The 115,676-nt window shown below is 41.9% G+C and overlaps 7 protein-coding genes and 2 long non-coding RNA genes across 14 annotated transcripts; 3 read left to right on the top strand and 6 right to left on the bottom strand.

Annotated features, from left to right (window-relative positions):
- Positions 1 to 11,630: 11,630 nt before the first annotated feature.
- Positions 11,631 to 25,411, top strand: LOC115207239 (metalloproteinase inhibitor 2). Its single transcript, XM_029774210.1, has 5 exons — positions 11,631 to 11,895; positions 21,603 to 21,673; positions 22,280 to 22,382; positions 24,837 to 24,958; positions 25,118 to 25,411. Exons 1-5 carry the CDS (start codon positions 11,766 to 11,768, stop codon positions 25,244 to 25,246), a joined length of 555 nt encoding a protein of 184 aa, XP_029630070.1. The 5' UTR covers positions 11,631 to 11,765; the 3' UTR covers positions 25,247 to 25,411.
- A 5,090-nt stretch (positions 25,412 to 30,501) lies between these two features.
- Positions 30,502 to 34,325, bottom strand: LOC115205516 (metalloproteinase inhibitor 2-like). Its single transcript, XM_029771628.1, has 5 exons — positions 34,001 to 34,325; positions 32,384 to 32,454; positions 31,511 to 31,604; positions 31,040 to 31,164; positions 30,502 to 30,911 (listed from the first exon to the last, which is right to left on the bottom strand). The coding sequence occupies exons 1-5, from the start codon at positions 34,128 to 34,130 to the stop codon at positions 30,750 to 30,752; spliced, it is 582 nt and encodes a 193-aa protein (XP_029627488.1). The 5' UTR covers positions 34,131 to 34,325; the 3' UTR covers positions 30,502 to 30,749.
- Positions 34,326 to 49,748: 15,423 nt separating this feature from the next.
- LOC115205479 (uncharacterized) lies at positions 49,749 to 51,075 on the bottom strand. The gene is made up of 3 exons (XR_003880625.1): positions 50,885 to 51,075; positions 50,462 to 50,545; positions 49,749 to 50,270 (listed from the first exon to the last, which is right to left on the bottom strand). It is a non-coding gene; the product is annotated as an uncharacterized LOC115205479 (long non-coding RNA).
- Positions 51,076 to 52,131: 1,056 nt separating this feature from the next.
- On the bottom strand, positions 52,132 to 54,238 carry LOC115205414 (polymeric immunoglobulin receptor-like). The gene is made up of 3 exons (XM_029771415.1): positions 53,996 to 54,238; positions 52,876 to 53,184; positions 52,132 to 52,592 (listed from the first exon to the last, which is right to left on the bottom strand). Exons 1-3 carry the CDS (start codon positions 54,042 to 54,044, stop codon positions 52,258 to 52,260), a joined length of 693 nt encoding a protein of 230 aa, XP_029627275.1. The 5' UTR covers positions 54,045 to 54,238; the 3' UTR covers positions 52,132 to 52,257.
- A 9,055-nt stretch (positions 54,239 to 63,293) lies between these two features.
- On the bottom strand, positions 63,294 to 72,316 carry cant1a (calcium activated nucleotidase 1a). Of its 4 annotated transcripts, none has more exons than XM_029774183.1 (4): positions 72,189 to 72,316; positions 65,882 to 66,544; positions 64,704 to 64,907; positions 63,294 to 64,558 (listed from the first exon to the last, which is right to left on the bottom strand). In XM_029774183.1, exons 2-4 carry the CDS (start codon positions 66,531 to 66,533, stop codon positions 64,188 to 64,190), a joined length of 1,227 nt encoding a protein of 408 aa, XP_029630043.1. In that variant the 5' UTR covers positions 66,534 to 66,544; positions 72,189 to 72,316; the 3' UTR covers positions 63,294 to 64,187. The 4 variants fall into 4 exon arrangements, with proteins under 4 accessions (XP_029630043.1, XP_029630032.1, XP_029630038.1 ...); XM_029774172.1 differs by lacking the exon at positions 72,189 to 72,316 and adding an exon at positions 68,962 to 69,146; XM_029774178.1 differs by lacking the exon at positions 72,189 to 72,316 and adding an exon at positions 67,128 to 67,474.
- A 671-nt stretch (positions 72,317 to 72,987) lies between these two features.
- On the bottom strand, positions 72,988 to 79,310 carry syngr2a (synaptogyrin 2a). The gene is made up of 4 exons (XM_029774199.1): positions 79,063 to 79,310; positions 76,227 to 76,464; positions 75,731 to 75,867; positions 72,988 to 75,068 (listed from the first exon to the last, which is right to left on the bottom strand). Exons 1-4 carry the CDS (start codon positions 79,159 to 79,161, stop codon positions 74,856 to 74,858), a joined length of 687 nt encoding a protein of 228 aa, XP_029630059.1. The 5' UTR covers positions 79,162 to 79,310; the 3' UTR covers positions 72,988 to 74,855.
- Positions 77,184 to 77,390, bottom strand: LOC115207232 (uncharacterized). The gene is made up of 2 exons (XR_003880945.1): positions 77,315 to 77,390; positions 77,184 to 77,280 (listed from the first exon to the last, which is right to left on the bottom strand). It is a non-coding gene; the product is annotated as an uncharacterized LOC115207232 (long non-coding RNA).
- A 2,170-nt stretch (positions 79,311 to 81,480) lies between the features above and the next one.
- Positions 81,481 to 108,325, top strand: LOC115207178 (transmembrane channel-like protein 6). Of its 3 annotated transcripts, XM_029774167.1 has the most exons (20): positions 81,483 to 81,892; positions 84,799 to 84,923; positions 85,452 to 85,607; positions 87,033 to 87,188; positions 88,851 to 88,959; positions 89,146 to 89,221; positions 89,379 to 89,636; positions 90,027 to 90,229; positions 90,621 to 90,765; positions 92,445 to 92,588; positions 93,832 to 94,004; positions 97,861 to 97,951; positions 102,916 to 103,013; positions 105,196 to 105,291; positions 105,476 to 105,551; positions 105,998 to 106,131; positions 106,546 to 106,722; positions 106,887 to 106,965; positions 107,124 to 107,228; positions 107,680 to 108,325. In XM_029774167.1, exons 1-20 carry the CDS (start codon positions 81,840 to 81,842, stop codon positions 107,683 to 107,685), a joined length of 2,460 nt encoding a protein of 819 aa, XP_029630027.1. In that variant the 5' UTR covers positions 81,483 to 81,839; the 3' UTR covers positions 107,686 to 108,325. The 3 variants fall into 3 exon arrangements, 1 of the variants encoding a protein (XP_029630027.1); XR_003880936.1 differs by having other exon boundaries at positions 81,481 to 81,892; positions 106,887 to 107,228; XR_003880937.1 differs by lacking the exons at positions 81,483 to 81,892; positions 84,799 to 84,923 and having other exon boundaries at positions 85,552 to 85,635; positions 106,887 to 107,228.
- Positions 108,326 to 112,135: 3,810 nt separating this feature from the next.
- On the top strand, positions 112,136 to 114,579 carry LOC115207167 (heterogeneous nuclear ribonucleoprotein A0). The gene is made up of 5 exons (XM_029774154.1): positions 112,136 to 112,265; positions 112,551 to 112,636; positions 112,958 to 113,053; positions 113,398 to 113,553; positions 114,150 to 114,579. Exons 2-5 carry the CDS (start codon positions 112,553 to 112,555, stop codon positions 114,168 to 114,170), a joined length of 357 nt encoding a protein of 118 aa, XP_029630014.1. The 5' UTR covers positions 112,136 to 112,265; positions 112,551 to 112,552; the 3' UTR covers positions 114,171 to 114,579.
- The last annotated feature ends 1,097 nt before the right edge of the window (positions 114,580 to 115,676 follow it).

The following is a 115,676-nucleotide window of genomic DNA, read 5'->3' as shown; positions in this document are numbered from 1 at the left end:
TGGACTGAAAGAGTGGCTTACATGATTTTTGAGTGACTACCCTTCCTCTGTTCCTTATACATCTGCAAGGTTCCTCAAAGACCAGGGAGCTTTTTGAAAGGCTTATAAAGAAGGGCAGTGATTGGTGGATGGGTAACAAAGTTAACAATTATACTATGGATTATGTATAACACCACCCAGACATAAATGATAGTCGTTTTTATGAACTGAGCTGCAGGACAGGAAGGAAACAGCTCAGGGGTGTCACCATGAGGCCATTGGGGATTTTAAAATGGTTATGGACTTCAATGGCTGTGATGGTAGAAAACTGAGGATGGATCAACATCGAAGTGACTCTACAATAATGACCTAAATGACAGTGAAAATAAAAATATTCCAAAACAAGCATCTTGTATGCAACAAGGCACTAAAGTAATACTGCAAAAAACATCTTGAATGAATACACTTTTTGATCTAAATACAAAGCATTATGTTTCGGGCAAATCCAGCTAACTACTACTACTACTACTTCACAATAAATAGTTCTAGACTAGCAAGCACACCACATTTACTTCAGTAAATGTCCTTTTCTAGTTTTTTTTTATACATTTCATAAGTGACCTGATTAGACAAACTCTGTTCTCATTATAGCCCATATAAAATCGTTTTGCAACTGATTAATCACTGTCATACCCTACACAGAGATTGATAAGGTCTGAAAGGGACTTTCACATCGGCCAAACCAGCAGTCTTTCTTGGTTAACCAATGATTTTGGTAACTTGCCTGAAAAAGGGAAAATTGTTGTTTACACACAGAAATGCCATAACTTGTCGGTCTCTTAATTATACAACAGGAAGGAAGCCTATTCATTTCAATGAAACCCGGGTGTGATCACGCTGGCTCCACAGGAGGCTTGCGCTGCTCAAGCTTCAACTTACGCTCTGGTTCTAAACTCAGCAAAAAAATAAATGTCCTCTTACTGTCAACTGTGTTTATTTTCAGCAAACTTAACGTGTAAATATTTGTATGAACATAAGATTCAACAACTGAGACATAAACTGAACAAGTTCCACAGACATTTGACTAACAGAAATGGAATAACGTGTCCCTGAACAAAAAGGGGGGTCAAAATCAAAAGTAACAGTCAATATTTGGTGTGGCCACCAGCTGCATTAAGTACTGCAGTGCATCTCCTCCTCATGGACTGCACCAGATCTGCCAGTTCTTGCTGTGAGATGTTACCCCACTCTTCCACCAAGGCACCTGTAAGTTCCCAGACATTTCTGGGGGGAATGGCCTTAGCCCTCACTCTCCGATCCAACAGGTCTCAGACGTGCTCAATGGGATTGAGATCCGGGCTCTTCGCTGGCCATGGCAGAACACTGACATTCCTGTCTTGCAGGAAATCACACACAGAATGAGCAGTATGGCTGGTGGCATTGTCATGCTGGAGGGTCATGTCTGGAAGAGCCTGCAGGAAGGGTACCACATGAGGGAGGAGGATGTCTTCCCTGTAATGCACAGCGTTGAGATTGCCTTCAATGACAACACGCTCAGTCCGATGATGCCACAGACCATGATGGATCCTCCACCTCCAAATTGATCCCGCTCCAGAGTACAGGCCTCGGTGTAACGCTCATTCCTTCGTCGATAAACGCGAATCCGACCATCACCCCTGATGAGACAAAACCGCAACATGTCAGTGAAGAGCACTTTTTGCCAGTCCTGTCTCGTCCAGCGAGGGTGGGTTTGTTCCCATAGGCGACGTTGTTGCTGGTGATGTCTGATGATGACCTGCTTTACAACAGGCCTACAAGCCCTCAGTCATGGTCATGGTGCAAGTAACCAATCAAAAACCACCATAGCTTCCAACCCCTACTGGATTGACTGACAATATGTAGCATGTACATAGCATGCTTGCTAGTTTGTTAGCACCCACATGAGGGTGAAGCTGGCGTGGTTAGGTGAGATACCGCTAAATAGTTTATCTCAGCTGGAGTAATAGGATAAATGTGTCTCAGCTCTGCTCGCCCTGACTAAAAGTTACACTTCCAGTGTAGCAGGTAAAAAAACAAACGTATTTTGCGACGCCCCTACTGGAATTCTTTGCAGTTTGGTTGTTTTCTGTTAAAACCTCCCTGCCTAATGGGACAACAACAGGGCAGGCTCAACTTGCCTAGCTGCCATAAATGCCATAAATTGTCCATGTTTCACTTAAAAATGGGTATGAACCAGAAAGTTCAGTTTTAGGCTCTGTCTACTGGAATTCCTTACAATTTTGTGGTTTTCTGTAGAAAAAAACACTTGGGTCATTCTAACCCTGTAACCCTTAAAGTCCCTTCATCAGCTCTTGGACCAACAGGCTCTGAGACAGCTTCTACACCCAAGTCATAAAACTGCTTAATAGACATAAGACTACTAAACAGTAAATTAATTGGTGACCCGGACTACATACATTGATCCTATCATGCAATGACTATATGCACACCCACACGGCTCTACAGTATATACACACTGAATGTGCACTCTCACACAAAACCCACACATACTGACATACACTACACGCACAAAACTTTCACACTAATCATATGCTGCTGCTACTCTTTATTATACTCTTATTATTATCTATCCTGATGCCAAGTCACATTACCCTGTCTTCATGTATGTACATAAATACCTCGTACCTCTGCACATTGATCTGGTACTGGTAGTCCCTGTATATAGCTCCACATTGATCTGGTACTGGTAGTCCCTGTATATAGCTCCACATTGATCTGGTACTGCTAGTCCCTGTATATAGCTCCACATTGATCTGGTACTGGTAGTCCCTGTATATAGCTCCACATTGATCTGGTACTGGTATTCCCTGTATATAGCTCCACATTGATCTGGTACTGGTACTCCCTGTATATAGCTCCACATTGATCTGGTACTGGTAGTCCCTGTATATAGCTCCACATTGATCTGATACTGGTACTCCCTGTATATAGCTCCACATTGATCTGGTACTGGTACTCCCATATCCAATATCTTCAATATGCACCTCGGAATTGGATAAGGACGTGCACAGTTGCGTCCCAGATGTGTCTGTCTTCACTTATAGCCTGTGAGAAAGACCTGATCACGTGATGGAGAGCCGTGTCAATGAGAGGTGCTTCAGAGCGGCCAGCATTTAGGGAGAAGGGCTGCAAAAGGCATGGATTCTTTTAGGGTGCCTTATGGCCACACAAAGGGGATGCCACCGGGAAATTTGAGGCATTATCAATAGCTTCTCAAATTGTGAATGAGAATGATGAAGTGCATACAGCCTGCGCAAAAAAACAAAGCAAAGCTCATGCCTTTCAAGCAACTTTTTTCAAATCATCATTAGAGTTGCATCATGCAAGCTTACAATGTATTAAAAATCAAAACATATAGCCCAATGTTTGTAGAACAACTAAAGTTACATGAATACCTCTAAATTAAGTATATAGGAGTACCTATTTCTTTGTTATTAACCACTCAACACAGAATAGCCGCACGTGCGCACTCTCAAATCCATTCTATTTTATTCAGCTTTGTTCAATTTTATTCTTCATACTATAAAATAATATAAAATAATACCACGGGAATTCCAAGCAAATCTTGTCTGCTAAATTAACTAGTGCAGCCCACAACCATATGGCATAGCCAGTCTGCTATTCTGTTCTTCTGAAATAGACTACATTTTCTTAATTTCATGTTTCTTTAGACTTGTCTAAAATAAATTATGGATTTAATGTGAAACTGTAGCCTATATTACATGGATTTATTATACTTTTTCTAATGTAACTGTTCCAAAGATCTGCATCAGTGGCTTGTAGGTTATATGTGGAAGCCAGGAGATGCTGATTGTGTTCATGTTAATAACGGTCAATTACGTTAGACCCACAGTTATTTGCTTGACAATCACCAGCTGACGAAATTTAGTGACCATCACAGCCTTACTTGTAAGTTAACCCGTCAACAAGGACCTCCAAACATGGCAACTTTCTTATTGTTTGGTTTTTAAACCTTACAATAAGGGGTCAAAGCTGAACATTGTTTGAGAGTGATCTGTGTGTATTAGCAGTAGTGGTTGAGGGTTTTCCTACAAGAAAGAGTAGAAAGGTCCTAGTTGAAAGTAACAAAGACAGTGGTCTATCAGTTGATGTCCAATTTCATGAGTGTTGACAGTATGTGTTTTTAGTGGCTTTCAGAGAGCACACTAATAATGCAATATCTTAGTAATTTGAAGAATATAAGGTTTCAATACAAGGCCACATGATGAACAGAGGGATTGAGCCTTGGGACTGATATTAAATGAAAGCTGCCATCTGGTGTTTGGGTTAAAGATACACCTCCTGTGGACCAATAGATAAGCTGCCAATAAAAGTGAGTGGTACTCACTGAACTCAGGGTGTAAAGGGACACAGTGTGAGAATTTGGGACAGAGGTATGAATAAGATATGTATTTGGCAATTTCCAATTATTTTTACTCAATTCGATAGTTTGAATAACACCAGTCCAGAATTGAAGTAGATCCAAGTAAATGTTTAAGTACCGAATATCGAGATGATAAGTCAGCACCAACTTTTTGAAGTTGAAGGCCCTAGTGGATTAGTAGAACAACAGGTTTTATATTTTGACTATTTGATGTCCCAGGGACAGTTAATACAGAACAAATGTCAATGCAAACCGATTGTGTTAAGAGCTATAGAAACAATGATTAAACATTGAGAGATTTATTTACCTCTGAGTCTACGGATCCCTTGTGTGTATGTTTGTTAATAGATTCACTCCTGTTGATTGAAGTATAACCTTGCCTGTAGATTTTAGCTTTATTATGATGATAGTATTTCCATAAATTAAATTGTGTAATGAAGCATGTGTGTAACTGTATGACTTACTAGATTGAAGGGTTTGAAATGATTAACTATCTGGTTTTATGTGTTGATTTAGCTTACTTTAATTGAAGTATTTTGATAGAACCTAATTGGATAGTTTCAGCCATAATTTAATGATTACCTTAATTAAAATGTTACAATCGTTACCATAGAAGTGATAAAAGGAGGGAGTGTGAGGGAACATTTTACTGTCTGCAGAGATAGCCTTGAATTGTATACAGCATCTTCTCTCACTCTATCTTGGTTTGTGCAGTTGACTGTGACCTCCTCCTCAGACCAATTAGCAGTACGCTCAGAACGTTGCTCTGGGAACAAAAAAGGAGTATCTTAGTTTCAAGGTCTCAGCTTTGAGAGAAGAAGCCTTGTGAGGTATCACTCAGTCACATGCAGGAACCAATGTTAATAATGAATAATGTAAATCATGCTTATATGACTTGTTTGTGTAGCATTATATAAGGACAGAAAGGGAATACCCTTGGCAGACTTTTCATCATGCTTGGATTGAGTTTGTGAACCTCTCCAGACATCATAATAAAGAGTGATTCATTTAATATTAACATCAGGTGTCCCTGGTGTTGAATTTCCACCACACCATGCTAATAAACTAACATCTCTATCTTGAACAGACAGATTTTGATGGAGATTTGTGTATTATGCCAATTAGATTTCCGTGGGGCGTGGTCATGGACTCTAACATTTTTTAAGGTGTAGGCTGCTACAAGATGTGTTCCACACCCGACCCACATGACCTGTGATTTCTGTGAATCTGAGGTCAAAGAGGTGGCATCACAGGTCCCTGAGTGGTGGGGATTTTTTTTTTCTCCTGCTCTAAAGTTACCCCAGAGTTTTTTTTGTACTGAAAGCAACAACACTGTAAGGAATTCCAGTAGGCGGAGCCTAAAACTGACATTTCTGGTTCATCCCCATTGTTTAAGTGAAAGATGGACAGTTTATGACATTTTATGGCAGCTGGGCAAGTTGAGCCTGCTCTGTGGTTGTCCCATTAGGCAGAGGATACTGAAAACAACCAAACTGTAAATAATTCCAGTAGGAGCTTCACAAAATATGTGTAACGTTTAGTCAGGGAGAACAGAGCGCGAGCCACATTATCCTGTTAATCAGCCGAGATACACTATATAGCGGTAACTCACCTAGCCATGCTAGCTTCGCCCTCATGTGGGTGCTAACAAGCATGCTAAGTAGTGTAAGGTATCAACAGCCATTGTCAACCAATCAAATAGGGGTTGGAAGCTCTGGTGAGGTTCGATTGGTTGATGATCAGTTTTGCCCAACTTTAGTCCCACCCTGTCCAGCTCCCTCTCCCATGCTTGCATCTCCCAATGGTCCCTGGCCAGTCTGTTTTTTACCGCTTTGCTTTCATTGAAAATTAATGGGAAGCTGTTGTTTCACCATGTGATACTGTCTCTAGTGTATACGCTCTGTCAGACGTGAGCTGCATGTTGAAATCTTGAATTCACGCTCTGCAAAAGTTTGGATTATATGTCCGATGTAGCAGGCCAGAAAAACTGATTTTTCTGCTTCCTCCCTGTTGTTTAATTAAGAGACCGACAAAATCAAATCAAACTTTATTTGCCACATGTGCCGAATAAAACAAGTGTAGACTTGATCGTGAAATGCTTACTTACAAGCCTACAGCCCCCGTGATATGCAACTTTTCAGGGAAGTTAGAAACCAATATACACAGGCAGTTAGAAAAGCCAAGGCTAGCTTTTTCAAGCAGAAATTTGCTTCCTGCCACACAAATTCAAAAAAATTCTGGGACATTGTAAAATCCATGGAGAATAAGAACACCTCCTCCCAACTGCCCACTGCACTGAGGATAGGAAACTCTGTCACCACCGATAAACCCACTATAATTGAGAATTTCAATAAGCATTTTTCTATGGCTGGCCATGCTTTCCACCTGGCTACCCCTACTGCAGTCAACAGCACTGCACCCCCCACAGCTACTCGCCCAAGCCTTCCCCATTTCTCCTTCTCCCAAATCCATTCAGCAATGTTCTGAAACAGCTGCAAAATCTGTACCCCTACAAATCAATCAATAGACAATCTGGACCCTTTCTGTCTAAAATTATCTGCCGAAAATATTGCAACCCCTATTACTAGCCTGTTCAACCTCTCTTTCGTGTCGTCTGAGATTCCCATAGATTGGAAAGCAGCTGCTGTCATCCCCCTCTTCAAAGGAGGGGACACTCTTGACCCAAACAGATTACCGTCCATTTCGAATCCCACCGCACCTTCTCCGCTATGCAATCTGATTTCAGAGCTGGACATGGGTGCACCTCAGCCACGCTCAAGGTCCTAAACGATATCGTAACCACCATCGATAAGAAACAATACTGTGCTGCCGTATTCATTGACCTGGCCAAAGATATCAACTCTGTCAATCACCACATCCTCATCGGCAGACTCAATAGCCTTGGTTTCTCGAATGATTGCATCGCCTGGTTCACCAACTACTTTTCTGATAGAGTTCAGGGTGTCAAATCGGAGGGCCTGTTGTCCGGACCTCTGGCAGTCTCTATGGGGGTGCCACAGGGTTCAATTCTTGGGCCAACTCTTTTCTCTGTATACATCAATGATGTCGCTCTTGCTGCTGGTGAGTCTCTGATCCACCTCTATACAGACGACACCATTCTGTATACTTCTGGCCCTTCTTTGGACACTGTGTTAACAACCCTCCAGATGAGCTTCAATGCCATACAACTCTCCTTCCGCGGCCTCCAACTGCTCCTAAATACAAGTAAAACTAAATGCATGCTCTTCAACCGATCACTGCCTGCACTTGCCCGCCTGTCCAGCATCACTACTCTGGATGGTTCTACAAATACCTTGGTGTCTGGTTAGACTGTAAACTCTCCTTCCAGACTCACATCAAACATCTCCAATCCAAAGTTAAATCTAGAATTGGCTTCCTATTTCGCAACAAAGCATCCTTCACTCATGCTACCAAACATACCCTCGTAAAACTGACCATCCTACTGATCCTCGACTTTGGCGATGTCATTTACAAAATAGCCTCCAATACCCTACTCAACAAACTGGATGCAGTCTATCACAGTGCCATCCGTTTTGTCAGCAAAGCCCCATATACTACCCACCACTGCGACCTGTACGCTCTCGTTGGCTGGCCTTCGCTTCATAATCGTCGCCAAACCCACTGGCTCCAGGTCATCTACAAGACCCTGCTAGGTAAAGTCCCCCCTTATCTCCGCTCACTGGTCACCATAGCAGCACCCACCTGTAGCACACGCTCCAGCAGGTATGTCTCTCTGGTCACCCCCAAAGCCAATTCCTCCTTTGGCCGTCTCTCCTTCCAGTTCTCTGCTGCCAATGACTGGAACGAACTACAAAAATCTCTGAAACTGGAAACACTTATCTCCCTCACTAGCTTAAAGCACCAGCTGTCAGAGCAGCTCACAGATCACTGCACCTGTACATAGCCCTTCTATAATTTAGCCCAAACAACTACCTCTTCCCCTACTGTATTTATTTATTTTATTTATTTTGCTCCTTTGCACCCCATTATTTATTTCTACTTTGCACTTTCTTCTACTACAAATCTACCATTCCAGTGTTTTACTTGCTATATTGTATTTACTTTGCCACCATGGCCTTTTTTACCTTTACCTCCCTTATTTCACCTCATTTGCTCACATTGTATATAGACTTATTTTTCTACTGTATTATTGACTGTATGATTGTTTTACTCCATGTGTAACTCTGTGTTGTTGTATGTTGTCGAACTGCTTTGCTTTATCTTGGCCAGGTCGCAATTGTAAATGAGAACTTGTTCTCAACTTGCCTACCTGGTTAAATAAAGGTGAAATAAATAAAATAAATAAATAGGGAGGATGAAAACCCTGTCAAACTGCAGCAACCTTTCTCATACTGTATGAATTATATTTTAAAACTGGAATATCAGGGGAGTTTCCCTTACACAGACAGAGACAACTGTGATTAGACAATACAACGAACAGGACCGAGCTTGCTTTATGCAGTGTTGCATCATGTAGGCCCATGGATAGAAATGGTCTGTGTCCAAAATCCTTCAATTCCATCCCTGTGTATTCATACCACTTGACTTATTCCACCTTTTGTTGTGTTAAGACTAAATTCAAAATTGATTACATTTATGTTTTTTCTTCACCCATCTACACAGAGTACCCCATAGTGAAAACATGTTTTTAGAAATCATTTATTGAAAATGAAATACAGAAATATCTCATTTACATAAGTTTTCACACCCCTGGGTCAATACTTTGTAGAAGCAACTTTGGCAGCGATTAAAGCTGTGAGTATCTTTGGTTAAGTCTCTAAGAGCTTTCCACACCTGGATTGTACATCATTTACCTATTATTCTCTTCAAAATTCTTAAAGCTCTGCCACTTTTTCCCTGCTCTTAGCTAAATTTGGTTTCTTTTTTATCCCAAAAACTCCTCAGTCCTTAATGATTACAAGCATGCCCATAACATGATGCAGTCACCACTATGCTTGAAAATATGTAGAGTGGTACTCAGTAATGTGTTGTATTGGATTTGCCCCAAACATAACACTTTGTATTCTGAACAAAAAGTGAATTGCTTTGCAACATTTTTAGCAGTGTTATTTTAGTTCCTTATTGCAAACAGGATGCATGTTTTGTAAAAATGTTATTCTGTACAGGCTTCCTTCTTTCACTCTGTCAATTAGGTTAGTATTGTGGAGTAACTACAATGTTGTTGATCCATCTGCAGTTTTCTCCTATCACAGCCATTAAACTTTGTCACCGTTTAAAAGTCACCACTGGCCTCATATCCCTGAGCTGTTTTCTTCCTCTCCGAGTTAGGAAGGACGCCTGTATCTTTGTAGTGACTGGGTGTATTGATACACCACCCAATGTATACTTAATAACTTCACCATGCTAAAAGGGATATTCAATGTCTGCTTTTTCCCCCATCTACCAATAGGTGCCCTTCATTGAGATTCATTGGAATACCTCCCTGGTCTTTGTGTTACAGATAATTGTATGTGAGGGGTACAGAGATGAGGTACTCATTCAAAAATAATGTTATTAAACACTATTTTTGCACACAAAGTGAGTCCACGCAACTGATTATCTGACTTAAGCACATTTTTACTACTGAACTCAGGATTGTTAGCTGCGCCCAGTAATTGTCCACACCGGATGTTAATGAGTACTTGTTTCCTTTGAAATGGGTGTGTTTTAATAATACTGCTAGCTAAGTTTGGGTTGACTGTTTTCAACTCTAAGCACAGACAGGACACATGGAAATTCATTTTTGTTGTGGAATCTTCTGTTCTCTATCCATGGAATGAGTCCACTGCTCCACCAGGATGGAGCTAGCATGCTAAGTCATACGAAGCTGTTAATGTGAGTCTATTCAAAGTCTTGTTTGAAACATGTTCTCAGAATGTTATTGAATTATCTTCAAATAAACTATAATTTCTGTTAACAGAACATTAATAAAACTTCCCAGGAAAACCTTCAGGGAACCATAGTAAAACGTTCTAAGAACCTCCCTGCAACCTAAAAATAAACTTTCCCGGGACAGGTGAAGTTCACACTTCAGCTCTCAGAACGTTTAAAAAAAAATATATCTTTTACCAGTCAGGAAACTGATGGCTTTGTTCCCAGAACCAATGGGAAAACAAAAACCTGCATTCCCACAACTTCCAAGGAACCAAATGTGCTAGCTGGGAGGCTTTCAAAAGGCACTTCACACAAACAGATTGTATTTTTGTTGCGCATAGAATGGTGTCATGAGTGCATTCAAATGTATGTTCCGCAGCAATTTGTCTTCACAATATGATACAGATAGGCTCATTCTGTTCAGGACCATCCTGGCTACACCGGATGTCATCCTTGTAACTGTGGATAAAAAAAGTGATCATTAACATTGGTAAATTACATGAGTTTTCAAATACAGAAATGTGTGTGGTTTGCTTGTATGACATCAAAGTGGTATTTATTATAATCCTTAATGTCACATTCATAACATATCGATTCTTCTCAATTTAACGCATTTCCCTCACTCAAACAACAACATATATGCAAAAGTGGCCCAATTAGCGGGAGGGATATTGTTATCTTGTCTCTTGTGGTGCTCAAGTTTATACCGGCTGTCAGTCATAACCAGCTGCCATTTTCATCTCCTATATGGGATGACTGCGGCAAGTGAACTGAGCAGTTGGGCAAGTTGAGCCTGCTTTAAAATTTCCCCAGGTGTTTTTTTTCTTTCTTTTTTTTACTGAAAACAACAAAACTTTAAGGAATTCCAGTAGGCTTTGCCTATTTTGTTATTGAACCTTTATTTAACTAGACAAATCAGTTAAGAACAAATGATTATTTACAATTACGGCATACCCCGTCCAATTGTGTGCTGCCCTATGGGACTCCCAATCACGGCCAGATTGGGATACAGCCTGGAATCGATCCAGGGTCTGTAGTGACTCCTCTAGCACTGAGATGCAGGACCTTGGATCGCTGCACCACTCGGGAAGCCCCCCCAAAACTAAAACTGATCTTTCAGTTTCATCCCCATTTTATGGCATTTATGGCAGGCGGGCATGTTGAGCCTGTGGTTGAGCCATTAGTCAGAGGATTCTTTTTAATTGAATGGTTGCGGTTCTGGATTAATAGTATGCTCAGCCTATCATAGGCTGGGTTCTGACTGGGGGAGGAGCTCACAGCCTGCAATAAAAAGCGGATGTTTACGTTGAAAGGAAAATAGTTCTAAGAGTTATCCGTCGGTCTGGGAACAGTCTCGAAGGGAAATACGTTCTATTGTAATTTACGCCTCACACTTTCATTACTCGGATCGTTTTGTGATATTTGGGTAACTGTAATTCGTTTCCAAATGACGCGGTATGTAGGCAGTTGTTTCTTTACTCTGTTCGTTCTGTTCCTGTGGCGGGTCGGAGACATTGCAGATGCTTGCAAATGCTCCCCTCCGCATCCCCAACAGGCTTTTTGCGATGCAGAAATCGGTAATGCAATTTTGGCAACATTTTACTTTTCAGCTTTTCTTCACATGTTGAGAACTATCAATACGCAGCATGCAAACATTTTGTTTTGTCTGTGGTCGTAGTAGAAATAATTAGAACATGATCATTAAGCCTATTTACTTCTCACACAATTTTATATCCAGAATTAAGTAGGCGACAGTAATATGGGCTCTCAACCCTGTTCCTGGAGAACTATGCCCCTGTACATGTTGAATCTAAACCCATTTATAACGAACCTGAGTCAGTTTATCAACCAGCTAATTATTAGAGGTGCGCTAGATTAGCGTTGGAGCAAAACCCTACAGGGCGGCAGCTCTCCAGGAACAGGGTTGAGCCCTGCGTTGCTTTGGGCATAAACGGTGTGCCTACACATTTTATTTGAGATGTGTTTACCAAACATTAAAGACACCTGCTCTTTCCTTGACATGGACTGGCCAGGTGTAAACTATGATCCCTCATTGATGTCACCTGTTAAATCCACTTCAATCAGTGTAGATGAAGGGGAGGAGACAGGTTAAAGAAGGCTGTTTAAGCCTGGAGACAAGTGAGACATGGCATGTGTATGTGTGCCATTCAGAGAGGGTGAATGGGTGTAGCGTGGTTCGTTCTGCGTTGTGTACTTTTAATCAGGACACTGCCACAACTGGAATTATGATGGTTGAATCATGTTTATTGGTCCTGCACACGAAGAGACAACACACAATAGGTTAGCCCTCGGTGCAGTCACAGCTCTCGGGCACCTTGCTAGCTGAAGGTCCGGCAAAAGAGCGGGAACTGCATACATACATTCAGTGCCCATCAGCACACTATACAATACAGTTAAAATTATATACCACATATTCGGAACAAAATAAAAGACATACCTGCACACAAGAGACAACACACAATAGGTTAGCCCTCGGTGCAGTCACAGCTCTCGGGCACCTGCGTGACCACATAGCAACTCACTCAAACACGGTCCCAAATACTCCCGAGTTACAATAGGTACCCTAATTAGCGAGCTGGTGAAAGTTAACATAAATCTTTATAATTGTTCACATTGTAACAAACCCTATAATTGCGTAACAGCACTTTATGTAACTTTACCACAGTTTTATATTGCCAAATTACGGCGCCAAGGACAAAATACCTTGCTAGCTGAAGGTCCGGCAAAAGAGAACGATAACAGGGTCCGCAAGTACGGATAACCCGCGATGGACCAAACCAAAATATACAAACTTTTACAATTAGGTGTATTTACAATATAGATATCAAAAAATGTTTGTACACTGAAAAATAACATTAACTATGCTGCTGTAATTAAATAAAGAAAACACATTGAATTATTATTATTGTTATTAACTTATTAACATCCCCTCTTGCCCTGGCCTACTTGAACTGTCCTTGCGTGCAACTTGGTGCATAATCTAGGGGAACAACATCACTCTACTACATTCACCCCCACTGTTTTACACTAGATTATAGGCACAAAACACATTACCTTGAAGGTAACAAAGCAAAGAAAGAAAAAAAAAAAAATTCACACCCACAGAGCGACGGAGTAACCCAGTGTAGTCCCTTAAGTCTAGACCCACAAATGGTCGATCAGCTGGAAAGCTATCCCGCGAAGGATTAGGAAAAATAAGAGGTAGCTAATCCCTTATTCAACCGTATACAAAAAAATGCCAAATACATTTTATGCTGATGAACTACACACAAAGTTACATGAATTGTCAAAAATATTAGACCAACCCACCAATCACTCTAAGACCCAGTTAGGTTACCATATACACACAAAAAAATGAAAAGGTAGACAATATCCTACCGTCACTGAGAAACCAAGAACGGTTTCATTTCCTGTGTAAACATAGTTTGGATTAACCTATTCACTGGCTTAATAAATCTAACTAGTCTAGTCCGAACACCCTCACCCAAAAACCTAGCAGGAATGTCACGGACAGCACTAACCGTGCTCAGAGGTCTAACCTCAGGTTGGGGAATACTACAACTCGGCCTATCCGGAGCCAGCACACTTTCAGTTACAGACTCAACACTAGTAGCGTCAGACGACTGATCAGAATCCTGGTAGATTGCCACAGACCACACTGACAAAGCATCTTCAACCAAGTTAACATCTGTCACAGCACCATCCCCACTGAATGGAGTTTCGCCATCAGAACTCTTGTAGGCTTTGGGAATCTCTCTCTGGTCCACTTCTACTGAGCACACCTCACTCAAGGGGACGTCATATGGCCGTTCCACTTCACTTCCATCAACTGGGACTACACCATCTTCTTGGAATATCCTCCCAGAAGACTCAGGAAGGCTTGCTACCCAGTGGACAGTCCTTGCGTCACTCCCATCCATTTGCTGGACGCTGCAGACATCTCAGAGAACACGTCACCACTCGATAGATATCAGTGACTCTCAGGTTCCTCCCATGAAGTTAAAGGCAGAAAGTTGACTGGCATAATCAGGTTCCTATGCACCGTCTTGATGTGCCCAGTGGTAGGCTGCTGTATACGATATGTGTTCAGTGAGCTGTTCTTCGCAACAACTATGTACACCGCACTGTCCCAGCGATCAGCCAGTTTCTTCTTGCCCCTCTCTCCCTTGTTAGCAAGTAGAACTCTGTCTCCCTGTCTCTACCGAATGACCCTTCGACCGTCTGTTGTAGACCTCGGCTTGTCTCTTTTGTTGCTTACTTGCATGCTGCTAAGCCAATGTCATGGCTTCTCTCAGATCCTCACCCAAAGACTGGACATACTTATCCACATCGACCGTGTCCCCATCCAACAGCACACTTTCAAACATAACATCTACTGGCAACCTAGGGGTGCGTCCAAACATCAAGAAGAAGGGTGGAAACCCAGTAGTCTCGTGAACAGTGCAGTTATAGGAGAATGTCAATGTGTTCAACATCTGAGGCCATTTAGCCTTGGACCTAGCTGGCAGAGCTCTAATCATCCCACCCAGCGTGCGATTTAGACGTTCTGCTTGACCGTTCCCCATGGGATGATAAGGTGTGGTGTGGGACTTTCCAACACCAGATAACTGAAGTAATTCTGCAATAAGTGAACTTTCAAAGTTAGCACCCCTGTCAGAATGGATACAATCAGCGAACCCATAAACGCAGAAGAAATTATTCCAGAGAACACGAGCCACAGTCTTAGCAGACTGGTTTGGACATGGATACGCACATGCCAGCTTAGTAAAGTGATCAGTCACTACTAACACATCAATAGACTTGTTGTTTGAATCTTCTGCAGTCCAGAAATCAATACACACAAGTTCCAAAGGTGCCGTTGTCACAATGGAGACAAGTGGAGCTCTTGCTTCAGGCTCAGGTGCTTTACTCAACACGCATCTCTTACAGTGGGCCACGTATTCCTTGACATCCTTTTCCATAGAGTTCCAGTAAAACCGCTGTCTCGTAAGCCACAATGTGCGCTGCTGACCCTGATGACCAGCATCATCATGAACTCCCTTCAACACAAGGCCCCTCAAAGACACAGGTACAACATACTGGAATATTTTCTTCTTACTCACTGGGTGTTTTGAGACACGATACAGAATCCCTAACCGCGTGGTGAGTTTTCCCCACTGTCTTAGAGTATAAACTGTTTCATTAGCTTCAAGGACTCGCTCTCTCCTAGATGGGCGCCGGCCTCTATCTACAAAGAACATGACTCTGCTGATGACAGGATCCAGTGACTGGTTATCATACAGCTCCTTGTGTGTAAAGACAGGTAAAGGGCTCTGACCCATGGACATCAACTTCTCAAGGTGCTGCGCATGTGAAATGGCCCTCACCGTGGCACCATCATCCCATCGGCGGTGAGCATGGAGGACAGCAGACACCTCTTCACAGGAAACCAACCCACTGACATCGTCTCCAGCTCTACTTAACTCACTCCCAGGAGCCATAGACGTTCCACAGCCAGCCTCGAGCTGTTCACAGGAGAGGCGGAACATGTCTTGAACATCATCCACTCGAAGACCTCTGGCTTCCTCCAGCAGGACATCATATGGAATTCTTGTCAGTCGGTGCAGAACTGTGGAGCGGACAAATGGCTCTCTGCTCAAAGCATCAGCAACGACATTCTTGGGACCTGGTATGTACTGGATATCAAAGTCAACGGGTGCCAGCTTTGCAACCCATCTCTGCTCGCATGCATCAAGTCTCGGCTTTGTAAGAATATATTTGAGTGGATTGTTGTCGGTCCACACAGTAAACTTATGCCCTCGCAGCCAATGGCTGAATTTATCATGAATGGCCCATTTCATGGCTAGAAATTCCAGCCGGTGAGCAGGATACTTGGATTGTGCATGATTAAGAGATTTACTAGCAAAAGCTATTGGCCTGGCTATTGCCGTTCCATCTTGCACTTGGGATAGTACAGCTCCCAAACCACTAGTAGATGCATCCACAGAAAGTAAAAATGGCTGAGAAAAATCTGGATGAGCCAGCAGTGCCTGGTCAACTAGTGCTGATTTCAAAGCTTCAAAAGCGAGTTGACATTCGGCAGTCCAGTCTGCAGCAGTGAGCCTGCGAGCGGGACCAGGCCTTCTCCTACCCTTGCCTCCCCTAGGCTTCTTCTGACCTGTAGTTAGCTGAAACAATGGCCTAGCAACCATGGAACAATTCTCAATGTAGTGCTGATAGTATACTACCATACCAAGAAAAGAACGGATTTTGCTAGGAGACGGAGTGACACCATCAGCCTCCATCATCTCGCTCTCAGTCACGTTCAAAATAGTTTGAACTTTAGCAGGGTCAGTGGCTACACCCTCCTGAGAAATGATGTGACCCAAAAACTTAACAGACCTCCTCAAAAACTTGCACTTAGACGGAGACAGTTTAAGATTGTGCTCCTGCAACCGCTGAAAAACCATCTCAAGTCTCTGCAGACTCTCTTCCTCAGTCTTAGCAAAAACCATCAGATCATCCAAATAACAAAGGAGACTTAGAAAGTTTTGGTCACCAAAAATGGTCAGCATCATTCTCATAAATGTAGCCGGGCTGTTGCAGAGGCCCTGAGGCAACCGATTGTACTCGTGCAGGCCTAAAGGAGAGGAAAAGGCCGTGTATTTCCTGTCCTCTTCATGCAGTGGCAAGTTATAATACCCTGACGTCAAGTCCATTGTGCTGAAGAAGGCATTACCTCCCAGCGCGGCCAGTACATCAGCCTGATGAGGCAGGGGATGAGCGTCCTTTACAGTGCGGGCATTTAACCACCTAAAGTCAGTACATAGGCGCAAGTCCCCATTCTTTTTCCAAACCAGCACCAATGGTGAGGCATACTCACTGCTTGATTTTCTGACAATTTCCTTTTCCTCCATATCATCCAGTGTTTCCCTGAGTTTTTGGTAATGAGCTGGAGAAAGCCTACGATAAGGTAATCGAAATGGGCGGTCATCAGTCAGCCGTATGCGATGGCAGAACCCCTTTGCCTCACCACAATCTAGGCTATGTCTAGAGAACACTGTGTCATACTTCCCAATTAAATTGACAAGTTTATCCTTCCAGAACTGTGAAACTGGACACTCCTCAACAGACAGGCCTTGAAATCCAAGATTGCTCAGTGTACTGTTGCCATGAACTACACTGCCACCAACTGAACTCTTAGCTGTCAGACTGCCGTGCGAGCTGTCACATTGAACTTTAGCCACGTTCTGGTAAGCTGCTTGCTGCTTGACATCATCAAAATCCTCTAATGCAATGCAAGGATACACATCCGCCACTTTAGCATTTCGTCTCAGGGTAACTGGTGATGTTGTTGGATTCACTATCTTCACAGGTAGCCATCCATCCCCCCATAGAGGCGTAACTACTCTCCCCACTAGTATGTGTCGATTCACACAACGAGACGTGCTGGGCTCGACAACAACAGTACTGCCCACAGAGAGTTTTGTCTTTGGGGGTAGGCGGCCCCACACTAGATGCTCACTCATGGATTGGAGTGTTACTGCTCTCTTCAACTTAATGGTGCCTACTTTATCTGGGATAGAGTCTCCTCTCCATCTCTCCAGATTTGACAGGAGACGCAGGAAGTGGCTGTCATCGCACTGGCTAGAGGAACCTGGTGTACCCACCACCCGCCAGTAGCTGTCATTTGATTTGAACTGTCTAATCAAAGACTTCAACACATTAGTGCCCACAATGAGTTCATCAACCTGCCCATCTACAATAAGCACTGGGACTACATAGCTGAAACCATAAAGCTGAATTTTTAAATCACACATGCCCACTGGGCTAGTTTGCTTCCCACCACAACCCACCAGGATAATATCTGAAGGAGCTAGAAAGTTCCCCTCTACCACTCCTGCCTCCCTCAACCGAGGTACAATATCTGCGGTCAGAGTAGTAGCCATGGACCCACTATCTAACATCCCCTTCAGCTCAACTTTATCCTGTACTAACACGGAGGTGTAGAACAAACTGTCATTCTGAGTAATTCTCATTGTGTTCTGAAAAATTACTGTGTTGTTCTTGGGTACTGACTCACAAAAGCAAGAATAAACAGATTGGATATCATCATCAGTGGAGGAAAAATAAGACTGCCCCACATTGCCCTCCTCAGAATGGAGGCATTCTAGTTTTCCTGAGACCTGCCAGTCTGTCCACATCCAGGGTTCTGTCGCTGCCCAGCCTCACTACAGTCAAAGCTCATGTGGCCCGGAGAGAAGCACTTGAAGCACAGCTGGTGCATCTGACAGTGAGCTTTGGTCCAGTGATTAGTGCTTCCACAGACGGCGCACTCACGCTGACGTTTGTGGAACTGTTTACGGGGCCCTCTGTTCACAGACTGAGTATTGCTGACCAGAGCCTTCTCTAACAAAGTCAAAACCTTCTCTAATGTCTCACCCTCAGATATAGATGGTGCCTGGTCTGGTTCACGGCCACCTTGAGAAAAGGATGACACCTTAGGTCTGTTCACAGGACCCACTCCCCCCTGTGGGGAGTCAAAGACGGCAGCCACCTGCTGTGAAAGTTGTGTTCTACATGCTTTACGTTCCCTTAACAGTTCATCCAACTGATCCTGTACCTCACTGGCTGTCCAGTCACGAATGGGTTTGCTCTTGAACACTTGGGCCAACTCTCTATCAGGACAGTTGCGTACAAACATGACTGCCAACTCTGAGCACTCATTGGGTAGGGTCCTGCCCTCACTCACAAGGTACTGTTTGGCTGCCTCTGCAGCTTTGTTAAGCCTAATCCAGAAATCTATTGGACCCTCATTAGCATATGGTTTGATTGAATAGAAATCAGCTAATGGCATACCTGAGCAGACAGTATCCCCAAAGTGTTGCTTGAGAACACTGAACACCGCCTTAACATCTGTGACAACAGGGTTGTTACGCATCCAGACTTTGGTCACATCCCGTGCCCTCCCCATGAGCCTAGACATCACCTCCCCAACATTCTCAGACCCAGTGTAACCCCTCTTCTCTAAGTAGACTCCCATTAACTCCTCCCACTCCAGGACAGAGTACTTATCTGAGCCATCACCCCTAAAGAAAGGTGGAGGACTAACATCGGACTTCACAACCAGATTCAGCTTGGACGCATCAATAAAGGTTGACCCACACTGCTCAGGCAGGGGAACCTGCTGGGGTTGGTGAGGGGGACAGGCAGGAGAAAGACTTGAAACCCCAGACTGCAGTAAACTCGCTCTGATGGATTCACCTATCTCTGAACCAATCTGCTTAATAATGTCACTAAGCTGACTCGGAGGCGTCCCATTATCACTGAGGACTGTGGATGATGGTACATCAAAAGACAGAGGTGGGATACCCTGGTCAGGTGGAACAAACAGCCTACCCCTCCCAGCGCTTGCAAACTCAGGACTAGCAAACGCTCTACTCCCAGGAGCTGACTGTACACTTGGTGTAAATGCAAGGACACCCCTCCCTCTACCCACACTAAAATCCCCAGCATAACTCAATCTATGGACTTGAGAATCTACCATGGCTCAACAGGGCACTAAAATACCAGGTAATTTACTGCAATCAAATACACAAAAAAAATGCAATATACAAATTCATCAAAAACATACAAATAAGCACGAATACCTGTATCTAATGAATATGCTACACTCACATTCACTGTTTACAGTATATCTTAGCTTACAGCAAACTATCAACAAATGCGCATGCGCAGGTCGTGCGCCTCAGCCACATGCACAGCTCCCGGGGGTCGGCTCGAGCTGACCAGTCGGCAGGTCACGGCACCAGTTTGTAGCGTGGTTCGTTCTGCGTTGTGTACTTTTAATCAGGACACTGCCACAACTGGAATTATGATGGTTGAATCATGTTTATTGGTCCTGCACACGAAGAGACAACACACAATAGGTTAGCCCTCGGTGCAGTCACAGCTCTCGGGCACCTTGCTAGCTGAAGGTCCGGCAAAAGAGCGGGAACTGCATACATACATTCAGTGCCCATCAGCACACTATACAATACAGTTAAAATTATATACCACATATTCGGAACAAAATAAAAGACATACCTGCACACGAAGAGACAACACACAATAGGTTAGCCCTCGGTGCAGTCACAGCTCTCGGGCACCTGCATGACCACATAGCAACTCACTCAAACACGGTCCCAAATACTCCCGAGTTACAATAGGTACCCTAATTAGCGAGCTGGTGAAAGTTAACATAAATCTTTATAATTGTTCACATTGTAACAAACCCTATAATTGCGTAACAGCACTTTATGTAACTTTACCACAGTTTTATATTGCCAAATTACGGCGCCAAGGACAAAATACCTTGCTAGCTGAAGGTCCGGCAAAAGAGAACGATAACAGGGTCCGCAAGTACGGATAACCCGCGATGGACCAAACCAAAATATACAAACTTTTACAATTAGGTGTATTTACAATATAGATATCAAAAAAAATTTGTACACTGAAAAATAACATTAACTATGCTGCTGTAATTAAATAAAGAAAACACATTGAATTATTATTATTGTTATTAACTTATTAACATCCCCTCTTGCCCTGGCCTACTTGAACTGTCCTTGCGTGCAACTTGGTGCATAATCTAGGGGAACAACATCACTCTACTACATGGGCAAGACCAAAGATTGAAGTGCTGTTAAATGGGGCAATGGTAGTATGTGCCAGGTGCACCGGTTTGTCAAGAACTGCAAAGCTGCTGGGTTTTTCACGCTCAACAGTTTCCTGTGTTTATCAAGGATGGTCCACCACCCAAAGGACATTCAGATGATTTGACACAACTGTGGGAAGCATTGGAGTCAACATGGGCCAGCATCACTATGGAATGCTTTTGACACCTTGTAGCGTCCATGTGCCAACGACTTGAGATTCTGTTCTATGGAATAGTCTTATAGCAGCAGCTACTGTACCAGACACTCTGCCGCATCTTCCTACCTGAACCAATCATCTATAGAGGGCATGCTTAAACCAGGTGTCAAATTAAAAGAAGACCAGAACTAGGAATGTAGGACCAGGAGGAAAATGGACTCTGTCATCTGTTATGGTGTAAATCTAGCAGATGTTACACCCAGTCTTAACTTATGCACAAACATTCTGAACAGACTGTAAAATATTGGGTCTGTAAAGCATTCTACACTGTTCTCTCTGATCCATTTCAGCCTTAAACCATCAGTGTGACTGACCAGTATACCGGAATAGACTTCAATAACGTTAGTTAAACCATGTCTCCCTCTTCTAGTGATCAGGGCGAAGGTGGTTGGAAAGAAAGTGGTGTCTAACGCCATCAAGTATGACATCCAACAGATCAAGGTATGATTCTCCTTTTTATTAAGTGGTTGTTCCATCCTGCACTGAACATTGAAGCCCCCTGAACCCCAGTCTGACAGCTGGTCCCAGTTCTCCCTCTTCCCCTTGGCTCCAACCCTTCAATGTTGACACAGCTTATACCTTCCAGATCTGTAGTTGTGAAGCTTCCACCATATGGAGAAAAATATCTGCTTCTATAAAATGCCTCTCCCTGAAGTATTACTGTAGTTATCAGTTGATGTTCTTGTTGGTCCAAGTCTATGGTGACGTCATCTATATGAACTCAGCAGACAATTCATTAAAGCTGTCACTACATTCTCTAACATATAGTTAGTTGTCCCTCTGTCACAGGTTGCTACATTTCTATGTTTTAATTTATAAAGCTCTTTTACTAAAACTCCCACTGTGCCTTACATCATTATTAATCTTTAGACATGATTTAGCTGTCCTTGAGGCTGGGTGTGGTAACTGGAGTAAATGATTGCTTGCACCTTACAGATCTGTGAATATCAAAGGGTGAAGGCTGACAGTGCCTGAGAGCTGTAGTTGGTGAGGTTCCAAACTGTAGATGTTTGACAGATCTTCCTTTCTCTCCTTGTGATTGGCTAGATGTTCAAATGCCCTAACCAGGTTATCCACGCCATCTTCACTGCATCATCCCCAGCCGCATGCGGGGTGACTCTGGAAATCAACAAGGAGTATCTCTTCACAGGTGCGTTTCTCACTATGTTACCGACGTTATATTGCCAGCACTGGTTAACCTTAACAGTCCCGTGACTCCAGCAAAAATCAGCTTTCCATTTATCTGCATGTCCAGCCCTGACATTTAGCCTCCGTGTTTTACTGTTTATTTTCAGAACAACCAGGGCTACAAGTAAACCACAACAATTTGATGTAAACAGTGGCATTAATGAGTTTTATTGACAGATGTTAACATGTCTTCCAAAGCAAGAACTTGATAATACTTACAGCGTCCATATAAATTCATTTTTATCTCTTTAGAACCCCTTTTAATGACTCTTGATTAGCTTGTGAGCATCATGTAGCACAACATGTTACATGTTCATTAGTCTCAGCTTTTCATGAGTCTCCTGAACAAAAATATCAATGCAACAATTTCTAAAAATGTACCTTGTTACAGTTCATATAAGGAAATCAGTAAATTGAAATGCATTCATTAGGCCCTAAACTATGGATTTCACATGACTGGGAATACAGATTTGAATCTGTTGGTCACAGATAAAAAAAATAATAATAATCCAGGTCTGTGGATCAGAACCTGTCAGTATCTGGTGTGACTACCATTTGCCTCATGCAGCGCAACAAATCACCTACACATAGTTGTTTAGGCTGTTGCTTGTGGAATGTTGTCCCCACTCGTTGTTGCTGGATATTGACTGGGACACTTCAAACCAGTGCATCCCAAATATGCTCAATGGGTGACATGTCTGAGTATGCAGGCCATGGAGGAAGTGGGAAATTATCAGCTTCCAGGAATTAATGGAAGATCCTTGCAACATGGGGCCATGCACTATAATGCTGAAACATGAGGTGATGGTGGCAGATGAAGGGCAAATTCTCTAAAACAGAGGTGGCTTATGGTAGAGAAATTAACATTAAATTCTGGCAACAGCTCTGTTGACATTCCTGCAGTCAGCATGCTCCCTCAACTTGAGACATTGTGACAACTACACATTTTAGTGGCCTTTTGTCCCCAGCACAAGGTGCACCTGTAATGACAATTCTTTTTTTTTTTTTAATCAGCTTCTTGATATGCCACGCTTGTCAAGTGGATGGATTATCTTGGCAAGGGGGAAATGCTCACTAACATGGATGCACACTATTTGAGGGAAATGGGCTTTTTGTATGTTTGGAATATTTCGGCTTATGAAACATGGGACCAACACTTCATAAACTCAGCAAAATAGACGTCCCTTTTTCAGTACCCTGTCTTTCAAAGATAATTTGTAAAAATCCAAAGACCTTCACAGATCTTCATTGTAAAGGGTTTAAACAGTTTCCCATGCTTGTTCAATGAACATGCACCTGTGGAATGGTCATTAAGACACTAACAGCTTACAGATGGTAGGCAATTAAGGTCATTGTTATGAAAACGTAGGACACTAAAAAGGCCTTTCTACTGACTCTGAAAAACACCAAAAGAAAGATGCCCAGGGTCTCTGCTCATCTGTGTGAACGTGCCTTAGGCATGCTGCAAGGAGGCCTGAGGACTGCAGATGTGGCCAGGGCAATAAATTGCAATGTCCGTACTGTGAGACTCCTAAGACGGCGCTACAGGCAAACATTGCAGGAAATTTCAACGCTGTGCGTTACAGGGAAGATGTCCTCCTCCCTCATGTGGTACCCTTCCTGCAGGTTCATCCTGACATGACAATGCCACCAGCCATAATGCTCGTTCTGTGCTAGACTTCATGCAAGACAGCAATGTTCTGGCATGGCCAGCGACGAGCCCGGATCTCATTGAGCACATCTGGGACCTGTTGGATCGGAGGGTAAGGGCTAGGGCCATTCCCCCCCCCCCCCCCCCTCCGATATGTCTGTGGCCTTGGTGGAAGAGTGGGGTAACATCTCACAGCAAATCTGGTGCAGTCCATGAGGAGATGCACTGCAGTACTTAATACAGCTGGTGGCCACACCAGGTACTGACTTTCTTTTGATTTTTGTCCCCCCCTTGTTCAGGGGGACAGTATTCCATTTCTGTTAATCACATGTCTGTGGAACTTGTTCAGTTTGTCGCAGTTGAATCTTATGCTCATAGAAGTATTTACACATGTTAAGTTTGCTGAAAATAAATGCAGTTGACAGTTAGGATGCTTTTTTTTTGCTGAGTTTGCATTTGTTTTTGTACAGTGGTATTGCATAACTTGGACACAATGTGATAAATTCAAGGGGCTTAGACTTTCTATAGGCACTGGAAATGTATACAACTAATGCCTTATTACTAGTATGTATACTTATGATGATAAATCTCTGTTCTGGGCTGCATCAGTATGTCTTCACGCTCCAAGATGAAGTTACCCCCAGTGATGTTTCCTAACCAGTAGTGGAACAAATGCTAAACCGAGCCAAGATCAGCATCTAGGGGCAACAGTACCCTACACCATGTTGTCCCCACAGTACATTGACTCACTATCTCTGTCTGTAGGTAAGCTGGAGACTGGAAGGATGTACGTAACACTGTGTGGCTATAATCCACCCTGGGAGGACTTGAGTGCTGCACAAAAGAACAGCTTGACTCACCGCTACCAAAGCGGCTGCGATTGCAAGGTGTGTGTGATGGGAATTAGTCATATTACTGTACACCAATATTTACACAGCACATTTTCTAAGAGGGATTGTATTACTCTGGTCACATTAGCAAAACGCATGCGCTGGAGTATTGGATTAATCATCAGTGATGTTGGTCTTTCTCTCTCTGCTCCACAGATCATCCACTGCACTTCCCTCCCCTGTCCGATCAGCACCACAGATGCGTGCCTGTGGATGGACTGGGGGACTAACAATGGCCAAAACCTTGCCTGTATCAAGAGCGATGGGTCTTGTGCTTGGAAGTAGTTCCTAGATATTGAGGACTCCTATACTCTACAGGCCATCCGCTCAGTGACTAGATTACTAAATTCTAAAATAAAAAAAACAAAGCTGCAAATGTATTATGCTTTAAATTAACCAAAATGTCTTACTGGCCACTTCTTAGACAATAAAAATAAACAAATCAAATATAGCACTGTTCATTTCTTATACCATAATTATTTATTTTTTTAACTGGAACCAAAGCTGTTATCAAAACCACAAATTGTGCTCAGTGTTGGCTGTTATATTTTGAGGTCAACCGATTATGCTTTTTCAATGCCGATACCGATTTATTGGAGGAACAATTAAAGCCAATGCCGGTTTTTATATATATTTGTAATAATGACCATTACAACAATACTGAATGAACACTTATTTTAGTGTCTCAAATAATGTCTTCGATTTGGTTTAAATAATGCACAAACAGTGTTGGAGAAAGTAGAAGTGCATTATGTGCCATGTCAAAAAGCTAACATTTAAGTTCCTTGCTAAGAGCATGAGAACATATGAAAGCTGGTGGTTCCTTAAATGAGTCTTCAATATTCACAGGTAAGAAGTTTTAGGTAGTTATTATAGGACTATTTCTCTCTATACCATTTGTATTTCATATACCTTTGACTATTGGATGTTCTAATAGGTACTTCAGTATTGCCAGCATAATTGCGGGAGTTGATAGGCTTGAAGTAATAAACAGCGCAATGCTTAAAGCACAGCGAACTGCTGGCAAATGCAGTAAAGTGCTGTTTGAATGAATGCTTACGAGCCTGCTGCTGCCTACCACCGCTGTCAGACTGCTCTATCAAATCAGACTTCTAATATAACACAAATACGAGCCTCAGCTCTATATGGAAAAATCCGGAAACTATAATTTCAAAAAGATATTCTTTCAGTGAAATACGGAAACGTTCTGTATTATATTTAACGGGTGGCCTCCCTACGTCTAAATATTGCTGTTACATTGCACAACCTTCAATGTTATCTCATTATGTACAATTCTGGTAAAGTAATTACTGTCTTTGTTTGGTAGCAATGGTCTTCACACAGAGCCAGGTGGCCCAAACTGGTGCGTATACCCCGACTCTGCTTGCACAAAGAGAAGTGGCAATTTCCCTAGTTAAAAGAAATTCATGTTAGCAGGCAATATTAACTAAATATGCAGGTTTAAAAACATGTGTATTGATTTTGAAGAAAGGCATTGTTTATGGTAAGGTACACATTGGTGCAACAAGTGCTTTTTTTCCCGCCAATGTGCTTTTTATATCACCACCTTTTTGGCGAAGTAGGCAGTGATACGATGATAAATTAACAGGCACCGCATCGATTATATGCTACACAGAACAAGCTAGATAACTACACATGCTGATGATATTACTAGTTTAACTAGCTAGCAACTTACCTTGGCTCCTTGCTGCACTCGCGTAACAGGTAGTCAGCCTGCCATGCAGTCTCCTCGTGGAGTGCAATGTAATCGGTGTCCAAATGCCAATTACCGATTGTATGAAAAATTGAAACCGGCCATAATTCATCGGCCATTCCGATTAATCGGTTGACCTCTTATTTTTAAATCTAACAGTATTCCTGAAAAATATCATCCTGAAGCATCAAGTCTGGGGTGCATTCAGCAGAGCGTAATGTAGAAAGTTCAGATGTTATGTTCTATACATGAAGAACAAATTGTTTTCTCTGAGATGAAGAATGGAATCATGTAGGCTCTAATGGCATTTCTATTTGGAACACTAAACATTTGTCTACTGAATGTGGCCCTTTAGTAGTTTGGGTCTAAACCAGGGCTTTAGCTATGTAATGACGGTGACCATTAAACAACTCGGACTCATTCTTAAGTAATAGTCTTTAGTGGGATGAGTAGTCTATACATTTCAGTCATTTAGCAGACCCTCAAAGACCAGGAAGCTTTTTGAAAACCATCTAAAAGGGCAGTAATTGGTAGATGGGGAACAAATCAGACAGTGATTATCTCTTTAAACATGGTAAAGTTAATAATTAGGTATGAAACCACCCAGACATTGTGCATCCACTATGCATACTCACCAACGTATTGGGCAGCTGCTGACGTTTGAGAACTCATCTCATTTAGAAATCAAACTCTGGTGATCTAATTGCAGAGAACATTGTATACATTTTGGCCAGCTTCTTGTGTTAAGATTGTATTGCACGGTGTGCTATATGTGTAGGATATGCCGTGTTGGCATATGCAGCTGTAGGTTTTAAACCCCCATTCTAGGCTGTTACATTTCTGTAAAGAGTTTATGCTTGTCTATCTGGAGTAAGTTATTTTCCGTTAAAATAATAGCAACGCGCTGCTTTCTATAGACGTTCCCTGCGCCATGCACGACCTGTGATTTCCATGAATCTGATTGGTCACAGAGGTGTCACAAGTCCAAGAGTGGTGGGGCAATTTGTTTTCTGATTGTAACAAAGTTCAGCTTTTCCTCCACAAAAATGTTTGATTGTAATTTTCACCAGATGGGTGCAGTGAAATGTGTTGTTTTAAAAGGTCAGTTATATTAGTATGGCGCCCCTGGAGCAAATTAGAGTTAAGTGCCATGTGCAAGGGCACACAGACTGCTCAGTTATTCCAACCAGTGACCTTTCGGTTACTGGCCACACTAACCACTAGGCCAGTGTTCCCAACCCTGGTCCTCCAGTTCCCCCAACAGAACACATTGTTGTAGCTCTGGACAAACAGCTCATTGAGGGCTTGATGATAGGTTGACAAGTTGAATCAGGTTTGCTTGTTCAGGATTACAATAAAAATGTGTACTGTTTGGGGTACTTGGGAACCAGGGTTGGAAAACACTGCACTAGGCTACCCGCGGCCCCGCTGTCTTCAGCGCCATCGCCCCATGCTCGCATTGTAGGCTGCCTCTTCGCTGTTTGTAATCAGGTGTGTAGTCAGCAAATTTGATTGAGTTGGAGTCGTGCTTGGCCATACAGTCATGTGTGAACATTGTCTGGAAAGCAGGCTATGAACTACATTGAGTTATACGTTGGGCAGAAATTTGAGTTTGAATCAGGAAAGTTTCCTCTCACGACCTCTACAAGCCAGAATGTTAAATAAAAAGATATTTTAATGCATTTTAACGGTTGTCCATGTGGTTGGTCCTTTCCCTGGTAGGAATGGGAGACAATATATCCACAGGAAAGTACAGGTATAATTACATCAACTTTTCAAAGCGCTGTGAGTTCGTTCAGATTTCTATCACGTGAAGAATGCGCAAAACCATGAAAACGCATGCATGGGCTCGGCAAGTATGTTTGCCGATTTATACTGTCATTTGCGCATGGCTACAGAAGCCTATAGCTTCGGTCTCCAAATGTAATTTGTTAAAATCTCTTAAAGATCCGCCCCTTCTTTTTCAATTTTCACCTACAATGACATTCCGAAATCTAACTGCCTGTAGCTCAGGACCTTAAGCAAGGAAATGCATATTCTTGATACCATTTGAAAGCAAACACTCAACTTTGTGGAAAAGTAAATGCATGTAGGAGAATATAACACATTAGATCTGGAAAAAGATAATACACAGAAAAAAAACATCTTTGAAATGCAAGACAAAGGCCATAATGTATTATTCCAGCCCAGGCGCAATTTAGATTTTGGCCACTAGATGGCAGCAGTGCATGTGCAATGTTTTAGACTGATCCAATGAACCATTGCATTTCGGTTCAAAATTTTGTGTCAAGACTGCCCAAATGTACCTAATTGGTTTATTAATAATTTTAAGTTCATAACTGTTAACTCTCTTCAAACAATACCAAGGTATTATTTTTTGGACAGTGCAGTTAGACTAACAAGAATTTAAGCTTTCTGCCAATATCAGATATGTCTACGTCCTGGGAAATTTTTGTTACTTATAACCTCATGCTAATCGCATTAGCCTACATTAGCTCAACCGTCCCGCGGGAGGGACAACGATCCCGTTTTCAGGTTTTAAAAGGCCAACATTTCATAAACTTCACTTTGGAGAAGGTGATATGCTTCGGTTTGCTGCCTTATTACTGGTTTCACATTGGTCTCCAGCAATCATAAGGCAAAATAGATCTTAATTGTCATTTATATTTACAATCCCCTTTTCCAAATGACTCATTTACCTTTTGTACACGTCACCTTCCAATATTTAATGGATTAAATATCTCAACTTGCAGGATTTTCCATTCACCAATATTTTGTGCGTAAAGGACCTCAACACTTTATTCCAGCTGCCAGTTTCCTAACCCTAAATAATATACAGTTGAAATCAGAAGTTTACGTACACTTAGGTTGAAGTCAACCACTCCACAAATGTCTTGTTAACTATAGTTTTGGCAAGTCGATTAGGACATCTTTCTGCATGACAAGTAATTTTTCCAACAATTGTTTAGATTATTTCACTGTATCACAATTCCAATGAGTCAGTGTATGTAAACTTCTAAGTTAACTGTGCCTTTAAACAGCTTGGAAAATTCCAGAAAATGCTGTCAGTGACCATCGAGTTCTTGGTCACCTCCCTGACCAAGGCCCTTCTCCCCCAATTGTGCAGTTTGGCTCGGCGGCCAGTTCTATGAAGAATCTTGGTTCCAGACTTCTTCCAGGTAGGGAGGTTGTGTTCTTGGAGACAATCGATGCTGTAGACATTTGTTAACCGTCCCCACATCTGTGCCCCAATAATCCTTTGAGCCCTACGGACAATTCTGACCTTATGGCTTGTTTTTTAGCGCCGTCAACTGTGGGACCTAAGACATGTGTGCCTGCCCATTCAATTGAATTTACCACAGGTTGAATCCAATCAAGTTGTAGAAACAATGAGCCGCGCAATTTTAACTCTCATAGCGAAAGGTCTGAAACCCTAAATAAGGGATTTTTGTTAAATTGGCAAATAAAATCGAAACCTTTTTGCTTTGCCATTATGGGGTATCATGTGTAGACTGAGCAAAAGCTTGTATTTAATCCATTTTAAGGCTGTAACTTAAAATGTGGTAAGTGGTCGGAATACTTTCCCGAATGCACTGTACTGCCAGTACAGGTGACGTGCAAGTCGGAAATTTCAGTTTTTGCTAGTTCTGACAAGCACTTGAAAACAGCTCATCTCAAGGAAGAAATAATGAGTTTAATTTGGTCAATGACATAAAGCTGAAGTCCTGGTTTAGACAAACTATTCCAGGACCACGTTCAATAATGCCTTTGGTTCCAGTTTAAAAACAAACAAATTAATGGCACAAGAAATTAGTACTTGAAGCGCTGTATTTGTAGTTAATTTTTATTGTACTTTTACAACAAGTGACATTTTCATAAAATTGTTGCTCTCTATCACATTGACCATTTCCTGCAACCTGCCCTCAGTGACATCACAACTTCACAAGTCAATATGGTCCTCTAATTAATTGTTGTAAACTACCTCCTAGATTCATTTAATCATAATTTAGGGTTGTAGCTTTTTTTCTGTGAGTAGATGACCTGTAGAGTTTAGGGGTCATCAATATCCAGAAACTACTTCTTGGGCGGTGCCATCCTCTTGTACCAGGCACAGGACCCATCACCCCCCTTGATACAGGCAATGTTGTTGTCCCAGGGTCCACTTTGGCCAATCGCCATCCACAGGCACTCATCTGGGGCGCTGATCGGACAGGGAAGGGAATTGCAGCGGATGATCTGTAGATCGGAGTAGGTAGAGAGAAAGACCAAGATCAAATACTGTAGCGCTTGCATTTGCTAATGGTGACCTGAGTGCTAAGCGTGCCGTGTAAATACACAACACAGATGTATAGTAATATTAACACCTTGCAATCGCAGCCGCTCTGGTAGCGCAGAGTCAAGCTCCTCATTTGTGTGTCTCTCAAAGCCTCCCAGGACTGAATGAAGTCACACATTATTACATGCACTGTTCCATCAGTATTCAGCCTGCCTGCAGACAAAGGAGATGCTGGCCTTAGACAATGTTCTTGGATTGTTTTTCCCCCCCACATATGGTTAGGATATGAGCCTAGATCTGTCCCTGGAGGAAACTGCAACAAGAAATATACAGATGCAGCCCGGAAATCATCATAAAAAAATGAACTAAACATTCAACTTAATTTCATTAGCATGTATAACGATTTAGAGTTTGTAAGCTAATATAAAGTGCATAGAGAATGTAGTTTCTAAAGCACTTGTTTTCTTATACAAGATGAAGTCAATAGTAGGCTATGAGGCTGTAAGCATTTCTAACCAGTGCTGGCAATGGAACTTAGGTAACCTAGTGAGGACCGCACCTGTGAAGAGATACTCCTTGTTGGTTTCCAGAAACGCGCGACACGGGCCTCCAGTGAAGATGACATGGATATCCTGGTTAGGACCTTTGAACATCTAGCCAATCACAAGGAGAGAAAGGATACATCAAACATCTACAGTTTGATGTGTATATGGCATGTACAGACAGCTTAACCTCACTGGTCTCTTTTACAGAGGAGCCCTGAAATACATATCCAAATACAAGCAGAACAGAAACAGTCATTAACACATTCATCAGTAATAAGGTCCTCAACACATTTTGAATTGCCATAGAGGCAGACAGTTTTAGAACTTTGTTCCACAAAAACAATAAAAAAAAAAAAGGCATTTACCTAACAGAGTAAAGACTGAAGGACTTTTCCAAAGTTATTCATCCCTTACACCAGGTGTGGTAACTGATGTCTGAAGGTTAGTAATGCTGTTCGTTACAATAAAGTTTTGTAAAAGGGTTTAATAAATTAAAATATTGCAATGTGTCAACCTACGTGACATCAAACAGGGCCAACCAACTTCCTCGTTGAGAATGTAGTGTGGAGTACTAGACCTGTCGCCCATATTAAACTGCATCTAACTGCTTTAATGAAGTGGCATCTGAATTAATAGAGATGTCAACATTGTCTAGGACTGGTAGGAACGTTCACTGAAACATGCCTTTGCCACTGAGCAAGAGGCATGACCCATTTTTATAAATAGGCCCTTTTTCTTTTTAAATGGTGGAAGCTCCAATTACACTGCTTGTACCCATCCAGATCTTCAGGGTTGGGTCCAAATTGGGACCAGCTGTCAGACTTGGGTTCGGTGGGCTTCAATGTTTCAGTGCAGGAAGAACCACTTAATATAAAGGCTGATCATACCTTGATCTGTTGGACATCATAGTGGGTGTTACCAGACACAGCTTTCACACCAACCACCTTGGCCCTGATCACTACAAAATAAACAGAGGGAGACATGGTTTAACTACTGAAATAATCAGTTTCTGCTGCACCAGTCAAACATCAGTTTCAGGGTGTTAAGGGATCTGAGAGTACATAGAAGCCATTACAGACCCAAGATGTCACAGGCTTTAGCACTATCCTCTACCAACAGAGCTTGCTCCCTCAAAGCCATCATGCCAAACAATTTACTCTCATGTCAAGTGTTACACATTGTGTCCCTCAATCATTTTGGAGAATATACCACAAAATAAAGTCTCTTCACTTCAGTTTTCCATAAACTAAACAGGAACTGTCCTCAGGGAAGCATGTTGCATGTCATCACTCCTCTTCACTAACAAACAGTAATTGAGTCAAGGTAAGATTCTCTGGAAGGTCAAGTAGCTGCTCATGAGGTAGTGCTGTCCAACACCCTCAACCATCCTGTCTTACCATACTGTATCCATGGTTGAAGTAGAATGAAAAGGTGCCAAGACACTATATTCACAATGACTAACCTATTCTATACGAGGTGTCTATACTCACAGTTGATAGTGTGGTGTTAACAGCAATTTATCAAAATAGAACTACCTTCTCATTTAACAGAATGAACCACCATTAACCAACCTATCTGCGAGAGCCAAACCCTGAATGAGTGAGTACAGTTTACAGAACAGTGACCTAATAGCTGAGACATGTAGCCTAGTCCATTCTGCCATGTACGCCTAATTTATTCTGATGAGTTCTAAGTAAAATGTCAAGTATGTGAAGCTTTGAATAATGTCATGTTGAACATTTCATTTGACAAGTCAGTCATCTTTAGGCCTAGAGCAAGGATGGGAAACTCCAGTCCTCAGGGATCAGAGAGTTTCTATTGACCTGTTCACCGGATGAGCTACCTGTCCCAGACCTGCTGTTCTCAACTCTCTAGAGACAGCAGGAGCGGTAGAGATACTCTGAATGATCTGCTATGAAAAAGCCAACTGACACTTACTCTTGAGTTTCTGACTTGTTGCACCCTCTACAACTGTGATTATTATTTGACCATGCTGGTCATTTATGAACATCTTGGCCATGTGCTGTTATAATCTCCACCTGGCACAGCCAGAAGAGGACTGGCCACCCCTCATAGCCTGGTTCCTCTCTAGGTTTTGGCCTTTCTAGGGAGTTTTTCCTAGCCACCGTGCATCGACACCTGCATTGCTTGCTGTTTGGGGTTTTAGGATGGGTTTCTGTACAGCACTTTGAGATATCAGCTGATGTAAGAAGGGCTATATAAATACATTTGATATTGTAAAAATTAAAGTAGGTCCCTCACCGTTTCACTTGGTTCTTAAGTGGCAAACGTTTCCGTAATGAATACACCCCAGGTATAGCCCATATTGTTACCGACTTAATGTAAATACTTGCGAGAACATGTAAATAGACCTAATGAGCATGTCCTGAAAATAATTACAACGACACAGAATTCATAACATTTTTGCATGATACGGTGTAGTAGGCAGCCTACCAACATGTGAAGAGAAACTACAGAAGTCAGAAATGTCTAAAATGACTTACCGATGTCTGCTTTGCAAAAAGCATGTTGAGGATGTACAATCATGCAAGTGCAAGCTTCTGTGAATTCATCGACCCGCCAGAGGAACAGAACGACCAGAGTAATGAAACAACTACTTACGGACCAAGTCATTTTACAAACAAATTATCTTACTGTTGACTCTATTGGACAAAATAATATTGCGTTAAAGGACACCGTTTACCCTACGACAGTTTATTACTGCGCGAAAACCAAAGCCTTCTACGTATTACATGGAATCAGACGGCTTTTATTGCAGGCTGTGAGCTCCTCCCCGCAGTTAGAACCAAGCCAGTGGTAGGCTGATCACTCTATTAAACCTGAACCACAATCGCCTGTTTATTGGACAACCACAGAACAGGCTCAATTTGCGGCCATAAATGTCATATATAGTCCGCATTTCACTTAAACGATCGGGATCAACCAGCAATATCAGTTTTAGGCTCCACCTACTGGAATTCCTTATAGCTTTGTTGTTTTCATTTATTTATTTGTATCCCCCTTGGCAAGTTTAAAGCAGGCTCAACTTGTCCAACTGGTCAGTTCACTTGACCCAGGCAATGGGGTAACCCTTATATCTCTTCCTCAACTGGCCAGTTCACTTGACCCAGGCAATGGGGTAACCCTTATATCTCTGTCCAACTGGCCAGTCCACTTGACCCAGGCAATGGGGTAACCCTTATATCTCTACCCAACTGGTCAGTCCACTTGACCCAGGCAATGGGGTAACCCTTATATCTCTTCCCAACTGGACAGTCCACTTGACCCAGGCAATGGGGTAACCCTTATATCTCTGCCCAACTGGACAGTCCACTTGACCCAGGCAATGGGGTAACCCTTATATCTCTGTCCAACTGGCCAGTCCACTTGACCCAGGCAATGGGGTAACCCTTATATCTCTACCCAACTGGTCAGTCCACTTGACCCAGGCAATGGGTTAACCCTTATATCTCTGTCCAACTGGCCAGTCCACTTGACCCAGGCAATGGGGTAACCCTTATATCTCTGCTACAGCTTGTTTACGGAATTTCACCTGGTTAGCATCAGGAGAGAAAAAAATGCCACACCACTAATCAGATTCACAGAAATCACAGATCATGCAGGTCGGGCATGGGACAGGAAAATAACTTACTCCCATCAGACACAGGCAAGAACTCTTTACAGCAATGTTGTAGCAGCCTACACCTAAAAGTTAGTGATCTGACATGCTGTATCAGACTGATCAACTGTAGGCCTCTATATGCCTTGTCCGGTCTGGCCAGGGGAAACAAAGTGGTGGTAACAGTCTAGCCTATGACATATGCCTTCTTTAATCCAACAATCAAATCAACAAATAGTGATGACATAGGCTAGACTGTGTTAATGCACCTGTACTTGTAATTACAGATGAACAGTATATGGGTCATTCTACAGAAGTGGTGCAAATTAGGGGATGAAAAAAAATAATAATTTGTATCCTATTTTTACCCCAAACTTCAATTCCTTACCACCCCAAACAATGTGTCACTACCAAAACATAGTGAAAAAGTTTTGAAGAATGGTGAAAATGTAATTTGTCTGAAGATTACAAAATGGGTGTAGGGGTCTAACTATGATATACCAACTGACTCCATTATCATGTGAAAACTGTGGGCCCATAATCATAACCAGTGGGAATTGCCAAGGTTGCAAGCCTTCATTCAAGTTGTCACTATGACACAGGACACACCCTGAAAACACTGAATGGTCAGAAACAGTTAGAGACCTCATGAATGATCTGAACCAGTATCTGTGTGTTAGAGACCTCATGAATGATCTGAACCAGTATCTGTGGGTTAGAGACCTCATGATTGATCTGAACCAGTATCTGTGGATTATAGACCTCATGAATGATCTGAACCAGTATCTGGGGGTTAGAGACCTCATGAATGGTCTGAACCAGTATCGGTGGGTTAGAGACCTCATGAATGATCTGAACCAGTATCTGTGTGTTAGAGACCTCATGAATGATCTGAACCTGTATCTGTAGGTTAGAGACCTCATGAATGATCTGAACCAGTATCTGTGCATTATAGATCTCATGAATGATCTGAACCAGTATCTGTGGGTTAGAGACCTCATGAATGATCTGAACCAGTATCTGTAGTTTAGAGACCTCATGAATGATCTGAACCAGTATCTGTGTGTTAGAGACCTCATGAATGATCTGAACCAGTATCTGTGTGTTAGAGACCTCATGAATGATCTGAACCAGTATCTGTGTGTTAGAGACCTCATGAATGATCTGAACCAGTATCTGTGGGTTAGAGACCTTAACGGTCTTGTGTTACCACCTTATTAATAGGCAGCGTGCAGTAGGATACGTTGATCAGTTGATTGACAGGTGCAGGACTGTAGAACGATACTTTCCTCTAGTGTGGATGCTCACCAACATTTTATAGTTCTGTAGTTTATAGTTTATTATTATAGTTATCGTTATAGTTACTGGCTTTGTGGACGGCCCAAATGTGTTGTGGATGTGACACACAGTGTGCCTGTTTTGCATATGTTTTGCATATGTGTCACATATCAGTTTGCAAACACTGTAAAAAAAAGATATATCATTGAGTTAATAAAACCGCCTACAAACATGGTCTCTTTTCCGTTTTCTTGATAAGGCAGCTCCAAAATGCAGGTGTTTCAGCCTGGCTCAGTGCTTTCAGTGGTGGTGGGGCAAGCCAGCAGAAAATACAGAGCGTTGCGCCGTGATTGGCTCAGTGTTCTGTCACTAATGGGGATACTACGTTACCGCCAAGTATAAGGGGAGAGATAGACATTTCTAGCCCCTTGGATGATGCCGTAGAGCTACCTTAGAAGTGCCCATCCAAGAAGGCTCAAAGTCATTGGTCACAGATAAAATGATGTCAAATCACGGTATATGTACGGTAGCTTCGATTGGACTGATCATTTCAACCTCATACTTTCAAAATCTTAGCTAGCAGTCATCATCATGAATCAAGTCAAACATCTACTGGCAAATCCTTTTGAATCCTTGTCATTTGAAGAGAAATAATGAAGACAAATTATAGATAAAATGTATTGGTGCTCATCGGCCATTGGACATAAGCATTACACAACAAAATGGAAATTTCAAATTCAACAATTTGGAAGGAATCAGTGACTGGCTAATGTTAACTGCAAGCATTGCAAAGCAATCACTATCCTGCTATTCATTGGAGTGTCTGTGTAATCTCAAATCTGAGATGTTTTATTTTATTTATTTAACCTTTATTTAACTTGGCAAGTCAGTTAAGAACAAATTCTTATTTACAATGATGGCCTACCAAAAGGAAAGGCCTCCTGCTGGGACAGGGGCTGGAATTAAAAATATATATATATAAATATAGGACAAAACACACATCACGACAAGAGAGACAACACAACACTACATAAAGAGAGACCTAAGACAACAACATAGCAAGGCAGCAACACATGACAACTGATTAATCGCTATGTCATACTCTACACAGAGATTGACTTTAAAGGCACAGTGCAGTCAAAAATGTGATTGTTCTATGTTTTATATATATTTCTACACTATGAGGTTGGAAGAATACTGTGAAATTGTGAGAATTATGATAATTCACATTTAGTGTAAGAGCTGTTTGAAAATAAATGTCAGCCTGTTTAGGTGGGATTGAGTTTTGGGCGCCTGGTAACATCCCCAGGTGATAAATGAGTGAACAGACCAATACGACCAAACCGTTTTAATTGAAAACAATCATAGTAAGGTACTTAACTGTAGCCCAAAAATCATTTTATATTGAGATAAAAACAGCTGCATTGGACCTTTAAGGTCTGAAAGTCTCTTTCCTATTGGCCAAGACAGCAGAATGTTTTGGTTGTCGGAAGATTATGGTCACTTACCCGAAAATGTGAAGACAGTTGTTAACACAAAGAAATGCCATAACTTGTCAGTCTCTTAATTAAACAATAGGGAGGAAGCAGGAAAATCAGTTTAAATGGCCTGCTACATCGGACACGTAGGCCTAACTGTTACAGAGTGTGAGATTGTGCTCCATGAGAGGAAAACGGTGAGAAGTGAAGTGGGCGGGGACTGGTGGGTAATGCGAGCATGGGGCTATGGAGCTGAATGCAGTGAGACGGCAGGTAGCCTAGAGGTTAGAGAGTTTGGCCAGTAACTGAAAGGTTGCTGGTTCGAAGACAAGGTGAAAACATTTTCTGTGTGCCTTTGCGCAAGGCACTTAACTCTAATTTGCTCCAGGGGCGCTGTACTACTATGGCTGACCCTTTAATACTGCACCGGTGTATATGAAAATAATGCTTTTTTTGGTGGGGGGCAAAGCTGAACTTTGTGCAAGTCGTAGGTAATATCACAGTGCGAGGAACCAATTGAAGCGCACCATAGCATCCAACCCCTACTGGATTGGTGAGGTCAGTACAGGTGCATCAAAGCTGGCACCGAGAGACTGAAAAATATCTTCTATCTCAAGGCCATCAGACTGTTAAACAGCTGTCACTAACACAAAGAGGCTGCTGCCTACATACAGACTTGAAATCACTGGCCACTTTAATAAATAGATCACTAGTCACTTTAATAATGTTTACATATCTTGCATTACTCATCCCAAATGTGTATACTGTATTTTTATACCATATATTGCTTCTTGCCTATGCCGCTCGGTCATCTCTCATCCATATATTTATATGTATATATTGTTATTCCATCCCTTTACTTAGATGTGTGTGTATTAGGTAGTTGTTCTGGAATTGTTAGATTGCATTTTAGATATTACTACAGTGTTGGAACTAGAAGCACAAGCATTTCACTACACTCGCAATAACATCTGCTAACCATGTGTATGTGACCAATAACATTTGATATGATTGGCTGACAATGGCTGTTGATGTGTAACACAACATAGCATGCTTGCTAGCTTGTTAGCACCAACATCAGGGCGAGGCTAGCGTGGTTAGGTGAGTTACCACTATAATAGTATCTCAGCCAGTCAGAGCAGTAGGATAAAGTTGCTCAAGCTCTGCTCGCCCTGACCAAAAGTTATGCCTCCAGTGTAGCAGGTAAAAAAAATTACGTATTTTGCAGCACCCCTACTAGAATTTTTTATTACATTTAAGTCATTTAGCAGACGCTCTTATCCAGAGCGACTTACAGTAGTGAATGCATACATTTCATATTTTTTTCCCCCCGTACTGGTCCCCCGTGGGAATCAAACCCATAACCCTGGCGTTGCAAACACATTGCAAACACCATGCTCTACCAACTGAGCCACACCTAGTTTTAAAAATTCCCCTTCCTATTGGGACAACCACAGAGCAGGCTCCACTTGCCCGGCTGCCATAAATGCCATAAATTGTCCATCGTTCACTTAAACAATAGGGATGAACCAGAAAGATCAGCTTTAGGCTACGCCTACTGGAATTCCTCACTGTTTGTTTCTCCCATCACCTGCGGCAAGGGGGTAACCCTTAAAGTCCCTAGTACAACTACACTATATATACAAAAGTATGGGGACACCCCTTCAAATTTGTGGATTGGGCTATTTCAGCCACAATCATTGCTAACAGGTGTATAAAATCGAGCACACAGCCATGCAATCTCCATAGACAAACATTGATAGTGGAATGACCTTACTGAAGAGCCTTCTTTCATCCAAAACATATTAAATCAATAAATAGTGATGACATAGGCTAGACTGTGTTATACACCAGAGGTCTGTCTGTAATAAAGCGCTGCTCTGCGTTCTTGACATCACCATCAACAAAACAAGTCCTACAGGCCCTAGTTTTGTCACACCTGGATTACTGCCCAGTCATATAGTCAAGTGCACAAAGAGGGACATTGGCAACTTACAATTGGCCCAGAACAGAGCTGCACAGCTGGCCCTTAAAAGTACATGGAGAGCTAGCATTAATAACATGCATGTCAATCTCTCCTGGCTAAAGTGGAGGAGAGATTGACTTCATCACTGCCTGTATTTGTGAGAGGTGTTGATGTGTTAAATATACTAAGCTGTCTGTTTAAATTACTAGCACACAGCTCAGACATCCATGCATACCCCACAAAACATGCCACTAGAGGTCTCTTCACAGTCCCCATAGCTAGAACAGACTATGGGAAATGCACAGTACTACATAGAGCCATGGCTACAAGGAACACTAGTCCACATCAAGTAACTCAAGCGAGCAGTAAAATCAGATTGAAAAAGCAGATAAAACAACACCTCACGGCACAACCAGGACTGTGAGGACACACGCACATATTGTAAAATGTAGTAATGTAGTATTTTACATTTTATATTGTAAATGTGTAATATTAGAGTAATAATGTAGTAATGTCTTGTATGATATATGGTTTTATTTATGATGTAGGCTGTTGTTTTGTTTGATGTAATTGTTTTATTTATGATGTAGGCTGTTGTTTTGTTGTGATGTAATTGTTTTATTTATGATGTAGGCTGTTGTTTTGTTGTGATGTAATTGTTTTATGTATGATGTAGATTGTTGTTTTGTTGTGGTGTAATTGTTTTATTTATGATGTAGGCTGTTGTTTTGTTGTGATGTAATTGTTTTATGTATGATGTAGATTGTTGTTTTGTTGTGGTGTAATTGTTTTATTTATGATGTAGGCTGTTGTTTTGTTGTGATGTAATTGTTTTATTTATGATGTAGGCTGTTGTTTTGTTGTGATGTAATTGTTTTATGTATGATGTAGATTGTTGTTTTGTTGTGGTGTAATTGTTTTATTTATGATGTAGGCTGTTGTTTTGTTGTGATGTAATTGTTTTATTTATGATGTAGGCTGTTGTTTGTTGTGATGTGAATGTTTTATTCCTGTTTTGAACCCAGTAAGAGGAGCTGCTAAATACTACAAATACAAAATACTTTTGCCAAAGTCATACACTCCTGGGGCCTGTTGCACAAAAGTAGAATTAAGACATCCGGGATAAATGACTCAGCTGAGCTCAATGAAGCCAAAACATGTGCGTCCAGGCTTAATTGGTTGCACAAAGACCAAGCCAGGATGAGCAGACACGGATTCATTAAGCCAGGTGAAACCAATCCTGGATAGGTGCGCGCTCACGGCTCACTCAAATAGACCCCGCCACAGATCACAGATTAACTGATTTACCATGGCAACTAGAGCCGCGTACTTTTCCCCGTCGGAAGCACAAATCCTCATGGAGGCATACGAGGAGGTAAAAGATATAATTAAGAAGAAAGGCAACACCGCCACAGTGATAAAGCAAAGAGAAAAAGCGTGGCAAAGTATTGCAGACCGCCTGAATGCGTAAGTAGTGCACAATTACACAGTTACCGCTCCGCTGAAACATCACAATTACAATTCAAATATTTAATTCACATCTCCAAAAATGCAGTTGTACTGTAATTATGAAACGGTTAAATTTTTAATTGAAATGCACTGCAGATATGAGTGAAATTGTGTAAAGTAACTCCATCACACTGTATAAAGCTATGATAGATTTTTTGATATTTTTACTGAAAACAAGACAAAAATACCAAGTAATTTTTTGCAGTGTGACTCCATTAAATGTGTGTGTGTGTGTGTGTGTGTGTGTGTGTGTGTGTGTGTGTGTGTGTGTGTGTAGATTAAACATGAACGGGCCAAAACGGACATGGCAGCAGGTCAAAATCAAATACAAGAACATTCTGCAGAATGGTATGGTCCCTGACTAATATTTAACAAAGCACAAGCATATATTGTACCCAGAAGGTGCCTGCTCACACATTGTCTGTACTGTTTTAGCAGTGAAAAAGAATACCCACAGACAAGGCACGGGTGGTGGGTCACCAAAGGCTGACCTTACCCCAGCAGAGGACATGGCCTTGGAGCTAAATAAAGGCAGGCCCGTCTTAGAGGGGATCCCTGGGGGGAAAGAGACGAGCATAGGTTCCTCCCAAGATGCCACCCGCTTCATTCAAGGTATGTCCTTCCATCTCTACATGGGATACAACCACATTCATATTGAATCAATTTGGACTGTCTGACTTTGGTTTACCTATTGCCTTGCAGTGTCTGGCAGCACTGTGTTCCTGTTAGAGCCACCAGCACAAGCACCAGACGATGCTGATCCAGTGAGTACTCCATCAAAGGCATACTGTAGGCCTGGCATGTCTTGTCTACTAGCTTCAATATGAATCCGATTAAATGTGATAGGGTGAAGGCCCCAGTGCAGCAGCAACAGCACATGATGGAGACGATGATGAGGAGGAGACCATCTCTCTGGATTCCAGAAGGCATGAGGTATCATGTTAAGACTGTGAAAGTACTATTTACTCTACAATGGTGAGGAGTCCTCATCAAAATCAAAAAATCTAATTTCTTTTACAGGACCCAGATGCTATACAGTGGGAAAACCAGCCTGGCAACATAGTGCGTATTAATAAAAGGACACCACATCCTGCCAAATTCCAGCTGCGCTAATTGTATTGTGTTCACAGAGCTCACAAGCTATCAGAAAGTTGTATGGCAACCACCTCCGGCGCCAAATAGAACTGGCAGACATAGACATTCAGTACAAGAAGAAAAAGATGGAAAATCTTGCACTGGAGTCCGAAATAAAAAAGAGGACAATTAGGAAACTGGACCTTGAAATAAAAAAACTTGAGAGGGAGGTGAGATATGCCTTCAATGTACACTGTATGCTAACTGTAACACAAATGTATTAATCATTATTTTTCTTTCCTCCCCCAGCTCCAAGAAGATGACACAGCTCAAAATAAAAATTAGGTATATTCTCGTAAAGTCAAGTGAGCCATGACATATGAGCTCTTATTGTGAGCACACAGGACGGTGGCATCTTTCTAAGTTTTTTTTTATTTTCCCAGCAATCAGTACAACCAAGTCATCGTTATAAGGCATTGCCCTCTTTTGCCCACCCCCCCAGCACCAGGTGTGGCCACTAGCCTATATGAAGGCCCAAAATTGTGTGTTCCTTTCTGCTCTGACAATGGCATGCCCATTCGTGCGAGATGTGGTGGATGAAGAAGCACTTGTGCTGAGGAGAGCCTTCAGGCGAGAAAGGGTCTTCAGGGACCGGTTGGACCCACTGGCCTTCCCTGATGACCATCTATATGAAAGATACAGGTTTTCTGCAGATGGCATCAGGTATCTATGCAGACTACTGGGTCCCAGGATTAAGCACCGCACTGCACGGAGCCATGCACTGAGTGTGGAGCAAATGGTTTGTGTGGCCTTGCGCTTTTTTGCTAGTGGAGCCTTCCTGTACTCAGTGGGGGATGCAGAACAGCTGAACAAGGCCACAATTTGCCGCACAATAAGGAGTGTGTGTCTGGCTATCAAAGCATTAGCAGATGTCTTCATCTCCTTCCCTGGCCACAGAAGACTCTGTGACATCAAAGAGGAGTTCTATAGGATTGCAGGTAAGAGGATCTACAAATTACAGGACAACTGTTAACACATAGTAGGATACTCATTACTTTGTGTGACAGGTTTCCCCAATGTCATTGGTGCAGTGGACTGCACACACATAAGGATAAAAGCCCCCTCAGGTGCCCATGAGGCCGATTTTGTGAATAGGAAATCCTTTCACAGCATTAATGTTCAGGTGAACATAACTTTTTGATATTGTCCATTGACGAACACTCTGCATTGCCAGTGATGTGCATTGATTGGTGTAATATTCCTCATCTTATGATTTCAGATGGTCTGCAATGCTGACTGTGTGATCAGCAATGTTGTGGCAAAATGGCCTGGCTCAGTCCATGACTCCAGAATCTTTCGGGCCTCTGAAATCTATCAGTGCCTATCACAAGGTAAGCCACACAACCCCTATTTATAACCATCATGGCTGTGTCAAGAATATCACTGTGTTTATGAGGTAGTAATGATGAGATTTTGTGTTGACAGGTGAATTCTCTGGTGTGTTGCTGGGAGACAGGGGGTATGGCTGCCAGCCTTTTCTCCTGACACCTTTCACAGACCCCCAGGAAGCACAGCAGGCCTACAACCATGCCCATGCCAGGACCAGGGCCAGAGTTGAAATGACCTTTGGCCTCCTGAAGGCACGCTTTCACTGCCTTCACAAATTAAGGGTCAGCCCTGTTAGGGCATGTGATATTACTGTGGCTTGTGCTGTCCTCCACAATGTGGCCTGCCTGAGGAAGGAGAGGGCCCCCAGAGTGCCACCAGCCATGGACTGGGACAATCCGGCAATCTTCCCTGATGACGACAGTGGTCGGCTGCTGAGGGACCAATATGTGTTGAATTATTTTAGTTAGTATGTGTGCTTTCAATTTTGGTTAAATATGTCCTGCGGTGGCAGAGGAATTTGGGTTTTTTTGGGTTCGTTTTTTTACGAATTTGGCCTCTTATGATGTTTGTGCGGTATACTGTGTGTAATACAAGGCTGCAGGGAGGCTACTGCATCCATTCATTTGTCTGTTCAGTTGATGTGTATGGATTTGTCCTGCATTTATTTTAGTGTGCAGACATGCAGGGTGTGTTATATACAGACCTTTGAATGTGTATGTATCATTTTGTATAATATGCTTGGATTCTGTGCTTTCCATCTTGTAGTCACTGTGACTTCAGTTTCGAAAGGAGCTGATGGTTTACCTGCTTTGTTTTGTCCTTATTCAATAAAGGAACATAATGTTACACATTGTGTTTTTATATTCATATGGAATGTGTATTTGTTTATATGACAGAGTACTAGGGCCACACTGAAGAAAAAGGATAAAGTCATAAATTTATGAGGCTGGTTCTTTCTGCAGAAAAGCTACATATTGTTTTTACAGTTTTGATACTTATGACAATGTGATACTTAATATTCTGGCACATCAGCATGTCTTTGTTTATGAAACCATACTGAAGTACAATTTCACGAAATGCCCCACATCTGTCATTTTAACAACTGTCCTCCTTTAAAACAACCGGTTACAATATTATTACTTGTGTTTTTTCCCCCTCTGTGGCCCTAATATTCTATCATTTTATATATAGCCTTATAGTCTATGGGAAACTGTAAATTATCTAATGATAGCAACATAATCAAAAAATTATTTTTTATCCAAAATCATTGAAATTAATGATCACAAACGTTTAAATAATGACAGTGGGTCTAGTTATATGTGATAACAATGTATAGTGAGCAGTGAAATAACTATTGGTTTCCATTTGTGGTGACTGCTGACTGACATTAGGGATGAGATTAAATAGATCCTGGAATTTAGCCTGGTCTGGAGCAGGCTAGCTCCACAGAATAAACCTCCATGGTAATTTATACCATAACATATCCTCCTGCCCCCTATCCATCTTTAGTGCAACCGGATTACGGATCAATTGAGCCAGGATCACCAACATATCCTGGCTTAATCCCTTATCCTAGTTTTGTGCAACAGGCCCCTGTTCATTTAAAATCAAATCGAATGTTATTCGTCACATGTGCTGAATACAACTGTGTTGACTTTACCATGAAATGCTTGCTCATGAACCCTTTCCAACAATGCAGAGTAAAAAATAGTTTTTATTAAAATAGTAACACAAAAGGAATAAAATACACAAAAATGATGCAATATATAGGGGTACTAGTATCAGATCAATGTGCAGAGGTACGAGGTATTTGAGTTAGATATGTACATAAAGGCAGGGTAAAGTGACTAGGCATCAGGATAGATAATAATAAGGTATTTGAGGTAGATATGTACATAAAGGCAGGGTAAAGTGACTAGGCATCAGGATAGATAATAATAAGGTTTTTGAGTTAGATATGTACATAAAGGCAGGGTAAAGTGACTAGGCATCAGGATAGATAATAATAAGGTATTTGAGGTAGATGTGTACATGAAGACAGGGTAAAGTGACTAGGCATCAGGATAGATAATAATAAGGTATTTGAGGTAGATATGTACATACAGGCAGTATAAAGTGACTAGGCATCAGGATAGATAATAATAAGGTATTTGAGGTAGATATGTACATAAAGGCAGGGCAAAGTGACTAGGCATCAGGATAGATAATAATAAGGTATTTGAGGTTGATATGTACATGAAGACAGGGTAAAGTGACTAGGCATCAGGATAGATAATAATAAGGTATTTGAGGTAGATGTGTACATGAAGACAGGATAAAGTGACTAGGCATCAGGATAGATAATAATAAGGTATTTGAGGTAGATGTGTACATGAAGGCAGGGTAAAGTGACTAGGCATCAGGATAGATAATAATAAGGTATTTGAGGTAGATATGTACATGAAGACAGGATAAAGTGACTAGACATCAGGATAGATAATAATAAGGTATTTGAGGTAGATGTGTACATGAAGACAGGGTAAAGTGACTAGGCATCAGGATAGATAATAATAAGGTATTTGATGTAGATATGTACATGAAGACAGGGTAAAGTGACTAGGCATCAGGATAGATAATAATAAGGTATTTGATGTAGATATGTACATGAAGACAGGGTAAAGTGACTAGGCATCAGGATAGATAATAATAAGGTATTTGAGGTAGACATGTAATAATACGAGTAAAAAAAGAAGGGAGTAGGAGCAGCATATTGTGTGTGTGTGTGTGTGTGTGTGTGTGTGTGTGTGTGTGTGTGTGTACGTGTGCGTGCGTGTATGTGTGTGTGTGTGTGTGTGTGTGCGTATGTAGTGCATGTGAATGTGTGTGGGTTTTGTGTCAGTTCACCGTGTATAAAGTGTGTATATAAAGTCTTGTCAGTTTCATGTGATACTGAAGATATACAAAACGTTGCAGAGAGAATATCCAACTGACAATCTCTTAGAAACAAATATTGTAACCATGACTTCAAAAGAACTGATGTTGGCACAAGATGGATGGAAAGTTGGAGCATAACTAACACAGTTACAGTTAACTAAAATGTACACTTAATCTAGTACAAACTAATGTGTATAATTTATTATACAAGAGACTAATTCTACAGCACAACAGCAGGGGGTCATGTCCTAAGTGTAAAACTAATAATGACTCAATAAACCATGCTTTCAGAACCAATAGAACTAACAGGGCTGAGCTTGCTTTATGCAGGGTTGTATCATGTAGGTCTATAGTGCCTTCAGAAAGTATTCAGACCCCTTGACTTTTTCCACTTTTTGTTAGGTTATAGCCTTATTCTAAAATTGACTTAAAAAAACATGTTTTTTTATCAATCTACACACAATACCCCATAATGACAAAGCAAAAACAGGTTTTTATACATGTTAGCTAATTTATAAAAAATATAAAACAGAAACATCACAAGTATTCAGACCCTTTACTCAGTACTTTGTTGAAGCACCTTTGGCAGCAATTACAGCCTCAAGTCTTCTTGGGTATGACACTACAAGCTTGGCACACTGGTATTTGGGGAGTTTCTTCCATTCTTCTCTGCAGATCCTCTCAAACTCTGTCAGGGTGGGGAGCATCGCTGCACAGCTATTTTCAGGTCCCTCCAGAGATGTTCAATCGAGACTTGTCCCGAAGCCACTCCTGCATTGTCTTTGCTGTGTGCTTAGGTTCGTTGTACTGTTGGAAGGTGTACCTTCATCCCAGTCTGAGGTCCTGAGTGCTCTGGAGCAGGTTTTCATCAAGCATCTCTCTGTACTTTGCTTCGTTCATCTTTCCCTCGATCCTGACTAGTCTCCCAGTCCCTTCCTGCTGAAAAACCTCCCCACAACATGATGCTGCCATGCTTCACCGTAGGGATAGTGCCAGGTTTCCTCCAGCCGTGACGCTTGGCGTTCAGGCCAAAGGTTTCAATCTTGGTTTCATCAGACCAGAGAATATTATTTATCATGGTTTGACAGTCTTTTGATGCCTTTTGGGAAACTCCATGCAGGCTATCATGTGCCTTTTACTGGGGAGTGGCTTCCGTCTGGCCACTCTACCATAAAGGCCTGATTGGTGGAGTGCTGCAGAGATGGTTGTCTTTCTGGAAGGTTCTCCCATCTAGAGGAACTCTGGAGCTCTGTCAGAGTGACCATCCGGTTCTTGGCCACCTCCCTGACCAAGGCCCAACCCCCCCGATTGCCCAGTTTGTCCTGGCGGCCAGCTCTAGAAAGAGTCTTGATGGTTCCAAACTTCTTCCATTCAAGAACGATGGAGGTCACTGTGTACTTGGGACACTTCAATGCTGCAGAAATGTTTTGGTACCCTTCCCCAGATCTGTGCCTCGACACAATCCTGTTTCGGAGTTCTACGGAGAATTCCTTTGACCTCATGGCTTGGTTTTTGCTCTGACATGCACTGTCAACTGTGGGACCTTATATAGACAGGTGTGTGCCTTTCTAAATCATGTCCAATCAATGGAATTTACCTCAGGTGAACTCCAATCAAGTTCTAGAAATATCTCAAGGATGATCAATGGAAACAGGATGCACCTGAGCTTAAAGTCTTTTAGCGAAGGGTCTGAATACTTATGTAAGTAAGGTATTTCTGTTTTTAATTTTTTATAAATGTGAAAAAATGTGCAAAAAAACTGTTTTTGCTTTGTCATTATGGGTTATTGTGTGTAGATTGATGAGAATTGTTATTTATTTAATCCATTTTAGTGTGTAACGTAACAAAATGTGGAAAAAGTCAAGGGGTCTGAATACTTTCCGAATGCACTGTATCTCTTTTCTCAAGTGACAGAACATTCACATTTGTATTCCTAGGCATTAATTAAGCTCTGCACAAACAGACATCAATGGAGCACACAGATGATCATATTTTCACATTCACATTAGTTATTAAAATATTACCTATGATTCTGTATTAATACCAGTGGTAAGAAAAAAGGTGGATCATGGATCATTTAAAAAAAAATGTATCGTTTGCCTTTTGATTGCTTTTTAATGTAGGCCTATAGGGTAGATAGGCCACGTCCAATGTTCATATTGAAACATACAGAATAAAAATAAATCCTAACTTGTTTGATAAGATTAGTACAGATTGTCTCTCAGGACCACACATGAAGCCCCAACACCAAGTTTGGGACCACTGTACTAACCTCTCTCTCTCTCTCTCTCTCTCAACATGCAACAATTTCAAACATTTGACTGAGTTACAGTTCATTTAAGGAAATCAGTCAATTGAAATAAATAAATTAGGCCCTAATTTATGGATTTCAAATGACTGGGCAGAGGTACAGACATGGGTGAGCCTGGGATAGAAATAAACTTTTTGTGTGTATGTAACATTTCTGTGATCTTTTATTTCAGCTCATGAAACATACTGTAGGACCAACACTTTACATGTTGCATATATATTTTTGTTCAGAGTATTTACAGTCATGATTGGAGACTCTGACTTTGTCAAAAGACAAAGAAAAGGACACACTTAAACATGTAATTCCCTGTTAGTTGTGCACTTCAGAAGTGTATGCTTCAGTTGATGACCTTGTTAGACTGCTTTCCCTCTTCAGGAAGTCCACAATGTGTGATTTGTCCATTACACGAAAGAGGAAGTACTGTAGCTAACTAACAGGTTTTGACAAAAGGTTGAGGTTGTTTTCACAAAGATTGTTGTCTCTGACAAATTCTGACATTAAAAACATTTGTATCCTTTACATTTTTTTTGGTCAACTTCGAGAATGATGAAATGCTCAGTGTGTAGCAGTTACTTGGAAGAAAAATAAGAAGTACAGTGTATAAATTAAGATGGATGATATCCGTGTTAATAGCCACCCAAGCAACCTCTTGCAATACTGATTGTGAAATCTGTGTTTTTTTGCTTTGACACATCAAACCACATTTTCCTTTTTCTCAAACATGTCTGAAATCATCCGTCTCTATTTTAAAAAGGTCACATATTTAAAAATAAATGCACAACAACGATATAAAAAGAGAACTGGCTGAACTTTAAGCCATATAAGGTGCTTTGGTTGTCTCAGCTACACAAAAACAAAATGGTATCTTATTGCTTCACCAATCATCTTGCCTATATCTCTGGGACTTTATTATTTTGGTTGTAGGTTAACATCTGATTTCCTGTGATAACCACTCAACATATCTTAGTAGAGAGTGAAATATATTTATCGTCATGTGTGCCAGATCAAACCTCTTGATACTGGGCCCAATATGAGATCTCTCTGCAGGAAAAGGCTGTGAGATGGCTGTAGGCCTATTGTACAGTGGCTCTGGAGAACGTGCCTGTCTTGATAGTGGCGTACTCTGTTTCTCCACCTCTCTCCAGACTCACTACTGCGTTCCTTTTTCCTTTCATGTGGACGATGGTAGAGTATGTCACTGAGGGATCCTCCAGTAGAGAGGGACAGTAAGAGACATCTATAGGGATGCACAGATTCACACTCATTTACACTGTAGATAATGTTTATACTAACAAACACACTCTCTCTCTCTCTCTCTCTCTCTCTCTCTCTCTCTCTCTCTCACTCACTCACTCACTCAGTCACTCACTCACTCACTCACTCACTCACTCACTCACTCACAACACACACGCACTGTACTTCTCTTACTGGAGCACTGAGGGGTGTTGTTGTCTCCTCTTGGTTGTTGTTTCTGGGTTCTTGAACCGTATCATACATTACAGAGGGATCATCCTAGAGAGGAGAGATACAATGAGACACCACAGGTGGCTGGTGGCACCTTAATTGGGGAGGATGGGATCATAGTAATGGCTGGAACGGAATCAATGGAATGGTATTGAACCCGTTTTCTATGTGTTTGGTGCCATTCCATTCTCTCCATTCAAGCCGTTATTATGAGCCGTCTTCCTTTCAGCAGCCTCCTGTTTGAGACAAAACAGTGACGTCCACAGCACAGAAATAGCACAATGATCGAGACGTTATCTTTCTTGAGACCCTAATTTGGCCACTGAATTTGACATGACTTGATCCAGTAACAGTCTTTAAGACACACACAAACACATGGTCTCTTACTGGTGCACTGAGAGGTATTGTTGTCTTGTCGCCTAAACCAGTGTTTCTGTCTGCAATCGTGGAACACATTGCAGAGGACTCATCCTAGGAGACAGAAAATAAGACACACCTACAGTAACCTTGTCCCATTAACCGTATAATACCACAATGATAAGTAGGATGTGAAAAGTGGCGTAATAAATCCTCTGTTGAAAAAGCCAAACCTTGACACAGAAAATATAAAAACTATCGGCCTATATCGAATCTCCTATTCCTCTCAAAAATGTTAGAAAAAGCTGTTACGCAGCAACTCACTGCCTTCCTGAAGACAAACAATGTATACGAAACGCTTCAGTCTGGTTTTAGACCTCATCATAGCACCGAGACTGCATTTGTGAAGGTAGTAAATTACCTTTTAATGGCATCAGACCGAGGCTCTGCATCTGTCCTCGTGCTCCTAGACCTTAGTGCTGCTTTTGATACCATCGATCACCACATTCTTTTGGAGGGATTGGAAACCCAAATTGGTCTACACGAACAAGTTCTGGCCTGGTTTAGATCTTATCTGTGGTTGTGGAGGTGGTGTCTGATGGTGCTTTTTGAAACCTGGTGACCCCAAGACGCCACAACGCCTGCAATTCTTTCACAGTGATTCTTGGGGAGGCAATATCTACAGTATGCTGTTACAATATTTACAGTATGTTGTTACAATATCTACAGTATGCTGTTACAATATCTACAGTATGTTACAATATTTACAGTATGTTGTTACAATATCTACAGTATGTTGTTACAATATCTACAGTATGCTGTTACAATATTTACAGTATGCTGTTACAATATTTACAGTATGTTGTTACAATATCTACAGTATGTTGTATACAATATCTACAGTATGTTGTGTACAATATCTATAGTATGCTGTTACAATATCTACAGTATGCTGTTACAATATCTACAGTATGCTGTTACATTATTTACAGTATGCTGTTACAATATTTACAGTATGTTGTTACAATATCTACAGTATGTTGTATACAATATCTACAGTATGCTGTTACAATATCTACAGTATGTTGTATACAATATCTACAGTATGCTGTTACAATATCTACAGTATGCTGTTACAATATTTACAGTATGTTGTTACAATATTTACAGTATGCTGTTACAATATCTACAGTATGTTGTTACAATATCTACAGTATGTTGTATACAATATCTACAGTATGTTATATACAATATCTACAGTATGCTGTTACAATATCTACAGTATGCTGTTACAATATCTACAGTATGTTACAATATCTACAGTATGCTGTTACATTATCTACAGATGATTTCCAAAAGTGAGTAGATTATATCAATAATGGTGTTCAAAAAGATTGAAGTGATTAAACAGAATTGTCTGTCTTACTTTGAATATCAATTTGGACGTCTCTTAATTGAGTCTCACTGATTTGGCACCTGTACCACCCCTGATCGTCCTCAGTGACGTGTGAGAGGCTGAGAGAGAGGTTCCCTGGAGAGGTGTTATTAAATATCTCCACTCTGCCTCTGTAGAGATCACTCTGGATTAGTATTATCTCAGGTGTCTGTTGATCCCCGAGTTTAGTCCATGTGAAACTGGGACGTTTAGTCTGGGTTTTACTACAGGAGCAGGGCAAGAGAACAGACTGGCCTGGGGATCCATTGACCACCCTTGATCGAGGGTCTGACAGAGTGCAGCCTGTTGAAACCCAAAGCAATGTGTTATTGGATACTTATTTTCTAATTACAGAAAATCATAGATCTCTACACCTACTACCATAAACACTTAACAAACAATTACAACAAACATTACAAACAATACTACTGCTACCTGTCTTATACCTAATAATAATTTCAAATGGCTGATAGATTTTAAGATGGGCCATATCATTAATTGTGTATAGATTTTTTAATTTAAGTGTGTTTCCTGTTTTACTTTCTATACAGAGTGATGTAAGCCTGATATTAGCAGCGTCTCTTACCTTTAACAGTGAGTTTGATGTCTCTGTATTCATGACTGATTTGGCACCTGTACCACCCAACATCGTCCTCAGTGACGTGTGAGAGGCGGACAGAGAGGTTCCCAGGAGAGTTGTTATTAAACATCTCCACTCTGCCTCTGTAGAGAGAATCCTGTGAGGGCTTGGTTAATTTCCCAGGCTGCTGATTGAGTTTAGTCCATGTGACGCTGGGAGGTTTAGCCTGGGGTTCAGTACATGAACAGGTCAGGAGAACAGACTGGCCTGAGTAGACAGTGATCTCACCATAGTTAGCGACTGACAGAGTGCAGCCTGTTGAAACACAAAACAACATACGGCAGAATGTTTTTAATGTCATTGTACTGTTGAAACACAAAACAACATACGGCAGAATGTTTTTAATGTCATTGTACTGTTGAAACACAAAACAACATACGGCAGAATGTTTTTAATGTCATTGTACTGTTGAAACACAAAACAACATACGGCAGAATGTTTTTAATGTCATTGTACTGTTGAAACACAAAACAACATACGGCAGAATGTTTTTAATGTCATTGTACTGTTGAAACACAAAACAACATACGGCAGAATGTTTTTAATGTCATTGTACTGTTGAAACACAAAACAACATTAGCCATAATGTTTTTAATGTCATAACAGGATTACAGAGCTCCATTAACAATACACATCAAACATGACATCTGTATGGATAGTAACTATCAACAGATTACTTTGCGTCATTTTACATTTTGCTCGTACTTTAAACAGCAATCCACTTATGTTGACTTTGGAACATCGACAGGTCTGAGATTTCATCAACATTTTATTTGTTTAAAATCGATGCTATAAAACATTGTTATTAAACCATACAACCAAGAAACCCATTTAAATCTGTATTGAATAAAATCAACCAGCAACATTTTCTGTGTTTCCTGTTTACTGAAGCAGACAGTATGTATTTTTAATGTACAAGATATTCTGATAACTTTGTATTTCTCAACACATGCCAGATGTTGTTTGAATACATTTATCTGACACTTTTGCTTATGCAGGGTAGGTAGGAGGTTTTATTTGCTATAAATATTACATAGTCTACATGTTAGGATATTGTAGGACTCACCTGCAGTGATATGAAGGAAAGAGCTGATCAGACACACAGAGATCCACATGGTGACTGCCTACGATGTTGAGCGATATGATGGGAACCAAGATAGAAGCTGTTTGTTCAGTGTTTATTATGCATTAAAGGCTCAATGCAGCTGTTTTTATCTTAATATCAAATCATTTCTGGGTAACAAGTACAAATCTGGCGTCTGAAGTGGCCACACAGCATTTACAGCGATGCAGCCTCCACAGAAGTCAGGGCATTCATACTTCTTGCTTCACGGAGCAGAGCTGTTGTGAAGGAAGTTGTCAAGGACCTGAGTTTATGTTTATACTGGACGTACCGCCCCCACCTACTGTCAACCAATCATGTCAATGTGCAGCTATGCAGAGCCCTCTGCATTGTTACACAATTTGGGAGGCTCATGGCATTACCGTACGGAGCTTGATTTGGCCTCTGCAAGCCTCCGGAGGCTCCGCAATTGCGTCACACCCTCCATACGGAGCCTCCGCATCGCATTGCTGGATCAAGCAAAATTCATGTTTTTACTGTAATTGTTTTCAATTAAAATGGTCAAAAAGACACAAATAGCTTCTTAGCAAAGAGCAATTACTCAAGCAAAATTCTTGCTTGAATTTGCAAGGACTGTCTGGGAGTAGTCTGAGTTGTGAGGGAAAAACTGAAAACTAGGTGTTATAGGCAGAGAGGTTTGGAACTCTATTTCTTATTGGTCTATTAACTAATTTACTGCCGGGTGACCAGGCTGGCCAAAACGCCAACCCACCAAAACAGACTGACCTTTCAGGCAGCCTTTTTAAATAGCAATTACACTAAAAGGGCATTATCATAATTTTCACCATTTTACAATATTATTCCAACCTCATAGTGTGGAAATATAAAACACAGGAATATTATGTTTTTGACTGCACTGGGCCTTTAAGGGACTGAATTTGACATACTTCTTCCCCTGAGTGTTGACTGCTAATGGTATTTCTGAACGTGTGACTGTAGTCCGGGAAATAGGTGTATGAAGGCCGTTATTCCTCACTTCCTGACTTTCAACCCACAACAGGTTCCAGGCCTCTCTAACAGGCCTCTCTGCTTCTCATTTTCTCTAAATAGTGCTATTACTGTCATTAGAGGCAGCTATTCTCAGACTGAAATGTGTCTATGTAGGAGATGATTATCTAACAAGACAACTATCTTCCAGTGTAGTATGCGTAGTATGATGTAATGTAATGAGAGTTACTCGGACCCTTAATCAGTCCCTTTCCTGTGTGTGTGTGTGTGTGTGTGTGTGTGTGTGTGTGTGTGTGTGTGTGTGTGTGTGTGTGTGTGTGTGTGTGTGTGGAATTGTTCTTCTATCCTCGTAGGGACCTGAAATCCCCAAAAGTCCCTACAAAGATAGTTAAAAAAGTAAAATTCTCCCCAGTGGGGACATTTCCCAGACCAAGGCTATTTTAAGCTTAGGGGTTACACCACGGCTGTCCCCATAGCAGAACCCTTTTTGGTTTCAGGTATAATCTTTTTGGGTTCCATGTATGAACCAAAAAGTGTTTTACCTGGAAGCAAAAAGGTTTCTTCCAAGGGTTCTCCTATTTAGGTTGTAGATAGCACCTTTAGGGTTGGAATCAGAGTTAGGTTTAGGGTTAGGTGTAAGGATTCGGTTTAGAGTAAGGGTTAGGGTTAGGGAAAATAGGATTTTTAATGGAAATACATTTTAGGTCCCCACGAGGATAGAAAAATAAGCATTTGTGTGTGTGCATTGATTTTGTTTGTCATTCTCACTTAGACATGTGTAGCTTTAGAAGTGCAACAAAAATTATCTCTACACAATAGCAAAGTGGGTAGAATTGCGGAAATGTGCTGTAGAACTCCAAAAAGAAACTCTGCCCCATGGCAAAATTTGTATAATTGCAATTACATTTGTAACATAATTACAAAGTTTTCTCATGACAAAACATGTAGAACTGCAAAAAAATTACTTTAAAAGTAAAATGTTTCTGTCCACCATCAAGAGGGGGGCCACTAAATAGTTTTGCTGCGAGATGGGGGGCCCTCAACCAAATCTCGCTTGGGGCCCTCAAAAGGCTAGAGCCGCGAGGGGACCATTGGGCAATGCAAGCATGGCTGCGGGAGCTGAACATAGCGGGAGCTGAACTTTATGCAAATATTCAGTTATGTGACACGCGAGTAACCAATCGAAGCTCACCAGAGCTTCCAACCATTACTGGATTGGCTGACAAAGGCTGCTTTATACGTATCACTACTTAGCATGCTTGTTAGCACCCACATAAGGGCGAAGCTAGCATGGCTAGGCAAGTTACCCCTATATAGTGCATCTCGGCCTGAGCAATAGGATAAAGTGGCTCAGCTATGCTCGCCCTGACTAAAAGTTACGCTTCAAGTGTAGCAGGTTAAAAAACATACTTTTTTTTGCAGCACCCCTACTGGAATTCTTAGCAATTTGGTTGTTTTCATTTTTTTTTTTATCCCCTGCCTATTGCGACAACCACAGACCAGGCTCAACTTTTTAAAAATGTTTTATTTTCATTGAACCTTTATTTAACTAGGCAAGTCAGTTAAGACAAATTCTTATTTACAATGACGGCCTACCCCGGCCAAACCCTAACGACGCTGGGCCAATTGGGCGCTGCCCTATGGAACTCCCAATCACGGCCAGTTGTGATACAGCCTGGAATCAAGCCAGGGTCTGTAGTGACGCCTCTGGCACTGAAATGCAGTGCCTTAGACCGCTGCGCCACTCGGGAGCCCCAATAGGGATGAACCAGAAGATCAGTTTTAGGCTACGCCTACTGGAAATCCTTACCGTTTTGTTGTTTTAAGTTTTTTTAAAAATCACATGTGGCAAAAATGCTGATCAATCACTATGTCATACCCTACTCAGAGATTATTTAAGGTCTGAAAAGCACTTTCACTTTGGCCAGGTCAGCAGTATTTTTTGGTTGCCCTAAGAATATGGTCACTTACCTGAAAATGTGAAGATAGTTGTTTACATGCACACATGCCATAACTTGTCTCTCTTGAGTCTGTTTTTGACCTCATGACTACCAAGTATACAAAGAGCCAAAAGTGTTTTTATGAATGTCTATAAAAACAAAAACAAAGTCCCCATTATAAAAATATTGTTACAGAAGAGCTACTGTCTCGCTCTCTCCACAGACCACACATAATGCCAATGCTGTCCAGTGGTCAAGTGGTCAAGCCTCCACCCTTATTCATTGGTTCTGTAATAATTAGATGTACTTTTGAACTTTGTTCCCACAACAGTTAAAAATACATCAGAGTTGCTCTGTGATGCTGAGCTAACCAACCCTGCTGGAGCACTGAACAGCTTCTATGACTGACGTCATATTGACAGAGGTTTGCTTGACCAGCAGCGATCACAGTCAGTCTGGACTGATCACAATTGCTGGAGTGGACAAGTTTACAATAAAATTAATGTAATTACTAAATAGGATAAAGCCCCTCAAACCACGGCAATTTGACTGGTACACTTAATATGGCCGCCGGGCCACCCTTCATGGGTCGTTGACTTAAATGTGAATGTCTGTTCCAGTAATTGTATGGTTCTAATCCTTTAGAGTATCCAGGAGTCCAGTACTGTGCTAATTATGTGCTTCTAGAAACTGAAGGTCTCATATGGGGTCAGAGAGGAGTTTGGTCAGAGAGGTACTCAGCCTCCATAAGGAGTATTTACAACTGAATATGATTGAAGAAAGGACCCCATCTAGTGGAGGAATAATCAACATGGAAAAAACGTCATCCTCATCCCTGTATGTTCAAACGCCTTTTTATTCAAGTGCATGCATACATTTTATGTTAATATCGATTTTTGCATAATTGTAATCTAAGAACAGTGATACATTTGAATATGCTTTCAGCATATGTAACCAAATCAATCAAATATTGTATTTCCAAAACTACAGTACTGTCATTTCAAACTCTTATTAAAAACTGATTGGCAACAGGGCAGAATTATTAGATTTGTGGATGTGTGTTAGGAGAATTGTTGCATCTGTGCCAGGCAGTGCTATCAGATGTATTCTGGTCTCACCACGAAGCGAAAGTCATACTGGCCTTCAGGACAGGGGTAGGACAGGGCCAGACTGCTGTTAGTAGGGATCTGGGCCATGTCGTTCTTGAAGTCCTGGACGTGAAAGACATACCTGCCCTCGCATGTTAGGAGCAGTCGGTTGCTGAAGCGAACACTGTTGGTCTGGTTTTGTCTGAGGCTGCTTTGGAGAGAGAGACTGGCAGTGGGGAAGGAAATACACCTGGAACATTCTCGTTGGTTCTTAAAGACTCTTGCTGACCAACTGATGGGGTTGGTTTCCTTGGTCTGGTAAATCCCACTATTGTGGTTTGGTGTTGTGAATGACTTGCCATATTCTGGCATGGAGTGGAACTTGAGGAGTACACCACATGATTTGCTGATGCCTGATCATAAGAAAGTCTACTCCAAAAATATAAATCATTGTCCTACTAACAATGTAATTCATAAATTAACATTACTTAAGTGTGATGAATAGAGAAATGGAAATATCAGATTTCATTGTGTAGTTGGCCAACTGAACTTATCCTGGTCCCAGATCTGTTTGTGTTGTATGGCCATGGCATGTGGCATGACAATGACCACAAGAGTTGACTAGACAGTACAAACCAGGCTACAGGGAACTCACTGAACAGATTCCATGTTGCAGAGTCCAGGGACATGGAGAAGCAACAGCAGCCACAGAGGAGTGATTCAAGGCATCAGCATTTTCACCAGCCAGCTTGGGAATCTGACAAACAGATAAGCAATACAGTGAGGGTTCTCACAGTCTAGCCGACGTGTTTTTACCTTATGGTATTAACCATATTAAGTTTTGCCTCTGGGGGTGCTCTTGAGCCAAAAGGGGTCTACAATAATGGGCTCATCTCCCCACATCCATGAGCAAAACCATTGGCCTAAAGCTTTAATGTCTATATGTTATATCATCTTCCCCAACAATAACAACCACCATGAATAGGATTAGCTGATGCAATAAATGAATTACAAATAAATTAGTTTTATTCGTAAAAAAAGTAGCAAAATTGTATTCTACACAAAAATGACCATGCTGGATCACTGTATCTAGTGAACATGCTTTTCCCACTCCAGACATTGTACTGATAAGAAACCATAGCACATTTTGAACAAAATCCATTTTCTGTACATAAAGTAAATTTGTGTACAACAGACAATCAAGTATATCCAATATAATCCAATACAAAAGCAAACATTATATTCAGCACTAAGGACAAAAGTTAATCTCGTATTTTCAGACATTTGACATTCAGATTCTTGAATATCTTACCTCTTGGTGTCTTGCTGCGCGCGTCGTGGTTCTTTTAAAATCCTTGTAAAATGACACTACTTCTATATATATATATATATATATATATATATATATATATATATATATATATATATATATATATATATATATATATATATAGAAGTAGTGTCATTTTACAAGGATTTTAAAAGAACCACAGTGTATATATATATATATACACTGCTCAAAAAAATAAAGGGAACACTTAAACAACACAATGTAACTCCAATTCAATCACACTTCTGTGAAATCAAACTGTCCACTTAGGAAGCAACACTGATTGACAATACATTTGACATGCTGTTGTGCAAATGGAATAGACAACAGGTGGAAATTATAGGCAACTAGCAAGACACCCCCAATAAAGGAGTGGTTCTGCAGGTGGGGACCACAGACCACTTCTCAGTTCCTATGCTTCCTGGCTGATGTTTTGGTCACTTTTGAATGCTGCCGGTGCTTTCACTCTAGTGGTAGCATGAGACGGAGTCTACAACCCACACAAGTGGCTCAGGTAGCGCAGCTCATCCAGGATGGCACATCAATACGAGCTGTGGCAAGAAGGTTTGCTGTGTCTGTCAGCGTAGTGTCCAGAGCATGGAGGCGCTACCAGGAGACAGGCCAGTACATCACGAGACGTGGAGGAGGCCGTAGGAGGGCAACAACCCAGCAGCAGGACCGCTACCTCCGCCTTTGTGCAAGGAGGAGCAGGAGAAGCACTGCCAGAGCCCTGCAAAATGACATCCAGCAGGCCACAAATGTGCATGTGTCTGCTCAAACGGTCAGAAACAGACTCCATGAGGGTGGTATGAGGGCCCGACGTCCACAGGTGGGGGTTGTGCTTACAGCCCAACACCGTGCAGGACGTTTGGCATTTGCCAGAGAACACCGAGATTGGCAAATTCGCCACTGGCGCCCTGTGCTCTTCACAGATGAAAGCAGGTTCACACTGAGCATGTGACAGTCGTGACAGACGTGACAGAGTCTGGAGACGCCGTGGAGAACGTTCTGCTGCCTGCAACATCCTCCAGCATGACCGGTTTGGCGGTGGGTCAGTCATGGTGTGGGGTGGCATTTCTTTGGGGGGCCGCACAGCCCTCCATGTGCTCGCCAGAGGTAGCCTGACTGCCATTAGGTACCGAGATGAGATCCTCAGACCCCTTGTGAGACCATATGCTGGTGCGGTTGGCCCTGGGTTCCTCCTAATGCAAGACAATGCTAGACCTCATGTGGCTGGAGTGTGTCAGCAGTTCCTGCAAGAGGAAGGCATTGATGCTATGGACTGGCCCGCCCGTTCCCCAGACCTGAATCCAATTGAGCACATCTGGGACATCATGTCTTGCTCCATCCACCAACGCAACGTTGCACCACAGACTGTCCAGGAGTTGGCGGATGCTTTAGTCCAGGTCTGGGAGGAGATCCCTCAGGAGACCATCCGCCACCTCATCAAGAGCATGCCCAGGCATTGTAGGGAGGTCATACAGGCACGTGGAGGCCACACACACTACTGAGCCTCATTTTGACTTGTTTTAAGGACATTACATCAAAGTTGGATCAGCCTGTAGTGTGGTTTTCCACTTTAATTTTGAGTGTGACTCCAAATCCAGACCTCCATGGGTTGATAAATTGGATTTATCAACCCAATTGGATATATATATACTGCTCCAAAAAATAAAGGGAACACTTAAACAACACATCCTAGATCTGAATGAAATAAATAATCTTATTAAATACTTTTTTATTTACATAGTTGAATGTGCTGACAACAAAATCACACAAAAATAATCAATGGAAATACAATTTATCAACCCATGGAGGTCTGGATTTGGAGTCACACTCAAAATTAAAGTGGAAAACCACACTACAGGCTGATCCAACTTTGATGTAATGTCCTTAAAACAAGTCAAAATGAGGCTCAGTAGTGTGTGTGGCCTCCACGTGCCTGTATGACCTCCCAACAACGCCTGGGCATGCTCCTGATGAGGTGGTGGATGGTCTCCTGAGGGATCTCCTCCCAGACCTGGACTAAAGCATCCGCCAACTCCTGGACAGTCTGTGGTGCAACGTGGCGTTGGTGGATTGAGCGAGACATGATGTCCCAGATGTGCTCAATTGGATTCAGGTCTGGGGAACGGGCGGGCCAGTCCATAGCATCAATGCCTTCCTCTTGCAGGAACTGCTGACACACTCCAGCCACATGAGGTCTAGCATTGTCTTGCATTAGGAGGAACCCAGGGCCAACCGCACCAGCATATGGTCTCACAAGGGGTCTGAGGATCTCATCTCGGTACCTAATGGCAGTCAGGCTACCTCTGGCGAGCACATGGAGGGCTGTGCGGCCCCCCAAAGAAATGCCACCCCACACCATGACTGACCCACCGCCAAACCGGTCATGCTGGAGGATGTTGCAGGCAGCAGAACGTTCTCCACGGCGTCTCCAGACTCTGTCACGTCTGTCACGTGCTCAGTGTGAACCTGCTTTCATCTGTGAAGAGCACAGGGCACCAGTGGCGAATTTGCCAATCTTGGTGTTCTCTGGCAAATGCCAAACGTCCTGCACGGTGTTGGGCTGTAAGCACAACCCCCACCTGTGGACGTCGGGCCCTCATACCACCCTCATAGAGTCTGTTTCTGACCGTTTGAGCAGACACATGCACATTTGTGGCCTGCTGGAGGTCATTTTGCAGGGCTCTGGCAGTGCTTCTCCTGCTCCTCCTTGCATAAAGGCGGAGGTAGCGGTCCTGCTGCTGGGTTGCTGCCCTCCTACGGCCTCCTCCACATCTCCTGATGTACTGGCCTGTCTCCTGGTAGCACCTCCATGCTCTGGACACTACGCTGACAGACACAGCAAACCTTCTTGCCACAGCTCGCATTGATGTGCCATCCTGGATGAGCTGCACTACCTGAGCCACTTGTGTGGGTTGTAGACTCTGTCTCATGCTACCACTAGAGTGAAAGCACCGCCAGCATTCAAAAGTGACCAAAACATCAGCCAGGAAGCATAGGAACTGAGAAGTGGTCTGTGGTCCCCACCTGCAGAACCACTCCTTTATTGGGGGTGTCTTGCTAGTTGCCTATAATTTCCACCTGTTGTCTATTCCATTTGCACAACAGCATGTGACATTTATTGTCAATCAGTGTTGCTTCCTAAGTGGACAGTTTGATTTCACAGAAGTGTGATTGACTTGGAGTTACATTGTGTTGTTTAAGTGTTCCCTTTATTTTTTTGAGCAGTGTATATATATTTTTTTATTGAACCTTTATTTAACTAGGCTGTAGCCACATGGGTGAAAGTATTTACTAATGTAATCAAAACTGCACATCTGCAACTGGATTCTCTAAATGTAGTGTGACATCACAGGGGGCTGGTTGGGCAGCTTGTTATTGTTTTAGTTTGATCCTCAATAGATTAGACTGACTAAACCAAGAGAGGTCAAGGATTAGCTCAAACCTAATCTCATCAACCTTTGACAAGAAAAAACAATGGCTAACCCTAAATCCTAACCTTAACCTAAACGTAAAATTATTTAATACATTTGCATTATGTTCAATCAATATTCAGAATAAACAGCATTGAACAAATGACAAATGCTTTGTAAGCGCACATCCATATGACATGGTAACACACGTGCTAATCAATAACAAGGTATATTCATAGTACCCAACCTAAAAGTTGATGTGATAGTTACGTAATGCAGACAAATAGTCATCTTCTTTGAGGTTAATGTCTCCTGATTTTGTATGATTCCCAACCTCACTCAAGATAGATTTTACTCAACAAACACCAGTAAAACAAAACAGGATGTGAGTTTCTGCTTTTGTTCTATATTCCTTTAAAAAACATATTTTCATAAAAGGTCAATGGAGTCACGTAGGCAGGTTTTTATTTTTTGCATTTTCATTGTTGGACATAAAAGACTAAAAACACCAGCAAATCAGCTCCAAGTGATTTTAATTTAAGAAATCTGTTCCCAAGTCTTCCCACGCATAACAGAGAGACATGTGATCATATACAAATGTAAGCAAGGTTTGAAATGATTATGTTTTAGTCAAATATATCTGCTTGGGCTTCTTGTGGTCAATTTCCAGTCTACAAATGATTTGTAATTATATTCAGGCCCACCGACCATCCACTCAAGAACAAAATCATCCCACCGCTGAAACTAGTCCATGATCCCTGACGTAGGGTATAGTGTCCTGAAGTACATGATTTTATGTAGTAAAAAGTAAGACGAAACTGTGTTATACATTGGGGGGAAAATACAACAAATCCATTATTTCCTGGATGTACAGTATCTGCATTTTATGAGTTAAATCACATTTTAAGATGAATTGATTATTTGTACATTCATTCTTACAAAGTCTACATTACTTTAGAAGATAGCCGTTGGCGTAGGTAGAGGATGGCCATCAAGAGGACATTCTCAACTAGAGGACTTTGTTCAGGTAGCCTAGGCTACTCTCGGCTCCCATTTACTGAGCAGTTAGAATGTCTTGGCCGTGAAACTTTGAGTTGAGTTCATTAGGGCATGCAACAAAATTATTATTTTAAACGTTTTGCAACATAAAACGAAAAGAATTACAGGTAGCCCCTCCCTGTTTCAGTCCGTTTTCTTCCGTTTGATGGCTAATGAACACGTCCCTGCTCAAACTCAGGTCACACCCAAATGGCTTCTGATCCATGATTGATAGATTGGGCTACGTGTCGTCTTCACAGTCAATTAACAAGCAGCAAGTTAACTTTTGAGTGCATGGAATGTCAACAACTATGTTCCACATAGCTACTATATGTCCTCAAAAGGCATCGGCTCAGTCTCTTCCTTGTTTTCCTAAATGAACTCCAGACCCTCATACTTCACGTCTCCTATCTTGGTTTCAGGTAACAGGATCTGGCCGTCCAGTGTGAATGCCATTATGTACGAGGCGATTTTCCCAGCGTCCTCCTCCGACTTGAGAGCCACGATGATCTGATCGTCCGTGTCGGGGACAAACTTGAAGGAGGAGAAGCCGTGCGTGGGGTTATGCGGGCCCACCCGGTTCACGGTGACGTCCTTGAAGTCCGGGGAGCAGCTGAGGACGAGGTTGGCAGCGCGGCGCTCGTCGGCCGTCTCATCGTAACGCTCTTTGCTAGCGCGGCGTGGGAGGAAGAACCAGCGCTGCAGGCTGTCGCTCCACGCGGCCGACTCGTGGATCAGGTAACCTGGGGAGAGAATGTCATGAGAATCTGAATATCATAAAGAATGCTAATAGTTTGCAGAGATAACTCAAACTGTATATGCTAGGCTAACACAGTCAGCATAGCCTTTGCAGTTAGCGTTAGCATGGTTAGCATTTGCAGCTCTCACCTGGAGGTTCGATCCCAGCTGCGGACCTCAGGAGGTTGTACTTGGGGACCCAGTTCTGGTGCTGCACGTCCCCCCGATGGCCCACCACCTTTACCCACTCAGGGTTGTTGTTGACCACCTCCCCCGTGGTGGTTGTCCACTCTTTCCCCAGGCCACCCACGTACAAGTGCTCATCCTTCACCGCTAGCCACTCAGCCTTGAACCCTGACAGAGGGTCATTGGGACACACATCAAGATTTTATGATTCACTGAACTATTGTACAGACCTTTCAAATGCACTAAAGAGTAAAAAAGTATTTAAGAGAAATATACTCTCCCACTTGGCTTACAAAGGATACATACACTGAGTGAACAAAACATTAGGAACACCTGCTTGTTCCATGAGATGGCTTTCACCTGGTTAGTCTATGAGCCCTCAGTGTAGCTGAAGGGGAGGAGACGGGTTAAAGAAGGATTTTTAAGCCTGGAGACATGGACTGTGTATGTGTGCCATTCAGGGGGTGAATGGGCAAGACAAAATATTTAAGTGCCTTTGAACAGGGTATGGTAGAAGTTGCCACAGGTTTGTGTCAAGAACTGCAACACTGCTGGGTTTTTCATGCTCAACAGTTTCCAGTGTGTATCAAGAATGGTCCACCACCCAAAGGACATCCAGCCAACTTGACACAACTGTGGGAAGCATTGGCGTCAACATGGGCCAACATCCCTGTGGAACGCTTTCAACAACTTGTAGTCTATGCCCCGATGAATTAAGGCTGTTCTGGGGGCAAAAGAGGGTGCAAGAAGGTGTTCTTAATGTTTTGTACACTCAAGTGTTTACAAATGAGAATGAGATCCAACAAATTCCATTGCCATGGTTGTGGTCTACCCCAGATAAGGTTCTTCAACAGACCCCTTAGAGTAAATAAACAGATTAAGTTCCAAATCTGCCTGCCTGGTCTACACAGTGAGATACTCACACAATCCCAAATCGACCCCTAACCCCTACTACATATTCACTTATGGAGATCTGAGAGGATTAAATAGGCATAAGCAATATGGTGAAAATTCTATCTACCCTATTAGAAGGCAAGATGAATCAATTACCATATAACTTATACCTACTCAATCCTTTCAGATCTACAGGAGTGCCTAGGAATCGATTCTGCACTTGAATTTGGCTCATCTGCCTCACTGACCTTTGGAGACGGAGCCGTCCCCGTCAGGCAGGATGACCCAGGGCACAGCCTTGCTGCCGTCGATGTGGTAGACCACGCCCGTTCGGTCATCCACGCTGTACAGCTTCCCGTTGAACACCACCAGCTCTGACAGCTCCATGCCCCGGCCCTTCTCCGCCAGGTGGCTCTCCAGCAGGACCCTCTCCGCGTCCCATTCCACGGCCACCTTGGTGCCACTCTCCGACACCAGCAGGTGGCCCCGGCGCATGTAGCTGAACCACGTCAGCTTCTTGTCGCTGCGCGAGTCCGTGTCCAGGTCGGCGATGACCCCGATGCGGTAGCGCGTGCCCTGCGGCGTCCGCTCGGGGGTGCTGAGCGGGTAAGTGTCATTGTAGCGGTCGGCCGCCTCGTCCACCGCCATCCCCGTGTGGCCAGATTTCCAGTTACGGGAGCTGGGGGCCTCGGAGTGGGAGCCCGGGTTCAGGTGCATGTAGAGGAGAACCAGGGCAATGGCCAGGGTCAGGGCTACGATGGCCCTCAAATTGAGGCGGAATCGGGGGTCTGGGGTGTTGGTCATGGAGGCCAACATGGGAAGTCCTCCGACTGAGATGCGCAGGGGGTTCATAGACGGATCATTCTGCTCCAGTTGGGTGTAGCCTGGAGAAACAGGCATGGGGGAGGGACCTGAAAGGTTAGGGAGAGGAGAATGGAAGGGTCACAGGTCTGATTTCTAAGGGAGAGGCTGCCCTCCTCAGCTACAGTACACAGGTAGAATCTCAATTGTATTTCCTTGATTCCTCTCCTCGCCTCCTTCTCACCCACTCACTCACTCACTCACTCACTCACCTCACTCACACCAGTAGTTAGATAACCATGTATTGTTGTTATTACTTTGGCCTCGATCCTATAGACAATCAGTGAGTTGACTCTCTATCATCATGCTTATCTCATTGCAATTTTGAGAGAAATATAGCAGCTTTAGAATCTGGCGGCACTATAACAACCCCACAACCGCTGAATAACTCCTTGAAGATGGATTAGGTGTTTGATTTAACATTTGTTAAGTCTTTCACAAGAGACTAATATCAATGCCATCAGTGCAGCACCAAATCAGTACATAAACATTCATAAAAAGAAATAATGTGTGATATTTCACACCAGACAACATACAATACACACCAGCTTCATTCAGATCCAACTTGCCTGTAAAAATCTGAAAATAATGATATAATCTCTGCTCACAAGGATGTTCTTCTTTAAGGCTCACCTCTGTCCATAAAGCAGACCACTGAAATAACACTAGCTTGCAGATCCTGAAGAGAATGTCTATGTACAAACAATGAGAATCCCACAGCTCAGTTCTGCTGTGAAGGAGGAAGAAGTGGTAGCTACAGGTGAGACCAATAGAAGCTGGCCACAGGTGTGCAGGCAGTGTGTCGACGTGGATCCTGGGAGTGGCCCATTCAGTGACATAAAATGGGACAATATTTCGTGTCGAACAGGTAAAGCAGGAAAGATAGCAAGTAGGCACCCGGAAACCACCCCCACAACCATGTCACTCAAACCTCTCAGTCAGATGAGGGTGTTCAAAAACTAGCCTACTTTTAGGATTTGGCTAAGCTAACAAGTGGTGAACAGGTAGAGTAGTCTTTATTAACACAAGCGTTACGCTACACCCGCAATAACATCTGCTAAACACGTGTATGTGACCAATAAAATTTGATTTGGATTTATTATCCCAGAGGGACCTAATCTCAGTATCAAATCTCATGTGTTCTGTTTACCAGATACTCAATCGACGTCACTCGTGAGAGAGATAGCCAACAGGCGACAGAATAAGGCAATGCAATCCTGCCTGCTTTTTGATACATCTAAATAAGAAACTGTTTGCCACAGCATTATCGGTGGCTTTTTTGATAGAATCTGTCTCCATACATCTGAAAACATTTATTCTACACTCAATGTAGCCTAAATGTTGGCTGATGATTCAAACTGAATTCTTCCTCTTCTCTATGTTTGATACATACTTCAGTCTGAGTCCGCCATCGTTGAAGTCATTTGTGGTGACGTCAAAATGATGGGTATTGTACAAAACACAGTAATTGTAACAGTAACAGTGATTAGTAACAGTGATTGGATCATTCCTAACCAATCAGAGTAGCAAAGCCAATGACGAATTTAAGTATTCTGGCTCTGGCTCAACTCATTGGTTTCTGGGACCAATCAGAACTGTTAGAATTTATTTCCATTCTAGAAATCGTCATGAGGTACTCAGATCTAGATTCATTGCAGAGAAGAAACAAATGCATGTGGGCGTGGCGTAGCCTAAATGTTAACTGAAAAAATGTCAAATGTGAATCGGGGTGAAAGGCAGTATCGAAATCGAATGAAGCATCCATTTGAAACGCGCTCTCAGAAATACACCAACGTGTACACCCTCAACAATATCTTTGTGACCTCGCTTTGAGTCGGTTCCAGGAGCGACACATCCTGTGACCAGGGTAAAATGTCTCTAAAGCCAGCAGCAGCAAAGCACCAAAAGAGCCTTCTGCTCAAAGGCTCTTTTATACCAGGACTGTGGCCAGGGCCCCCAGCCAAACTGAACTCCATTATGACACCCTGAGACTCTCTGCTCTGTGGCAGACTTCCCTCTCTGGCATGCTAGTCTAACACACAGGCACGCACCCAGCAGCTGGTTGAAACTAAATCACCTCAGGCACTTCTTAGTGTGCACCCACACTAAGAAGTGCCTGAGGTGTGAGCATGTAGGTCCTCAAACAAACACACGGCATCAATTACAGGGTAAAGTATCTGTGATGGATGGAATCCCAACTACAGACATCACACACTATAGTACATATCTCCAACATGTCTCTCCTCTAGCCAGGTCCCAGATCTGTTTGGGCTCTATAGCAAATCCTATGGTCGTTGTCATGCCATACATAGGAGTAGGTGAGGTATAGGCAAGCACGCACAAACTGATCTGGGACCAAGTTACCTCTTCTCCATATAGTACCTCACAACAAACTCCTCAAATCACAGAGTCCATGCAGGATCTGCTGTCACTGAAACAAACAAGAGCTCTGGTAGTATGGAGTTACCCTTTCTTCTCCTCCTCCTCCTTCCTGAATGCTGGCCGACTGTCATCTCAATTCCACAACCGCACCAATGGACCAGCTACACTCTTCTGTTGCCCTAGAGTTAATTGAATGCTGAGCAGTGAACTCCTTAGTTATCAGCTGAAAGGATTGGCTGTGCAACCGTGACTAAGGGTAACAACAAAGGTAGTGAACTTTAACTAGACTTGGGGGATTAGTATTGATTAACCACCGCAAGTCCAAAGGGGAAAACCTAGCATGTATTGTCTTGCTTGACATTTGTACATGTGTGAACTGCAAGTCTAGGTAAAGTCAACATATTGTTCCTCTAGTCTGGCCTCGTTCCATACTGTATGATCTGTAGCCTGGCCTCGTTCCATACTGTATGTTCTGTGGCATGTAGTCTGGCCTCGTTCCATACTGTTTGTCCTGCTGAAAAAGTTTATATCGTTCAACTTTTCAACATGACAAGGAATGATAGGCTAAAGAGTTGGCTATAGAACATACAGTATGGAACGAGGCTACAGACTACAGAACATCAGTATTGGACAAGCCCAGACTAGAGGCTACAGAACAGACAGTATGGGAAGAGGCCAGACTAGAAGCACAATCTGTTGACTTTACCTATGCTTGCAGTGCACACATGCACAAAGGTCAAGGTTCAAAATTCACTGATCTAGTATCAGCTATTACTATAAAGACAATCTCCTATTACTATGACAACTTTAGACCCGAGAACACACCAAGGTGTGTCTGCGATGCAATTACAGCATGTCATGATGGCGGTGTATTCAAAGTAGCCTGGCCCTAGATCTGTTCATGCTACCAAGACAATGACAATAGCAGTTAGTAAGACAGCAAAAACAGACCTGGGAGCAGGCTATATTATTCAAATAGGTTACCTGCGGAGTGTTGACTGGTAAAACCACGGTGGAAGTCTGAAATGCATGGACTATAACATGTTTTGTTTTCATCGTTATAATAGGTCTACTTTGTTATCCACCCACTCTGATCATCCATTTGAATGGTTTGGTGTTATTTTAAAGACTTTGTGATATGTTTCCCTGCACTACAATGCACTTTAAAGTAATTGCCCATTGTGTCTAGATGTCTATTCAATTTGACCTATAATTAATTACAATATGAGTAAAATTGTTTTTTTCCATTTAAAAGAAAAAAAGTAGTATGTTAAAAAGCAGCTTTTCTGTTTTTGAATGATGTGGGCGCACCTTAACCACAGAATAGTGTGGGCGTATGCTGGTCATTAAAAATATTCACAAGCAGACTGCTGATTGGCCAGCTCATCCTCCACAGGAGAATGACATTATCCTCTATGAGGATATAGCCAGCATATCTGAAACAATATATATCTTCTCCAATTTATACTTTGGCCACAAATACGAGTATAGGATGAGTCAACAACATTATTTGGGTATGAGGTAACAGAATATGAACTTTTAAAAGTGATTTTCAGTGGACAGTTACTTTAAATAAATATGAATTTGAGAATTTCACCCATGTCAGGATAAAGCAAAGGAGAAAGTTAGTTACACTCAGATATCGGTTCTAATTATAAACCACTGTCTCTTAGCAACTTTTCAAAGAAGGGCAACATCTGCAGAAATGGTCTTCAACAGCCATATCAATGGACTTTGGAGCTACAAAGGTTATATGTCATTAAAGGACACAGGTGTATCAAGACAATAAATGGTTCACTGTGACTGCTGTTGGGCAGGGGTTGCAGAATGAGAATAGACTAACTGTTTTCTGCCTTTCAACTGAGCATACCATGTGATGGTACCTGATGGTAGCAAATTCAGGGGTAGCCCTGACCGGGACTCGAACTCGGGCCCAGCTACTCAATAATTTATCTGTTAGGCCAAGAGATCCGAACCTCTTGACAATGTTGCTAGGTGATTAACCTCGGGTAGCAACATCGTGGGAGGCATCCCGTCTGTCTAGAGACTACTAGGTGACAGGTTAAGGTCACTGCAATAGGTCTCTAGGCCTAGTTGTTTCGAGTTATTTTGGATTGCCATAGTTTATGCATTTACATTGTTTTGAATATGTTCTGCTGTAGATAAATGGTGTTGAATGACAATATTCACATACAAGCATTAACTATTCAAAGTAGGCCCATCTTTCTACTGATTATGACCTTGTCTTTTACATTCCTGCAGTTATAAATGACAAGACTAGATACTGGTTCTACCTACAGTGCTGTGTGATCATGTGGTTGGTTTATAATGGGTTTTACAGCAGTGTTAGACTGGCAGACTTCCACTAGTATTGCGCCTGTATGTCACCCCTTTGCAGTTATAACATCGTCCACTCTTCTGGGAAGGCTTTCCACTAGATGTTGGAACATTGCTGCGGGGACTTGCTTCCATTCACCCACAAGAGCATTAGTGAGGTCGGGCAATGAGGCCTGGCTCGCAGTCAGAGTTCCACTTCATCCAAAAGTTCTTCAATGGGGTTGAGGTAGTGTTCTCCTGACCCAGATTTGTCCTTCGGACTGCCAGATGGTGAAGCGGCAAGCTTTACACCACTCCAGCCGACACTTGGCAGTGCACCTGGTGATCTTAGGCTTGTGTGCGGCTGCTCGGCCATGGAATCCCATTCCATGAAGCTCCCGACTAACAGTTATTGTGCTGACATTGCTTCCTGAGGCAGTTTGGAACTTGGTGTGGAGTGTTGCAACCAGGACAGACTATTTTTACACGCTATGTGCTTATAAATACCACTTTCGGCTGAGCCATGCTCCTAGATGTTTCCACTTCACAGTAACAGCACTTACAGTTGACAGGGGCAGCTCTAACAGGGCAGACATTTCACAACTGACTTGCTGGAAAGGTGGCATCCTATGACGGTGCACGTTGAAAGACACTGAGCTCTTCAGTAAGGCCAATCAACTGCCAATGTTATACACCTGTCAGCAGCGGGTGTGGCCGAAATAGCAGAATCCACTAATTTGAAGGTGTCCACATACCTTTATGTGTATATATAGTGTATTTTAAAACACATGCCAACTCGAGCCCTGATTATCACACTACTGACAGATTAGTGAGTAGGCCTAATTCGAACATGAAAAGAGGAAGCACATGTGACAACATATGAGTGCTCCCGTTTAACTAGGATATGCTCTAGAATTGTCGGATAATATTAAATAAAGGCGACACGAAGCTTCATGGATGTGCAGCGGTTATAAATAATGTTAGAACGATACTCACTACAAGTGATATGCCGCCAAATAACAGTCCGATATTGGTTTGATTGGCGACAACACAGCTTCGTTTAAATCTAGGCTACAGTGTTTAGTCTCCATCGTTGGCATCATTTGGGAAACCATGGGCTACTTCCTTGTTCAGTGACAGTATAAAATAAGTCCCGCCCAGGCAACGACATCTACCTAGCCTACGAATTGAAACGCATTCTGGATTACTATGCGCTGCTTGCGTAAACTGTGGATGAAAGCGTTTCAGTTGTTTGCAACTTTGAAACGTAACTAATATGCGACTTTCATTGCAATGCAGCTGCAACAGAACATCTAAAATCATTGGCCGTGTTCGAGAGGAACAAAAACCGTAATGTATCAGGGTAAAGTGTGACTGACTGATCAGTAGTTATCTATGATGCAAGGTTTCTTGTAGATCAGTCAGTAGGTAACTTAGTCGCATGCAATGTCGAACAAGCTCATGTCCATGATAGCAGTGACGGTGCTAGACTTCAAATACCACACACTATGTTAGTAGTGAAAGGTTCTTGGCATTGGCATAGATTAAAAATTGACAAGTCATGGGATGTTTATGTTGCACAATGTCTGTGTTTTCAGTAAGCTCCGCGTCCAATGTGAAACATAACTAGAGGTGGCACAGGGCTCACCCAGAGAGAGAGCACAAATAGACTTACTAGTTCTAGTTGTAAACCTTATTTATCTACTTTTAACCAGCTCCTTTACTCTCCCTCCTTAGCGGCTGCTCAAATATTTGCCTTTGGAATACACCCTTATTAAAAAAAATTGAGTCTCCAAACAGGAAAAGCCTTTATTTGGCAAAGATTCGGCCAGTGGTGTAGTAGGCTTTTATAAGGCACTTTGTGCAACAGACTGCAAAGCTTCTCAGTGCAATCTTGAAACCCAAGACAGAGGGCAAATTAGTGGTGAGATCACTTCATCAGAGAGAACGTAAATAAATGAGCTTGTACCAAAGATATACCAAGAACAAAGGCAGGATCATATGTCATTTTTGATGAAGGTTCTTAGTCTGGTACTGTATGGAAGGCATTGTCATGCCCAGGAGGATTAAAAGGCATAGGTCATTTACAAAACAATTTTAAATGTAATATCGTCACAACGCTGCCTGAGGAAGACTAGACGAAACACGTTGCAGTTGTGTCCTAATGTAGTATGCTGACTGCTCCCATATGTATTATTTTGTAAATATATTCTGTTAATAGTTCACTAAAGTTTATTGCGACGTACTGGCCGCCTACTCGTTTTCTTTCTATGGAATACCATTACAATTCAATATACTGTATATATTACCTACTAGATGGTATTTTCTGATATGAGTTTGTCTGAAAAGGGGTGTGTCGGGGACAAGAACACTCCAGAACTGAATAAAACCTTTCCAAGGCACGTTCGGAATAGATGAAGGTAGGAGACAAACAAGTTGAGGAGAGGGCCTTCCTGATACTAAACAGCACACACCCTCATTTACCATATATATATATATTACAGACACGTTTGAAACTACAATAAAAAATTGAATGAAAGGGTTAACGTGACCCGGGAGCATGTTCTAGAAATTACATTCAAATGACAAAAAGATAACGTGTTATCCAATTAACCCCACCAAAAATGTACAGCTGGTTTCCAAGACCAAGAATAATAAACCTATTCTTGGACCAAAATCTACTTGAAATGGAGATGTTTCATTAAGCGTGAGTTTCAGTCCAGGAGTAGGTTTAAACTGGGCACGGGAAATAGGCTCTTAGTGAGTTCAGCGGTGGGTTTTAAAAGCACTGATACAGTAGTCGTCAAGGGTAGTATTTTTCAGACAGTGCACCCATTATTGGGACAGATAAAAGTATGGGTTTGCAGAGAAAAACAAAAACAGTCTTCGTTTGTCAATAATTTAGCAATACATTTGATTTCTAGATATATGGCAATAAGTTCTGATATCCTGGGCTGGCTATAACATTGAAATACATTGAAATTATCAAAAGGTATTTGTATATGCACTATACCATATAACTGGATTAGGCAGCATAGAAAATACAGTTTGTGTCCATAGCATAGCCTCATTATATGCAATAGAAAGCAATGTTCCCAGCGACAGCGACATATGTTTTAGTAGTTTGATCTGAACTTCAGTGTCCACACGACTGCATTACATATGTTACAAGACAAACAGTACAAAGAACAACAGAAATAACATATGGCAGTTACCTCAAGTGGTGATGGCACTCTGAATCTCATTTTTCCATGGCATTCTAGGTTTTACCCTAGTAACAGTTTTCCTTAGATTCTACCTGAAGCTCAGCTCAGGCCCTCTAGTTGTATGTATAAAAATGCAGCAAAATATCCATTCACAATCTAAACTACAATATGAATACCAACTTAAATCATGTCAACACACCCTTCATTATGTAAGCGCAACACCAGCTATGACTTAAACAGTTAGGTAAAGGAGAGGACCAGTGGAGTGCTGAGATCAGTCCACATAGCTGAGGCACCATAGCCTGGTCCCAGATCTTTTTGTGTTTGGCATGACAATGACCGTAGGAGTTGGCAAGACAGCACAAACAGATCTGGGACCAGGCTACAGGCACCAAAGGCAACTTAAAACCCCCAAAATATCCTCCCCCCCAAATCTGGTCAATGGTTCAGTCCCTCATTAAGACGGGGGCTGGTATGGTGCTGGATGCTCTTGGTTTTGGGGGGTGAAAGGGGACTGCTGGTAGCCCTCTGGCCCACTGGTGGGGTACGGGGGATAGGCGGAGGTGGATGGGTAAGGGGTGCTGTAGTCATTGGCTGGGTCTGTGTAGCCCTGGTCAATGTCATTCACTCCATGGCGGTATCTTGTATAAGCAAATGTAGTCAATAGAGCCTGTGAGAGGAAATATTGGTAAATACGTTTTTAAAAATCCCATAACATGTCACAAAGTGCTTATACAGAAACCCTGCCTAAAACCCCAAACAGCAAGCAGATGTAGAGCATTATGTGAATGTTACAATTACTGCCAGAGAGTGTTGTGTGTAAGATAAGTAGAAGATTCTAGAATGCCTGGTGCGCTGGCACATTTGATTTATAAGATCTAGCTGGACAAGAGACAGCCATGAATCCTGACTGGCAGCCTCATCAGTGATTAGCCTCTCCCCATCTGTAGTTCTATGTGAATATGTGTCTGAAATGCTATGCTACAGTATTTAAGCTATGTACAGTTCCAATTATATAGCTGCATTATCACTGTTAATATGTACATGTATTCTCCTTTCCTTATAGAACCACAAAGATAACTTCTATGTTGTGTGTAGCTGTGTGGTGGTGACCAAGAGATAATAAAGCTCTGGATAAGGACTCATCTGCCTTGTTCTTGCCTGACAGCCTGTAGCAAGTCAGAACGCTAACAATCAGCATGAATTACTAGCGGGTGAGAGCATTCACTGTCGACCGCTCAGACCAGCTGCAGCTAGCAGTTTCAAATAGTAACATGCCAGTTGAGAGAAAGAAAGAGACAAAAAAAAACAAACAGAGAAAGACTGACTCACCCAAGTGACAATGGAGAAGAAGGAGAAGGTCACTACGGCTCGGGCGGCGTCAACAGGGATGCCTGCTACTTCGGTGGTGTGAGACCACTGATTGGCCAGGACACAGAAGCAGATGAACCAGAACAACGTCCACACTCCTGACAGACAGAGGAGGGAAAGTAAAGTTTATGGTAACATTTCCTCCGAATTTCCTCTTCATAATACATTATAAGTGCATTCATAACGCCATATGAGCAACTACACTATGAGTGTAGTTATAGGTGTTTATAAGCAGTGCACCTTTAGTAGCTATGTCGTTAAGTATAGTGAGTTATGCATGGCATAAGGAATTATAAACCTGCTTATAATGCATTATAAGGAAGCTCGGCTATTCATAGGAAGTGTTGCCAAGATTATCGTTGAAAAATCTAACCATAAGTCTCAGTTCTGGGTGCCAAACTACATCCTTACAGATTTAGCATTGGAAGTATCACTCAAAAAAAAAAAATCCCCTAACCAGAGAAGACCAAGTCGCCAGTGACAATGTTCTTCCTCTCTTTGGCGCTGCTGATCTGAGGGAAGTAGGCGTCCAGTATGATGAAGACGACGCAGGCGAGAAAGGCCAAAATTCCGATACCCACTCCGAAGCCGCATGCGCTGTCATTCCCGTTGAACATGCATTTGGTGTCAGGCAGGTGTGAAGGGTTGACATAGCCTTCTCCAGTGATGGTGGCAAACACCACTATGGAAAAGAGCTGAACAGACAACAACTTGTCTGTTAGAACACCTTGGGGTCCGTCACATAGGCCTGTTATCATATAAGACTGTTATCATATCACATAGGCCTGTTATCATATAAGACTGTTATCGTATTATCACATAGGCCTGTTATCATAAGAGAGTTATCATATTATCACATAGGCCTGTTATCATATAAGACTTATCATATAGGCCTGTTATCATATTATCACATAGGCCTGTTATCATATAAGACTGTTATCATATTATCACATAGGCCTGTTATCATATAAGACTTATCATATTATCACATAGGCCTGTTATCATATAAGACTTATCATATAGGCCTGTTATCATATTATCACATAGGCCTGTTATCATATAAGACTGTTATCATATTATCACATAGGCCTGTTACCATATAAGACGTATCATATTATCACATAGGCCTGTTAGCATATTATCACATAGGCCTGTTATCATATAAGACGTATCATATCACATAGGCCTGTTAGCATATTATCACATAGGCCTGTTAGAATATAAGACACGTTGTACTAGGTGTAGCAGTGTTCGACAACCTGTAACCAATCACATGAGGACATACAGTATGTCCTGGGGAAAAAAACATGAAAGGTAATATGTCTGGAGGGATGCGTAACGGTAGAGGATAACTTCAAGGGGAGGGTGTTCAAGTTGTCACATGAACAAGTACAGTGAAATGCTTAACTTTCAAGCCCTTGTGTGTGTGTGGTATGATTTTATGACATGGTCACAAGAGTGTTACAGTTCAGTATGTGACTGATATCTGGGGCTCTGGCTCAGGGGTTGACCTGTAGTGGATGTGGACAGCCTTATGAAGCCGACCTGTAGTGGATGTGGACAGCCTTATGAAGCCGACCTGTAGTGGATGTGGACAGCCTTATGAAGCCGACAAGGTGGATGTGGACAGCCTTATGAAGCCGACCTGTAGTGGATGTGGACAGCCTTATGAAGCCGACCTGTAGTGCATGTGGACAGCCTTATGAAGCCGACCTGTAGTGGATGTGGACAGCCTTATGAAGCCGACCTGTAGTGTACGTGGACAGCCTTATGAAGCCGACCTGTAGTGTACGTGGACAGCCTTATGAAGCCGACCTGTAGTGGATGTGGACAGCCTTATGAAGCCGACCTGTAGTGGATGTGGACAGCCTTATGAAGCCGACCTGTAGTGGATGTGGACAGCCTTATGAAGCCGGCCTGTAGTGGATGTGCACAGCCTTATGAAGCCGACCTGTAGTGGATGTGGACAGCCTTATGAAGCCGACCTGTAGTGGATGTGGACAGCCTTATGAAGCCGACCTGTAGTGGATGTGGACAGCCTTATGAAGCCGACCTGTAGTGGATGTGGACAGCCTACACCCACCCACCGCATTCTATCGGAATTCCCATTGGAACCCTTTGGACAGCTATAGCGGTGCGTGGGTAAAATGCGTGGGCTCACTCAGTTTAGCTCAACGCTGATTGGCTATTATTTTTATTTTTATCAAGGGAAGCCAACTGCTTGCTGGCTTCCCTTGCATTCAATGCTACAGGCGGCAACAATGTCATGCTCCTTTAGACCAGACCGCATCAGATATATAGTGCTCCTCTGTCTCTGTATGTGTAGCCTGTTTCACTCGATCGGATGCTTTCTCCAGTGAGACACATCAGCCACTTGTGAATTGAAGGAAAATTGTGAAACACAGAGAGACGAAAAATACATTTCTTTTTTTCTGGGTAAATTTTTTGGGTTGCCTGGGGCAAGTGAACTGAGCAGTTGCAAGTTGCGTTGAGCTTGCTTCGCGGTCACCCCATTGGGTTTTTAAGTGAAAACAACCAAACTGGGGCCCCATGATCTGTATCCCATGATGATTTCCGATTGGTATCTTTTCCGTAAGGGCTTCAGCTTTTGGTTAGCTAGCTCAGTGCATCCAAGATCCATTTCTTCTTGACATTGAAGTGTAATGCAACATCAATGAACATGTTTTTCCCATTAAACTAAACATATTGTCTATCTTATAATAATAGACAGTGGCATGCAAACAAATTGTCATCACAGCTATCCTTGCAGGACTTTTACAGGGGTAAGGAAGTTGATGGGATGACCGTGGTGTGGTGGATCTGTCATACTGACAGTTGATCAGATAGTAGCTAAACAAACCTCTTCCAAGTCATGCGAGCGAGCTAACGTTACAGCAGCAAGCTACTAACATCTGTAGCTCAACTAACATCATCAACAGGTGGCAAAACGCTTAGTTTGGTTGACACAACTAACGTTGAATCTGGTCACGAGGAAAACTTCCCATATAGAACACAGCTGGATAGCCTGTTAGCTAGCATTAGCCAAGTGTCATTCGCAACTTTTCCACAACTGCAACAACATCACAAACTAGAAAACTCTTGCATGTTCTGTCTTCTTACCTCGACGCGCAATGCTTTTCCATAAAAAGACAATACAACTGTGATGTGTACTGTAGTTAAAAAGACAGCTAGATAACTACTGTAGCTACTTAAAAAGTTTCCCAAGATAACGCGGCTAACTAGCTAGTTAGGCAGTTAGCACGCTGGCTGTCAACCTGGAGTAAATCACTCACCCAGCTCAAGATGCGGACTATGGTTTGAGGTTTTTTAATAAAGCTCATAAAATCGAAGGCACCTCCGGCCAGCGAGGCCCCATAGGCACCAGATTCCATTTTATATGTCTTTTTTTATGCCGATTAATATGTCCCGACTTCAGCTAGAAAATGACTATGCGCAGGGCTCATTTGTGAAGTTGCAGGTCTTTGGTTTTGTTTTCACTCTCATTTCCCGAAAAGTTAAAGAACCGCCCCCGACCATGACCACGTCATCTCTAGTAAATCTTTTTCGAAGGACAAATAATTGCTTCAAATAAATAGGCATACTGTTACTCTCACTGTGGCCTTTTGACCGAAGTGTTCAATATTGTAACCTTATCACACATTTTCAAAGGGTTTGTACAAAATAAATAAGCCTATATCCTCTCTCTCTCTCTATGTGTCTGTGTCCCCTTACACACACCCCATTGTGTACACAATGGCTTGTATCTTTATGAACTTGTTATCAACTATTCGTTTTCACAAGCTTTGAGAATAATAGGTAGGCTTATGTAGCCTACTGGCTGACATCATTGTGGTGTGGAAGAGAGCAAGATAAACAATAATTCTGGATATAGTGTATAATATATCATTCATCTTTATTGTCAAGGCTGTAGCTCATCATGAAGGCAGTATTTGCAATGATACCCCTAGGAACAACCACCTTCCATAGGCTATGATGGTGGCATCTACAGGAGGTTGGTGGCACCTTAATTGGGGAGGACAGGCTCATGGTAAAGGATGGAGCAGAATTGGTGGAATGGTATGAAATACAGCAAACACATGGTTTCAATGTGTTTGATGCCATTCCATTTGCTCCGTTCCAGCCATTATTATGGTCCGTTCTTCCCTCAGCAGCCTCCACTGGCCTCCCAATCAGCAAGGATGCTGCCTTTTGATTGGGACACAGACTGTGTAATGTGCTTTGGGCATGAAAACATTGCATATTGACCACCAAATAGAAAACATTTATTGGTGTTGTTATGAGGTCTGCATATCACTGTTATTCACTTCAATATTTTAGATATCGTCTCAAACAACTGCTATCATATCCCACTTTCCATTCATAATGTAGGTTTACCACTAGATGACAGCATAAACACACATAAGGGATTCCTGCTGTGAAAGACAGACAGTTTATTGTGGATTATATATTCACTTCATTGTATTCTTTAGTGATGTGCCAATGGACTGTAATGCAGGATTGCAAATAGAATGTTACATTGACTTACAAAATGTATTCAAACTGTTTAGAATTAACTTCACATTAATTAGAAAATATTTTATTAACGTTTTCGAAACTTTTCGCATAATGAATACACCTCTAATGAGGAGAATGTATTTCATTGGTTGAGTCTGCGCCAGAGAAAGCCGCTCGAGCTGAAAGTTGCTAAATTGAGAGTGCCATGCACCGTAGGTGTGAACAAACGGGCAGAATCTCTTGCGTTTGATTGGTGTTTTTGGGGCTGTGCATGGCAATCTTAAAAAATTAAGTCTTCAAAAATGGTGAGGGGTAGAACATACATCGATAATGCAAGTCTTATGCATCAAACTATTCAATTTGAAGTTACTTTTTGCAGTTACAATACACATGCCGTTTTGCTAAGTCATAGGCTACTGCCTATGAACAATGATTCAGAAGTTTAGTGTACTGACTGGTGTTGGTTCTATTGTGTTTCCATCTGGAAACCTGTGGAAATGGAACTAACACAATGAATACCTTCTCAGCTGTTAATCAGTGGAGGCTGTTGGGAACAGCTACAGGAGGACGGGCTCTGTGTAATGGCTGGAATGGAATTATTGGAATGGAGTCAAACATGAGGTTTCTGTGTGTTTCATACATTTCAATGATTCCATTCCAGTCATTACAATGAGCCCATCATCCTATAGCTCCTCCCACCAGCCTCCACTGCTGTCAATCACTTAGAAGCCTCTGGATGAATTTATTTAATACATTTTGTTGGATAGCTTTATATAAAATCCAAAGGTATTCCAGAAACTAGTTATTAAAAATATAAATTCTGTATTGTTGTTTTTCTTTAGGTAAATGAACTCAACTAGATCCAAGAGGGAGCTTAAAGGGGCTATAAGCAACTGCTACATACATTTTTGAAGAATATAACTTAAATGCCTCATGGGCTTAGCTCAACTGTAGTACCCCGCCAGAACCCGAAAGCTTGTTTTACTCGGTTTGTAAATGAAGTAAATGTAAACAAACACTGTATAGCCTTAATGCATGCTTACAACAATCATTTTGATATCATGGATGGTCAGTCCTTGATTGTTTTTGTTTTTTTTAACCTCCACAAGTTCCTGTTCAGGAAGTTCCTGATAACATGTAAACATGGCACATTGCCTGTGATAAGGGTCTTTGGGAGGAGGAAGGAAGGAGTACAACAGTGGTCTGTGGGAGGGACCGCTTCCTCTGTCTTCTTTCGATTGTGAAACAACCCTTCCGTCAGTTTTTTTTTCTTCATATTTTCGGTTTGGTAGATAATGAGTTGAGAGTGTAAGTTGGTCAGACGAAGTCCTAACCCTAAACCCACCCACTAAGAGCTCCTAATAGTTCTCTCTCCTGGGAACTGGAAGACATGACTGGGACGATGCACTAACTACAGTATATAACACAACAGTACCTCTGTTCCACCAATCCTCTCTTCTTGGTGGGCTCCCCTATGCTTCTGTCTGTAACTGGAAAAAGGTAAGTCCATGATACAGACAGACAGGTGTGGCCACGCAGACTGAAGACCAGGAGGATGGCATACAGTGTGGACTTCAATCTGAGCCCTATAATGGAGCTTGAGTTAGAGTAAGTTGCTCTTTACTCTCATCTCTCTGTTAATGATGGGATGTTAAAGTAGAGCTGTGTTTTGAGCCATGTCTGTCCACAGTTGCATATTTTTAAGGAGATACTGCATTATTGTGTGTGCTTTGTTGTTCTTTGTCGTTAGTTGTAGTTTCACAAACTCTCTCTCTGTCTGATTGTACATAGTTGGTGCATAGAACATCATTAGTTTGGAATAGGTCAAGGTCTAATCTCAGTTAACCCAGAACAAAAATGCTGTGTAATTTGGTCAGATGCTGGATTATGGTACCATTTATATTTATGCAGTCTGTTCGCAAGAGATTAGTCAAGGTCTAAACATCCCATTCAAAAGTTCCTTTATCGCTGTCCAACTACTGTATGGTTATAAGGGAAGGGAACACTGCCGCTCTCTAACCAAGGTGCTTGCTATACTTTATTTACTTTGCCACCATGGCCTTTTTTGCCTTTACCTCCCTTATCTCACATCATTTGCTCACATTGTATATAGTCTTATTTTTGTCTACTGTATCATTGATTGTATGTTGTTTTACTCCATGTGTAACTCTGTGTTTTTGTATGTTGTCGAACTGCTTTGCTTTATCTTGGCCAGGTCGCAATTGTAAATGAGAACTTGTTCTCAACTTGCTACCTGGTTAAATAAAGGTGAAATAAAATAAATAAATAAAAAGGTTGATTTGAGGAGCAAACTGAAGCAAAGAGAGCTTTTGGAGGACAGTGGAAGTTGAAAAAAGTGCTTATTTATTGCAGTGACATTTAGGAATTTTAGATTCTCCCAGACTGTCTAATGTTTATTTTAGTGAATGTTAGATTCTCCCAGACTGTCTAGTGTTTATTTTAGTGAATGTTACATTCTCCCAGACTGTCTAGTGTTTATTTTAGTGAATGTTACATTCTCCCAGACTGTCTAGTGTTTATTTTAGTGAATGTTAGTTCTCTTATTTAAAAAGTATAGCTCCATTATCTGTTCTACATACTTTAAATGTGGTTTTAGTAGTTAGTGTACACAGAATTTGTTTAACAGAAAAATTATTTTCAATGTATTTATATATTTATTTTATTTGTATTTCACCTTTATTTAACCAGGTAGGCTAGTTGAGAACAAGTTCTCTTTTACAACTGCGACCTGGCCAAGATAAAGCAAAGCAGTGCGGCAAAAACAACAACACAGAGTTACACATAAACAGACGTACAGTCAATAACACAATGTTAATAGAAAACTCTATGTAGAGTGTGTGCAAATGTAGAAGAGTAGGGAGGTAGGCAATAAATAGGCTATAGAGGCGAAATAATTGCAATTTAGCATTAATACTGGAGTGATAGATGTGCAGATGATGATGTGCAAGTAGAGATACTTGGATGCAAAAGAGCAAGAGGGTAAGTAATAATATGGGAATGTGGTCGTTGGGTGTGCTATTTACCGATTGGCTGTGTACAGGTCGGTAAACTGCTCTAACAGCTGATGCTTAAAGTAAGAGAGGGAGATATAAGACTCCAGCTTCAGAGATTTTTGTAATTCGTTCCAGTCATGGCAGCAGAGAACTGGAAGGAAAGACGGCCAAAGTAAGTGTTGGCTTTGTGAGATATACCTGCTGTGACCAGTGAAATATACCTGCTGGAGCACATGCTACGGGTGGATGTTGCTATGGTGACCAGTGAGCTGAGATAAGGCGGGGTTTTACCTAGCACAGACTTATAGATGACCTGGAGCCAGTGGGTTTGGCGACGAATATGAAGCGAGGGCCAGCCAACGAGAGCATATAGGTCGCAGTGGTGGGTAGTATATGGGGCTTTGGTGACAAAACCGATGGCACTGTGATAGACTACATCCAGTTTGCTGAGTAGAGTGTTGGGGGCTATTTTGTAAATGACATCGCCGAAGTCAAGGATCGGTAGGATAGTCAGTTTTACGAGGGTATGTTTGGCAACATGAGCGAAGGAGGCTTTGTTGCGAAGTAGGAAGCCAATTCTAGATTTAATTTTGGATTGGAGATGCTTAATGTGAGTCTGGAAGGAGAGTTTACAGTCTAACCAGACACCTAGGTATCTGTAGTTGTCCACATATTCTAGGTCAGAACCGTCCAGAGTAGTGACGCTAGTCGGGCGGGAGGGTGCAGTCAGTGATCGGTTGAAGGGCATGCACTTAGTTTTACTAGCATTTGGAGGCCACGGAAGGAGTGTTGTATGGTGTTGACGCTCGTTTGGAGGTTTGTTAGCACAGTGTCCAAAGAAGGGCCAGATGTATACAGAATGGTGTCAGTGGCGGCCCAGAATATATTCTGTATTCTGCAGTGAGCCTGCATGTTACGGATACTCTAGTTTTAATGGTCTTTACAGATGTGTTAGTTATTGAAGCCTGCAGTTCTATTTGTCCTCTGGTCTGTTTCTCTCTTTTGGATATGTTCCAGTGACCCCAGTTGCCTTGGGAAAGTTGGAGCCTTTAGTTTGATTAATCATTGTCCTGAGAATTGGAAAACATAACACAGACAAACACGAGCTATTTCTTCCTCAATCGTTGCATAATTCATATTGAATGTGTTTTATATGTAGATAAAACCAGGAATAAAGGACAGGGGATACCTAGTCAGTTGTCCAACTGAAATGTGTCTTCCGCATTTAACACAACTCCTCTGAATCAGAGAGGCCTTGCTCAGGGGCAGAACGACAGATTTTTACCTGGTCAGCTCTGGGATTCGATCCAGCAACCTTACGGTTACTGGCCCAATGCTCTAACCACTAGAATAACACTGCTGTGTGTGTGTGTGCATTTGTTTACGCATTTACAAGTATCTGTCCATTCATCCGTCCAGACGTCTGTTGATGCATGCACGTGTACCATAGCCCTCTGTCTGGTATAACCCTCTTCTATTCTATTGCTCAATGTTCACCAGGAGTCTTAGGGGTGATGATACGGCCCAGGACTCTATGTGCCAGCTCATTAGGGTGACGGGAACAGGTCTGGAGAGTGGCAGTCCTGAAACCCTGGAAATGGACGTCCTTACAACGGAAGGCAGAGGTACTTCTATGTGTGGTTGTATCCCAAATGGCACCCTATTCCCTATGGGTCCTGGTCAAAAGTAGTGCACTATGTAGGCAATCGGTTGCCTTTTAGGACACAGCCAGTTTGTTACAAGTGCAATGTTTTCCAGTGAACTGATATGCTCACTGAGGTGAGGACTGATACCTTCTAACCACTACATCCATAACAGTATTAGCCTGGTCCTATACTGTGCTGTAGCCAACTTGTCTTTATCGTTGCCATGCCTACTTGTATGACAAAGAACATAATACACAGAGGAGTTGGCTAAAGCACAAACAGACGACCACCAGAGTCGTGTTCATTAGGCACCAAATGTAACAAAACTGACTGAAACAAGGAGAGGCTACTTGGACTTGTTCAATAACAAATGTTTGCAGTTGAAACATTTTTTTAAAGCATTTTCCGTTGCATGCCCTAATGAACACGACCAAGGCCAGTGCAGTGTCTTTTACTGAATATATTTTATCATCTGATTAATCATATTCAATCATATGTTCCCCACAGATAGGATGGCCAGCCAGATGAGTGATGTCAGAGAGCGGGCAGATGAGAGGAGGCTGCAGAGGAGTGAGGAATCCATGCAGACCAACCTTCTGGTCAGGAACCGCTGGTCTGCCACCACCCTGAGGGTCCTGTCCTCCATGCCCAGTCGCAGCGTCGGTGAGACCATCCTTTCGGTCACAAGCCGGTTTGTTAAGGGGAAACCTCGGGGTTGTGTTTATTAGATACAGAAGAGAAGAAAACGGCTTGAAACCGTGACGTACTACCTGAATTTGTCCAAATAAGAAATGCTTGTTTTCGTTTTACGTTGCAAACGGTTTTGCCAAGTTGTGCTCTAATGAACAAGATCCAGGCCAAAGGTTTTTGTGTGACTCATAAAGAGACTATGGGTGATATTTTGAGAGCGTACAAAAATGCTGCAGTTCCTCTTGTATCTGCCCTGTTACCCATGTGGCTCAGTTGGTAGAGCATAGCACTTGCAACGCCAGGGTTGTGTGTTCGATTCCTACCGGGGATCAGTATGAAAACCAATTCACTCCCTACTATAAGTCGCCCTGGATAAGTGTAAACGCACCACACACATTTGAAATATGTACAATGGTTCTGAAATCTACATCTATTGGGGGTATAATCCAATTACCGTAATTTCCGGACTATTAAGCGCACCTGAATATAAGCCGCACCCACTGAATTAAAAAATATATATTATTTTGAACATAAATAAGCCGCACATGTCTATAAGCCTCAGGTGCCTACCGGTACATTGAAACAAATGAACTTTACACAGGCTTTAACGAAACACGGCTTGTAACAAAAATAAATAGGCTTTAACGAAACATGGCTTGTAACAAAAATAAATAGGCTTTAACGAAGCACGGCTTGTAACAAAAATATATAGGCTTTAACGAAACACGGCATGTAACAAAAATAAATAGGCTTTAACGAAACACGGCTTGTAACAAAAAATAAAAAATTTGCAGTAAACAGTAGCCTACCAAGAAAGTCATTGGTCACTATCTTCCTCCTCCTGTCCACTGAAACCATCTCCTTCGGTGTCAGAGTTGAATAGCCTCAGAATTGCTTCATCCGATATTGGATCGTTTTCATTGTTGCTCTCGTCACTTTCATCCGGAGGCAAATCCCCCGCTGAGCCCTCTTCAACACGCAGCAGTCCAGCCTTTCGAAACCTGTTGATGATAGTGGATTTTTTGACAATGCTCCACGCTGTCAGGACCCACAAATTTGAAAGCGGGAAAAATCCATATATTAGCCGCGTCATTGTTTAAGCCGCGAAGTTCAAAGCGTGGGAAAAAAGTTGCGGCTTATAGTCCCGAATTTACGGTATCTTGTTTTAATACTAGCAATGTTTTTGGATGGTCAAAATGGGGGGCCTAAGTACATTAATGTCATTAGATGAGTTTCCCGGTGCACACCGTAGTGAACCATGTATGCTGTGCAACAAGTTCAGGTTAATCCCTCCCTGTTTCGTCCGTTTGTTTCTGTTTGGTTCCTAGTGAATACACCCCGGTAGTAAATGTAATCTTCCTCCTTTTAAACCTCAGGAAATGGTCTCTCCTCACACAGGGCAGCAGAGTCGTCTTGAAATCATCTCCCAGTGCAACATCCGTTCTACTCAGCTGCGCAGGTACCACCGCCAGACCCAAGACGTTTCCCTCTCCTCCAGACCTAGTATCCGTGGCTATGGGATTGAGGCAGACTCTGAGGATGTCTGTGAGGAAGGTGAATGCCATCCCCAAACCCACTTCACCATCCACCCCTGAAGGCAATAGTCTTTCACCAGCTTTGAGGGGCCTTCTACCATCCTCACTACAGACACAGTACAATGTGTATGGCATTTGAAACCAGACAGTTTTAGATCTTTTTACCAATGCTGTATGAGGTGAGCGCCTCTTGTTCTACCTTTGAATAGAGTGAACATTCCCTGACTGTCCCTCCGCTGGGAGTCAGTGTCTGTTTTGTGTGCTCTGCTGAGATGGGCTGTACCAACAAGAATGACTGCTGTTAAAAGTTAAAGATATCAAGGTTTGGTTAGAAAATGCTACACTGAACAAAAATATAAATGTAACGGTTCATATAAAGAAATTAGTCAATTGAAATACATTTCATTCGGCCCTAATCTATGGATTTCATATGACTGGGAATCACAGTAGGTTGTTGGCACCTTAATTGGGGAGGATGGGCTTGTGGTATTGGCGGAGCGGAATAAGTGGAATGGTATCAAACACGTTTTTTTTTTTGGTCAGATACCTTAAAGAAAAAAAGTAGGTGTGTGGCTCAGAAAACCAGTCAGTATCTGGTGTGACCATTTGCCTCATGCCGCGAGACATCTTCTTCACATAGAGTTGATCAGGCTGTTGATTGTGGCCTGTGGAATGTTGTCCCACTCTTCAATGGCTGTGCGAAGTTGCTGGATATTGGCGGGAGCTGGAACACACTGTCGTACATGTCAATCCAGAGCATCCCAAACATGCTCAATGGGTGACATGTCTAATGAGTATGCAGGCCATGGAAGAACTGGGACATGTACAGCTTCCAGGAATTGTGTACAGATCCTTGTGACATGGGGCCGTGCATCATCATGCTGAAACATGATGTGATGGCGGTGGATGAATGGCACGACAATGGGCCTAAGAATCCCGTCACGGTATCTCTGTGCATTCAAATTGCCATCGATAAAATGCAATTGTTTTTGTTGTCCATAGCTTATGTCTGCCCATAACCATAGCCCCACTGCCACCATGGGGCACTCTGTTCACAATGTTGAAATCAACAAAACGCTTTCCCTCACATCTGCCATCTGCCTGGTACTGTTGAAACCGGGATTAATCCGTGAAGAGCACACTTATCCAGCATGCCAGTGGCCATCGAAGGTGAGCATTAGCCCACTGAAGTCGGTTATGATGCCAAACTGCAGTCCGGTCAAGACCCTGGTGAGGACAACGAGCACACAGATGAGCTTCCCTGAGACGGTTTCTGACAGTTTGTGCAGAAGTTGTTTGGTTGTGCAAACCCACAGTTTCATCAGCTGTCTGAGTGGCTGGTTTCAGATGATCCCGCAGATGAAGAAGCTGGATCTGGAGGTCCTGGCCTGGCGTGATTACACGTGATCTGTGGTTGAGGCCGGTTGGACGTACTGACAAATTCTCTAAAACAATGTTGGAGGCGGCTTATGGTAGAGAATTTAATGTTAATTTATCTGGCAACAGCTCTGTTAGACATTCCTGCAGTCAGCATGCCAGTTGCGTGCTCCCTTAATAGCCAGACAAATGCAAGCCTGTCTCTAATATTTGCCGGTTGTGTTCAGTGATTGAAGCAAATAAATGCCTGGGCTATTTAATTGAAGTTTTACTGTATCCTTTTAACTTTATGTGTGGATTACAGAGACCAAGAGACAGGAGCTGGTCAACAATCTTCAGAGTCTGTCGGCCGATGACCGTGTGCGTATGCTGCGTGCCATGCCCCTCAGTCTGGCTGAGAAGACTAAACTGAGGTGTGTGCCATATTCTCTTCCTTGTTTGTAATTGGTTATCTTAATTGTTCCAGGACACCATTTGCTTTACATGATGCCAATGTATAATTTGACAATAAACAAATTACACGAAAGCTACTTAAACCCTTCTCTCTCGTCATTGCTGAATCTTTAAAGACCCCTTTTACAGTCAACATCTCTCCTTAGGAAACTTGCATTCAGTGACAAAGTTGGACAGTCCATCTTGAGCAGCCAGGTTCCCTGCTGTAGCCTCCTTAAGCGAGTGAGTATAACCAAGCTATCACTAGCATAAAACATGATGTTGGCAATTTCATGGCTATCATTCCGATGTAAAATCTGAGGAAAGTGCTCCAAGCCTGACGTTAATCTCTGCACAGAGATATTAGGCATGAAAGTAACTCTGCGTCCTGTGTCCACAGGCTTTGTATCACATCTTGTTCGGATGTCTCTTCATCCTCAGTTCCCTGCAGTTGTGGCAGGTGGCTTTGAAGAGGCTGGGCGGCCGCTTTGGCACTGGTGTGCTCTCCTACTTTCTCTTCATCAGGACTCTTCTGCTCTTCAACGTCTTCCTCTTCCTCATCAACGGACTGTTCCTGGTCCTCCCCCAGGCCATCCACCCGCCCCTTCACACCTCCAGCTCCCACAGAGTCACAGGCCTGGAGCTGTTCACCGGCACGGTAAGATGAGGGTCATGATTGGTTGGTTGGTAGATTATGTTCATCCACAAGGTTTTGACTTTAATGTGATTCACTCTAAAGTTTAAACTCCACTGATCGTCCTAGCAAAATGTGACCGATTGCGTTGTTACAATTTCTGGCATGCACCAAAATATCTGCTGTGTGCGGTGAAGTCACAAAGTGGTTGTTGAGCCTCTACAAAGTACAGCTAGTGGAGTGTAAATCCAGCATCCGCCAATAAAACAACAGCTGCTGTCATACCTAGCTATGTCACAACGCAATGCCCACCCATACAAATGTAAAGCACCTGCAAAAGCACTTCTATATCAAAACACTACATCAGTGTTGTCAGTCTGTTTCTGAAACCACACCACCTCTCTTCCCTCTCAGGGTTATCTCTCTAACTCTCTAATGTTTTATGGCTACTACACCAACTCCACCATCAACACCAGTTGTAGACTTGCTGAAGCCACCGCCGGGACTGGCTGCGGCACCACCAGTGACCCTCACATGATGGCCTACAACATTCCCTTAGCCTACTTCTTCACCATCGGCATAACATTCTTTATCACCGGCATCGTCCTCGTTTACAGGTTGAACAACAGGCCTCAAACCTTTTGAAGTGCTGATATAGGATCAGTTTATCGTTTTTAGGCTGCGTTCACACAGGCAGTCCAATTCTGATATTTTGCCCAATTATTGGCGAAAGATCTGATCTAATTGGTCAAAAGACCAATTACCGGCAAAATATCAGAATTGGGCTGCCTGTGTAAATACAGCCATTGATCATAACGTGAATACGACCCTGATCTATTCATTTGGAATCTCTGTTAGCCTGATCCCAGATCTGTTTGTGCTCTATAGCCAACTGCTATGGTCCGTGTTGGTGTGAAAATGCCCATAAGAGTTGGCAGGACAGATTTGTTTTCCTCTTTGTTGGTCTTTCATGGGAATAATCAAATGCTTTCATTGTACTTGTCTTAGCATGTCCAAGTCCTTTGGGAGGAGTTTCCGTGTGTTCAAGTCTCAGGGAAACTTGGCCATAAAGGTCTTCTGCTCCTGGGATTTCAAAGTCAGCAAGAAGATGTCTGTCAGGCTGCAGTCGGAGAATATCACCACCCAGCTCAAGGTACGGTCCAGGATCATGTTCATTAGGGCTCACAATGTAAAAAAAAGAAATTCCAGCCCAAAACTCAAATAAGCATTTCTTATTGGACAAATCCAGGTAGTCCCTCCCTGTTTCAGTCTGTTTATTCAATTTTGTGCCTAATGAACACGACCCAGGGGTTTCCAACTCCAGTGCTGAAGAGCTAACGTCAACAGGTGTGCAAGTTTTTGCACGAGCCCATCACTAATGCACCTTATTCAACCAAATGTGGTCTATGATTCACTGACCATTTGTTTTAGGTGTGATGAGCCATGATCATTTGTTTTAGGTGTGATGAACCATGATCATTTGCTGATCATTTGAATCAGGGATGTTAGTAATGGGCAGGAGCAAAATCCTGCGTAGACTGTAACAAACAAAATAGAACAGATAGGATAAAGGCCTGATCAAGCTCTTCTATGCACACAGTCTATTCTATGCACACAGTCAGGGACTGAAGGCCACTCCCAGTCAGTCAGTCAGAGACTGAAGGCCACTCCCAGTCAGTCAGTCAGAGACTGAAGGCCACTCCCAGTCAGTCAGTCAGAGACTGAAGGCCACTCCCAGTCAGTCAGTCAGAGACTGAAGGCCAGTCAGTCAGTCAGAGACTGAAGGCCAGTCAGTCAGTCAGAGACTGAAGGCCAGTCAGTCAGTCAGAGACTGAAGGCCAGTCAGTCAGTCAGAGACTGAAGGCCAGTCAGTCAGTCAGAGACTGAAGGCCAGTCAGTCAGAGACTGAAGGCCAGTCAGTCAGAGACTGAAGGCCAGTCAGTCAGTCAGAGACTGAAGGCCAGTCAGTCAGTCAGAGACTGAAGGCCACTCCCAGTCAGTCAGTCAGAGACTGAAGGCCAGTCAGTCAGTCAGAGACTGAAGGCCAGTCAGTCAGTCAGAGACTGAAGGCCACTCCCAGTCAGTCAGTCAGAGACTGAAGGCCAGTCAGTCAGTCAGTCAGAGACTGAAGGCCAGTCAGTCAGTCAGAGACTGAAGGCCAGTCAGTCAGTCAGAGACTGAAGGCCAGTCAGTCAGTCAGAGACTGAAGGCCAGTCAGTCAGTCAGAGACTGAAGGCCAGTCAGTCAGTCAGAGACTGAAGGCCAGTCAGTCAGTCAGAGACTGAAGGCCAGTCAGTCAGTCAGAGACTGAAGGCCAGTCAGTCAGTCAGTCAGAGACTGAAGGCCAGTCAGTCAGTCAGTCAGAGACTGAAGGCCAGTCAGTCAGTCAGTCAGAGACTGAAGGCCAGTCAGTCAGTCAGAGACTGAAGGCCACTCCCAGTCTGTCAATTTGCCTCTGATAGATCTGCATATATACAGTATCTAAAGGACAACTGTTCTAGCTGGTATTGAAATACACACAGGATGTAGGTCTAGGTGTTTGTGGTGTAACGTGCCTATAGAAAGCTACATTCTTGCCTAGTGTCAACAAACAAGAATATGCATCCATTTTAAGATGTGCAAATAAGACTAAGTTAGGAACAAGGAACTACATTATGACACAGATTAAAATACTGACTGAGAAAGTTATTTTTCAGTGTTGTAGTTTCACTGACTCTACATTCACAAACACTGTTTGGCTACTGATGAAAATGAGCTGTATTGTCGGATTGTTGGTCATTGTGTACTGTCCTTGTTAAATAAATAAATAGACTGTCTCTTCGTTCTTTCCAGGAGCTGTTGTCGGAGGTGAAAGGCGGAGAGGAGAAGGGCAGGCTCTCTGGGATAGCAGTGCATCTGCTAGCATGGAGCATTTCTCTGGGGAGCACCTTCTTCTGTGCACTCGGCATCCACTGCTTTGCCAAGGACATGCACCTGGTTAGTGTGTGTGTGTGTGTGTGACAGGGAGGAGGGGGGGACTCGTATCACACTATAGAACGCTATGCAAATCCAGCTGCAGCTAAGCTGTTGCACCCTTTTCACACTGCTGAGCCAAGCATGAGCTGTACTGCACTGGCCTGGTTAGGCATCCTCTATAGCGGCTGGCACTGTGCTGGAGAGGACAATGTGGAAAGAAAATGGGCTATACGTACCAGCACAGTACAGTTCAGGTTTGCACAATAGGGGTATTACTGCCAGAGTTTTTTGTGGCTGCTCTCTCAAAGGTAGATGAGCCTTTACCAAGGAAAGAGAGAGCTTACTCTGTCACTGACCCACTGCTGATGTTGTCACACCAGCCCATTAGCTACCTTCCAGTTTTCATACTAGCAAACCACATAGAATACACTGCCCAACACTGTACACAACTTCCTTTTAAGTAGAACATTAGTGGGTGGATATTGGCAATACATAACTTCCTTCTAAGTAGTTAGTTAGTGGGTGGATATTGGCAATACATAACTTCCTTCTAAGTAGTAAGTTAGTGGGTGGATATTGGAAGAGGGCTATCGCCACTTTACTTTCAAGTATTGCCACAGTTTTTGGGGGATAGAGTTTTTTCAGAGTTTATCTCTGAGAATCAGACAGGAACGTTTTTTGTTTGCTGCAGAATTATACTTTGGTGAGTCAACAGAGGAAATCACATTGTGAAATCAGAAAGCAGCTTAAGACATGTTGTTGCCTGCAAATCAGACAGGGAGATGTCTCGGGGCCTACTCAAATGGAATGCAACATTCTCAATGTTGGAGTAGGTCAGAAGCCTGGTCCCAGATCTGTGGTGTATAGTCCACGTCTATGGACTTTGTCATGCCAAATAACACAAACAGATCTGGGAGGACCAGACTATAGTCAGCGATGTAGAGCCTTGCTTGTTCTTACCTTAATGTCTGTCTGCACTGCAGTGTTTCTATAGCCAGGTCACAGATCTGTTTGTTCTGTATAGCCAACTCCTATGGTTGTACGTTTGACAATGACCAAAGGAGTTGAGAAGACTGATCTGCCACCACTGCCCACCCAACTAATATTCATAGCAACAATGTTCTGAACATTGTGCCCAAAGGATAACGCCTCCAGCACACCTGGTCTCTACTGTAGGCCTATGCAACACTCCTGCTATTTTGTAACACTCTCTCTTCTTGACAAGACAGTCCTTTGTTTAATGTTTTTCCTTCAATATGACCAGAGGAGACTTGAGGATGCGGAGGGGGAGGTCAGTTTGGTGCATGAGGCTCGTCTGCTGGCTCTGCCTGGGGTTGTGTCCTGTGGGAACCTGCTCCTCCCTGGTCTCTTCAACCTCATGTCTTGGATGGAGAACTTCAACTCGCCCATTGTATGTCTCTATGTTTCCATCTTCAGGTAAATACGACTAGAACTGCATTCAGAGATGTTCAGTGTTTGACACATATTAGCACATTAGCATTCTGGTAACTTTCCCCAAGTTCCAATATTTTTCCCAAAATTCCTGGTTGAAGGATTCTGGATTTCCTGCTTATTCCCTCCTGATTCTGGGAATCTTCCAACTGGGCTTTCTGGAAAAACAGCTAATTTTGGTGAAAATGACAAATGTACAACCCTGGTTGTCCAACAAGTTAAGTTGGTCAATTATCTTACCAGAGCAAATGTCACAATCCAATATGAATGAAAATATGTAAATTACATGTTGCTTAGCCTATATTTACCATTCATTTTGGATTGTGACATTAATGGCCTCCCGAGTGGCGCATCTCAGTACTTGAGGCATCACTACAGACACCCTGGTTCGATTCCAGGCTGTATCACAACCGGGTGTGATTGCGAGTTCCATAGGGCGGCGCACAATTGGCCCAGCCCTGTCCGGGTTTGGCCGGTGTAGGCCGTTATTGAAAATAAGAATTTGTTCTTAACTGACTTACCTAGTAAATAAAGGTTACATTTTAAAACAATTTTGGGGTTGAAGCATACTGCTAGCTCTACACAACCGGTCGTGTGGAATGTGGACAAATCTTCAGACTACAGAAAAACATCTGACGAGTGTAATGTCCCATTTTAATTCAAAGCATGACTGACAAGCAACAAACGTTCTAAGGAGGTTCAAATGTATGCATCTTTCCCCAGTGACATTCCCATATAATCAAGTAGCACAGGGAACATTTTGTTGGCTCTTACGTGGACAGAAAGCCAATCCAACAAGTGCCTGTATCGGTACATGGTGCACAGTGGAACCCAATGGGAGGTATTCTGAATGGCTTGTGAAGTTTCGTCTTGAGTTATTTCAGATGTCAAGTTAACTGGTCTGTACATGAGCCCATAACACAATCACATGTTTCACACAGACACAACCATTGAGTCTTGTTTACTTTTCACTATATTAAAAAAAAGAGATACTGTTTGGAAAGAGGTAGAGGGTCCTCAACCAACGTGAGTCGAAGTGATACCTAAAAATGTGTAAACATCATTGGACAGGAAAAGGCGCAACGCTGGCACACCATTCAAAATTCTTAGTTTTATTAGGCAAGTTTAAAAGATTGACGTTTCGGCCATCAAAATAATCACAAAGGGAATGGACAAGTTTCATATAGGTGCACAGGGAAGACAATTGGGGAGAACCCGCTTCAGCTGATGGTGCTAATGAGACAGTGGTGGACCATACAGGGTGGTACTCAAGGTGTGGGTTACTATGGTCAATGTCTCTACCTAGTGATGAAATACAGAAGTGGAAGACGTAAAAATCTATTGGAAAACTGGGCAAGTTTTTTTTCAACTGCAGTAGGTGAAATTGATCAAATACATGTTGAATATGTTGGGTATTGGAAAATAAACAGGGCTAAGCAAAACTAGGGATAGCAACAAAGAAACCATCAACAGCTTAGGCAAAGAGGTCTAACAACTGGTTTGGACAACAGTTAGTGAGCTAGAAACTCCCTCCATGTGTAAACAAGAAGTACAAATGGGAGGGTGTTGTCAATGGACCATCAAAGGGGCCCTTCATAAAAGTATACTATACTACAGATACCATAACTTCAGAGTAAACCTTTTTAGATGCTCCTATCAAAGTGGTTAACAGAGGCCCAATGGGGGGCCTCTGTTAAAACGTTTTTAAAAAGCGTGCCCCCTAACAAACTCAACACATGTTCCTTCCTCTCTAAGAATATCTGGAGCCGTGTATCAAGCTTCTCAAAGTAGAAGTGCTGATCTAGGATCATCTCCTCCCAGGAAATGTAATCTTATTATTTGTGATCTGAAAGGCTAAACCAGTGGATGGATATTGTCATTTACTGTAACAAACCGCCCCCTCACAGTGCGACCCCAAACTGTTCAAACCTCTCTTGTTGGCAGAGAGAAAATGTTGCAGTTTAAAGCTAATTTCCTGCAATTCTACATGTCTAATGTGTGTTCATATGATACCTAAGTGACTCAACAAAATCAATGGGGGGCCCTGGGCACATAATCCAGCCACAATAAACTGCAAGATTTAGATAGGTAAATTAGGCTAACCAGTTATCTAGCTGACATGTAGCTGGTTAGCCTAACTTACCTACAGTGTATTCGGAAAGTATTCAGACCCCTTGACTTTTTTCACATTTGTTACGTTACAGCCTTATTCTAAAATTGATTCAGGTGTTTTCAGCCCCTCAATCTACACACAATACCCCATAATGACAAAGCAAAAACTGTTTTCTAGAATTTGTTTGGAATGTATACAAAATTTAAACTGAAATATCAGATTTACATAAGTATTCAGACCCTTTACTCAGTACTTCGTTGAAGCGCCTTTGGCATCGATTACAGTTTAGATTTTTCTTGGGTATGACGCCAGAAGATTGGCACACCTGTATTTGGGGAGTTTCTCCCTTTCTTCTCTGCAGATCCTCTCAAGCTCTGTCAGGTTGGATGGGGAGCATCGCTGCGCAGTTATTTTCAGGTCTCTCCAGAGATGTTCGATCAGGTTCAAGTCCGGGCTCTGGCTGGGCCACTCAAGGACATCGAGATGTCCCGAATCCACTCCTGCGTTGTCTTTGCTGTGTGCTTAGAGTTGTTGTCCTGTTGGAAAGTGAACCTTCACCCCAGTCTGAGGTCCTGAGCGGTCTTCATCAAGGATCTCTCTGTACTTTGCACCGTTCATCTTTCCCTTGATCCTGACTAGTCCCTGCCGCTGAAAAACATTCCCACATCATGATGCTGCCACCACCATACTTCACCGTAGGGATGGTGCCTGCTTTCCTCCAGACGTGAAACTTGGCATTCAGGCCAAAGAGTTCACTCTTGGTTTCATCAGACCAGAGAATGTTGTTTCTCATGGTCTGAGAGCCTTTTGGCAGACTCCGAGCGAACTGTCATGTGCCTTTTTACTGAGGAATGGCTTCCGTCTGGCCTCTATACCATAAAGGTCTGATTGGTGGAGTGCTGGAGCGATGGTTGTCCTTCTGGAAGGTTTTCCCATCTCCACAGAAGAACTCCAAACTTCTTCCATTTAAGAATGATGGAGGCCACTGTGTTAATGGGGACCACTGTGTTAATGGGGACCTTCAATGCTGCAGACATTTTCTGGTACCCTTCCCCACATCTGTTCCTCGACACAATCCTGTCTCGGAGTTCTACGGACAATTCCTTTGACCTCATGGCTTGGTTTTTGCTCTGACATGCACTGTCAACTGTGGGACCTTATATAGACTGTTGTGTGCCTTTAACACAGGTGGACTCCAATCAAGTTTTAGAAACATCTCAAGGATGATCAATGGAAACAGGAAGCACCTGAGATCAATTTGGAATGTACATTTCTTATGTAAAAACTTGTTTTCACTTTGTCATTATGGGGCATTGTGTGTAAATGGATAAAGTTTTATTTATTTAATCCATTTCTAGAATAAGGCTGTAACAAAATGTGTAAAAAGTCAAGGGGTCTGAATACTTTCTGAATGCACTGCATCTAGCTTACATGGGCTAGTAGTTTAACAACTGAACATTTGTCAGTTGTAAATAGCTGTAGGTCTGTCAGTGAATGACTTACACATTTCAAAATTGCACCTTGTGCATTCTATTATAACTCAACAGCAGCGAGTTGAAAGCCTGACTAAGTTCCCCCCCCAAAAAAGTCAGGACCCGCAGTGTGTATTGACCCCGTTCTGGGTCCGGATCCGGACCACAGTCCTCCATTTGAGTATGGCTGGGATAAACTGACCCTAAGCACTCTTACTCTGAGACACTTGATACTGTACATCCTGTTTTTATACAGGAACTTACTGCTGAAGGTGAGCATTCTTGGAGTACTGTGCTACCATTGGCTGGGGAAAATTGCAGCTGAACCAGAGCAACATGGTCTGCAGGTAAGACACCTGATACTTGTCACCATGCTGTCTGTCATAAAACAACATGTCACCTTCAAATTAAGGTCCCATTTCATGGAAACATTAGTAGCTAAGAATTTATTGCCCGAATTAGTAGTAGTAGGGGACAGTTCCAAATTGATTAGGGGGGCTGGTCCAACTCAAGGTATCATACAAAAAATATACCTCCCTCCTCAGCTTAACTATTTCCACATGACCCTCCCCTTTTCACTGTAAAATAAATTGCACACCCTCCACCCTCATAGAATTAACTCAAAATAATGTTTACGACCACAAATAACTAACTGTAGCAACCCTGTGTTTATAAACATGGATATCAATTTTGCCACTTCAGCATGCTTTTGTGGCACGATTGATGCCATGCAGGTTGAGGGTTGGCCGACCACCACGGAGGAGCTCACTCTCCCTGCCTGTTTCATTACACTACAATCAGAGCCGGATGCAGACAATGATCAGCTAGGGCGAAATCACATTTAACATTTTAATGCCATATGTATAACTATGTCAAATATATGCAACAAATTTTCCACCAACAGGTTTCTGTCCCAATGCACCACACAACCAATAAACAAAGCATACCAATTTCATGCACTTCAACATCATGATTTGCATTTTCAGCACCACAACAAATAGACTGACAATCTTGACCAACTGGAAATACATTCCTCCCTACCTTGTAGTTCTACCCAGTATTGAAGGCTTGTGTTGACAATCTCTGACTGTCATTAAACTGTCATTTTGGTGTTTTGTAACAGATGTCTCTTTCCGTTTGTCAAATGGCCACTGCACAGTTTGGATTGATCGATTTTTTTTATAATTTTTTTTATTTTATTTTATTTTATTTTTTTAATTTTTATTGTTATTATTATTATTATTATTATTATTATATATATATATATATATATATATATATATATATATATATATATATATATATATATATATTTTTTTTTTTTTTTTTAAAAAACATTTTTAATTCTTTTTATATATATTTTTTTCTTTTTTGTGTTCTTTTTCTTTTTTTGTCACAAGTCCTCAACTGGCAGCTTCATTAGATAGTACCCGCAAAACACCAGTCTCAATGTCAACAGTGAAGAGACGACTCCTGGGTGCTGGCCTTCTAGGCGGAGTTCCTCTGTCCTGTGTCTGTGTTCTTTTGCCCATCTTAATCTTTTTATTGGCCAGTCTGAGATATGGCTTTTTCTTTGCAACACTGCCTAGAAGGCCAGCATCCCGGAGTCGCCTCTTCACGGTTGACGTTGAGACTGGTGTTTTGCGGCTACTATTTAATGAAGCTGCCAGTTGAGGACTTGTGAGGTGTCTGCTTCTCAAACTAGACTCTCTAATGTACTTGTCCTCTTGCTCAGTTGTGCACCAGGGCCTCCCACTCTTTCTATTCTGGTTAGTGCCAGTTTGCACTGTTCTGTGAAGGTGGTAGTAGTACACAGCATTGTACGGGATCTCCAGTTTCTTGGCAATATCTCACATGGAATAGCCGTCATTTCTCAGACCAAGAATAGACTGACGAGTTTCTGTCATGTCCTGACCATAGAGAGTCCTTATTTTCTATGGTGGAGTAGGTCAGGGCGTGACTGGGGGGTTGATCTAGTTTATTTATTTATTTCTATGTGGGGTTCTAGGTTAGATTTTCTATGTTGGTGATTTGTATGATTCCCAATTAGAGGCAGGTGGTTATCGTTGTCTCTAATTGGGGATCATACTTAAGTAGCATTTTTTTCCACTTGTGGATTATGGGATATTGTTTATGTGTAGTTGCATTGTCGTCACGTTTCGTTTATTCTTTATTGTTTTTGTATTTTGCTTAGTTTCACTTTCTAATAAAAGATGTGGAACGCTACTCACGCTGCGCCTTGGTCCGTCTATACACACGAACGTGACAGTTTCAGAATAAAGTTCTTTGTTTCTGGCCATTTTGAGCCTGTAATCGAACCCACAAATGCTGATGCTCCAGATACTCAACTAGTCTAAAGGCGGCCCGTTTTATTGCTTCTTTAATCAGATTAACAGTTTTCATCTGTGCTAACATAATTGCAAAAGGGTTTTCTAATGATCAATTAGCCTTTTAAAATTATAAACTTGGATTAGCTAACGCAACGTGCCATTGGAACACAGGAGTGATGGCTGCTGATAATGGGCCTCTGTACGCCTATGTAGATATTCCATAAAGAATCGCCCGTTTCCAGCTACAATAGTAATTTAGAACATTAACAATGTCTACACAGAAACCAAAAAATTGCTTTTCTTTCAAAAACAAGGACATTTCTAAATGACCCCAAACTCTTGAACGGTAGTGTGTGTGTGTGTGTGTGTGTGTGTGTGTGTGAGTGTGTGTGTGTGTGTGTGTGCGTGTGTGTGTGTGTGTGTGTGTACACACAGTACATGGATTTTTAAGTGACCGGTATTGCACAATAAAGTCGGCAACTTATTTTCCATTGTGGTCCCTATTTTTAACATAAATACAAATACAATTACATAGATACAGGCACATTACATAGATACAGGCACATTACATAGATACAGGCACATTAGAGAGACAGCAAAATGCTTGACATCCATGTGAGTATGAGGAGGGAGTTTAAGTGCAATTGTTACAAGCTTGTTTTGGCTGGTCTGTAGCTTGTTCTTTAGATGTTTGGGACTGCTGGTGAACCATGATGTGCAGGCATAATCAAAGTTACACTGGACTAGCGCACTTGCCAGAGTCTTTATGGTGTCTAGCTAGGTTTCCATCCAATTGGCAACATATTTTCATGTTAATATTCTAAAATCTGCATCAAAACTATATGCTCGTTTTCCCATCAGAGTTGTGTTTCCATCAAATTTGACTTTTGCCGTTAAATTCCCATGTACCGAATAAAAAATAAAGTGAAATTGGTTTCCATGGCATTTTCATCTCTAGGCCTACTGATGGCTATGTCACAAAGTATGCGTAGCTGTAGCGAATGTACCCACTCTGTACCCACTGTAGCCAGCAGCTCACAGATACAGTGGGGGCATAACCTACTACATGATGAGAATATTTATATTTGTCAAACATCAGCCAATCATCATGTCACCAGAATAAGACCCTGGATATTTATTGAAAGGAGCATCAAGCTCATCACTGTGCACTTTCACCACCCTGTGAAGTTCCTCATAACTTATTTCATCTGTATCCTAATAAACAGCATGCTTTCCTATGACGCCGTGACATTTTTATCCAACATAAAAAGGTTGGATGGAAACCTGGTTAATGTCAAGCCATTTTGAGGATGCTGGAATGATATTCTGGACAAACGTGCGCAGACCTACAGGAGAGTTTAGAAGTCGCCTAATCAGATTAAAACATTGACTGGGTGTGTTAATTCCACATATAAAAGGTAATGCATGTTAAAAGTAAAATTATAAATATTTAGGCTACATTAAAGTGTTGGTTCTTGATGTAGATTGATGAGGGGGAAAAAACAATTTAATCCATTTTAGAATAAGGCCGTAACATATCAAAATGTGGAAAAGGGGAAGGGGTCTGAAGACTTTCCGAATGCACTGTAGGTATGTGAGGAATAGTAGCTTGGATTGCAGAGGAGGCAGAGCGCACATTAAGCTTTCCTGAATAACTGAGCGTGCCAGGAGAATACTGTATGTGGCCACATTTTATAATAGGACGACTTGGGAGAATGATGATCTGCAACAGATAACACATCTCAGTATCAGAAGTAAAAATACAGCCAGACTAGCCTACTACTGTGCATTTCTAGACCTTATAGACTGTCCAGAGTAGACCCACAACTGATCCAAATGGAATTAAACATTCAAACCACAGGGCTTTTGCGCCATTATTCAAGCTACTGTACATATTCACTGCAGCCTAGAGTAGAATGTTGTACTCACTTGAAAACAATAATGCAATTATTAATTGTAGTGTTGTAGTCTAGGTGGGATCATTCTATTGTCCCTTAATAACAAGATCAATAGGTGAGCTTTTTGACCTGTGTGTTTCATGGCTTAATTGTTCTTTCACGCGCAATGATGCACCAGGCCTTTCTGCTGCCTATTCCTTTTTGTTCTTCTGGATTCATATTGAAAATGTATGCAGCTTTCAATGCTTTTATGTGTGGTATGATTGACAATTACAGATATGGACATACGATCCAACTACAACTATTATCACTGAATGGTGGATAGAGCTCAGAAAAGCAAGTGCATAAGGGAAGTACCAAAACTCCTTGATCTAGGGGAGGCTGCTTGCATGAGGACATTTGGCAAGGATGGAAGAAATTATATTATAAAACCTGCAAAAGACCAAAATGTAAATCAGTGGAAAAAAAAACTCCCTACCCTCCCTTGTGCCCAATACAATATATATATATATATATATATAAAAAAAACTCACTACTCTCCCCTGTGCCCAATACAAAATATATATATAAAAAAACTCACTACCCTCCCTTGTGCCCAATACAATATATATATATAAAAAAAAACTCCCTACCCTCCCTTGTGCCCAATATATATATATATATATTTATATATATATATATATATATATATGTATGTATGTATGTATGTATATATATATATATATATATATATATATATATATATATATATATATATATATATATATATATATAAAAAACTCCCTACCCTCCCCTGTGCCCAATACAAAAAATATATAAAAAACTCACTACCCTCCCCTGTGCCCAATACAAAATATATATATTAAAAAACCCTCCCTTATTTTGGACCCCCCCCCCCCCCAAACACACACACACCTCCTAATGTAGGCCTTGCAAGTGAAGCAATTTTGCTGTCCCACAAAATGAGTTCCTGTATTTGGGATAGTATAGACTCTTTCAGATGACAATTAGTCTGTTAATGAGCTCCCATCACAGTTGTTGTAATGTAACTTTTGGCTTTGGTATCTTGGTCTGTCTCTACAGTGCTGGGAGAGCTTTGTTGGTCAGGAGCTGTATCGTTTCCTGCTCGTGGATTTCATATTCACGGTTCTCAACACAGTCTTCGGAGAATTTATTTGGAAGTAAGAAGTGTTTTGTGGTAATAATTCCTGTAAGATGTACTGATACTCCTGTCTGTATCCCCATGTTGTGGAGATTTGTTTGTGTTAACCTACAGTACCAGTCAAAGGTTTGGACACGCCTACTACTTTGGAAACATTTTTCTTTATTTTGACTATTTTCTACATTGTAGAACAAGAGTGAAGCCATCAAAACTATGAAATAATACATATGGAATCATGTAGTAACCAAAAAAATGTTAAGCAAATATTTATCTAAATATATTTGCCTTAATGACATATATTTATCTAAATATATTTGCCTTAATGACAGCTTTGCACACTCTTGGCATTCTCTATGTAGTCACCTGTAATGCATTTAAATTAAAAAGTTAATTTCTGTCATTTATTTTCTTCTTAATGCATTTGAGCCAATCAGTTGTGTTGTGACAAGGTAGGGGGATAGCCCTATTTGGTAAAAGACCAAGTCCATATTATTGCAAAAACAGCTCAAATAAGCAAAGAGAAACAACAGTCCATCATTACTTTTTAAGACATTAAAGTCAGTCAATCCGGAACATTTCAAGAACTTTGAAAGTTTCTTCAAGTGCAGTCGCAAAAACCATCAAGCGCTATGATGAAACTGGCTCTCATGAGGACCGCCACAGGAAAGGAAGACCCAGAGTTACCTCTGCTGTTGAGGATAAGTTCATTAGAGCTACCAGCCTCAGCAATTGCAGCCCAAATAAATGTTTCACAGAGTTCAAGTAACAGACACATCTCAACATCAACTGTTCTGAGGAGACTGTGTGAATCAGGCCTTCATGGTCAAATTGCTGCAAAGAATCCACTACTAAAGGAAACCAATAAGAAGAAGAGACTTACCTGGGCCAAGAAACACGAGCAATGGACGTTAGACCGGTGGAAATCTTTATTTTTGTCTGTGTCCAAATGTTTAGATTTTTGGTTCCAACTGCCGTGTTTTTGTGAGACGCAGAGTAGGTTAACGGATGATCTCCGCATGTGTGGTTCCCACCGTGAAGCATGAAGGAGGAGGTGTGGGGGTGCATTGCTGGTGACACTGTCAGTGATTGATTTATTTAGAATTCAAGGCACACTTAAACAGCATTGCTACCACATAATTCTGCAGCGATATGCTATCCTATCTGGTTTATGCTTAGTGGGACAATGACCCAACACACCTCTAGGCTGTGTATGGGCTATTTGGCCAAGGAGGAGAATGATGGAGTGCTGCATCAGATGACCTGGCCTCCACAATCAGCCGACCTCAACCCAATTGACATGGTTTGGGATGAGTTGGACCGCGGAGTGAAGGAAAAGCAGCCAACAAGTGCTCAGCATATGTGGGAACACCTTCAAGACTGTTGGAAAAGCATTTCAGGTGAAACTGGTTGAGAGAATATCAAGAGTGTGCAAAGCTGTCAAGGCAAAGGGTGGCTGCTTTGAAGAATCTAAAACACTGTTTGATTACTGTATGATTCCATATGTGTTATTTCATAGTTATGTCTTCACTATTATTCTACAATGTAGAACATTTGTAAAAATAAAGAAAAAACCTTGAATGAGTAGGTTTAGAATGAGTGTGTCCAAACTTTTGACTGGAACTGTGTATTCTACTATTTTCATATTCGCTCTACTTGCTCTTTGGAGATTCTATCTGGAAATATTTGAGTGACTGACCAGCTGAGCATGTTTTGAAGATGTTTGTGTTGATAATTCATGTGCGATGTAACTGGTATTCTATTTTCACTGTGCTTGACATGCTCTCTGGGTCATTTCTGAGGAAGTCGGTAGTAAAGTTGTGAGTGCCAGAACTGCTTGAGCTTGTTTGTTTGTTTCCTATTCACTGTGAGATGTACTGACACTACTATTTTAATGTTGACTGTGCTCTACAGTCTTTTGAAGGATGGTTCAAGAGTTCATTACCTTCATTAGTCAGACAGCTAAACAGTAACCAATACAGGTTTTTGTAATATTTGTATGTGATTGTATTTCTGTTCTCGTCATATTTGCAGTCATTCTGTATAGTATGTTCAAGTTGTAACTGCCAAAGTGTATTTGTGAAATGGAAATTGTAAATAAGTATACCTTTTTTATAGAAGTTGTGCATGGTAGACCTGCTGAACATGTTGTTTAGAATTCCTGTAAAATGTACTGATACTCCACTCTGTTTCCCCCCCCATAGGCTGTTTGCTCAAGGAGTGCTGAGGAGAAGGAGGAAGCCAGTGTTTGATATCGCCCGTAACGTACTCGAGCTCATCTATGGGCAAACCCTCACCTGGTAAAATGCCTGTTCGCATGCCATGAGTCGTCTCACCTCGTATCTCTGTGACATAATTGTTTTTGTCATGCTACGTTAGATGCTGCAGGTGTCGTCAGCCCTGGGTCATCTCTCTTTCTTTTGATGATAATGTCATTGAGGTGTCTGTGGTATTTATGTCTCCTTCTGTCATCTTTTCCCACAGGCTAGGCGTGCTCTTCACTCCTTTACTCCCAGCTGTGCAGATCCTCAAGCTGTTGTTGTTGTTCCATATGAAAAAGGTAGATAGGTCCCAGCTCAGAGCTCCACCAATGTAGCCATTACACAGTAAAGGTAGGCCCCAGCTCAGAGCTCAACCAGTGTAACTATTTCAGTGACAGTGGTACACTCCTCTAAAGAGGCCAAACTATCTATCATGTCTAAACTCTGCACTTGTCATAACCAGAGGCCCAAAAAGTGTTGACAAACGATTAGGTAAGTTAAGGTCCCCAACTTAATTCCCACCCGTTCATGCTCTGTTTGCCTGTCTTCTCTCACCTTGTTCACTTTGGCCCAAGCCACTTCCTTCAATTGAAAATGAATAGGGTCCGCCATTTTGTTGCCAGCTATCGCACTCAGTGGAAACCTCAGCGGTGTTAGACTCATTAGTCTTTCTTCTTTTGTTGCTTTTCGCCCTCCTCAGAGCAGTCTACTGGTGAACTCTCTTGTTGCTTTTCTCCCTCCTCAGAAGAGTCTACTGGTGAACTGCCAGGCATCCAGGAAGCCGTGGAGAGCCAGTCAGATGAGCACCCTCTTCATCTCTCTGCTGTGTTTCCCCTCCTTCCTCGGGGCCACCGTGTCTGTGACCTACACCATATGGACGTGAGTCTGTCCAACACACACACACACAAACGCTGTCTGACACACACACACAAATATATCAACCTATACCAATGTAGGCGCACGTATGCATGCATACAGTACATGCACCTTTTCGCTTTTGAGTCTGTTGCTATGTTTCTCAAACATATTTTTTTATGCTGAAGTGTGAGTAAGTTACAGTAGTTCTATTAGGGATATAATTTCTGAACTGAACATTTTCAAAAATGGCTGGAAGTCACCTTTTAAAATGCAACATCCCTTCAAAAGTACGCATCTCTGGAATTATGCTGGGAAGGACAACATGAACAGAAAATATATTTCAGCCAGAACAGTACGCTTCAGGTTGACACTGCAGTATGAAAAGGATGTTGTGGTCCAAATGTTGCTTCCACTCTTCCCTTCTCCCCCCCATAGGACTAAGCCCTCCTCTGGCTGTGGTCCTTTCAGGAACCTCCCCTTCATGTTCCACTCAGGCAAACAGTGGGCCCAGGAGCTGAAGAGTACCAACCCCAAGCTGGCCTGGCTCAACTGGGTACACAGCTGCTTGGTGGAGAACCCCCTCTTCCTGTTCCTGATGGGAGGTGTCTTTCTGTGAGTCAGCATCCAACAAGGACATTCTTTGGACTGCTCTGGATATTTCTTGTTATGTGCCGTTTGGCTGACACTATTATGCAAAGCCACTAGCAGTACAGTGTATGTTTTAAGTATGTTACGTTCACCTGCCTGGCAGTTCATTTTTCCTCTCTTTTTTTCAGAATGGTCATTTACATTCACACCCAAATTGTAGACGGCCAAAGGAAAATAATCAGTCTGCTACAGGAGCAAATGGAAAATGTGTGTGTGTGTGTGTGTGTGTGTGTGTGTGTGTGTGTGTGTGTGTGTGTGTGTGTGTGTGTGTGTAGACAAAAAACTTCTGTTTCATTAAATATTCTTACAAAGATTATTGTGATCTGTGTGTTGATGGTTACTCATCTGTTCTTTCTCATCACCAGGAGGGGAAGGACAAGAAGTTCTTAATTAATAGCCTGCAGGCCATCCATGAGGAGAGGCAGTACCCACTGTCCCCTTCCTCCAGGCCTCAGACACAGGGCAGTGAGGTGAGTGACCCTGACTGCGCCGTGTTCATTAGCGTACGCAACGGAAAATGTTCAGCAACAGAAAATTAAAATGTTCAGCAACAGAAAATGAAGTCCAGGTAGGCCCTCCCTGTTTGTGTGCTTTCTTCTGTTTGGTACCTAATGAACATGGCCCTGTTGTATGACCTCCAAGAGCTGCTGCTATGATTAGTCTGTAACAAAACCATGATGTTGTCTTCTGACAGATCTGTCTTGTCCTGCAAACACAGATTCAGGTTGATATGTTAGTCTGGACAGATTCAGGTTGATATGTTAGTCTAAACAGATTCAGGTTGATGTGTTAGTCTAAACAGATTCAGGTTGATGTGTTAGTCTAAACAGATTCAGGTTGATGTGTTAAGTCTAAACAGATTCAGGTCATTTGTGGAGTTTTCTGTTAAATATTACATCGGTTTCCCTTATGTCATTTCAGGTTTAATATGTTTTAATGGAAGATTCAATTATTCCAGAGTATTCATTGGATGCTGCATGTTGAACAATGGACTCCCATCACATCAAGGATATTTGGCTGCTATCAACCAGTCAAAGTGAACTCAAAGTGGAGTAGGACACTGAGCCATTTCTTGTAGAATGTAACTAAGACTGATATGTGTTCAAGACTATCGGAATGTAAAGTAACTGAGACTGATATGTATTCAAGACCATCAGAATGTAAAGTAACTGAGACTGATATGTATTCAAGACCATCATTTTACATTTACATTTTAGTCATTTAGCAGACGCTCTTATTTTTTAGATTTTTTTGTACTGGCCCCCAGTGGGAATCGAACCCACAACCCTGGCATTGCACACACTATGTTGGCGTTGCAAACACCATGCTCTACCAACTGAGCCACAGGGAGGCCATCAGAATGTAAACTGAGACTGATATGTATTCAAGACCATCCAAGGTGTGTTTTGTACTAGTATGGTATTTCCAATGTGGGCCATAAATGGCTAATTGCCTTTTGTGAATATATTTTTAAAAATGTATTTCTTGTATCTGGGCTGCCTGTCACCGCTTTCAAGCTTCAATGTATACTGAACAAAAATAGAAATGCAACATGCAACAATTTCAATGATTTTACTGAGTTACAGTTCATAAAAGGAAATCACTCAACTGAAATAAATTCATTAGGCCTAATCTATGAATTTCACATGACTGGGCAGGGGCCAGTCATGGGTAGGCCTGGGATGGCATAGGTTCACCCACTTGGGAGCCAGGCCCAGCCAATAGGAATTATTTTTTTCCCCACAAAAGGGTCTTAGTACAGACAGAAATACTCCTCAGTTTCATCAGCTGTCCAGGTGGCTGGTCTCAGATGATCCCGCAGGTGAAGAAGCCGGATGTGGAGGTCCTGGGCTGGTGTGGTTACACGTGGTCTGCGGTTGTGAGGCCGGTTGGACATATTGTCAAATTCTCTAAAACAACGTTGGTGGAGGGCTTATCAAATCAAATGTTATTAGTCACATGCACCGAATGCAACAATGCAGTTAAAAAATATATATATTACAAAAAAAAATATGAAGAAGAAATAAAAAGTAACAAGTAATTAAAGAGTAGCAGTACAATAACAATTTGGTAGAGAAATTAATATTACATTCTCTAGCAATAACTCTGGTTTACATTCCTTCAGTCAGCATGCCAATTGCACGCTCCCTCAACTTAAGATATCTGTTGCATTGTGTTTGACAAAACTGCACATTTTAGTGTGGCCTTTTATAGCCCCCAGCACAAAGGTGCACCTGTGTAATGATCATGCTGTATAATCAGCTTCTTGATATGCCACACCTGTCAGGTGGATGGATTATCTTGGCAAAGGAGAAATGCTCACAAGGATGTTAACAAATTTGTGCTCAACATTTGAGAGAAATAAGCTATTTGTGGATATGGAACATTTTTGGGATCTTTAATTTTGACTCATGAAACATGGGACCAATACTTTACACGTTGCGTTTATATTTTTGTTCAGTATACTATATTATGTTGGTTGTATTTTTCTTCTTTGTACTCAGTTAATATTAAATTGTCACTGTCTATGCATTTCATTTGATACATTTGTCTTACTGACATGTCAAATTAAACTTTATTTGTCGCATGCGTAAAGTGTAGACTTTACCGGGAAATGCTTACTTACAAGCCCTTAACCAACAGTGCAGTTCAAGAAGAGTTAAGAAAATATTTACCAAATAAACTAAAGGAAAAATAATTAAAAGTAACACAATAACATAACAGTAATGAGGCTATATCCTCTCTGGGATATGTGGGACGCTAACAACAGCCAGTGAAATTGCCGGGCGCCAAATTCAAAACAACAGAAATCTCATAATTCAAATTCCTCAAACATACAAGTATTATACACCATTTTAAAGTTTAACTTCTTGTTAATCCAGCCACAGTGTCTGATTTCAAAAAGGCTTTACGGCGAAAGCATACCATATGTTTATGTTAGGTCAGCGCCTAGTCACAAAAAAACATACAACCATTTTCCAGCCAAAGAGGGGAGTCACAAAAAGCAGAAATAGAGAAAATGAATCACTAACCTTTGATGATCTTCATCAGATGGCACTCATAGGACTTCATGTTACAAAATACATGTATGTTTTGTTCGATAAAGTTCATATTTATATCCAAAATACTCAGTTTACATTGGCGCGTTATGTTCAGTAATGTTTTGCATCTAAAACATCCAGTAATTTTGCAGGGAGCCACATCAATTTACAGAAATACTCATCGCAAAGGTTGATATAAGATACACGTGTTTCACATAGAATTAAAGAATTAACCTGTTGAGGACAGACGTTCCGCTAGCGGAACCCCGTTCCGCCAGCGGGACCCCTCGCCAACGGCCAATGGAATAGCAGGGCGCGAAACACAAAACAACAATCTCATAATTAAAATTTCTCAAACAATCAACTATTTTACACCATTTTAAAGATAAACTTCTCGTTAATCCAACCACATTGTCCGATTTCAAAAAGGCTTTACGACGAAAGCATAGCATTAGATTATGTTAGGACATCACCTTGACAAGAAAAACCACACAGCCATTTTCCAAGCAAGGAGAGGCGTCACTTCAATTGCTAATCAGTGGTCCAGGGCCCTATAAATGTACTGGTGGAGGGTATTATAGCCCTTCCCCTTCTATTAATACAACATAAGCATAATCAATTATTAGAATACATCAATCATTTGGTGCAGCCCCTATCATGACCCCAAGATGACCCTCATCATTACCTAGATTGTTACTTAACCTCTCTTGGCTATGTGGGACGTGACCATCCCACCTGCGGGACACACTATTCAACAGCCAGTGAAATAGCAGGGCGCCAAATTCAAAACGACAAAAATCTCATAATTCAAATTTCTCAAACATAGAACTATTATATCCCATTTTAAAGATAAGATTCTCGTTAATCCAACCACATTGTCCGATTTCAAAAAGGCTTTACGGAGAAAGCATAGCATTAGATTATGTTAGCACATCACCTTGACAAGAAAAACCACACAGCCATTTTCCAAGCAAGGAGAGGCATCACAAAAAACAGAAATACAGCTAAAATGAAGCACTAACCTTTGATTATCTTCATCAGATGGCACTCATAGGACTTCATGTTACACAATCCATGTATGTTTTGCTCGATAAAGTTCATATTTATATCCAAAAACTCCATTTTACATTGGCCCGTAATGTTCAGAAATGTTTTTCCTTCAAAAACTTCCGGTGAATGAGCACATCAATTTATAGAAATACTCATCATAAACGTTGATAAAATATTAAACTGTTATTCAAAGAATTATAGATAAACATCTCCTTAATGCAACAGCTGTGACAGATTTCAAAAAAGCTTCATAGGGAAAGCACACTTTGCAATAATCTGAGTACGGCGCTCAGAAAACAACATCAGGTAATACAGATACCTGCCATTTTGGAGTCATCTAAAACCATAAATAGCATTATAAATATACACTTACCTTTGATCTTCATCAGAATGCACTCCCAGGAATCCCAGGTCCACAATAAATGTCATTTTGTTTGATAAAGTCCATCATTTATGTCCAAATGCCTCCTTTTTGTTAGCACGTTCAGTAAGCTACTACAAATGTAGGAAGCGCGCTGAACATTTCTCGACGAAAAGTCAAAGAAAGTTCTATTTACGTTTGTAGAAACATGTCAAATGATGTATAGCATCAATCTTTAGGGCCTTTTTAACATAAATCTTCAATAATATTCCAACCGGACGATTACAATGTCTTCAAAAATGTAATGGAACACAGCTACCTCTCACGTGAACGCGCGCCACTGAACTCATATTATTTTCTGAGTCACCAACTTCCTGGCCTTCTTGTTCGCTCTCTGTTCACAGTAAAAGCCTGAAACAACATTCTAAAGACTGTTGACATCTAGTGGAAGCTTTAGGAAGTGCAAAATGAACCCTAAGTCACTGTATACTGTAAAGGCAATCACTTGAAAAAAACTACAAGCCTCAGATTTCCCACTTCCTGGTTGGATTTTTCTCAGGTTTTTGCCTGCCATAAGAGTTCTGTTTATACTCACAGACATCATTCAAACAGTTTTAGAAACGTCAGAGTGTTTTCTATCCAAATCTACTAATAATATGCATATCCTACCTTCTGGGCCCGAGTAGCAGGCAGTTTAATTTGGGCACGCTTTTCATCCAGAATTCCGAATGCTACCCCCTACCCTAGTGAAGTTAACATTCATTCCTAGGAGGAAACATATCACAATGGGGAGGAGGGGGGAACAATGCCCTTTTACTCAGAAATGTCTGTGGAATTCAATCCAGTAATATGTGAGCTATGCTGCAGGGTGAGTAACATGGAACTTGTAGAAAGCCAAGAGTAGGATTGCAACATCTTCTTGTGAAGCAGGAAGAGAAACCTTGTACCCACCCCGAATCCACCTGTTGAATTCTATTTTATAATGGGTTTTCCTAGGCAATGCTCGTAGGGCTACCAAACAAACAGGTGGAAGTACATCTCTACGGCCTCTGTTGGTATGTAAGACAATATATATATCATATACTTCTAGTGAAAGATCACATTTTGGGCTTTTTATTGCAGAAAAGAAAGTCTACTAGTGAAACATTAGTTGTATCTTACTCTAACAGGTTATTTTCATGTTAAGTTAATTATGACAATGATACATTTTTTAAAATATATTTTATAAAGCATAGAAGAAGTTACACTGATCGATTTTGTTTTTGTCTAAAGCAAATATCCAGAGACTACAGCTTTTCACAGAGTTAAATGAAATATTGATTTATTCTGTTTCCCTCTAGTTATGGAGAAAATGGAGCCTCAAAGGAGAGTGTACATATCCCTCCCTAAAAAATACATGGCTGCTTTGGCCGAAAAGTGTAAACTGGTAAACAAACACTTATTTTTCTGACCATCCTAAAACACACTTACAGGTGTAGGGTCTTAATTTGACCAGTTTGTCACAGCAGGAAAATAATCCTGCAGCAACAGGAAATGTGGATTATAATTAATGGACATTTTTAGTTATGCCAAATCAAGTCTTTGATTTGCTGAAACAACAGGGTTATCAAATTAAGGTCCGACAACTGTAGTTCTTAGTAGCCTATGAATGGATGTAGTGTAACTACAGACACACAATGTAGTTACTTTACTATGATTACTTTTTAAATTAAAATATGAATGGCTTTATTTTGTATCTGTTGGACAGGATCACGGGCTTGTCATTAAGGATCTCATCACTAACATAAATGAAGGATACCTACAAGCTTACTTCCGACAGTGGGGCAGCATTACAGCATGCATGGTAGGCTGATAAGTCATTATATCAATTATTGTAATATTAGCCTCACGTGGATTAGGCCTAAACCATACCTTTTTAAAGGGGCAATCTGTAGTTTTAAACAACATAGCATCCACCCCTCCACCTTTTTTAAGCTGCAATTAGTGGAGTAAAACAAGCTTATATTTTGCATTCTAATGGGGTAAGACAGTTGAACTAATCTCACAAGAATCATTGGCTGTATATCAGTAATTTAAAAGTCCATAAATGGATGTACCTATCACAGATGGACCCCTTTAAATCAATGTATTTTCTTGGATTATTGGCGTTTTTATTGGTTATGGTGATGGTCCATCCTTTGAAAACAGATCAAGAAGACTCCACAGGACTCTGACTCAAAGAGTGCCAGTGCGTTGGGATACGTGAGGTTTTCCTCTGAGGAGGAGGCAGATACGGCAGACTGGGCGGGTCCTCACTATATAGGAGGCATGGAAGTGGAGGTCAAGAGAGTTGTCAGTCTGAAGGTAAATCAAAACAGAGCATTGGGCAAAGACTTGTTGAATGAATCAGCAGTGTTTCTATGTCATTTCAACCAAAAAAGTAAATATGATGTTGAATCAACGTGGAAAACTGATAGGATTTACAAAAAGTTATCAACGTAAGGGAATTTCCTATTTTTTCACTTCAATCCGCTGACTTTTTTGTTGTTGTGATTACACATTGAAAACATGTTTTAATGAGTGTTGTGTTGACATGGTTGTGTGTAGGTTGCTTTTATCCAGCACATGCAGCCAGTCTTATCAATATGTCACTGTCTGGGTCACAGGTCTTTCAGCACCAGTAAAGTCTTAATTCTCAACAGGGCGAGTCTGAGTCAAATCTCAAGTCTCTCACTTCAGAAACAGATGTGTGTTATGATCCATGCAGGTTAACATTGCGTTGCAGGTTACACTCTTCTAGGTCAAAGGTCATTTTGTTTAAAAATATATATACTTTCATTCAATCCTTGACTATTAAAACACTGAGTCAAGTCTAAAGTCATATGCAAGAGTCCAACAGAAGTTACGAGTCACTGTTTTTGCAACTATTTTACCATGCTAAAATCTAATCCTCCATATAGATGGATGACCCAGAAGGTTGAGGTCAGCCCAGCCAGGTCTATCCGTGGACGGTCCATGGGTCTGATCATCAATTGAGCATCTTCGAAAATGTATCAGAGGCTGGATGATACTGTACCTACATTATTAAAAAAAAAATCACAACTGGATGGGATGCATGATTATTTGTTGAAAAATGAATGTAGATTATAATTTTTTTCTATGATTTGGTTTGATTGTATCAATTTGTTTTCACATGTCTTATGTACCTTGATTTACTGATTTGTAATGAAATGCCAAGCGATGTGGAGAACGCTGACAGATTCCGGACATTAAAATGGAATTGAACAATGTTCAGAAATGTATATAACTTAGTAGGGAATCAACAAAATGTAGCCTATTGATAATTAATAAATGTGAACAAGATTATCATGTCATATGACATGCACACAATGCATTTGTGATTCGTATTTTCTGCAAACTTCTAGAGGGCAATGAGTATTGCATTCGCCATCACACTGCGCTATCCAATCTGGACAAGAGGAATACCTATTTAAGAATGCTGTTCATTGACTACAGCTCAGCAATCAACACCATAGTACCCTCCAAGCCCATCATTAAGCTTGAGCCCTGGGTCGATGGGACCGCAGCGGAAAAGGTGTAAAGTTTTTTTTAAGTTCCTCTGTGTACACATCACGGACAAACTGAAATGGTCCACGCGCACAGACAGTGGGGTGAGAAGGCACAACAGTGCCTCTTCAACCTCAGGAGGCTGAAGAAATTTGGCTTGTCACCTAAAACCCTCACAAACATTTACAGATGCACAATTGAGAGCATCCTGTCTGGCTGTATCACCACCTGGTACGGCAACTGCACCGCCCATAACCGCAGGGCTCTCCAGAGGGTGGTGCACAACACATCACCGGGGGAAAACTACCTGCCCTCCAGGACACCAGCTACAGCACCCGATGTCACAGGTTTGCCAAAGAGATCATCAAGGACAACAACTACCCGAGCTACTGCCTGTTCCCCCCGCTACCATCCAGAAGGCGAGGTCAGTACAAAGCTGGGACCGGGAGACAGAAGCTATTTCTCACTCTCAAGGCCATCAGACTGTTAAACAGCCATCACTACACAGAGAGGCTGCTGCCTACCTACAGACTTGATATCATTGGCCACTTTTAATAAATGGATCACTAGTCACTTTAGTAATGGCACTTTAATGTTTACATATCTTGCATTACTCATCTCATATGTATACACTGTATTTTATACCATCTATTGCATCTTGCCTATGCCGCTCTGTCATTGCTCATCCATATATTTATATATTCTTATTCCATTCCTTTATTTAGATTTGTGTGCATAAGGTAGTTGTGGAATTGTTAGATTACTTGTTAGATATTGCTGCACTGTCGGAACTAGAAGCACAAGCTTTTCGCAATAACATCTGCTAACCATGTGTATGTGACGAAGAACATTTGATTTGATTTGAATTCCTTGTCTGTATGTGTGGTGCGCAAGCCTGCCACTTTGTGTAGCTGTTAGCG

The sequence above is a fragment of the Salmo trutta genome, chromosome 1 (assembly GCF_901001165.1).
Source record: "Salmo trutta chromosome 1, fSalTru1.1, whole genome shotgun sequence".
NCBI classification, from domain to species: Eukaryota; Metazoa; Chordata; class Actinopteri; order Salmoniformes; family Salmonidae; genus Salmo; species Salmo trutta.
Note: the sequence above shows the minus strand (reverse complement) of the source record. Positions and strands in the feature narration are given on the sequence as shown.

Excerpts from the sequence above, each read along its gene's own strand:
- cant1a (XM_029774172.1), bottom strand. The coding sequence starts at position 69,007 with ATGACAGTCGGCCAGCATTCAGGAAGGAGGAGGAGGAGAAGAAAGG. Across the intron at positions 64,908-65,881 it reads GGACGGCTCCGTCTCCAAAG|GGTTCAAGGCTGAGTGGCTA; the intron begins GTCAGTGAGGCA and ends ACCCTCTGTCAG. Across the intron at positions 64,559-64,703 it reads AGCTGGGATCGAACCTCCAG|GTTACCTGATCCACGAGTCG; the intron begins GTGAGAGCTGCA and ends TTCTCTCCCCAG.
- LOC115207239 (XM_029774210.1), top strand. The coding sequence starts at position 11,766 with ATGACGCGGTATGTAGGCAGTTGTTTCTTTACTCTGTTCGTTCTGTTC. Across the intron at positions 11,896-21,602 it reads TTTTTGCGATGCAGAAATCG|TGATCAGGGCGAAGGTGGTT; the intron begins GTAATGCAATTT and ends TCCCTCTTCTAG. Across the intron at positions 24,959-25,117 it reads AAAGCGGCTGCGATTGCAAG|ATCATCCACTGCACTTCCCT; the intron begins GTGTGTGTGATG and ends TCTGCTCCACAG.
- LOC115205516 (XM_029771628.1), bottom strand. The coding sequence starts at position 34,130 with ATGACTTGGTCCGTAAGTAGTTGTTTCATTACTCTGGTCGTTCTGTTC. Across the intron at positions 31,165-31,510 it reads CAAGGAGTATCTCTTCACAG|GCAGGCTGAATACTGATGGA; the intron begins GTGCGGTCCTCA and ends CTTTGTCTGCAG. Across the intron at positions 30,912-31,039 it reads AGAGCGGCTGCGATTGCAAG|ATCATCCGCTGCAATTCCCT; the intron begins GTGTTAATATTA and ends TCCGATCTACAG.
- LOC115205414 (XM_029771415.1), bottom strand. The coding sequence starts at position 54,044 with ATGTGGATCTCTGTGTGTCTGATCAGCTCTTTCCTTCATATCACTGCA. Across the intron at positions 53,185-53,995 it reads TTTCCTTCATATCACTGCAG|GCTGCACTCTGTCAGTCGCT; the intron begins GTGAGTCCTACA and ends GTGTTTCAACAG. Across the intron at positions 52,593-52,875 it reads CATCAAACTCACTGTTAAAG|GCTGCACTCTGTCAGACCCT; the intron begins GTAAGAGACGCT and ends GGGTTTCAACAG.
- LOC115207167 (XM_029774154.1), top strand. The coding sequence starts at position 112,553 with ATGGAGAAAATGGAGCCTCAAAGGAGAGTGTACATATCCCTCCCTAAA. Across the intron at positions 112,637-112,957 it reads TGGCCGAAAAGTGTAAACTG|GATCACGGGCTTGTCATTAA; the intron begins GTAAACAAACAC and ends TCTGTTGGACAG. Across the intron at positions 113,054-113,397 it reads GCAGCATTACAGCATGCATG|ATCAAGAAGACTCCACAGGA; the intron begins GTAGGCTGATAA and ends CTTTGAAAACAG.
- syngr2a (XM_029774199.1), bottom strand. The coding sequence starts at position 79,161 with ATGGAATCTGGTGCCTATGGGGCCTCGCTGGCCGGAGGTGCCTTCGAT. Across the intron at positions 75,868-76,226 it reads TGGCGACTTGGTCTTCTCTG|GAGTGTGGACGTTGTTCTGG; the intron begins GTTAGGGGATTT and ends TCTGTCTGTCAG. Across the intron at positions 75,069-75,730 it reads TCTTCTCCATTGTCACTTGG|GCTCTATTGACTACATTTGC; the intron begins GTGAGTCAGTCT and ends TTCCTCTCACAG.
- LOC115207178 (XM_029774167.1), top strand. The coding sequence starts at position 81,840 with ATGGCATACAGTGTGGACTTCAATCTGAGCCCTATAATGGAGCTTGAG. Across the intron at positions 89,637-90,026 it reads TGGAGCTGTTCACCGGCACG|GGTTATCTCTCTAACTCTCT; the intron begins GTAAGATGAGGG and ends CTTCCCTCTCAG. Across the intron at positions 106,132-106,545 it reads GTGACCTACACCATATGGAC|GACTAAGCCCTCCTCTGGCT; the intron begins GTGAGTCTGTCC and ends TCCCCCCCATAG.